At 37.8% G+C, this 144,179-nt stretch overlaps 5 protein-coding genes across 9 annotated transcripts; 2 read left to right on the plus strand and 3 right to left on the minus strand.

The window, feature by feature from the left end:
• Window positions 1-479: 479 nt before the first annotated feature.
• Window positions 480-14,694, minus strand: EFHB (EF-hand domain family member B; the record flags this gene model as incomplete). Its single annotated transcript, XM_082755342.1, has 13 exons — window positions 480-635; window positions 2,771-2,952; window positions 4,496-4,699; window positions 5,093-5,300; window positions 5,659-5,813; window positions 7,173-7,240; window positions 8,726-8,809; window positions 9,243-9,372; window positions 11,400-11,510; window positions 11,996-12,176; window positions 13,242-13,385; window positions 14,288-14,350; window positions 14,629-14,694. The coding sequence occupies 13 exons, from the start codon at window positions 14,692-14,694 to the stop codon at window positions 480-482; spliced, it is 1,752 nt and encodes a 583-aa protein (XP_082611468.1).
• Window positions 14,695-19,144: 4,450 nt separating this feature from the next.
• Window positions 19,145-34,089, plus strand: RAB5A (RAB5A, member RAS oncogene family). Its single transcript, XM_082754743.1, has 6 exons — window positions 19,145-19,378; window positions 24,265-24,514; window positions 27,703-27,854; window positions 28,721-28,843; window positions 31,644-31,737; window positions 33,225-34,089. Exons 2-6 carry the CDS (start codon window positions 24,352-24,354, stop codon window positions 33,338-33,340), a joined length of 648 nt encoding a protein of 215 aa, XP_082610869.1. The 5' UTR covers window positions 19,145-19,378; window positions 24,265-24,351; the 3' UTR covers window positions 33,341-34,089.
• A 151-nt stretch (window positions 34,090-34,240) lies between these two features.
• Window positions 34,241-41,640, minus strand: PP2D1 (protein phosphatase 2C like domain containing 1). The gene is made up of 2 exons (XM_082754744.1): window positions 38,245-41,640; window positions 34,241-36,122 (listed from the first exon to the last, which is right to left on the minus strand). Exons 1-2 carry the CDS (start codon window positions 39,251-39,253, stop codon window positions 34,885-34,887), a joined length of 2,247 nt encoding a protein of 748 aa, XP_082610870.1. The 5' UTR covers window positions 39,254-41,640; the 3' UTR covers window positions 34,241-34,884.
• Window positions 41,641-47,725: 6,085 nt separating this feature from the next.
• Window positions 47,726-92,369, plus strand: KAT2B (lysine acetyltransferase 2B). Of its 5 annotated transcripts, XM_082755183.1 has the most exons (19): window positions 47,726-48,093; window positions 56,184-56,310; window positions 60,995-61,140; window positions 61,698-61,787; window positions 63,502-63,683; window positions 65,951-66,142; window positions 68,844-68,950; window positions 70,727-70,852; window positions 73,446-73,582; window positions 75,000-75,208; window positions 78,208-78,334; window positions 81,448-81,558; window positions 83,294-83,437; window positions 86,337-86,451; window positions 87,225-87,261; window positions 87,531-87,594; window positions 87,688-87,772; window positions 90,327-90,360; window positions 91,809-92,369. In XM_082755183.1, the coding sequence occupies exons 1-19, from the start codon at window positions 47,842-47,844 to the stop codon at window positions 91,810-91,812; spliced, it is 2,289 nt and encodes a 762-aa protein (XP_082611309.1). In that variant the 5' UTR covers window positions 47,726-47,841; the 3' UTR covers window positions 91,813-92,369. The 5 variants fall into 5 exon arrangements, with proteins under 5 accessions (XP_082611309.1, XP_082611308.1, XP_082611311.1 ...); XM_082755182.1 differs by lacking the exon at window positions 90,327-90,360; XM_082755185.1 differs by lacking the exon at window positions 87,688-87,772 and having other exon boundaries at window positions 91,809-91,824.
• A 171-nt stretch (window positions 92,370-92,540) lies between these two features.
• On the minus strand, window positions 92,541-98,228 carry SGO1 (shugoshin 1; the record flags this gene model as incomplete). Its single annotated transcript, XM_082755186.1, has 8 exons — window positions 92,541-94,617; window positions 94,844-95,015; window positions 95,462-96,301; window positions 96,834-96,985; window positions 97,131-97,195; window positions 97,426-97,533; window positions 97,805-98,001; window positions 98,093-98,228. The coding sequence occupies 8 exons, from the start codon at window positions 98,226-98,228 to the stop codon at window positions 94,479-94,481; spliced, it is 1,809 nt and encodes a 602-aa protein (XP_082611312.1). The 3' UTR covers window positions 92,541-94,478.
• Between the last annotated feature and the right edge of the window lie 45,951 nt (window positions 98,229-144,179).

Here is a 144,179-nt window from a genome sequence, read left to right on the forward strand (position 1 = left end):
TCGCATGGATTTTTAAAAGCATCAAATAGCACCCTAGTCAGTTCTCTGTTTGCTACCATTTTACTAACAAGGAGTTATAGAACATTAGAAACAAGGCTAGATATTTTTCTATGATAATTATCTTTAAGAGGTCTTGCAGAGAGAAAAAAAATCCTAAATGCACAAGTGTCCATTTCTAAAGTATTATGTAAAAAAAAATGATAGAATAAAGAACGTAAGATAAAAATTTGAATTCCTTTCACAAACATTGTACATGTATCCTCTTTTCTTCATATGGACATCGGTTCCTAGTAACTGCAACTAGGGCAGAAACATTTATATAAATTTGTGGTAAATACAGTATTCAGAAAGACAATAAACAGTGAACTCTAGTTATATAAAAACATCTTATTTTAAATCTTTATTGTATTCAGCACCAGAATTATGACTGATGTCAATTTAAATATATGCATCACATGCACACAAAACAATTGCTAATTCTAGTCTTCGGGCGTTGCGTTTATCTCATCCAGTATATTCCTGACATTTTGTACACAAACCTCTTCTTCCTGTTGTTTCATACAGGCTTGCTTCCATATCTCTTCAAATCTTTCATCTGAAATGTTCATACCACTGTTGCGGAGAATTTGTGCAACCTACAAAATAATACAACTCAAGTAATTCTGGTTTGCATTTTCTTTAAACTATAGAGTCCAGCTCTTACATATGTTGGCAATCTATTTGCCAAAGAATATTTTTCCTCTTTTAATTAAAACTACAGACCACATCCTGCATCCTTAAAAAAAAGAAGTTCCCCCAATTTAAGTGAAACAATCTTATTGGGATGAAAGCTGTACTATATACAAAACTGACTTCACTTAATAACATTGAAACAACTTCAACGTTGAAAAATCAAATATAGCTGACACCGTAGGGACCATAAAGAACTGCATGTTCTTGTAACTCATCATATTAAAATAGTATTCTGTCTTAGCTCATCAACAGCTGTAAAATAATCACTGACGATTGAGTTCACAGACAGGTTAATCTGGCCCTTACCTATTGTCAACATGATCATGTTGAATATAAATTACACGCTACTACTAAGTTAAATAACTTCTATTCTCTTAAATGATGAATTCCACTGAAGAAAATAGAAGGCCCTACAGACACCCTGACTATAAAGCACTCTTTAAGCACTCTGACTATAGAGCATCTCTTCATAACACAAAAGAGAGTTCTCATTCATTTCTACAGGTCATTTCAAAAACTAATAGTATGACATGACTCCGGGTTTTCAAATACTTTAGTTAGCTATTACACATTTGAAAACATTAGGTTAGCTACTACACTTTTGAAAATATTAATATTCCATATCAAAATACTGCAGTGTCAGTGATAGTCTCTTGATTTAATCTATTTCACAAGTATTGGATGATTTAACACACTCAAAGATGGTTCAGTGCTGCACGCTGTATAGCCTATATAGCCTACAATAGAGTATGACATCTCAGGCCACATTATAACTTCAGAGAAGAGCTCTATCTAATGCTTGACAGGTATAATGGGCTTCTCAATGAAGCATGAATTCTATTTACTGTTAGCTATATTCTGCATGCATGGATTTCCTGCTTCAGAGCTGGGTTATAAAATGGTAAGTGTTCATGTTCACGACATTCTGACAAGCCATTTTACGGATATTTATAGAACATGACAATAGGCTTTTATACTTAGCACTTTTACTTCTCCAGCCACTAATTAGCAACACCTTTTTCTGTAAAACATACACACAAGTTTCAGACCCATTTTTTTTTGACTGAATCTTTATCTAATAAAGTGACTAATAGAGATGGAGAGGTTGTCACAGCTTCTTTTTTCATTTTAGATTGGAATTTATTTATTTATTTTTTTAGCATTGTCTCATAAGTCATATTTCAAATGATGAATCTTATAAATCTAATATCTCTTCAAATAATGATTAGTTTTTTTTCATTAAAAAAGCATAGAAATAAAGAAGCCAAACAGTAAACAATACTGAATAAGGAGAAAAACACCTTTCACTTATGATTGAAGAACTCTGAGCTGTGAGGTAAGAGTGGTAGCAACCCACAGAGATACCAGACATAAAAAATTTTAGTAATTTGCCATTAACAAAATGTGGGAGTTTGAGGGAAGACAGCCTGGGTAAAATTTTCCATTGAACATTCCTGTGTGATAGAAACTAGTTTTATACAGGTGTAAAATTCTTCCTTTGGGGCTTTTTTGTTTTGTTTTTTAAGACTATGTATTCTATCTACTTATAGAACCATACAATAATGTCTGTTGAAAGAGATTTCTGGAGTTAAATCTGTCTAACCATATTATCAAAGCAGGACTAACTTCACCATTAAACTATATTACCTAGGTCATTGCTCAGGAATTTGAATATGTTCAAGGATGGAAATATCACAGCTGCTCTGTTCTTCTCACATTGCAGAAACTAGGAAGACAGGCTGCAAAGCCCTAGATTAATTACCAGCCCTCATTCAATACAGCATGTGAGCATGTGAGTAACAACTCAACATACTTCCTTCTATTACTTAAGGAAGTCAGATCTCAATAAAATGAAGATCAACCATCTTTATGAAGAACTTTGAATGTGAAGACTATATACTTTTCAAGTGTCTGAATGGGTATAAAGAAAGATGGCAATGTTGGAACAACGAATTTTACAACTAACTAAATAATACAGTTTTCCACTCCCACATATTACATTTGTCTTGGAAGAATGTTCCGAAGAAAAGTACCATACCTCTGCCTTTGGTCTTGTTTTAAAGAAGTCATTTTCATACACTCCCTTTTGACTGAAGACAGAAGGGAACAATAATGCATAAGCATTGGCCTCATCACCATAGTTAGTTCTGTCACTGATGCGGCGAATTCGAGGAGCAGGAATATCTGAACGAATAGTTGGAATGCCACACACTGGATAATCTGTGGAAATCAATCAATAGCTAATATGGAAAAGCCTATCTGTAAAAATACTGCCAGGGAGGATATAACATTTTGCATTAGATGAGAGCAAATTTGATTTTTTGTCTACACAGCTTCAAGAGTTTCCTCCCCTTCTCTTTTTTTCTTATTTTTAGAATTCCTATCCCAAACTACATCATGTAGCTTGAGAACAGGAAATACTGCAATAATATCGGAGTACTTCAGTGAGAAACATTTTTAGATGATTCCAAGATGATCTTATCCTAAAATTACCACCTTAATTTCTCAAGAGCACAGAACCATGGAATGGTTTGAGTTGGAAAGGAGTTTAAAGATCATCTAATTCCACACATACACACCATGGGCAGAGGCACAATCTCCTAAATCAGGCTGCTCAAAACTTCATCCAACCTGGCCTTGAACACCTCCAGGGATGGGGCATCCACAATGTCTCCAGGCAGCCTGTTCCAATACTTCACCACCCTCATAGTAGAGAGTTTCTTCCTAATGTCTAATCTAAATCTACCCGCTTTTAGTTTAAAGCCATTACCCATTGTCCTATCACTACTCTCCCCATCTTTCTTATAGGCTAGCTTTGGGTAGTGGAAGGCTGCTATAAGATCTCCCCAGAGCCTTCTCTTCTCTAGGCTGAACACCCCCAGCTCCTTCAGCCTGTCTTCATGATCAGAGGGCTGGAGCACCTCTCCTATCTTTGTGACCGTCCTCTGGACTTGCTCATACAGGTCTTTGTCTTTCTTACATTGGGGGCCCCAGAACCGAACACAATACTCCAGGTGAGGTCTTATAAGAGCAGAGTAGAAGGGAAGAATCACTTCCCATGACCTAATGGCCACACTTCTGATGCGGCCCAATATACAGTTGGCTGCAAGCATACATTACCAGCTCACATTCAGTTTTTCAATCGTCAACACCCTTAAGTCCTTTTCTGCCAGGCTGCTCTCAACTCACTCATTGCCACGCCTGTTCTTGTGCTAGGGATTGCCCTGACCCAGGTGAAGTTCAAGAAGGCCAAGTAAAATGTCCTGCATAAGGTTCATATGGGCCCACTTCTCAAGCCTGTCAAAGCTCTAAATCCCACTGTCCTTGTCACCAACAAAGATGTTAAATAATACTGGTCCCAGTACTGATCCTTTAGGAACACTACGTGTCTCTGGTCTCCACCTGGACAGAGTTGTCGACTGCATCTCTTTGAATGTGACCACCTCAGCAATTTTTTATCCACTGAGCCTTCTATCCACCAAACCCATGTCTCTCCAACACACATGTAGAGACAAAGATGTCATGTGGGACAATGTCAAAGGTTTTGCATATCTAGACTAAATTTCAAATTTTGAATGGATTATCCATGCCAAACATACAGGCCATGGCAACTTCCAAGCCACTATCATAAACAAACCTAGATTAGATAAATTATTTCACTATTGTGCATTAGTAGTATCAGCACCAGTGTATTCTTCAAACCTGTTTCTGATTTTGACTTAAATAATGCTTAGAAGTGAGTGGTACAGTCCACTGTACTTACAGGTTGTTGGGAGACCACCTACTACAGCATTATACTGAGAAGAAGTTGTTTGATAATCTGCAAATACACTGTCTGTTGGTCTTGTAAGTGTTTTTGGTGTCTTTTCTGAGCTTCCTGGTTCTTTTAATACAAGATCTTCCTGCTTCAGCAGTGGTTCATCATCTGTATTTGTGCCAGACAGAGCAGGAACATTCATTTTTTTCCCTGTAAGCAAAAATTATGGAACAACCAGGATTTATTATCACCACATTATAAAGCAAGAGGTAAAAACAAACAAATAATAATAATAATAATAAAAAAACATCATTGTTTGAATCCTTGAGAAACTATAAGGTAGGTGACATAGAATAATTAATCTGCATATTTTATAATGATTCTTCGAAATTTTTACTTTCTCCAAATGGAACAAAACTCCTGGGTTCTGAAATACATTTATATCTAAGGTTCTCCCATCTCCTGCTACCACTGGCTGGCAGGAAAGGACTCTCAACATCCTGTTCTTCTAAAGAAGCACCTACTCTGCTTCAGCAGGGTCCTTTCAATAGCTGTTGTAGGAACAAGATCATCCACACAGTTTTCCGGTATTAACTCACCTACCTTCTGTAATTATTTTTTCTTCAAATTCTTTAACAGCCATTTTGTCTTTCCAGTTAAGAAAGTTTGCAAACTCCAGATAACTGATCAGACCATCTTTATCCAAATCACAATAGTCAAATAAGGAATCCAAGAGCTCATCATCTAGGTTCAGATTAAGCTGAAAACAGGACTTCCGCAGGTCATCTTTGTCTATCATTCCATCACCATTCTATTATAAATAAAACAGTTGTTACAACAGCTATTATAAAAATGTACCAACATGTATATTCAGCTATATTAATTTAGAAGAATAACGTTGTTTTTTTTTATATTGACACACTTTTTTTTAAATCTCAAATCACTATTTGCATTGAAAATTATTAACTATTCTTGTGTTCAGATTTTGAATTTAAATTTACTCATGGTTTCTTTTTGTGCTCAGCAATCTAATCATACATCTTGAGGCAAAACCAAGATTCCTTTTGAAAGTCATGCATCAACCATTCCATTATTACTATGTTTCTTCATGTCTGTATCTCCATGACACAGAAGAGCTAACATCAAACTTTTTTTTTTAAAGCACTAACCTTATCATAATGCCTAAATGCTTCTAGCAACATATCAAAATTTTCATAGTTAGCTTTCTTCAAACTTTGCCGAACTGCAGCTAGCACAGCTCTTTCTCTGTCTTTACCACGGAGGAACTCACTTGGAGCCCTACAGTGAAGAAGATCACCAACTCCTATAAAAAAATAAATACTTCATCAATTAGTTGCACACATACAGAAAATGGACATTTTAAAAAATGGCTTAGAGACCTGAGAAGAACTTCAGTTTCAAGATGCTGATTTTCAGCACTACTGAACGTTTGATATAGCCATCCAAAGATTAAATGGTCCACTTGATGATTTCACTACTCACATGCAGTTAACATTGAACATTTTGAAACATTTTAATATAGCTTCACAAATCTATTCATTGCTTCCAAAAGTTTCTGAGAGAAATAAGAGTTATTCTATGTCCAGGTAGTTGAGAGCAAGAAAATATATATATTATTAATCTATCATTTCAAATCTGTCATGTTACAAGATACTTGCAGGAATCAATGGAATATTCAATGTAAATATTTCAAGTACCTTTATATCAGTGATTTCTAAAAAGACAAAGTACTATTTTTGTGTTATTCTTACCATTTCTTATGTATACTAACACTGTTAGGTAGGTTTCAAACACTTTGATACACTGATCTACAGTTTTCATTCAAGTCCTCACCATTACATTGAAGTCACTTTCTGGAGCACAAGAAGTTAATTCAGAGTCCAGTTATTATACAGTAGTAGTTCATCTAATCCCATGCAAACAGAAGCATGCATGCATAATTCTCTACTTGTTAAGAATGATTTATCTGTCATTCTGCCTTCTTTTAACTTTGTTTGACCAGTTCTTCTGAAGTTTCTTATAGGACAACCATACCTACACATTCAATATATTTAACTTTATTACCTTGCATAGTAAAGCATGTAGAATGCTTTATATCACGGGCTTATGTAGAATTTAAACAAAGTTCTCTGGTCTTGACCAATTAAATAATTTTGAGCCACTTACATAGTTTGCTTCTTAATTATTCACTGCATTTCCAAACCATTAGTAGTTACATTAAAATATCATCAATTCCAACAACTGCTATTTGAGTGGGGTAGCTTTCAAAATTTCACCATAATGAAAAGTTTTTATTGTTTTGTCTACCACCTTCAATAAATTCTTATTTTAATCATCTATTGCTTGTTATTTTTACTCTTTTTCTAGAAATACTAGAAAAATCATTATGAGGAAAGACACAATTTAACTTTGTCACTTAAATGTCAATATGAGCTTCCTGCCTTCTTCTTTGCTTCCTATTTCATTTCCATTCAGATACAGGGGCTTAAAAAGCAAAAATTGCCAAACCAAATTTTCTTTATTCTTTCTCAAATTGCCCCTCAAAAAAGTTAGTATTATCTCTAAGATTATAAGAAAATTATTCACTACACAATTAACAGTAACTACTTTAAATTCATTTCATCAACAAGATAGGATTTTATTCTGCTGCTACAAGACTTACCACATTCATCTGGACGGAGTAACATTCCAAACGTATGGCCTGGGGGAACATTCATAGTTTCTGCTATACTGCCAATATGCACATTTCTTTGTTAATTGTAAAGTAGTTTATTAACAGTAAAAATAAACCTTAAGCTATTAGTAAAGAAATGTGATCATCTGTCATATAATTAGGAATGACACATATAGTTAACCTGAAATTTTTCATCACTACTTGAAGTTGCAACTGCAGAAAAGCATCCCTTTATAAACCTACTTAGAACATTTGCTGCTAAACACAAACAAATGTAAACATTATTCATTAGAAATGTTTAAAAAGGTAAAAAGCAAAAACAAACAAAAAAAATTCTACTGCTAAAATAGTTTCTCTATGAAAATGACAGAAATAAGTGAGCAAAAACCCTTACAGTGCACCTGTCAGATAATAATAATGTTTAATTTTTGGACAAACCAGATCTCCAACTGAAGCAATGCCTCTGAATAAACTACTTTTGGCTACAGTGTGAAGGTTTAATCACATCTCTGCTTTTTCATAAGCAAGGCTGTATCTACAAAGAATAGTAACCAAGCCAATTTCCTCTAGAAAATTTGGCCCCATTTTTTTAAACAGAAAATTAAGATGATGTTGTTAACATTAAAAATTTATTCCTTAATTTGAAAAAGATTCAACATTAATTTTTCTGCATGTTTAATAATTAAAGCTTTGTTACATGAATCAGAAAACACCATCGAATTTGAAAAGAGTTTTTTGTTGGTTTTTTTTCCTAAGCAAGAAAAGAAAAATCCTACTGAGAGATGGAAGCACAGTAATCTAAATACTACTAGGTGCAATTTTCTCTAATCATTTTCCTATAACAAACAGGATTGGGATGATGTAAAATTCACAAAAGAAACTGAGCTTTGTTTCTAACTGGTAATATTAGTGCTGAATTTGAGCTTGCACTGCAACCTAGATTCCCTGACTAATTACACTGCCTCATGTTGCTCACAATCCAGATCTCCTTGACAGTAAGCACACCATGAAGGACACAGGAGAAAGTGACTCTCCCTACAGAAAGGAGAAACATTCACCAAGGGACATAGGTAGCAAGGGCATAGTCTCCAGAGTCACTTAAGCCTGTGATCTTGAGCTTAAAATTAAGTTTGGCTACCAAAGTCAATAATGTTGTTTGTGGGTCTCCAACTATACAGAAATACAACTGCAAAGACAGCCTTTGTATACATTCAGTATATATTCAGCAGTATGGATATAGACAGACAGTATACATTCAGGAACCTCAGACTTACAGCATTGCTGGATCCTGACCACTATTTGCCTTAAGACAACTGCAATGCTCCATAAACATTGTTTTGTGAACTTAAAAAACTGTTACAGATCACCAGTTCATGAAGCATTGTAATGCCTCAACTGAGATTAAGACATGCTGCTAGATAATGTTACAATTTAGTGTCATGTCCTTTTCTATATGAATACAGGTGATCTAAAACAAGACATTGGAGACTTGGCATATGGGAGTGAAATTTTGTTCTTGGAAGGTATCTTTGCTTACTTACGGATCAAGGACTTTTCCAACTTGAGGTTGAAATTTTTCCTTGAAATCATCACTTCTTTTAGATACAATTATTGCTGCTTTTTTCCTATAAAATTTGAATATAATTCTCAAACAGTTGTTTAATAGTATTCAATAACTGCTCAATAACATTCAAAAATACTATATGCTAGAAGAAAACAGACACTCTTTCACATGAAAACCAAATTGAGTAATTGATAAGTTTTGCTATTTCAAAAATCAGAGGCCTTACCTTTAAAAAAAAAAAAAAAAAAAGTTAAAAAATTAATAAAGAGGCCCAACTTAAAAGTAATGTTGAAGAAATGCCAAGCATTGTGCTGCCATACTATGGTAGAACTGATTTGGATACATTATTCTGAAAAATACTTCTTGCATTTTCTATTCAGTTCAATAAGTCTAACAAGCCAAAGGACAGGATTGCAAGATGTAAAATTATATTCAAATATGAAGACTATTCTTTAAAACTCACGCCTTTAATTAGTTAACTCATGGCAACTTACCATTGCAGATCACAGAGCCAATTTAAGGATTTGGATACGTTTCGTCCATCTTTGAAGTGAGGGGTTTCTATTCCATATGCAAAAGACTTGTTGAAGTTTGGTGAGTCATACTTTCTATTTATAGCTTCTCCTGCGGTGAGGGGAGGTGGGAAGGGAAACATTTTGATTTGTTTAAAATACTTCAGCAAGAGAAATATACTAACACACTAAAATAGGTACCTTCATTCATAAAACAGTAAATAAAAGCAAATAACTAATTAACAATTCTTTTCAAAGACATAAAATTTGTGTAACACATGCACTACTTATTAAGTAATTAAGATTAATTTCATTGTCAAAAGAGAGCACAAAAGGCAACAAAAAAGCCTCAAACTATCCAAGTTATAAAATAGCTGGATATCCTTTACCCTTTATTCAGAAGTAAAAGAAGGGGTAAAGACAAGTCCAACAGAATTAATGAAAAAACACCAGATTGCTTAATCATGTAAACAAAAACACCTTATGTCTGTACTCAGGCAAAAACATACATCAAATACCATCAAATTTATTGTTAAAAAAAAATACTAAAAAGTAAAAAATATTTTGATCTGCTGCACTTTTAGATATACTCTTGCTATATTGATTTCAATAGGAATATTTCCACTGACTTCACAGTAAACAAGATGTTGCCCTACTTTTTATTACAGCTATTAATACAGCTTTGCCTGTAAAATGAAGTTTCACATACTAGAACGTCACATGCTTGTAGTTTGCTTACACAAAGTATTTATTTTTCCTGCACTTTCAATCACCTTTGGAAAAGAATTGCAATTAAAACTTTCAAAAAACATTGTTCATGCACGCTTTTTAAGAAAGGCTTCTTCTGTCTGTATTTCAGCATGGAATTTTTGTGTTATTGTTCAAAACTGGAACACATAGTTGAGTTTTTTTATTCCTTCTACATAAACAGTCTTCTAGCTGCTCAGTTGGCTTGACCTCTCCATGATCTTGTGCATAGAAGTTATGAAAGAGACAGAAACAGATAATTCCACTAGAACACCTAATAAAGTTAGGGAGGAGGGGAAATAACATTACAAGTTTCACCAATTTAGAGCAATAGCACCATATTCTGCACAAGCAGAGTTTCTCAGTGAGAGAACAATGTACCATAATTTCACTTCTCCATAAGAGCATCCATATGAAGTTTACATTATTACAACTGAAATATTTGTATCACAGTTTCTTACAGGTTGGGCCTCCACCTTCAAAATTATTGGTAATAGCACAATGGGTAATTTTATTGTAATGCTAATTTTATAGACCAGCAACGTAAGTCTCACAGTGTAAGTGGAAAAAATAGAAGGGGCAGCAAAAGTAACACGTCCTGCATATTTGTCACTCTGTTACCATGTACGAGATAAAGGGTAACCTACAGTGAGCAGACCACTTTAAGTAAGTATAGCCTCCAAAGTCTGAAGCAATTCTTCAGACTTTGTAAAGCCCACTGGAAGGGCAGAGACCAAGACTGCAGGACAGACGTGCAGGCACTGCAAGCTGAGGAACTTGCATTCCTGAGAGACAGGCAGCAGCCTGAAATTCCTTGATGTAAACAGAGCTTGATGTTGAGCTTCCTGTCAAGAAGTCTAGGTGACCTGAAATTTTGTTTAGATCCTAATAAAACACAAAGGTATAAAGTAATAGGGTGAGTTAGGCTTACAGTGTGTGATCTAAACCTGATTGCTCTCAAAGGCATAGACAATGGCAAACTCACTAACCAACTAGAGCACAGAGTTTTTTCCTTTTTGAAAGTAGCCTGCTTTTCAAATTGCACCCAAAAGAAATCAGTCTTTCAATTCCATTAATAATCTCTTACACTACCTACTACACCCATAACGAAGTGACCTACCATTATAGGTGTTATAATAAGTGTTCTTTCAGCTGTATATCTGATTTTTTTCACATCTTTACTTTTTAAAATAATATTAGTAATGAAGTAAATAATAGTAATATAGTAATAGTAAAGATGTAAAAAGAAGTAAAAGTAAAAAGTAATAGCTTATATCTAAAAAAAAAAAAAAAAAAAGTAATTCCCAATAAGTTTTGAAGACACAAAGAGGTTCAATTAACATTATTCACATTAGGTCTTTTTATAGGACTTCTTACTAGCCTTGAACATACCTGCATAATAATCATTGTGCGACACAACGTACAGATCATGTCCTTTTCTGGTTTCTTCATCTACTTCCTCAAATGTTTTTGGTGGATTTATAAGCTCTCCAGCTGGTGCATCTGAAAAGCAAGGAACATATATATGGGTTTGCTTGTTTTTAAATTTTAAACAATATCCTGTTAAAGAAGATGCTAATAATGTGGAAGTACGATGCTTCCACCAAACTAGAAAAGCAGTATGAAGCTCACAGCATGATAATATGGGACTAAGTCAGAGAAACTGAGATGAGCCTAATTGTTGCAAGTAGATTACATTGTCAACACATATGTTACTAGCTCCTATCTGTGGAGGATAGATTCACAGGTCAAGGTAATATCTTTTATTAGACCCTTAAAAAAAAAGCCCTAGTAGCTACAAAACGTTTCAGGAGCCTGTTTTTTCATCATTACTGAAAGATACTAGTATATTTTTATCCATTTCAATACCCATTATAATAAGTTTCCTATTAAACCAGAACTGTTGGAAGCATACAATATATGCTAAATGTTAAGTTACAGGTTATCTCATACTTAGGAGAACCATTTTTAACACTAAGTTTTCCTACCTTGGATGATTTTTGTTCCAAATGTGGTATTAGTTATATCTAAGCCCTGAGGTAACATAGGAGATTGATCATGTGATTTGCCCAAGGGTGCTTCACGGTTACTAAAGTAGATTGCTTCTTTTCTATCTTGTATTTTTTGTTGAAAATTAGTTTTAGGAAGTGGATTTATCAATGAAGCTGCCTAAAAAGGTCACAAACAACACAAAAGGCAGAAAAACAAACAAATTTTAATCATTCACACATCAATACGGCTACCTCCTCAAACACACACAAGAACAGCAGTTTGATGGTAAGAGTTGCAATGAGATCTTAGATGATCAGAGTGACCTAAGTTTATCTACCAAGTTGCAAAACACAACTGCATTGTGAGATAAGGTCACTAATAATAAATGGTATGTTAAATCTCCAGAAATAAAATACATATTATAAAACAGAACTTTTTAAATTTATGCAAGTTTTTTCCACTTGTTGATAAACAAAATTCCAGACTGCAGCCTCTCAGAACAAAACAACAACAAAAAAATGTTTAAAAATGTCAAAACAGGGAACTTTGATCTTCTCAAGTCATTTTATTTTTCAGACTACCCATCAAGGTAATCCAAAAGAGGGCTTTTTATTGACCTGCTGCCAAAATGAATGAGCAAACTGTATTTACTAAACAATTGTTATTTTTAGAGATGAATTATTTGAACAATAGTTATGAACAATAGTCATCAATGAGCTCTTTGGTTGTTTGATTACATCTTAGAAAAATAAGTTGTGAGGACTACACACAAAACAGGCTGCCATATCCAAAATAGCATTTTTTATCTAATAAAATCATTTTCAACCCAAAAGTTAGAGAATACAGAAAAATTATGCTGAGAATATGAGTATATTCTCAGATTATAGTTCTCTTGTTAAGAGCTCAACAAATTTTACTTCTGTTGTTAGGAAAGAGAAGAGCAGAAAAATTTGTGGGTAGAAGACAGTTAAATGTTGAAATGAAATGAATAATTCAGTAGTCATTGCAAAAGTTATTCAACAGAAGTGATTGAACTTCAACTACTTTCCAATTTCAATTATACTAACTAAATCTTATGAATTGACCTCAGACTTCACATAATTCACAGCAGCAGTGAAATGCCACAAAGCTATCACTCAGCTACAAACCTTTATCCCTGATCTCGAAGAAATCAGTTGCTTTTACTAAGTACATTCTTAAGCAGTTCATTCTTAAACAAAAGGAAACAAAACACATCCTTACACCAAGTGAAGAACGTGACTGTATGCCATGTGTCAAGTGAGCTGCAATGTCAGGATCATCTGCTCTGCCATAGAATATTCTTTCAGCACCAGGAGCTGGATTTGTCGTATTTCGAAACTTTCGCACAATAGTTGGAGTAACAGGCTATATATAAGGCAAAGAAAAAACAGTTTTACGGCATTTTTCCATAAAATATTAATGAAAAGAAAACATACCACAGCCAATTCAGTGTGACTCCACAAATGTAAGAGCAAAATAGAAAGACATTTTAAGACAATAAAACATGCCTGCATTCCTGCAGATCTTAACGTTCTGAACGCAAGGCCTACACAGCCCAGCTTAAATTTAATCACACCACCAACAGAAGTCATGAGAGAATGCCTAGATTTCACATTTCTGGTTTAGGCTTTAAGATGAACTACAGCTTCTTTATGTGTGTTATGTTACAAGCTTCAGAAACATTCAGCATAATTCACAACAAGTCCCTCATCAGTGTGTCAGTTTCAGAAATGGCTTTAACCACCGTTTTGTTTATTAAGCACATTTAAAAGGATAGACGACACTGAGGGGATTCTTGCGTTTCAAAGGCCTCTGCCTCTTCAGGAACACCGGGAAGGGCCAGCAGGGATCACAACTCAAACAGGGCAGCCTCAATAAAGTAGAAGGTCCTCCATCAGAAGTCATAATAATCACTATAATTGTATCAACAGCAAAAAAACAGTAAAATAATTCTCTTTAATCCTGCCTAAGGAGGCATGTTGAATTTTGTAAAACACACAGATGGAAAAATAACTATCAGAAACATCTTGGAATCCTAGTAGCTTCTTTAGCTAGTAGCTTCTTTCCTTTAAATAAAAACTATTAATATCTAAAAAATTGAAGTTAGCAGTTTCTAAATAGATGGGAAAAAATTGCCAAGGTTTCACCAATTATTTATAAAAACGGCATGAACAGAAGTAACATATTTTGGGCCTGTCTATCATATAGGCACAATCAGTCATATGAAATTATCACAGAAGCTTAACAAGGAGCATCTGAAAACTCACCCTGGGTACAATCTCAGTGAGGCAACGCGCAGCCGTATCGCCGGTAGAAAGCAACTTCCCAGCCTATGCAACACAACCGAAAAATAAGGTGTAACCAAGTCAAACTGGTCAAACTGGGTTGTGACACCTCACACGAGGTGTTGTCGAACCGTCCACACGATGACACAACGGAGCCCACAGCTTTATTTTGGGGGCAAGGCGGGATCGCAGTGAGTGCAGCCCACCGGCTGCCCCCGCTGCAGCCTTTTCCCCCAGCCCACAGCCAGACCGCGGTGCTGGGAAGGTGCAGAAAGCGGGCGGGCAGCACCTAGGGTCCCCCCCAGCCCAGCGCTGGCACTCACGGCCGAGATGTGTGGGAACCTGTCTGTGAACCGCCCCTCGTACACCGGCCGCAGCGGCCCCGCCATGGCGGCGCGGGGCCCTCACCGCTGGCCTGGTAACGGCCGCGCCCCGGGCGGCACCGCCGGCTCCTGCCGAGCCTCCCTCACGGCCAGCGCCCGCCGGCGGCCTCCTGGCCGCAGCCCCTCGGGAGGAACACTAATGCGGGCGTTAATTTGCCTTGTGGAAACGGGCAGGGATTAGCTCAGAAAAGCAGCTTTGGTAAACCCGACCAACTTTCACTGCTGCTTACAAGCCCAGCTCCTTTCAGTAAGCCTAGCTCGCTCTCAGGTGACGCTTAGTGAACGCTCGCTTTCCTCCCAGCGAGACATCTAAATTTAATTGCATCCTGTTCCATTCTCCATCCATCCATGTTCCATTCTCCATCCTCCTTTGATGGCAAAGCTGATTTTTCGGTAAACATACAGACCTTACCCATAATTAATTAACAAACATTGCCAGCTGTTGCTATTTTAGTCCCAGCTCTAACATTTGTTTGACAAGGATTTTACAGGAAGGTGGCTCAATGACTGCTGGGCTCTCTGGAGCCTGCCCTACAAGCTCAAGATTAGAGACCAGCAATGACTGCTCTCTGGTGAGCCCCCAGCCAGACATCAGGGACAGTTGACAACCTGCTCCGATGGTCAGGGACATCAGCATTACATGCCCGCAGTGTGATCAGCTTGCACATGTGAGAATAGTGTTATCTTCACCAGGTAACATACATTATCTTTGGCTCTTATTTAGCTCTGACCATTGCCGGTGCCCTTTTTCATGAATAGAAACCACTAACATAGAACATACGCAACCATTTGGGGAATAAGCTTTAGAAAATTCTTAAAACATTTCATTCATTTATACTTCCTTCAATCATTTTTGTTGCTACCTTTAAATTTAGAGTGCTTCTGCCAAATAATATAGTAATTATTTGTAATCCATTAAGTGAAAGAACGCGATTGGCTATGTCTTTGCTTGTGACCTGTTATTCTGTCAGGTACAATTCTGTCTTGGAAAGGCTAAATTGTTAGGTGAACAAAACTGCAGGTGATAGAAACCAGGCACAAATTTGATACGATTGAAAGGACTAATTTGGCATAGGCAAAGCTGCCAGTAAACTACTTCAGAGGAAGAGCAGTGTAATATTACAAAAAATATATGGCAAGGGGAGGGAATCAAATAAAGCTGAAGCCAGGACTTAAACTTTTATTGTCTTGTTTGTTGCATTTCTACCTAGCTATTTTCCTGTACTCAAGGTATACCACTTTGTACGTTGTTATTTGTGACTTTATTTTAGTGTTTTTCCCCAGTAGGTGGCCACACTTGCTAATTGAAAGAATCCACTCAGCCCTGCTGGAGTGGGTTGTATCAAAGTCAGAAAAACAGCACCTGGCAATATGAAAGCAGTAACAAGTAGAGCTTTTTCTGTTTTGTTCCCCTGTGTTTTTCAACAGAGATGAGGGTTTCTATGAATCAATTTGAAACCTACTAGCAATACACATGCTTCGCTGAGCTATCTTACCTGATCTTAAAAATGCTCTTGATAGCCAATTTGTGGAAGAGGATGATGCCTCACTGACTGTTTTCCATAGAGATACAACCAGTTGCCAATGAAAGCAGGAGAACGTTTTTATCTGCAGGAGCTGCTTCTATCATAAATTATTATAGAAAAGTCAATACTATAGAAAACTTGCTTCTAAAAAGATAGAGATGAGTACATCCCTTTCACCTCCTACCACTAAAAGAAACTCCAACTATTAAGTTGAAATAAGTGCATAGATATTTTCATTCCCTGTTAGGAAACCTATTCAAGGTTCTTTAAAATGTGAACCTTGAGGTAACCAAAATAGTACTAGATGAATATGGAGACAGTTTGCTTTCATATGAAATTAACTCAAGATTCATCCTGGTAGAAGCCAGGTTGAGCGCATTCTCTGCATAATATGCTGTAAATTATGAGTAGATGCACAATAGGAGAAAGATATTTAAGTGTGTTTTGTTTGTTTTTTAACCTGTATTTTCATTCATTATGCAGATACAAACCGTGAATTCAAAATTTATTCAGATGTATCCAATAAAAGGGGTGCCCCTTCTCCCTATAATTCTGCTTATTTTAGGAATCAGTGTCACATTCATACTTTCATAGATTGAAAGTTAATTGGTGTGTAGGAAGAACACTTGCAGGGTAGGAAAGATCTATAATTTTTAAAGACAAGCTAACAAATTAACAAACAAACAAAAAAAATGCTCCTTTTTAGGGAAAAAAGATTAAATCTTTCTTGAGTCAAATTAGTTTCAGTGTGAAGTTGTCATCTCCTGTGTTAAGGAAAAAAAAAAAAATCTGATCTCCAGGGAACTGTTTTAAAAGAAAGTTGAAAAATATTCCTTTCTACAGAAGTACTATTTATCAAGAAGTGTTTGTCATCTGAACGTTACTGCTATGGATGTTTGGACGTTTGCTGACATCCAATACCCGCAGTACAGTGCCATCTTGCACTGGCTGAAACAAAGGAATGGAAACCACATAAAATGTGTATTTCACTTTCTTTATGAAGCACAAAGAGCCAAAGTTCTGCAACACAGTTCTCATTCTGTGCTCCTGATGGAGATGGCCATCACAGTACTCTAAGTTTGTAAATTCTTTGAAGTCTCTGAAGACCAGAGAATTTGATGTAAAATGCTTTAAGTTTTGTGAAACTCTTGATGGACACTAACTGTGCTGATATCCCTCACTGTTGTTAGTGCATGGTTACTTTCAGTTTATTTGCTTTTATTCAACTCATTTACAGATAGAAAAATATGGCTTTTTGTGTGCTGCACACATTCTATATGCTATGATATGGCCAAACCAATGGATGATATGATTAAAGAAAATGCACACAAATAGCGATAGAGGAAAGACAAAAAGGAGGATATTGGAACAGATGGATGCATGAAGGGAAAAAAAATGGAGAAGCGAAACCAAGAAGAAAATTCAAACAGAATAAAGAGATTATGCACATCTTCTAAAGACAGCCTCATTTATTATTACACATCTATATTTAGATTTAAATACAAAGAGATCGAACAGAACATATTATTAAATTCTATGAGAAATGCTGAAAAATACAGAACTCCATCTGGTGAAATCATGATCTACTTACATATTTTTTAACATCTCCCAAAGTTTCACTTTAGTTTAACAATGACATATGACCCTAGATGTCAAAAAATATGAAAACATGATCACTGGAATGGCTATCCTGGTGATTTCAGGCCTTTTGTTACATGGCTATTAATCCAGACTACAACAGAAGAAACTTCACTGCTAACATTCACGGACTCACTGAGCCTGAAATATGGTAAATGAAACTTACTCATTTAATTACTGCTGCATGCTCTCCTGCCTCTATTTCATACATTCACAGTGAACCTCTGCTGTTTTCTGACCAGCTGGTTGACAGCAATTCCTGCTGTCAGTTTCAACCAGCTGTGAGTGATTTGGAGTTTCATAGAGCAGGAGGGAGACTGTAGCTCTGTGTTACAGTCATAGGGTTATCCAGCAGGCACCTGCAGCCACATAAGTATTTGCTCTCTAAATTCTATTTAAGTTCACGTCATTCTAAAGATTTACTGTGTAATATTTTAATTTGTTTTCATCTAAAGATGTTTTTGTGCAAGCTGGATCCGGCTAGGATGGAAATAACCTTTTCTCATGTTGTAGAACTGAAGTGTATTTTAAGAGGACAACAGTACCAAATTTTGATTCAATATTCAGATAATCCTAGATGGATTATCTAGGCAACTTTCGTTTAATGATACTTAATCATGGGTACAATTTTTGATGTTAAACATCTTATGGATTCTGCTTTGAATTTCCTTCAAGATCTCACCGTTGGCTTTCGTTGAATATAGTTGATTGAGGAATATTTCTTGCTGCTGTTTTGCTTCTAACACGGACCACTTCTCGGTCCCACGCGTGGCACCACACCACCCACACCCTTCTCTTTTACGGGGTCAGCAGGTCTTCGCCTCTTCTGCTGTGAGGCAGGTCTTCCAGTCATTTTTGCCATTCCTACAGGCATCACCTCCTAACCTTTCCACATTCCTCTTGGGCTAGACACTGGACAGGCACGTGGGGCTGCCACGACGCCCCAGTGGCACGGAACGTGGATGACTGTGCCCAGTGCCTTGTAGAGCAGGGCGTGCCTGCTACTAGCAGGGGAGACGTGCTGCGTTGGCACTCGATACTGGGGCGATCTGTGAGGCTTTACTGCGGAGGGCTCAGTTTAGAGGAGCTGAATTCCCCGTTGGGCTGAGGGACGCCCCCGCTGGCAGGGAGGCAGGGCCGGGCCGTGCCCAGCCCCTGAGCGGGGAGGGGGCGAGAAAATGGAGGAAGGGGGGGGGGGGAGAGAGAGGGGAGGGCGGGGCCACGGCACGCGCCGCGAGCCGGAAGCGCACGCGGCGTGCGGGCCGTGACGTGGAGGCGGCGGCGGAAATACGTGTGCGTGGTGTGTGTGCGTGCGGGTGTTTGGGTCGGGGCGCAGGAGGCGGCGGAAGTCGGCGGCGGCCTCTGGGTGAGGCCCGGCTGCGCCCCCGCCTCTCGCCCCCACCGCGGGGCCGCCTCCCCCTGCCCTCCTCGCGCCCTCCTCCTCCTCCTCCTCCTCCTCCTCCTGCAGCCCGGCCGGACAGACAGAGGGACAGAGGGACGGGCGGACAGACGCCGTGTGTGGCCGGGTGAGGTGGGGCAGGCCGGGCTGGGCTGGGCTGGGCTGGGCTGGACTCCGAGGGCGCCCCCCCCCCCATCCCCCCCCGCCGCCGTGAGGAGCCGCGGGGCGGCCGGGCCGCTGAGGTGCGGGCCTGCGGAGGCCGCTGTGTCGGAGGCGCCTCGCCGCCTCAAAATGGCGCCCCCGGTTCTCCCACTTCCCCTTATTCCCGTGCTTGGAAGGGAGCCGCGGGGGAGGGGAGGCGGCGGCAGGGCCCCGAGGGGCGGGGAGGGGGCTCCTCGGCCGCGGGCTGCCTGCCAGGGCAGGGTCGTGTCCCGCCAGGCCCTCGGGCGGTGTGCGGCGGGAGGTGGGGTGGTAGGGCCCTCGCTTTCCCTTTCGCTTGTGCATGGAGAAGGGGGCGATGGGTGAGGTGGGAAGGCGAAGACAGCGCGTCGCCATCCCGGGGACACCGGCGGGCCTGGTGTACGGCGTGTGCGCTGCCTGCGGCTTAGCTGGGGATGAAGGCATCGTGCCTCTGTCCTTATGCGTTTTCCAGGAGAGCTGAATTGTTTAAGGACTATCAAAATGTTGCTCCAAACAATAGGCCCGTAAAAGGCCATTATTCTCTTAACGTTTTCCATGTTTTTTTTTTCCCTACCTTTGTCTCTTTCATGGTCTGTCTTCCATCCCCAGGCTGAACTGCTAGCTAAACTGAAATTACAGAGCTCCTTCCACACACTATTAAGACTGAATAAAAAGCATGGCATCTTCATTTTTTTTTCTAATTTGGTGGTGATTTCTCAGCGTTGCAGGCAGGATAGATGGCCTACCTAGATGGTATTTTTATCCTGTAATAAAAGATGTCAGTAAAAGGTAAATACTAGCTAAAGTAAGGTGACTAGAAACAATGATAGTACAGTCATCATTGCTTATGTTTCCTGTATGATAAACCAGTTTATCACAAAACAATCAGTACTATCCTTCATTCATATGAGCTGATGAGATGGCTATTACATTTAATTGGAAAGCCATGATCTTCTTGCAGCGACTGTTGGTTCAGTTCTGTAACTTTACTGTCTCGCTATGTTTCAATATAAACTGTTTTAAATACAACAAATATTTAGATAGTGACATGCACGGCTATCTTGAATGTTGCAGTAAGATGCCATGTTAATTCTGTCAACCCTGGAAGGGAATAATAGAAAACTTTATTAGTGTGAGTGCTTAATAAATAACTTGATCTAGATATTGTTTTTTTAAAACAGTGAAGGTAGTCATTATAAAGAAATTAGATAATGGCTGCAAACTCCCTGTTACACCAGTCTTCCTCTGTTCATGAATTAGAAATTACTACAATATTACTTATGATAAGAAATGTTATTTGCTTTGAAATGTGAAGTCTTTTCAAGTGGTTGAATGTTCCAGTTTTAAATCTATCATTTTTTTTCTTGTGGTCTTTGTGTTTGATTATGCACTTAATCGCATTCATTGTAGGAATGGTGTTAGCTGTCTTAATCCCTTTAGTAGGTTGGCTTTTGACACAAGTGTTATTTTGATACTTCTCTATTAGTCTCTATCAGCTTTCTTGTTGTTTAAAATAGGCACTGATCTGAACACTTAAATAGCTGTGAATTATTCCATTAAGTTGTGAGTTTGTAGATATTGGTTAGGACTGATGGAATTCTGCTCACAGACTCAAACATAAGAAATTTTATGGGAAGTTCTATGAATATAATTATGATTCTCTTCTCCTTCCAATAAATAAAAATCATTAACAAGGAAGGATTACCTAGCAGAATAGAAATTTCTGAAGGGATGGGAGTACACAGCATCTGGTAAATTGCTTAGTAGGAATACTTGGTAACAGAAGTACGTTCCTAACTGTATGCTGTAAACTTTGTTATTCTGACATTTCATCACGGAGATGCTATCCCACTGGGGATATTCAGGAGAAGAGTGGAAGTTCCTACTCCCCAGAAGGAGCTATATATTTGTAGTACCCATGACTGCAAAATGGTCCTTGCCTGATAGTATATGATGGAGTTCTCGCATTAAACTCCATACAAGTAGGACAATCTGTTCCATTTCTATTCATATGAGGATGTACACACTTAAAAATTTTCATAGTATTTTCCTCAGCAGATTCTTACATAAAAGTAACTTCACATCCATATGTACCAGTTTAAGAAGTTGGTTTAAGTGAAACTGTTGTATACTTCTTTTTGTGTAGATGAATGAAAATGTCTTAAGGTTGTCTTTTTTCAGGTATTCCAAACACATCAGTAGATGACAAAATTTACTCGGTACACAAAGCTAGCAGGGGCAGGGTTGAATGGGGGCAGTTTGGTGGGATCTGTTCTTGGAGACTTTGACTCAAGCTAAGAGTAAGAAATAGGTACAGCTGCCGAGCTCTTGAAGAAAGTGTTCAGAGTTGCCTTGAAAGCAATTTGTCAAAAAAGAATTAAACAAACTTGTGTTTGTAGGGTACTGAAAGTAGTGTTCCTGTCTTCTGCGTGGTGCTTTTTTTTGGTTCTCAAAGCCAGTATTTTACAGACGACTTAAAGAACTGGAAAATAAGTGTGGCCTGAGGCTTGGAGCATATGTGGGGTCTGTAGTATTGAAGTCTACTTTTACATCCTATTTCCTAGTACATTCAGCACACCAGTCTAAAAAGAAAGTTCAACATCATTCTGTAATGGCTATGTCATACGTGGGCCATGTCTCTTCAGATTAAGGAAGTATTCCTCATTTTTCACGTTTGTATGATGATTTTGAATTTACTGAACAATTTCAATATAATTTGAAACTTTAAAAGATGATGACTTCCATGCATTCCTATAGAAGATGATAGTGACTTTTATATATTGAAGGCAGTTGGGTATTCTCTGTCAGATTTTTAGTCTTTTTTTTTTTTTTTTATCCTAAGTTCGTAAGAACTGTGTGGTACAACTGTGGTAGGTAGGTTTTATGGTTAAGTTACTAGACACATGGATGCACCTATTGAATGAAGAATGTTTGCAGTATGTTTTCAGGACTCAATGGCCTTGGAAGTAGTGTGATGTCTGTCAGCTTGACAAGTGGTTATTTTTGCACAATACCTGAGTGTCCAGAATGATTTCTGATAAAGGAGGGAGAGGTGTGTGAACTTTGAAGATTTCTGGTTGAACATTCATAAAAATTCAGTATTTGCCTTGACAACTTCTTTCATCTCTAGGTCCTGAAAGAGTTTTGCAAGGGGTAGTAAAAACTGCTTTGTAAGTGTAAGATAAATAGTTAAATTAGATAAATAGTTAAAAGATAAATAGTTGGTCACTGGATTTAGCCCTTATGTCTTAATGCTCCAGAGTCTATAAAACATAAATTAAGAGTAAAGATTTAAAATTATTTCATAGTTACCTAAACATACTAGAATGCTACAGTGCAAACAGTTGTTGCATTTTTAAAACAGAAAATACTTAATTGTTTTCATCACTTTTCCAAAGGAAAGGATAAACAAATCACTAACAGGATTCTGGGCTACCTATTTGTTGGCCATGCCTTGCTGCTTCCTCTTGTACGTAATTTGGGAGAGATTAACTCCTTGTTACTGATCCACTTTTATCCAATGCTTTGATTTCTTACATAATGCTTGTGAAACTTGAGTATAAGGGAGTATTTAGTGGAGGATGGAGTTCTGCTAGAGCTGTGAAGCAGTCTGTTCAGAAATTGTCCTGAGTTTACAGAAGGAGAGTTAGGAAGGAGAATGAAGGCTTATTGTCTGAGGCAAGTGTATAGCAAACTGGAATCCTCAGCTGCCTGCTATATGATTATTTTAGCTGTCCTTGATGTTTTGAAATGGGAAGATAGCTAAGGCTACTACTTGGTTCAAATTGTAGTAGCTTTACCATAACAAAGAAAGAGCAAGAACTTTTTTTGAAGGTAGTAAATTTGCTTAATTTTGCAGTATTAAAACCATTCTCTTCACTTGGAGAATATGCTCTAAACTAACTTGTTTGTATCCTAGATGCTAGAAAAACTGTATCTTCAACATGTGTATCTAATTCAAATATGTAACCATCTGCAGTAGGACAAAGTTGTAGGCCAAGGGGTTTTTAGGCTTGTAGGCCAAGCTTTTTTTTTTTTTTTTTTTCCTGAGAGTTGAGTAACCATCACTTGGGTATTCTTCCTGCAGACTTGCTTGGAATTTTGTTTTGGGAAGTAAGAAGAAAGGGAATATAGAAAATATTATTCCAGTCTTTCATACGTTAAATCTTTTCACATGTAGACACTAATCTCCACTATTAAGTGTGTAAAACCGTGTGTGTTTGGCTTGGAAGTGAGAATAGCAGAGACTAAAGGCTTCTTTGTCCATATGAATAAACATTGTGATTTTTATTTTTTTTTTTGAAGAAGCTTACAAGAAGAGTAGATATACCAAGGAATACACTGTTAACACATCTTCTTAACAAAGGTCTCTTATATGTATCGATTGGCTAGGATGTAGAAATTAGATCTGGAAATTTCAGTTTATTACCATTTGATAATTCTCTGGCTTGCACAAAGTGATCTGGATTTCTTAGTGGTCAAAAGACTAAATTTTTCTACATGTGCAAAGCTTTGTGGTTTTATTTCTAAAAGTACATTTTTAACTAGGAAAGGCATTAAAAAGTACAGATCTTGATGTACAAAGCATTATATAAGGAAACTGCATTTGTTATAAATTATAAATATGAATTGATAAAGTGTACTTGCAGAGAACTTGATGCGGTGATTGGGATTTCCATAAGCCTCCTCATTTTTTTTTTTTGCATTCTTTATTGTTACTGACTTCTGAGTATTACTTAGCATTAGTAAAATAAATCATATGTAATCCATGGTGCATTGGTGAATTAGATTTTTCTTGCTTGCTAACACCACCCACTGTCTTTTCATAACCAGGCTGTTACCAGCAGAAGCACCCCTGAGTTCTGAATCCTGGACTTGCTTTCAAGAACTTGAAACAAAGGACTTCTTTCTAGTTTGGGCATGGCTAATCGAGGAGCAACAAGACCCAATGGGCCAAATGCTGGAAATAAAATTTGCCAATTCAAATTAGTACTTCTAGGAGAGTCTGCAGTTGGTAAATCAAGTTTGGTGCTTCGTTTTGTAAAAGGACAGTTTCATGAGTTTCAAGAAAGTACAATTGGAGGTGAGAAAATTTACCTTTTTTATTTATTTCACATTGAATTTATGTTCTTGGCATTGATAACCTTGAATGTGATGGCACTTTGAGAATGGGTCATTGACAGCAAGGATCAAATCTGAGCCCTACATCTCTCTATTTTAGAACTGTAACTTAGTAAGATGAAAACTGTAGTTGGCACGGGGCTGTAGGAAACATGTATGTCAAAGTGGAGAAAGTAAACATGCTTGAACTGCATAGTTCTGAGAAGTGGACTTCATGTTGAATTTTGTTTGTAGGTGTGTGTGTGTCTCTTTTAATCATGCTGTATGCATTTTTTTCACAGGGTTGTGGTGGTATTTATGCAGCCTGGCTCTGCTTTTGAATTGGGAGAACTTGCTATGTCTGCATGCACTTCCTTTGTCATTAATCATGAGATTTAATATACTATTTTTACGTTTTGTGACATGAGAAAAATTTTGTGTTGACTGTAAGAAGTCAAAAAAAAAAATTCAGTTTAACTATGACACGTTTTCATTTTTCCCCCCGTTTTCTTCTGCTAGCTTGCGTATTGAAATTGTTTGTGCTTACTGAGCTTCCTTGAATAAACTTAAACACATTCTTAAAACAGTATAATGGCATACGGACTAAAACAAGATATGGATTGATTAGTATTGTCCTGTAGCCCCTTCTGCTGCTTGCATGAATCAGGTTGTTTCACTATATTTATGGCAAGCCCTTCTAGTCATCCATGTCTTTACATATGAACAGTTGACAAAACGTAAAAATCTACTAAGCTTACAAAAGTGAAGATAAGCTAAATCTCACTACATCACCTTTTTACCCTGTTTCTAGGTGTTAGATGTATTTATTTTGTATATCTGTCAGCATAAATGGAGAACCACTTTTTTCTCCTTTAACACCTTACTAATGCTCATTTTTGTCTTTGTACTTATTATAATGGTTTTGGGATAGGTGTTAGTGTCAAAGATTTATGTATTATTACATATGTTATGTGATAATATAGAGAACATTCCCAGTGATACATTGACAAGCTAATTCACTATAGCTGCTTTTTTAAAATGAAAAAATAAACAACACTAAATTCAGTGAAATTCATTGTTAAAGTTCAGTAATGTTTAATTCATTTAACCTCTTTTTTGTTTTCTCCTGTTTCAGAGTCTTGGTAGAATTAGAGAGAACTCAAATTCTATTTAACTGTTTAAAAGCTATACAAAGGTTAAAGAAGACTTAACTCCAAGCTGAAATATGTGCACGTTAATGTAATTTTATATTAATTTATTCCTCTTCTGTGCTAAACAGAAGCAAGGAAATGCTGTATAATACAGCTGAGAAATATAAAGTGCATCAACATTGGGATTCTGAAAGTTTTCTGTAGAGAAAGCTGTGCAACTGTAGCCTGTATTTGCTTTAGGCGTAGTTTTCTTTGTATACAGAAGGGGCTTCTAACAAAGGGAGGATTATGTGCATTGAGAGTCTGAATAAGAACTTCTGAAAGAGTGCAGTTCAAGGCAGACATGTTGGACGGTGGTCATGTTTGATAACTGGACTTCTCTACTTCAGACTAGTGCAGCAGTGCCTGTTAGTTGCTTAAGATAAAAGTATTGATGTTAATTATCTTGAAAGTCTATCATCCTTAACACGGTTGATTATCAATTAAATATGGCCTTGCAATACAGAAGAAAGGTACCTTGTTTGCTGAAATTAATTTTTTTTGTTGTGGTTGAAAGCTTCCTTTCAACAAAAGCGAGAGGGTGGCCCAGAATAAAACCGTTGTTTTAATTCTCTTCCTGAATATATCCCTTCATTTATGGAGTGTAAGTACATTCTTATGTTGAAGAGAATATCTGTAAGAATGTCAAATTTCACTCATTTAGTATTCCTGTCTCTGTCTTGGAGAAATATAACCTTAAGCTGGTTGAGGAGGAAACCCTTAGTATGGTGCAGAGTGTTTTGTGTTTTTTTGGTCTGTCTTCTGGTTCTAGGCTGCTTGGGGAGCTACCAAGCGGAGCCTGTTTTACCAGTGCTTGGATATTTAGCCCTTAGAAACTTAGTGATTTAACATTGGAACATCAAAACCTTTCCCTTCTCCAACCTGCTTGCTCATCTCCAGTGGATGCTAATACCCCTGAAGCAGGAACATCTGACCACTGACAGGTCAGCTTCGCTATGGTAGTTACTGTGTCCTTTGTGGAGCAAGGTTGACTTGCTTTTGTTTTACTGTAATAAGTTAGTCAAAAGTTGCAGCAGTTCAGGAGTGGTTCATAGGCTACAATGTCTTGGAGTAATTAGGACAGGCTAACATCTGTTGGTCTGTGCCACTTCAGGTGTTTGGTTTAAACTGAGTTTGGTCACTGATGAGTCCACTGTTCCTGCCAACTAGGGGCTTCCCTTAGTGTTTTGTTGAGCTTAATTTTGTTAATGTGGTTTCTGTAGCATATGTGTATTCACCCTTGTATTTGTAATATGTAACTGTAATCTGAATGGAAAATACTGCTAGGAGTAACTGCTTGAAGAGTTGCTATCAATTACATAGTGTTTTCTGTAAATAGAAGATCATTATTTAGGGGCAATGATAGATCCAGCTTTTAGGTATGCAGATATATCCATTGCCACTACAGCTGAATATAAGTTTCCCTGAAACTGAAGGCTGTGAAAATTGTGCTTTGAAAGCAGTTCTTGAGGTGGCTTGGTGAAAAATGCACCTGTATGGCTGCTTTACGAACAAGGACTTCTGAGAAGTGATTTGTTTCCACAATCATTAGCAAAGGTGGAGTTGCCAGGAGCTGCAAATCAAGGCTTTAACATGCTATTCAAATAATGTAAATGGAGTGTAGAACTGTAAATATCTGAGCTGTTGGAGTATATCATGAAGGAGTGCTGTCTGTTGTATCAAGATGAAGTATTACTAGTAGATGTGAGAGAAGTCATGGTTACTCAGATTTGCTATTAGAAAAAAAATCTTTCCAATTATTGCTTTCTTATGTCTTTAATGTGTAGAAAGACTGGTTGTTTAAGGAACTGTTCTCTGTTGATCAGTTCCAATCTACCAGCTTCAGACCTGTTATATTTTAATAATAGGCTTGAACTGTCAAGGAAATCATGCCTGATGCATCTCTGTGAGTAATATAATTTCATATGAATATGTAGATAGAAGCAGGTTTCTGGTTTCAGCACCTCTATCTTTTTTGTAGCTGCTTTTCTAACACAGACTGTGTGTCTTGATGATACAACGGTAAAATTTGAAATTTGGGATACAGCTGGGCAAGAGCGGTATCACAGTTTAGCACCCATGTACTACAGAGGAGCACAAGCAGCTATAGTTGTATACGACATTACAAATGAGGTAAGTACAATATAAAGAGGTATGAGAGGGATCTGGAAGTTCAGTGGTCTTGAGTTTGTCTTTGTTTGTTTTTTTAACTGACTTGTCTGTATCAGTTGATCATGTAATGTTGGGCTATGTAATGTTAAATTGTGTCTGGAAATTTTTCTTGCCAAAAGACCATTTCTAGCATTTTTAAATTAAAAAAAAATCACTTGCAGAGGTTTTTAAACCCACTTTTACTTCACTTCATCTGACTCGAACTGTTACACTCACCACAATGCTAGTGACAATTTATTTGTGATGGTGGAAAAAGTTTTAATGTATTATTCTGGCAAGTAATATGTAAGGATTGGAAAGGCAGCACAAACCATTGAGACCATAACCTCACATTATTTGATTTCTTTTTATCTGGACTTAGATCAGATAAGCTTCATTTGCTTTTGGTAAAAAGAGACTTAAAAAAATGAAACCCTCAAAAACCTGGCATCCTTATGTTGTATTAGCCAGTGCTTATTAGTTAGAAAATATTTGAGACTCTTCAAATATATTCATAAACTTGATTCTTTCAGAGGAGGAATTAAAATTCCTATTTTCTGGCTTTCCTTACTTGGGCTACATAAATCTTCCTATCTTTACTTACTTTTTCAGCATTGTCCCATCTAAGCATATTTTAGAACTAAGCTAGGAATGTATCTTTTTTTTAAAAAAAAAAAAAAAAAAAAAAGTGTTAGACTGTTGGCACATTGGAGTTTGCCAATTTGGACAAAGGTGGTAGCCTTGCATCAATTGGCATTTCACTGGAAGTAGAGATAACAGATTAGGATAATGGGTGAGTACAAAAGGATGATAATACTCAAGTTACATCATTTTGCAATCATTTACAGGAGTCCTTTGCCAGAGCGAAAAATTGGGTCAAGGAACTTCAGCGACAAGCAAGTCCTAACATTGTAATAGCTTTAGCAGGAAACAAAGCTGATCTAGCTAACAAAAGAGCTGTGGATTTTCAGGTATGTATGTAACTTCTGTTTATAGAAATAGCATTTTGTTGGAGTGGAAAGTAAATAAGTCTACTGAGAAGCTTATTTGCATAGGCTAGCTAGTTGTTACGGAGGTCATGCTGTTAAATATAAGCATCAGCTGAGACTAATTGAATTCTACATGCTATTGGAAAGTCTTATTTCTGTACGAGTGATATGTACCAATTCTTATTCTTATTTACTTATTCAGAAGAATAAGTAATAAAAATAAAGTTTAATTTTTGAGGAATAACTAATTTATCTACATATCTTTAAGGGGTAGTTGAATTTCTATTCTCCTGCCTTCTATCTAAAATCACTAGTAAATAGAGTGTCAATGGATGAGATTAGGAACAAACTCTATGTGCAAAACAATTCTCTGTGGCTTGTCAGCGGGGGAATTTTGATTATTGTATGATATAAAGGTGATTGACACACTTAACTTGTTTAAGGCATATCATTGAAGCAGTGTTTCAACTTCTAATTGTGCTTTCCATGGTATTCTTTTTTGTTATAGCTGTGCTCTCTTCCATATTTGTTTTCTAAAAAGTTTAACTAAGCCATCAGAAAATGGCTTCCAAAGCAAATAAAAACTCACTAGAGATGTTCTGTTTTATTCATGGCTGGTTGAATTTGAACCAATTTTCTTAAGATCATATTTATTACTCATTAATTCTCTTACTGTTTTAATCCTTATTTGGTGTCATTGTGTGAGATACTGCTGTGTACAGTAATGAATTGTTTCGTAACTTTAGAATTATTATTAATGAAGATTAGCAGCAATTTTAGTTTTGTTTTTTTGGCCAGAGTTTAACATTTAGGTTTTCTAATTTTATGCTTCCATGTCAATTGTACCATAAGACTAAATCATGAAAAAAAATCAGTGAAAAATTGTGGTATGTGTCGTGGTTTAACCCGGCTGGCAGCTAAATACCACGCAGCCGTTCGCTCACCCTCCCCCCTCCCTCTCTGGGACGGGGGAGAGAAATGGAAAGTGAAGCCCGTGAGTTGAGATAAAGACAGTTTAATAAGACAGGAAAATAATAATAACAAAATAATAATAACAATAATAACAATAATGTTACAATGGTGATAATAGGAAAATAATAATAATATGTACAAACAAGTGATGCACAATGCAATTGCTCACCACCCGCTGACCGATGCCCAGCCTAACCCCGAGCAGTCCGGCCCCCTCCCCCCGGCTAACCACCCCTATATATTGTTTAGCATGATGTCAGATGGTATGGAATACCCCTTTGGCTAGTTTGGGTCACCTGTCCTGGGTCTGTCCCCTCCCAGCTCTTACTGCACCCCCAGCCTGCCTGTTGGCAGGACAGAGCAAAAGGCTGAGATGTCCTCGGCTTGGTATAAGCACTGCTCTGCAACAATTAAAGCATCGGGGTGTTATCAGCACTCTTCTCATCCTAAGCCAAAACACAGCATTCCACCAGCTACTAGGAAGAAAATTAATTCTGTTCTAACTGAAACCAGGACAGTATGTAACAAATCATATATGTGTACTGTCAAAAAAAAAAAACTAATCAAATTTAGTTACCAACATAGAACTACCTTTACTGTTTTTTGTTCTTACAGTTGCATTCTTAATGTTTTTTGAATGTTAGGGTTTTTTTGTTAACATGGATAAGTCGTCTTCTCATGGGCTTGATAGCCTTTTCTAACTGCATGACACAATGCAGATTTCTAGGTATTGGTCAATGTGTTACTTCAGATACAGCTACTTGTGTCTTAACAGATTTTACTTAATTGAATATAGAAGCCTGCAGATGTTTTTTTTCTTTTTTCTTCATAGGCATTCTAGTTTGGCTTTTTACAGATATCATGATGAATTCAAAGGCAATTACATAATGAAAAGACGCTAGGGATTCATAGTTGAACTGGCTAACAGGAAGTGGCAAAAATAGGGAACTGAAGTACAGAGTGAGTAGATGAAAATCAGACTAGAGAAAGAGATAACGTGGCAAGACACTTGACATTTCAAACTTGTTTTATTATAGTGAATTTCTGTCAGGTTAATGAAACTGTTCTGATCAATCTGCCTCAGCTGAAAGATTCAAGATGCTTCAGAAACTATGTTTTTTTCTAGGGGTGGTAAGAGACTTCTAAGATGGGCCATCAAATGTGAAGAGCTTATTCATTCTTGCTATCACAGCTAGTTTCTTGAATCAGGGCTGTCTTTAATAAATACTTCTAGTATTATGTTTTGTGGTAGGTTTAGTCTGGGATATTTTTAAGACAAGTAGGGTTTTTTAAGATTGCATTTCTAAATGCTTAACTGCTTGATGGAGTCATAACTTCTTCGTAGCTAATGAATAAATTTGTCGTGTTTCAACAAACCTTCTTTCAAAACGGAATAGAAATTGTCCCTTATTAGAAGTAAAAGTACAGTGTAATAACTGAGTTTAGTTTTTCGTTTTTAAAATTAACTAATGCATTCTTTCTACATCCACTGATAAGGAAGTTGTGGCGAGTTGGGGGTCAGCCTTTTCTCGCAAATAACTAGTGTTAGGACAAGAGGGAATGTATTCAAACTGCACTGGGGGGAGGGGAGGGGTGTGCAGGCTGGAGATTAGGATAAATTTCTTCTCAGAGAGAGGTTGGAACAGGTTTCCCAGGGAGATGGTGGTGTCACCGTCCCTTGGGGTGTTTAAAGAAAGGGACGTGGTTTATGGTTTAGTGGGTAATATTGGTGGCAGGGGGACAGTTGGACCAGGATCTTGGAGGTCTTTTCCAAACTTAATTATTCTATGATTCTTATTTTATCTTTCAGGAAGCACAGGCTTATGCAGATGACAACAGTTTATTGTTCATGGAGACATCTGCTAAAACATCTATGAATGTAAATGAAATATTTATGGCAATTGGTGAGTTTATGAACATACTGAGAATTTAAGGGAATTGTTTTCTTGAGATTTGTATACTCACAAGCTTCTTCAGTTATCCATGTAAATAATTTTTTTGTGTTACTGAAGTTTCCTTAGTCCCCTTCAGCTCCTGCTGATATGTCAGAACAATTTACTTGAAGCATGTTTGCAGAGGTCTTCTGTCAAGCACCTAAACATTTGGATTAACTTGTAATAGCTAAGCAATGTTACAATAACTTTAATTCTGTCAGTAAGATTCATATAACTGTCTTGACTCCGCAGTTGATGGTACTGCTTCAAATTTGAGCAAAATTAAGATGTAGTTGCAACTGCAGACAAAAAAGGAAGCCAAGTATGCCTTTCTCGTGGTATACTTAACCACTGAAAGTTTCAAATACTTCATCTTAATCATAAAATGTACCTAGGATTTGTTTAACAAATTAGTATAGGAATGTAAGAGCGAATATATAAATGTGCCTTGTAATGTTACAGTTTGTGCAGATGCCTTGGGAAGGTGTGGAACTTAGAGTAACATATCTCTTATGAGACAGTGATAATTGAATCTGGAAGCTGGAATCTAATACTGCTGTGTTGTGAAGGCATTTTTCTACTGATGCCATGTCTGCATACTGTCTGTGCAGCTTAATATCACATGAACTTTTGCGTTCTGTCAACTGAGTTTATCTCACTTGATGTGCTATCTTTATTCTTGCTGCCCGTTCTTGTAGTTGTATTTCATTACTTTTAGGAAAAAGTTGTTCTTTAAAAAGCTGGCCACAGCCAAATTATAGAACAGGGATGGTGATTGGGTCCTGATAAATGGGGCTGTTTTGCCCATGTTAAGTCCTCTTAAGTAAAACTTAGCAATTTTCTGACAGAAAGCTAGAAAGACCTGCTGCTCATAAGGGTAGTGCTTGTCAGTGATACTTTCCATGACTAATCGGGAAGGTGCACTTGAGCTACAAGGACAGAAAAGAAGTTGGCACAGTCAACTGACTCCTAAGAACAGAAGATAGGGTACAGCTTGGGGGGGGGGTGTATCAGGAGAAGAGGGAACATAACTTGGTCTAGTGCTGAGGATTACTTCTTACACTGTAAGCAATACTTACTCTGTCTAGTTATCTGGGCAGTAGGTTGACCAATTTCTGTCTGTTTTATCACTTTTCAGTCTTTCTGTATCTTTTAGCCCTAACATCCTGATCTTAAAGCAAGAGTCATTGTTTACTGGCATTGCATAGCTGGGCAAATACTTTTTACTGCTCAAGGTACTAAAGCATTTCACTTCTAAATCTCAGATAAGGTAGTTAATCATTAAGAAGTTAAGTGTCTTAACTTCTTTTATTACCAAAATGCTGAATCAAATCAGATTTTATAGTGATTATATTGATATGCTTATAGAGTAATAAAGTGCTGATTATTTGTGTACTCAAGTGATTTAACATCAGAACAATCTCAGTTTTACCTATTATTTCTTGTTGATTTTATAGCAAAAAAATTGCCAAAGAATGAACCACAGAGTACAGGAGCCAACTCTGCCCGAGGAAGAGGAGTAGACCTTACTGAACCCACACAACAACCCAAGAGTCAATGTTGTAGTAACTAAAACATCAATTGCTTTAAACTGTTCTGAATATTCTTCTGCTTCCTAACTGTTAATAACCATGGAATTGGAGTGCTTAACCTGGCCCAATACAGCTTCCAAACAGCGAAGAGACTTACAATAATAGTCAAGTTTATGATACAGAATTTCCTTTTGACCTAAAATTTTAACATGCATGTATCTGCCACTGTCTGTAATGTTTCAGCAGTAGAGGAGTGATGGAAGCGGAATAAACTTCCTTCAGTTGAAAAGTTTTAAAAATCACTCACCAGTAGGGATATAGAAGAACTACTTTCGATGGACCTAATTGGCCAGTTCCTGTAGCTTCAATACTGATTACTGTTAAAATGAATAGAATTTGATCTTTTCATAATTCTCAATTGTGCTTTAAAACAGTTTTAGAAACAGGGTCTAAAAATTAAACTTATTCACAGTATTGATGCAACCAGTTGTTTCTGCAGGTATCTACTGTTTAGTTATACATTCCATAGTTTAATAATTTAATTACAAATACTTGCATTAACAATTTTAAGAACCCTATGCTTGCAGGAAAGTGGAGTTTTAGTTGGTACACTGTATGTAAATTATATCAACCCAGTTAGTTGTCTAAAGCGAATAGTGATAAATCAAGTTTAACTTCATTTCTAATCTGTTCAGAAGGTACAAACCAGTAAATTCAACTTTGCAACATAGGATTTTTTTTCCTTTGCAAACTGTAAAGAGCTCTTCAAGTAAAACCACAACAAACTTGGTGTCTGTGACTTCTTTCTTGTTTTGATCATTGCTGGCCATTACAGTTTTGTTTTTTCCCCTAAGGAAAAAATAGTGCACTAACAATTATGGACATTCAACTTGATTTTGAATTTGGATATTAATGTACTGTAAATAGGTACTCTGCATTGTAGTCTACATTTGTTTAATACTTTCTGTAATATTTAAGAGTTGCTTAAAGGTATACAGAATGTACAGTTACTTAAAGCTAACTTTTTTCCTCTCTAATCAAAGGGGGTTCTAAGTTCTTCCTTTACGGCTAGAACAGTAATAAATGATGCTCCTGTATCTGTAACATAAGTACTGCTGTCTGTCAGTAATGAACTTTGCAACTTTGTTTTCCAAAGTACATTTTATTTTGATCTGTCCAGTATATTGCACTAATTCTTTTAGTTATTTTCATTATATGAAATCTACCAAGTGTGTCAGAAGAGATGAATTAGTCTATTTAAATGTTGAACTGATAGCAGAAACTTACCTGTGCAGATTTTAAATTTGCAGTAATCTGGGTTTAGCAAGGAAAATGACAGTTCACCAGTGTTTAGTTTTATATTGAGGTGCTCAGGTTTGAATAAAGTGGTTAAAAAAGAAATTGTGATTACTCTCTTTTACCGTGAATTTCAGAAGCTTTTATTGCATTAGTAGAGTTTAAGAGAAGATGTCTGATTAACTTCCCTGGTCAGCAGTTAAAATGATTTTGTGTAACTTCGTGGCTCAGCTAAATGTAAGCTTGTGCTGTATGTACTGTGGAACTCCACTTACCGTATGATAAATTTTCAGATGTTGAGGTAGTTAGGGATCTTATCACATCCACTTAGAAGTACAATCAGAATAGTAATATTATCTCTTGAACCTGCAGCTAATGCAGTCTTTACCAGTTGTTCACTGATGTAGCTTGCTGCTTTCTCATAGAGCCTCTCAGAGGCGACCCAGCCTCTTCCTGCAGCTTGTGATTCACAATCAGACAGATACATTTTTGTGTCCTGTTCAAAATCTGTTGGGGCTTTACAATCCACTGGCAATGTGGTCTTCAACACTTGCTGGCTGGTATAACTTGCAGGTTCATCACAGAGTATCTTGGAGTCCATTTTTTCTGCCAGGTGTGGGCATGAGTCAGATAGGTGTGCTTCTGTATCTTTCTGAGGCTGTTCCATGTCTGTAGATCCTATTGTCAGCGCATTCTTTTGCAGCTGTTCATGGATGTGGCTTGAACTGGTTGCACAAAAAGTGTCAGTGTCTGTTTCTTCTTGAGCTGCGTTCTGTGAACGTGGCTGAAAACTCTTATATTGACAAATTCTTCTGTCCTCTGACTGTGTCAGTTCTTCAGAGTCACCTTGTGTAATATCAGACTGTTTTATCCCTCTGTTCAGTTGACCTTTTTCATCATTACTGAAGAGAGACAGCTCTGGATCAGCTTGGTTTTTGTGGTCATTTGTTTCCTTACGAACTTTGTCTTCACTTTGCAAATAGCTGCTCCTAGAACATTTTGGCTTGCTTTGTGTGAAGTTGCCTTTTGAGCCACTAGGAAAAATATTGGAGTACAGCATCTCTATTCCATCTTGCAGACCATTAGTAGCCTCTGAGTCGTTTAAGTCCTCTTCAGAGAGGGTCATCAAATACTGACATTTATACAGAGAGGCCCCATTTTGGTGAACGTTTTCATACATTCTCAAATAATGAGTGAATGTTGTTAATGTTACTGCACATACTTGACTGTAATCCAAAACCTCCCAAAGCCCATTAGAAGCTAAAACAAGAAATTGGCAAGTATTATCAATAGGGACAGAGATGCTGTGAGGTACAGGTATAACAGATTTTTTCAGTACTGGATCTCCATGGTGTCCAAGACCCCTTGTAGTTTTAAGGTGACCCTCTACTAATCCATCTAGTTCATTAGTGCTGATGTTTCCACCATTCCGAAGTATGCGTTTTCTCTCACGTACATTAGATGTGCTGTGATCTTCTGAGAGGCAATAACTCTTGCCATTTTTACATAAAACTGCATGCACATTCCCTAAAAGTGAAATAAATACTTTGAGTTATAGCACACCGTTTTTTTGATGCTGTTACATCAATGATTAGTATTTTGCTAAGGACTAGGGGAGGGAGGAAAAAAAAAAAGCTGAGATTGTTCTATTTCTACAATCATAGGTAGCAATATGACTATCAATCCAGTTCCATTTTACAGCAAAGTTTTCTGTGGTATCTTTCTCCCAGTATCCATAAGACTATACCAGATCCTTGTATAAAGAGAGCTTGAGTGGGATGGTTGCTTTGCAGATGCTAGGCTGGCTACAGTGTGTTCATTTATATGGTGTAATTAATATTTTCTGACTAGAGTAGGGCACAGATCTACTTCGAAAAGTGTTTGTAAGTAGGCAGTGCTTAAACAGTTGCATTCTTTGGGAAGTATTGGTGTTATCTAGTGTAGGGGACAGCTCCAAGTATAGTTCATGTGAAGGCAGATTCTCTAGAAGGTGACTCACAGCATTGAACTGAAGAATATCTTTTTTATTGATTATATAATGTAAATATCTTAAGTTATCTGCAGCGTGAATGTATTCTTGTTCCCTCCCCCTTACTATGATTTCCATGGAGAGCGAGTTGATTGTCTAAAGCTTCCTTTGATCCCTCAGAATAAGACCCCCAGCTGAAACCCTAACAAAGGGTGTGATAAGTGAAACAGTTTGCAAGGAAGAGTAAAATCTAGTTTGCTTTTGTATGATGCAAGTTCATCTGCAAACCAGAGACAGGGCAGAAAAGTCAACAAGAACCAGCTGACCTATTTATATGGTATGAAATAAAGCAATGCTGCCATCTCCTGCTCTGCATATCTGATCGTTCTCTTCAGTTCCTCATCTGTTTCTGAAGGAACATGTTTATGCTGCTGTAAGAACACATACCTGGGGTGAAAAATGAAGCTTATGCAAATCTTTTTTTCTTCAATGTAATGAATCAGGTGGGAAATTAATGTATTAGTTTAAATGAATATACATTTAGAAGTGGTTCAAAAAGGCTTGAAGCATCTCTGATCAATTTCATGCCTTACCTCATTTACAGGGCTTGAGCTTACAGCATCTTTAAATGAGGCCAGCATAAAATTTCACCTGGGAGGGCAGGATGCAGGCAGGTAATTACAGCTAGAAAACTTAAGTTGGGAAAATTCTCTAATATTTTTTCTTAATGTTTATCCTATGTCTCAAGCTTATTGAAAGAAAAAGGGGGGGGGGGCAGGGAAGTGTCTTCCTTGGTATGAAAACATGCGTTTGTTAAATCTGAAAACATTACAACTTTTATCTGAGTTGCTGCTGTACTTGGTTAAAGGTAGGATTGCATCTCCTGCAAGAATGTGATCTGGCACTAGATTACAGTTTTATTACAAGTAACAGTGAAATGCAGGTGACAGCAAAAAATGCTTGTTGAAGGTAGAAAAAGTATGGATATAGCAACAAGTGGGAGAAATGAGGAGAGGAAAGGGGGGTCAACTGCAGTTACATATTTCAGTGTCAGTGCAGGTTCAAGTTGTTTTATAGCATTCCATAGATTTGTGGAGAATCGCGTATATTTGCTATATTTTTAAAATATGGGATCAGTTTTATCCAAACGTGGATTTTTTTGCCTCCTGAAGAAGAGACGCATCTCAAAACATTGTCACTTTCCTGTTAATCTTTGTGGCAAAATATAGTGGTGCTTAAGTCTGACTGAAAAGAACAGAAAACATTTTAAGCATGTTCCAGTGACATGAGGAATTTATCAGATCTAGAATAAAGTTTATGATTGCCTGCCCTTAAAATGATGACATCTTAGCCTCCTATTGACTTTAAATAAATAAAAGTCACTACTTTTACACAGATTACTTGCATAATATGCAGCATTTCCTAATTGTCTTTCCTGTTAGTAAATTTACCACCTTAACTAAAATATCGTCTTGAGGGTTCTCATCCAATAAGGTTGGTACTTATTGTCTGATGCTGGTATCAATTACAAGGGAATTTATTGTGCCTCCTTCACACTGTCAAGTTAAAGCAATTGCAGCTTTGTATTTCCAAATCTTTACTGACAGTAAGCCTCTGAATTAGCTTGTTTTTCTCTCTTTATTGGGTGGAGAAAAAAAATCCAATGTGAGATGTACATACCTATGTTAGCAACGTGCAGTAACCCAGCAACATCCTCAGCTGTCCTGGTTAATGGACTATGTGCTCTGGTTTCAAAGTGTGTTCTTTCTTCTTCATTACCATCTGTATTTTTGCTGTTGAGTCTTTCTATCAAACAGGTAACAGCTGAGCAGCCGCTCCAGCGAACTTTGGAAACTTCATTCCTTCCTAGTCGTAAAAGTCTGTCCATTCTCCAGAAGGACTTGGCGTATGCTTTGTGAATCCATTCGTAATTATTGGTCTTGTTGGTCTCATCGTTGTCCTGTTTATCAGAAAAAGTCATCTCCTTTTTCTTGTAGTCTGCCTCAATTACTGTGGCAAAAGAATTCAGAATTTGCTGTTCCTCCTCAGTCTTTTTGTAGGAAGAATCTGTTTGAGCAAGCTGATCAAGAAATAAAAGTGGAAGCTCTGCTGCAACCATTTCTGCAGCTGTCACACCATGACAGCCATCGACTAGCCCCAGAAAACACGTATCTGACCTATTTCCATAGTTGTCCACTACAAAAAATCTGTCTTCCATGTCTCCCTGCCACGTGGAATTTTTATCTTGGCAAACTGATAATGCTTTTATTGAAGGATTTTTTATTTTTTTAAGAATACCAGGACTGGTGTTGAGATCACAATATGATGTAGGAGTGTGATCATCGATAAGGAACTCAAATGAATAATCAATCTTCTGCCTATGTCTTTCAGAATATTTAGGAAGCTTGGTCAATTTTGAAATTAGCTTCTGTCTCTGAGCTAAAAGTGTTTCATTGTCCATCTCTGTTTGTGAGCTATTGTAGCCCAGCGAAGTTAGGGCTTTGTGTTTTTTATTATGGTAAAAAAGATGGTTCGGATATACTGCTTGTTGACATGCTGAGCAAAATACTGAAATGCACTCGGCATCCTCATTCTCAGGTGCAATTGTGACCTCCTCCAGATGATCTTCCTCATCTGTGCAAAGTTCAAAATGAGATGGGTTTGATTTGTCTTGTGATTTTTCTTCCATGTCATTCTATAAGAGTTCAATATGCAATGAATTTACACTCTGATATTAGGTCTTCTTTTCACTTTTTTATAAGCTCTAAACTACGTCACTGTATACTGGGACCCCTGTTTATATATGAAATTACATAAAAGGTGTAAGAACTATGTTTAAAAATTAGTAATACAACAAATGCAAGAACTGAAAAGTTTTGAAATATAAAATGAGTAACAATTTAGATTTATACTTGCTCAGGTCTAGGTCAGTTCTTTGTTTCCTCCTTGTGACTTGATGCATAGCCCTGTGCCTTCGCACTGTTAAAAACTGCAAGTATGAAGTAGTACTTCATCAGCTTTTCTGTATCTATTCATCACTTTCCAGACACAGCAGTGTAGTGGCTCTGTATTTAATATATATATATATATGTATATATATATATTTGAGATTAGTATTAAAAAACTTCAAATTTTGCATGGGCCTGTAGCATTGGTATATCTCTTTAATCAATCACACTTATTGGCAGCAGTTTTGGTTGTGATGAATTTAGAAGTCAACTGGAAAAAGAAAGATTTTATAAGACAATAAAATATTGTCCACATATATGTAATTTGTTTTTCTCACAAGAGCAAGGCTTAGCAATGTTAATGTTCTTTTAATGTGGGATGCTCTTTGAAAGTGTCAGTTTCTACATTAAGAAAGCATAAGGAAGAGCAAAAATATCAAGTGGGCCAAGCAGTGTTTGAGATTTTAGATCTCTGGGTAACACACCTGCTCCTGGAGTTTGGTTATTTAGTTCAGTATTTACAGATGAAAAACAATAGGAAAAAATGTACTTGTTATAGGGTTTATCATAATCTCTTTATAGATTTCTGACTTTGTTAGGCTTTGTAAACTCCTGCTAATCCACCACCAGGACGAACAGTGGTAGTTTAGTGGTGGTGATTTCTGACAGCTGCATTGAAATGTGGCAAGTCCATCCTGCTTTGACCTTGTCCATTTTCTGAGACTCTGTCTTTAAACTTGATACAGACACACCTTAAAGCAGTTCCTCTGCAACTGTTGCCTCTTCAAGGACTTCAGCTGGGAAGGATGCTTCTTTCTCACTCCTTCTGTCCATTACCTGTGGGCTTTCAGAATCTTAAAGAATCCAAATACCTGTGAGCAGCTGAGGTAGAACAATATAAAATTATAAAGAGGAAAATCTCTTCTGTAGAGAGTGATACCTGCTGAAGTATTAGTAGAGCTATTTAAAAACAACAAAAAACACAACTTTTGATGCCATCCTATACATTGTCCTTACTGAGGTGGACTTGCAAGCAGCTACAGCTCTCAATCTGATGTAGGGCCAGTTTAGAGGAAAGTCCTTCTCTCAACTAGAGGCGAGCATCAGAAATCCTCCAGATGTGCTGCACCATTCAGTGGCGCAAAATAAGTAGGTGTATGGTTGAACTATCAGCAGAAGACAAGCTTGCACAGCTTGTCTCTCTTCCTTTATTTTGCAGTCTGAATCTGAGCACAAGCCTTTTCACTGCTGTCTTCGTAATGACACATTCATGTCTGAGAAGAGTTAGGGCTAATATATACAGAAAATCTGGCAAGCTGTTTTCAGTCAGCCTTTTAAATATAAACCCATTTTACATGTGGTGTGTATAAAAGCCCTTAGAATTACAGCCAGGAAGTTGAAAGTTTTCAACAAAATGTTAATTTGGCCTCAGGAAACTTAATTCTTAACACTTGCACACTCTGTAGATGTATATATATTTGTAAGTGGGTGTAAGTGTTAATAAATCACTATTTTGGAGGACAAAAATGGTCCTAGTTTATTACAACTTGTAAATAACCAGGATGATGTATATAATAATTCATGTAGAATAACAAGATATGCTACAACTCTTCAGTTGAAGTCGTTTTGCTCATAATTGTTAAAAGGACAGCCTTGATGTTAGATTTGTGTATAGTATGCATTCATTATTTGTGCATACTTCATATATTTTACAAGCTGAAAACATGGTAAAAATGAAATTAAAAAAAAATCCCTTTGTTAATTTTTTATGAATTGAAAGATTAGTTTGTATTTCCTTCTCTCCTTGCATCTCCCTCATCAGGAACAAGTAAAGACTTGCAAGTGTTTTGCTGTAGGGTTTAAGGATAACAGTGAGATATTGCCATCACAATATAAGAAGCCAAAGCCCTCAGAAAGGGAAAGAGAAAATGCAGCTTTCTAGCTCACTGCAATTTCCTTGTGCCTATTTAGGGAGCCTAAACCTGGCACTGTTTAATGTTCTGAGTTAAAAATAGAGGTGCAGTGAGGAGAAAAAAAAAAGTTGGAGAAGAATGGGGAGGGAACCACCATTTGAGATTACGTGTGTTTTCAAGGGTAAAGAATCTTATTTACTCCTTGTATCCCAGCAAAGAGCTGTTTGGTCACCTCTCAACCTTGCTCCTATGGAAGAGAGGCTGCCTGGAAGGGAGGCTGCCCTGCTGTTCTGCTGTGCCCACCCGCTGCCCTACTTGTGAGAGCAGCACAACAGAGGCAGACCACAGGGCTGTGGGCCAGGGGCTGGTGTGGCTGAGAATACCATTATCTCAGTAAATCTTGTATCTCTGGCACTTGGTACTGCTTGCTGTTCATATAGCAAGGAGGGGTTATTTTCTGTTTCTGCAGTTTGTCTTTACAATATGTTTTTGTTTTGTTTTTTAAGTAGTGAAGATGCCACTCATGGAGTTTTAATGATCCAGGATTTGATTTGTGGCGAAACATACGTCCCACATGCCTTCTTCTCCCTCTGACACATGCCATTCCTGTCTCCACCCAGAGCTTGCTTCTTCCTCTCTTACCTTTGTCAGTCAGCAATTAAATTGTACAATCTCAAGTCCAGAATACCTTCCTCCTTGAGCTTTGTATTATCAGTATTTGCTACATGTTAGTGGTCTCAGAAAACTCACTGTTTGAAATGCTGAGAACAGCACCAGGAAAGGTGCCCGCCTGCCTGAGGGTGACAGGAGGAGGCAGAGAAGGGCTGAGTGATGTAAAATGGAGGTCACAGTCTCACTGATCTTCCCATCACAATATTATCAGTTAATAGGCATGAACAGGCTGCACTACTGCAAATTCTTGCTGAACAAGCAAATGCGTCATACCTGTATACAGAAAAGGTGACAGGGACTCAGCGTTGCTGGCATTGCCCTTCCCTTAGTGTGATGTGCCTTGTGCTGCAGGTCCCTGCCAAGCAGCAGGCATGGGTGGCCAGTGCCTTCTACTGTTTTCTAGGAGTGCTGGGCCTCCCAACCCACCTGCAGAGAGGATGTTGCAGAAGGAGCTTGACATCTTCTCCCAGGTGAGTCAGCCTAGGTCAGCATAACACCTGACTTACTGTATTCCCAGCAGCAACAACACAGCTGCAAGGAAGTCCTGTTGCAAAAGGTGTGGGAAGAGATACAGGTGAACCCGGTGAGTCACGAGCTGTGCCGGGGGCAGCGCCTGCCTCCAGGACTTAGGAACACTCCCAGCACTGGCCTGATAATAGGCAAGGAAGGAGGAACTGATTAATAATTAAAATAATTACAGAATAATTTAAGGTAATTAGCCTTCTCATTTATCTTCCTAAGCGTTGTTCAAAACTGGAATCATGAGATTCCTGGCCCATTGGTTTCATGTCATCTTGAAATCGTCTCTGTCATTAGGTCGTCTTAATCAGAACTGTAATTTGTGACACTGTCCACCTGAAAAGAGGCACAGCTCCTTAACCAAGAAGAAGCACTTGAACTGGGATACGGCAGCCAAAAAAAAAAAAAAGGCAAAATAAGTCTTCCTACATCATAACTATTTTGCACCTGGTGCCGGTTGCTGAGTCTGTGTGGTGGGGCAGAGGCACTGGTTTGGAACCCATCGAGGGCCTGTGTGGGGTGGTCATCTTACAGAAATAAAAGTTTTGTTGTTGTTGTTGTTTTTTTTTTTTTTTTTTTTTTTTTTTTTTTTTTTCCTGTGGCTTTATTTTCTAAATCGATGTGGTATCAAGCGTGTGGGTTGCCGATGGCTTGAGCACAGCTAGGAGGTGTGAGGCTGCTGGGCACCCACCTGCTGCCGCTGGGGCTGTGAAAAACCCTCCCTGTATGATTGAAGTATGCCGAGTGGGGTCCCAGAGAACTGTGGGGATGCAGATGTCAGAGGATGGAGTACAGAAACACTGGGGAGGCACAAGGAAGAGGAGGTAAGTGAGAAATAGGTGATATGTGCTATGTCTACATGAAGCAACGGAGAGCTCTCACCACCTCGAAACTACAGTGTAAGGCTGCACGGTGACTGCGGGTGAGTAAACAACATCAGCAAGCAGCTTCTGAACTTATTTCACGTGCTTTGTGTTGTATTGGTGAAGGCAGTAAAACGCCTCTGCTGCCTGAGTCCAGCCACCAGCTTCTCACTGGGTTTTGGTCCCCCAAAACTGTGACTGCAGTCATAATGAGCATGCTCGGGGTAAGAAATGAAAAAAATGGCAAATTGCTTTGGCACTTGCAAGACACTTGTGTTGCTACAACACTCTTGAGTGTTGCAATGACATTTTCTCTTTTTTTTTTTTTTTTTTTTTCCTTTAAAAATGGGGTGACTGGAGTGTGAGATTCTCTGTAACAAAGGCCTCCCGGTAAGGTTTGCCATCTACATTACTAATATTCCATGTAAGCAGCATGGGAAACTAACAAGGTGCTAGAGAGAGCATAAGGAACAAAACTTTTGCGCTCTTAATACTTCCAGTGGTTCATAAAATATTGATAGCAGCTCTGAATGCCTGGTGGCCAAAAGGGAGGCCACTTAACCCACAAGGAATGTGCTAATGAAAGAACACAATGGGATTTTATACTTGGAGAAATTCCCCAGAGGGGGGAAGAGCTCTGCTTTCTCCATTTGCATTGAATGGCATGAATAAAAACAGGTGGGAGAGCAGGAAGAGTCCTGTCTTGAACAAAAGGAGAGGGAGAGAGGCGTGGGGTCGGACACAGAGCCCTGCCTGGGTTGAGAGATGGGGTCGGATGGGCTTGTGGAGCTGGGCACCAGGCAGGGAGGCTGCTCTCGGAGAGGCAGCGTTGTTCAGCATCAGGCTGTTATTAGCTGAGTCACTCATTGTGTGGCCAAGATAGGCCCCAAGAGCTCCAGATGACAACTGGGTAATAAGCAGACACCAGACACACCCTAAATTGCATTTTAATTTTCCTCCTTTGTTGCATCAAGTGCAACTGCCTCCTTTGCTGGAATAATGTGCAGGTTTTTGCATTTAAGCTTGCCTGGTGTTTTGGGGTGAATTCAGGCGATGGCAGCAAACCTGGACGTGGTGGCTTCTGGGAGCACCAGCTGCAAACAGCAGCCTCATCGAGGCCACCAGCAGCCTGAGAGAGACCTGAGAAGCACAGGAGCTGGCACGATGTCTCATGAGCTCCTGGCTGACTGTGAGGCAGATGAGAAGCCTTCCTGGGATCAGGGGCTGCTCACCTGAGCTCAGGAGCCAAGCAGCAGGGCAGGAGGCAGCTGGATTCACCCTCAGTGCTCACTAAGCACCACTTTCAGACTCAGTTCTTGTGCAAACCCAGTGACATGCCCCGAAGGACAGAAACTGAAAGATGTGGTGAGGGCTTTTCAGACAATGCGTTGAGTTTGATTCTAATTTAACATCTTCATAATGCATACTTAATGATGGAAAATGAGCACTGGAGTGATTCTGTTGTGCTCAAATTGAGTTATGCATGCATTACAATGAGAAAATGAATACAAGCTAGCTTGTAAATTCAGCCAAAAGAAAAACTCTGTTTAACTATATGAAGCTGAGAATGTCATCTACAGAGTCATATTTTTCTGCTTTCCTAATGTAGTACAACCTGTAATGGCCAAATTAAATTCACTGAAGCTACCACAAGTCAACACAACCCAAGTTATAGTCGTGAGTTTCTGGCCAGCAAATGAACTATTCCTTGTTTATTCTTGCCAAAAGTGCAAATGTGATATTTTAGCTGTCACTGGAGTGGTTTCAGACAAAGTAAATCCTTGGGATTTGTTTTGTTTTAAATGATAAAATAATACAAGTTGAAACAAGAACAATGATTTTAAACATGCTAAGAACATAAACATAAAAAAAAAATAAAATAAAATAAAATAAAAAAGAGAAAGTCTTACCTATCTTCAGGTTGAGTGATTTCTTTTTAAGTTGTTCCTCCGTGATAGCAGGCAGTACTGCATTTGGAGTGAAATTAGTGTTTATAAATGTTACTATAGTAACTGTATCCGTAGCCACAGGCTGGCAGAGTTACTGTTCTGGCTACCTAGTGAGCAGCAAGGTGAAAAGCAAAGAAGAGAGAGGATTGTAAGACAGCCACGATCTTGAGGCTTCTAGAGGGAAGTGTTGGAGAAGTGTTTTTTGCCTTTACAGTAACCAGCGTGCTGCTTTGTGCAATGGCAGTGGTTTTCACATTAGACCCTCATAAACACACCATGAAATGTTTTATTTTAGTGGAAGTAAAAACTTTTCAGGCTCTTAAGGACCTGGAAGAATAAGGTGCAAGAATAAGGTTGTTTGCCTAGAGCACAATCCTGTGAACTCTACCTGTGCAGTTGCAGACATAAAAGAGCACAGAGTGGCCCTAATAAACATCAGTGGGGTTACTTAGCCGTGTAAAAATAATAACAGTGTTTTCAGCACTGAAACTTGTAATTCGTTTGTATATAGGTGTGCAAGTGATGTGTGGTTAAATAGCATTAGCCTGCCGTTTAGAGGTAATTATTTACCTTTAAATAATTTACCTATTTGGGGCTGGTGATTTTATATATATATATATATATATATATATAGTGTCGATTTTCTTTATATATATATATATAAAGAGAGAGAAAGAAAATCGACACAATAGGAGAACAGAATGGCTACAGGAGCTGCCAGCAAAGCCAGGAGCCTGTGCCCGAGATGGGACACCCTAGGAGCCCATACACTGTTGCAGATGAGCTATTCGCTGGTAACATTCGCTGCCGAAGCGGTGCGGTGGGAAAGCTAAAAGTGAAACCAAGTGATTACAGTTTCGTTTTCAGGTCCGGCAGGAAAGTGGAAGCCTCCCCGGCACAAAGCACTGCAAGCGCAGAGGTGCAGAGCATTATTCTTACACGGTGGTGGTTACCACACGGCGGCTATCTGCTGTTCCAAAGCGTCATCCTGCCACTTCCACGAATAATACCAAAGAGATCGCTAAGCAAATGTAAAGGAAACTCGATTATCCTATCCCCATGCCGTTAATTCTCGCACAGCCGGCGGCTGAGGCAGGGTTGTGCTCCCCGCCGCCTCCCAGGGCAGCGGCTCCTCCACCTTAACAGTCCGTCTTAAGGCACGGGGATGGCAGCAGCCATCTTATGGGTCACTGTCACAGCTGCTCGGGAGCCCTGCACCGGCCACAGCCTCCCTAGAGCCGGGGTCCCCGGGGGAGGCCGGGGATGGGGCGGGGGCAGGTGCTGTGCCCCCCCCCCCCTTCATGTTTTCCTAAAGCAGATGAGGGAACGGGGTGGCCCCCATCAATCTTTTGTTGATTTTAAAAGCTCAGCCACTAATAATGATGATTTAAGAATCCCCCTTTCCCACAATAAATACCCCAGTGTTTCATTCTGAAAGGGAGCTTGGTGTGTCCTCCAGGTTTTGTTGTTTGTTTTATTTTTTTGTCTTCCCGCATTTAACAAAAATGTCACCTCACCATATAACCTAATGCATGAGAATATCACCAGTAGCTGGGGAAATGGGGGAAAGCGAAGAAGGAGAACACAGGGAAAGCGTTTTCTCACTCCTCCTCTCCCTTATGTACCCCCATATATAACTCTCTTAACTTTGCAGAAGTCCGGAGTCATTTTTGGCTGCCCTGTGCAAGGCGCCGAGGCCTTGCTGCTGCAGGAGCTCCTCATGCCCTGGGATTCCCCTCACTCTTCATATTGCTGCCTCGGCTTTACACATCAAAGCGCTGCGGATCCCACACGAACGCCCAACCTCTTAAAGCGTGGTGCCCTCCTATAGAACTGCCATTTGTGGTTTCTCACAGCTCGGCCGCATTTTTACATGTGTGCAGCAGAGCGCAGCTTCCCCCGAGCCGCACATCCACCGGGCTGCTGCGCTGGGACCATTGGCTTCAATTTGTGCCCTGGGCTAGAAGGCGACCCCTGCGAGACACAAACCGACTGCTGCCACCACTCGCTCCGGGACGAGGTGAAGGATCGAGCAGCCTCCCCACGAGTTACCCCGTATTTAAATCTGACATTTTTACACTGCCTCCACCAGAAACCACCTAAAAAACCCCGAGCCGTTCTGGCACCCCCTGTCCCCCTCACAGCCCGGCTGCCTCCCGCGGGCGCTCAGGGCGCCGCCCGCACCGCTTCGCCCCCCTCACCCGGCGCGGGCGGGCGGGCGGGAGGGAGGCGGGTGCCGGCTCCCCCCCTGCCGGCGGGGCCGGAGCCGCCCGCGGAGCGCCGGGGCCCTCCTCCCGCCTCCCCCCCCGGGGAGCAGCCGGCGGCGGCGGCGGCGGCGCGGTGGAGGGGAGGGCCTAGGGCCGGGCGCAGGGCGCCGGCCGGCCGGACGGGCGGCTGCCGCCGCGCCGCGGGCATGGCGGAGCCTGGCGGCGGCGGCGCCGGACCCGGAGCCGGAGCCGGGGCCGGGCCCGGGGCGGCGGGGGGCGGCCCGCAGCAGGGCTCCCCGGCCGCCGGGGGGGTGGCGGCCGCCGCGGGTCCGGCCCGTACCGCCGCCGACAGCCCCGCGGGGCCCGGCTCGGCGCGCACGGCCGGGAAGAAGGCGCAGCTGCGCGCCGCGCCGCGGGCCAAGAAGCTGGAGAAGCTGGGCGTCTACTCCGCCTGCAAGGTACCCGGCCGCGGCGCCCACCCGCCCACGGAGGGTGGGGATTGACGGCGGCGAGGGGAAGGGCCGTGCCGGGGCGAACCGAGCCGAGCCGGGCCGGGAAGGGGAAGGGGAAAGGGAAGGGAGGGCGGCCCGGTGCTCCCCGCGGAAGTGGCGGCTCCTTTCCCCCCTCCCCGGGGCTCTCCAGCCGCGGGTCGCGGGGATAAACCCTGAGCCTGCCGATGGACGGGGCGCCCCCACCCCCGGTGTCGCCCCCTGCGGTGCCCGCGGCACGGCGGCAGCCCCGGCTGGCAGCAGCCGCCCCGGCGGGGCGCGGCCTCCGGGCTCCGGCAAGACCCGGCCTCGCCGGTCACGTAGCTGTGACTGCCTGCCTCGCCCTGCCCCGGGCATCCCTCCCTCTGCACGCTCCTGCCCCGGGCATCCCTCCTTTTCCACGCTCCTGCCCTCCACCTGCAGCTCGCCGCCGGGTGGGATGCTCAGGGCTCGCCCCCGGTGGATTTGGAGGTGGAGGGAGCGCGGTCAGGGCGGCTGCTCCTGCCCTCGGGGGCTGGTGACAGGCGCAGGTGTCGTCCGTGCGTGTCCACGTGCGGGGCAGGGTGCATGTGGTCAGAGTTTGGGACACGCTCCTGCAGCTGCCTGGGTGACTCCTGGATGCACGGGGAGACCGACAGGTTCAGGCTGGCAGCGCTGAGTAAAACCCTCTAGCAACGCTCTCGGCGTTGGAAATAACTGGGCTGTTTGTGAGAAAAGTGGTTTTTATTCCCTCTGTTCTCTTACTTTGGAACCCCCAAAAAGGCACACTTTGGGTCCAAGTTGGAACTAAAAGCTCACACACGTGAGGAGGCATCCTAGTTTGGGTCCGTAGCCCTTTCTGGTGATGTGAGGAGCTTGAACTGTCTGCTGAAGGCATGTCACAATGCCGTCATGTGAGGGCAAGTTAAGGAAGCTGCACGCTTCAGTTTCCTTGCTGTTTACAAATGTGCAGGCATCTCTGTTTCAGCTTTGTTGCACTTGTGGGATGTGCAAGCTTACACAAGTGTCAGGAAGATAAAAGAGCAGCTAGTGCACATGAAGCTGGTGGCTCTTGTTGAAGGCTGGGTGACGAGGTTTGAAGCTTTCCTAGTGCTGATTCCACTTTGCATCCCCAATATTTTATTGCTACTAAGACATGCTGTTAAATGATGCTGGATGTGGGGCGTGTGAAGTCTTCACAGATGTGCCTGTGTGTGTGAATCACTTTTTTCTTCCCTGTTTAGTTCTTTTTCCTTCCCTTGACGTACCTCCAGCTGATCTTCATGAGGGTTGAAGCCTTTTCTTCAGGTGCTTTGCCCCACAGAGGTGGCTGCGCCACGAAGGAGCACGGGCAGCCTTGTCTCTACAGAACCACTCTGCTTTTTTGGGGACTTGGCAGTCCTAGACGTGCACTGGCATGGGTGCTTGGTGGCAGGGAGGTGAGAGCCATGAGGGAGGGGAGGCAGCCTGCCACTAGCCCTTCTGTCCCTCCCGCAGGACTCCGGTGGTGGGGCGCAGCATGGTGACAGCTCGTGCTGCCTGTGCCCTGCTGGGGTGTCCTTGTCGGCCCTCGAGGTCCTGCTCTTCTGCAGGGAGTCCCAGCTGGCTGTGTCCCTTTTGGCACTCCAGTGATGGATGGAGTTAGACATATGGCTGGGGGCACCGCGGGGCTTCATCCTCCTTCCCCGCCGGGAGCAAGACACAGCCACCGCACTCAGTGCTGATCCACGTGCAGATTACAATGCAAAACTAACCTTTTTTACCTGATTTTTCTTAAGTAATTCAGTGGCAGGCAGCATTCTTTCAGGTCTCAAAACATCACCAAGTGGACATCCTTGTAAGCTAATCAAGTGCTGTCTCCTGTGGGGTACGGCGGAAGGATGCAGCTGGGTGGAAGGATGTGCTATACTTCTTCCTGAGCACCTGGCAGGAGCTCCAAAACTACGCTGCTTGGGTCGGAACATTAGCAGTGTGCAAGGAGCTGTAGCAGTGCAGAGAACTTTGAACTTTTTCTTACTCTGGGTTGCAACTTCTGTGCCATTTGTTTTGTGTGTGTGAGTGCGAGAGCTCGAACACTTGCACCGTCTCCGAAGGGGGCTTCTGTTTTCATTCAAGTGGCAGCCATATGTTAATCTTGTGTAGATCCACGTAGAGCTGTACAAGTTGGAGTGCAGAAAATACGTGACGACATCCTGCAGTGCTGATAACTTTTTCCCATATAAAATTCACCGCAAAATCCTACTGCTTCAGCACACAGATCTTATTGGAAACTTAACCTCAGAGATGCTGGAAACTTAACCTCAGAGATGCTGGTTCAGTAGAGGCAGAGAACAGGGGTTTGCTAGGGCTGAAGAGCAGAAGTCAGAGGCTGTGTAGACTGCAGGTCCATCTGGTGACAGCAAAAATATGCTGTGCTGGAGAGGACACTGCTGAGCAGAAAGGGGTGTGAGGCACTGCTCTGCGGTAGGACACTCAGTCCCCAAGAGGGAACACTCTGGTCCTTTTTCAGCCCTCCCTTTGCTTCACCCCTTGGGAAATACAGGCAAAGATGTCTTCAGTGTGCACATATTGTAAGCAGGATGAGAGCTGAGTTTAGGGAGCTCTTGCCCTGGCCTGGGACTAAAGAAATACATGTACTTGTGTTTTTTAATGGTTTGGTTTTGTTTTTCTGGTAGAGAATTGAGGCAGAAGACTTGTCACTCTGGACCTACAACACTTGGCTATTTCTCCTATTAAATAAAAAAGGGGTGGAAGGGCAAGAGCAGGCTCTTCTGCTTAAAACAGCCTTTTAAACTCCTGGGTTTGTGTGTGGGGAATGCACGTTCTGAACAATAAGATATATATTAGGAGCTGGCGCAGTTTTCACGATTTTCAGAAGTACACAGTAATGCTGTATTTGTGTAGTGTTTTGTTTTTGGCACTTACAGTTGTGTGTGTATGAATGGCTGCATACATCGTTTTGGTTTTGTCCAGTGTGAAATTGAGCATTAGGCACATGAGCGTGCCGCACTTCAATATAAAAGCAGCACTGTGTGACTTCATCCTCCATCTTCATTAAATACATTTATGTGTGTAAGTCTTCTAGGCTTTTTTTTTTCTCCCCACTGGTTTACAGTATGTGAAAATACAACTCTCTCTCCAGCTCATTGGGAGTTCTTCTTAAAAATTACGTTGAAATATGTACTATTTTAGTACACTAATTTTTCCATAAAATTGCTTGTTTCTAACTGTATGTGTTACAGTAATGCCTGGATGCCTGTAAATGTAATTTGAGCCCTGTAGCTTAAGGCATTTGCACAAGTAGTGGAGAATAACACCTCCTCGAAGACCCCATGCTTTAAATAACCAAAACAAACATCGTGAGCAGGGCTAGATGAGAAGGTTTGGCTGAGACCCCGCGGCAGGTGAGTGGCAGAGTCTGAAGTAAAATCTGGGTCTCCCAGGCTGCAGAGCAGCTGCTGACCCTTGGTACAGGCATTTTCCCCCACATCTGATCCAGCAGTGAACCCTGTAGTGTTTTCCTGCTCCCACACATTAAAAATAGTTTGTGGTAAGATTATGTACTGTGGTTTTCATAATTACTTTTTTTTTCCCCCCCTGACTTTTATAAGGCAGATTAAGATGAGGCAGACTTGACTGCATTACTTGTCTAAATTCTGTATTGTAGGATTACAGCTCCTTGAAGCTCCACTGAAAATGTATGAATGTTTTCTGGAGAAATTGAGGAGGTATATAGGAGTCATACAGGACATTAAACCTTTCTTATGATCATTTTCATAGTGGGGTGAATCTGTTATGCTATGTATTGCAGGTCTAATTAAGACATCTTTCTTTAAATTTAATAAGAAATCTACCATTAACCTCACAAGGTGGGAATGCGATCCCTGCTTTTAATAACAAATATTATACGGTATCCTACATCTATTCTGTAGTTGAGAGAAACCTGGGGGTGGGGTGGGGTAGGGGAAATACAATACTTGGATTGACTAACAAAGGAAGAACATGTCCTTTGAGCTGAACATTAAATTGATTTCATATTGTTAAAGACAAATGATCCCTTCCTGGTACATATGAGTAGATCTCCAAGCAGCATCTGACTGCCTGGTTGCTGGGTACTGGGTGTTTGAGTAGGAAAAACATGCATTTTAAATTCATCAATGTTTTTGTTATGCTTTGTTTGATGTTCTTTGTTAAAAGCATCATTTTGAGATTATTGCTTGCAGGAGAAAGCTTTACAGTAGGGTATTTTACTTGGCTTTTCTGTTGGGAGGGAAAGTAATTTTTCTGGAGTAATTACACTTGTTGGAAACAAGACCTGTGGTGCTGTGTGTCTATAATCTGTTGAGTCTGCTTGGCATTGCAGTTATGAGACAGGGCAGACTGTATGGCTTTGAGTTGAAAAGAGCCCAGTACAGCAGCTGTTCTGAAACTCAGCTTTAAGTTTGTTTTGGTCTTTTGCTTTGTAATCAAGTTGGGTTGAAACTTACCTGTTCCTATGCCTATTTCACCACCAGAAAGGGGAAGGAATGGTTTAGGCAGTATAACATTGTAACAATATTTACTTAGCCATTATAATTTAGACCTGAAACCCACTTAAGTGGCATAAATATAAATAAAAATGTATGTTAAAATGTGCTGTTATTATACGGTAGTACCCTACATGTAATACATGGAAGGTGCCAAAAATTTGATCAAAAATATATCATGCGGTGCAGATTGTATGTAATTTTTGCATTGTTTTTGAGGGGAGACTAGGCATTGGTGTGTAATTGTTGTTTGATTACATTACACTCATCAGTTTTATTAAAAAAAAACATCCTTTAAGATACAATGTCTGTGATCCTTGGGCCTGGAAAGATGGCATTTGTGGCTTTGCAGGGTTCAATAAAGCAGAAGTCCCCAGCTTTCTGCAGTGGCTTTATCAAACCTCCACAGATGTCCCAGAAAACAAGACCCCAAGGACTGGATGTGCTAGTTTAAATGCTTCTTTTCCTTCCTCCCCTCCAAACTGTTTTGAACTTAAACTAAGTTTTTGTGGAGGTGAAGTCATATTTTATTTTCTAATGAAAAGCAGATGACTGACATTTAAAAAAAAAAAAAAAAAAAAAGGAAAGAAAGAAAGAAAGGAAAAAGCTGAAGATGGCCAAGGAAAGGACTGAATGAACAAAACAAAGACAGTGGAAGACTTGTAACAAGTAGGCAATTTAAGGCACTGAGTAATGCACATTGCACATTCAGCACAAAATACTTGCACTATCAACATCGACAATGAAAGCTTAGTTTTGAAGCCCTTTTCGGGCTGTGTTTCCCCTCGGTTAACAGAACTTTTGTGCTGATTCTGGTGTTTTATAGAAAGAATTAAAAAAAAAAAAAAAAAAAAAAAAAAAGGCCCACCCTTGATAGTTGCTTGAGAAAGGTCTCTAGAATATTACGAACAATACAAATTAACATCTGCTTCAAAAAGATCTGGCAAGCAAGTACTACCGAGGGCTGACAAAAATCTGCCACTGAACACACTGTTTTTATTCTGCTGTGGGTGGGTTGATATTTATTTTTGGCAGTTGAACCGAGCTGTTATCACAATTCATACATCTGTTTGTTTGCATCTTTGCTGTTAATTATTGTGTGACACGAACGTTTGTGTAGTTACTCACTGTTTATAGCTTTTTAGGCTTGATCGTAAACATTGTGTGGTGAGCTTCTGTGAAATGCTGGTTCCACTCAGAGAAAAATATTCTCTAAATGCTTTTGGCCTAGTTTATTTTATTTTATTTATTTATTTTTGTCATTTTCCACTGTGGTATGATTTAAGGCAATTAATAAGAAGCATTATGTTATGTCAGTAATTTACAAAGTTGAACATTTGTCCAGACGACTGAGTGGGAAGAATCAGACCCTGATTCCCTAACCTTATAGTCAGTTATTTTCTTGCTGTTGCTGTTCAAGAACTTCTTTACGATTCTGTCTTGAATTTTCTTTGGCAATAATCTCATTTTCTGACAGTCTCTTCTTGTTTTAACTGCAAAAGCTCTCATGGCAACATTCTCTCTTCTATGAAGCAACTGTGAATAGCTTATTTGGCGTTGTTTTTGTCTAGCTTGAGGTCAAATTGTCTTGCAGATGTCCGCAGTCTTCACAACAGGGCAGTCCTTGGTTCGTAGGTGCCACTAATCACTGGCTTCTCTTTCTAGTCAACAAACCTTAGTAGGTCCTGTAGGTTTGGATAACAAACAAAAATAAAACTGGCTCAATGCCTGTGAAATTGTAAGAGACAGTTTCTACTGCAAAATAACATCGGGCCTGCTTGACTTCTCTGCCAGTCATATTACTCATAGAAAACATGATAGAAAAATGTAGATAGAAAGATGAAATTCACTGTAAGTCCCTCCAGGTTGCATTTTCTGAGACTGTATATATATAAATCTTCCCCAGATTTCCCATGTTTCATATAGAAATCTCCCTGGTGCTACCCTACAAACACATGTTGTGGTATACACCCCCAGCATAGCGGCCTACACCCACACGGTGCGTGGAGACCCGGTGGGCCCAGGGGATGCAACTGGCCCCCTTCCCAAGGGAAGTGCACATGGAAGTGGTTTTGCTGGGAGCTTGCAGGTGGGTTTCTGAGTCATCCTGGTGGTTTTGGCTGCTGAAAACACCACTTGCCCCTTCCAGCATGCCAGACTGCCCCAAATGCCGCCTGACTCCATGGCCGGGAGTCCAGCTGGATAAACACTTCAGCAGAAGAGATGGTAAAAGCATCATGTGGCGCACAGCAAAATGCAGGCAGCAGTTGTCGCAGTGCTCAGGTTGCTGAATATTGAAATTAGAGTGGAAGAACAATTTACCATCAATCTACGAAGCTGTCAATCATAGGCACTGTCAAGCTGTGATCTTTTCTGCCTCTCTTGGGTGCTTCTTCCGTAGGTGAGATGAGATTTGGAAACATAAAAGGAAAATGAAATAGGTTCCTGAAATAGATTGCATTAAATATATTCAGAATCAGTTCGAAAAAATGACACATTAGTGCTGGATATATTAACACCACATTTTTCCTACTAAGGTTGTTTCTGTCGTAAATATTATGCAGCAGTTGGCATACTTTCCTCACAGAGGTCCTGGCACTGCAAATTCATGAGTATCTCATTACCGCCCAGTGCACAGATATCTCTGAATAGCAGAAAAGTACGCTTTTCTTCTAACAGCATTCATATTCTCATTTGAAGATCTAATCAGAACTTTGCCATCAAAATAACAGAACTTATGGATGTGCAGAAAAAAATCTCCCTCCTATAAAGCTGTTCTTTGGATAACTGGAACTGGTACTTTGAACTTCTAAATGATTTGAAATTGGATTACCTGGGTCACCACCTCCCCCTTCATGGTCATCCCTGTTAGCTGTAAACCATTGGTTTGTTTCTCTGTCAGTGACTATAACTACATTTTCCATGCTATGTGACAGGTTTCTGTTGGCAGGGTCGCTGTCTTTGGCATTCACTGCTGTTGGTGATGTGGCCAAGCCTTGCTTTGGACAACTTTCTTGACCAATGCAGTTACTGTTTGCTTATTTCAGTGTTTGGTTAACCCCGCTTGGCTGGACGTGTGCTTATTTTTAGTTGCGTGATTTCTTGTTGCAAGTGTAGCTGATAAGGTAGTGATAAACACATTGCCCATTAGATGGCCTGTTTGTGTTTAAATCATTAAAACTGTCTTGGTGGATCTGTACGTGTTGATAGGACCTGTATGTCTTGATATAAATGTCTGAATGCTTCTTTCATACAGGACCTACAGCTTTCTGTAAAAGAATTAGCCAGACTTTGTGTATTTATTTTTTTCTGAGCACAGCTTGCATACCAGAACCAGGATAATCTTTCTATTTGCAGTATTATTCTATTTCTGATCATATCTAGAAAATAAGCTCTAGCAGTGTGGTAGATTTAAAAATAAACAAATAAAAATCAACCGCTTGTTAATAATACTACTTCTTATTGCCTTTGAAATATGGCAGATTCAGTAAATTGCTGTGGTTTTGTTGGTTGTTGTTCATGCTACTGATTGATATTCCTTTACTTTGGTTTCAGGCTGAGGAATCTTGTAAATGCAATGGCTGGAAGAACCCCAACCCACCTCCCACTCCCCCTCGGGCAGATCTGCAGCAGACAGTTGTCAGCCTTACTGAACCATGCCGCAGCTGCAGCCATACACTAGGTAAGATTTTAGCTTTCTCCTAGAATCCACATGCTTATACCCAGAAGTCTGCACTCTTGCAAGATGAAATACAAGATGCTATGCTAGGAATGGCGTTACAGTTGGACGTAAATGTCAGTTAACTTAGATGAAAATATGTTAGAAGTTCCCCAAAATGAATTTCAAAGGAATTGAATGAGGCACGACTTCTAATAATCTAGACATTTTATTTTGTTAAAATACAAAAGCATTTTTAAACTACTCATAATAATTTTAATACTTTATATAACATATGAATTAATATCACATTGTTTTATCTTTCAGCAGCCTTAGCTACAACATGAATGAGACTTTCTTACAATTAAATAAGCTGTAAAGTATTCTTGAACATTGTTAAAGTGGAAAATCTTTCCTACAAAAATAACCTTGCCTTCTGACACACAAAATAATACTGGAGCTGTACATCTGATATATAGCTCATGTGTATATATATATATATATATATAAAATCCAATGTTAAATATTTTTTTTCTGCAAATAGATAATTATTTTTTACACACACCTCCCGAAAAAAGGCATGAAGCACTAATTTTTATTTTAAAAATTATGCTTATCCAAACTGAAAGCCGGATAATAAAAAATGAGCTATAATAAAGTTCAGAACAAACTAAAAAAAAGCAGTTGTTTTTAAATTTTGGTTGGTGTGATGCATAACAGAGAAAATTGTAATACGAAAAAGGAAATCTAAAACCTTCACAATTAATCATTTATTTATTTTGGGGAATAATATAGTACTTTGTATGGAACACTTTTTTTTTTTTGGGGGGGGGGCAGCGGCGGCATATTTTTTTTCTGCTACCTTTTTATGTCTTCGTTACTCTGATCTATTTCTAGGCTTTCCAACATATTCCTTTCCTGATACCCCCAATCTCTGGTTTTATTTGCAGGAGAAGTTTAGCATGGTATCACAGAACTTTTGGTCTCCTTAGCCAAGTTAGTTTCGACCTTTCATCATCCTGCTTATTTGTGCCAACTTTGGTTATGCAGCCAGGGTAGCTTATGTTACCCATCCCTTTCATTCCACCTGAAGAAAGAGGCTTTTCATTTTTTTAAATTTTTTTTGAATCTTTTGAGATGTTGTGCCTGTCAGTTCCCTATTCTTCACTGGAATTTGTGGAAGCTATGTATTTTGTAGAAAAACTCAGCTCTTGCAAAGGCTGAGCTTGATTTTGGTCTTTTAAAAATCTTAAATTGCTCATTAACTAGGGAGCCAGGGAAAACTGTAAAACCAGTACCAGTGACAGGTACTTTATGAAATGAAGTATATTTTTATTTATTACTGTTTTTAGAAAAGGTAAAGTTTTTTTTTCTTTTTCTTTTTTTTTTTTTTTTTCTGCTAGCTGCAGCTAATGAGGACAATGTTTCATTTGAAATAACTGAAATGAGTTGCTGTCTGCTTCCCCAGACCACTAGTCAAAATCTGTCTTTCAATGGTGTTTTCCAAGATAATTTTCCTATTCATCTCCTCTAAATTAGCGTGTTCTTGCTGAATGCCTTTAAAACCAGACTGACCACAAGATGTGCAGGCTTCAGATTATCATCTGCCTTGCATTTTCTTTTCCTCAGGGAGCTGTTGAAATAGCAATGTATAAATTGCTCTGTTGGTTAAAGACATACCTGATCTAAGATACATTTTTTATTTATTATGTTTTGGTTGTTTTTTTTTTTTTTTTTTTTTTTTCCATTTTCTTTCTTTCAGAAGATTATCCTAGGCATTAGGATAATCTTCTATGTTTCAGGCTTTTTTTTTTTTTTTTTTTTTTTTTGAGGGGTGGGGTGAAGTGTGTGTGTGGGGGGGAGGGTATTCAGTCTTTAAACCAGTGCAGATTTTGGTGCACAATCTGTTTGACAGTAAGTGGTTTAATTTATGGTTATTTCTATCTATTTACCTACAGCATGTATTTTTTTTTGTTTTCACTGAAGCAGCTAAAATGGTTTAGATGTACATCTCTTGTTGCATTGTCCACAAGTACCAGTCCTACTTCTGACTTAGGGCTTCAAATTTGTCATGGCATCAAAATATTTTGGCTGCTGATTTGCCATTGTGCTGTTGTTCTTCACCTTGTCTGACTCACCCTGACCCTCATCTACACTTTTTGCTTTGGTGTGCCATGGTTTGCCACCAGCCACTCTGCTTCTCATTTCCCTTTATTCAGGGTTGGAACTGGCTCAGCCACTCAGCTTGGCTCATGCCTGGATTTTTAATGAATATTTCTTTTGTTTGGGCAATGTGTTGGGTCACTGATGTAGAACTGTGAACTCGTGACTGAATTGTGTGCCAGGAGACTTCACTGTCCACCAGCTTCAAGAGCAGGTGTTATGTAGTCAGATACTCTCTTCTCTTTTAAACTTAATTGGTTTCTCCCATGTAACAGTGTATTTTCCTGTTGGTAAACATTTTGTGTCTTGAGAGTAATGCACTTTTAAAACTGATTAAATAATGTGTTAGTACACTATATACACAATCAGGAACCCTTTTTTCCCAGTCTTGTCTTTATTTCCTTCTATTTACCATAATGTATTTGGATATTTCTTGGTTTGCCTGTCTTATATACATCACTTGTGTTTTTAGATAAACATTGATTTTGAGATAGACTGTAAACATATTCCTTCTTAGTCTGTTTTCTGTCAGCTTCTAATTCATACACTTGTGTATTTTCTTAATGAATTTGCACAACTAATTTAATTAACTTGTTATTTTTCACATCTTCAAATCATTGAAATCATTACATTGGCCTTGTTCTTTCTGTTTGCTTTCTTCTCATGTGCTGTAGCATCATATAGTCATGATGTTTTTTCTTTTTTTTTTGTAAGCATAATAGCAACTGAGGTACCAGTAGGGTAATGCAAATGAATGGGACTATAAAACTCTAGTCAGGAGAAACACAGAATTTGGTGTCAGTGTACTAAAGCTTTGATTTTTAAACTATTTTAAAACTATTTTTACTATTGGCCACAAGAATTTGTGAACAGGCTGTTGAACATCCAGACTGTTGGCTGGATTGATGTACAAACATTGGATGATTCTGTAGTAAATGATATACTACAGTAAATACAATCCGAAGTTCCTTTTTAAGTTTAATGTATGGGTAATAGTTCTGTAATATAATAACATTTTCAAATCCTAAGTAGTCAATAAGACTTTTGGTACTGTCCCTGAAAATAGGTGGAAATGGCTTCTTATGCTGATTTTCTTTATTCTGTTTAGTAGTTGAGCCTGAAGTTTCTTTATTCAGTTATCAATTTCTAATACAGTGCTCATCTAGGAGAGAACTTGTTTCTTTTACAAGATCAGAACAGACATCTGCGAACACCATACTATTGCATCTGGCTCAAGGACAGAAATGAAATCCCTTTATTCTACCTAGGTTGCTGAATGTTTTTCCTTGGAGAAAGCCTGTGGTGGCCACCTCACCTTTAGTTAGACTTTGTTCAGAACTTAAGACACTCTATTATAAATGTTCATTTAAGTGGAAATGAATGCTGGCATCTTTTAAATGTTCTGAGCCAAGGTGTCCTTTTTACTTGAAGCCGCACAAATTTGTTGAATTTAAATGTTTTGACAGCTGTCATAATGAACTACAACTTTGCTTGGTGGCCAATAAATATGATCGGTTTTGAGTCAAGTGTTATTTCTGCCCACTTCCTCTCTCCTTAAGGTATTGGATTTACGTTCAGAATTTCCTACCAGTCTGATAAGTAAATATTGACAAAAGTTACTAAAAGGCTAAAAAATATGCTCAACATTTCAAATGGTTTTCTTTTTCTTTTGAAAGATATCTTCTTGTCCTTTCAGAGTAAAGGATATGCATACCTTTCAGGTACATTGGCCTGGAGTCAGCTAAGATTGTTGCTTTTTGTAATGCAAATACCTTCTTTTTGGGGAATCGACTTTTTGTTTTAAATTGCCTTCTCTCTTCCTGGAGCCAGTTGTTTAAACCTGCTTTACATGATTGTCTCACTTTACACATACAAACCTCCAGCTTTTGAAAATTACAAATGTGGAACTATATTTACCTTTGGAGCTGATAAAGGAATTTTGTCACTTGAAGATTATGATGTTGAAAGGTGTCTTTTTGTACACTTCTGAACAAGTGAGCATGTACAATCTGCAAAAGCTTTGTTAATATAGTGCACACAAAACAGCTTGAATTTACTTGATATAAAGTTATGAGACTTGACCAGTAATATGCAGTTTAAAACAAACAAACAAAAAAAACTATTTATGGAGCCGATACCTTTTTATCTTCACAAAATAAGGTGCTATCTGTATCAACACCCGATTAGCTAATTTAAGGATATTTTCTCATGAAACTTTCTCAAAAGTACAGTTCTTGGACAAAAATGTATGTAATACTTCTATATTGCAACATATTAATACAGACAGACAGGACTTGTGTGGTCTGTTTTAAGTACTAACACAGACTGATTCCACACAGCTGTCTTCCCTTTGCTTGTGGGAATTGCCAGTGGGGGGCTCCGATGTGGCCTATATTTCAGTAAGCTCTGATAAGAGGTTCTGTTTAAATAAGGTTATTGCAGGATCTTTGCCTTCACAAGCAAAGCGTAGTTTGAGACATCTTGGGGAGTACTTTTGCTGTCTCTCGATAGGCTTTTCACAGGTTTGGATTTTTATTTCATTTAGCTGCTCATGTTTCTCACCTGGAGAATGTGTCTGAAGAAGAAATGAATAGGCTACTGGGGATTGTACTGGATGTGGAGTATCTGTTCACCTGTGTCCACAAAGAAGAAGATGCAGACACCAAGCAAGTTTATTTCTACTTGTTCAAAGTAAGCTGAATTTATGTAGGATTTTGTCTTTTTTTTTTTTTTTTTCACTCTCACACAAGCCAGTTTCATTGTTTAAAATGCTACTCACGCATGTATTGACTTTACCTGGTGAGAAGTTTTCTGTTTTTTTTTTTTTTGGCATGATGCATTACAGGCCAACTGTGCTAGAATCTGCAGTGCTTACAGTGTATCATGTCTTATTCCAAAAGTCATCTAGATGATTCAGGAGCTGACCCCAACTCCCATCTATAAACTGCTTCCACCTGCAATTCTAACAGTCTTCACTTACACATTGGGAAAAGGCAGCTGACATAAATGCTAACTACACATAGTTCTCTGCCTACACATAGTCAGAGAAGCTTTTTATGTGTGTTTCAAAGAAGATACGAAGCAATTCACAGTGAAGTTAAGTAGCTATAAATTTAGATGACTGAGTAAGCACATACACAGCCAGGGGATTTTCAACACTGCTTGTGCCGTTTTGTGTTCCAGTGAGTTCCATTGACATTATGTAAATATGCAAATTTATTAATTTTCTTAAATTTATGTTTTAACAGCTTTTGAGGAAGTGCATATTACAGATGGGAAAACCTGTAGTAGAAGGATCTTTGGAAAGTCCCCCATTTGAGAAACCTAGCATTGAACAGGTAAACAATCAACTTTTTATTTTATTTCTTTTGTAAACACAGAGACTTCTTCGAAACTCTGGCATTTCAGGCAGTTTACAAATGCTTCTGTGTATTACTTTAGGAGAAGGGCTGAATCTGTAGGAGACTTCTGCAGCTTCTTCTCCTTTAGCATTGGTATAATAGCTACATTATTTAACTTCTCTCATCATTCATCTTATGCTTTACTGAAACTGACAGGTTTTTTTGTGGGTTTAGAGAATGAAACTTAAAATACTACTTTTATGTGTGGCAGTTCTAATCTTTCTCTGTCTTGAGTGATGAAAAATACTGTCAAAGTTTTGAAATCCAATATTAAAATGACTTTTGTCTTCAGTAAATCAATGAAAATGTTACGATCCAATTCAGTGAGATCATAGTCTTCTCTTTCAAAGGGCACACAACAAAAAACAGCCCAAACCAAAGAATAACTGAGGCTTTTGTAATTCTTAGTGGATAAAGAACATATGACAAATTCAGATTTTGGTTTAGCAAGCTCCTCAGAATGAACTTTTGGCACAAAAGTGGGCCCATTAACTCCAGTGAGACTATGCAGAAGCTTACATACCTCACTCAATCAGGAGCTGAATGTGTTCCCACTGGTGGATGAATGGCTGCTCTATTGTTAAACAGGACATTTTAAATGTGAAGAGCATTATGTGAAGTAAGTACTTCCTTACAACTCTTGCTTTTTACAGTTTAGTAAAGTCAGAGTTCTTTATTGTTGAATTTCTTGGAAGACTTCACCTTAGGTTCTCCTTTAGTTTGAATATAAACAAGAATAAGCATATGTAAGATGCATACACTACTAGACCTTTAAGTAAGCTACTAAAAAGGTTTTGTACAATGTATTTTTTTCGCATTCTTCGTACTATTCAATTTGCTTAAGAAGGTAAAGCACAGTAACTCTTTTTCCAGCTTATTTTGAAAGAACTTTCCCTTAAAATAGACCAATAATTTCACCTTTTTGTTCCTAGCAGTGCAGCTCAATCACACGATTTGTTCCTAGCAGTTCAGCTCAATCACACAATTATTTGCTAAACAACAGTATTATAATTGATTTTTAGTATATATGTATTGCAGCAGTTATAGTCACACATTTTGACTATTCTCAATATATTTTTTAAAAAGTAGACAGGTATACAAAGTGCACTGAAGTGACATACATGTGAAATGCTGACATTTCTTGAAGAAATAATATGCCATGTAGACAAAAACTTGAATAGGAGTCCTCAAGCCCAATTTTACTATTTTAGGTGATGAAGAAATACATACTTTTTTATAGAGGAAATACATAAATCATGCAATATGGTTATCAGCAAAATTGTGCATGTATTAAGAAATAGAAGAAAGCTCTCTTGATCTTTCTCTGTTCCCTGACTTTTTTTTTTTTTTTTTTAACTTTGAAAAACAAAGAAAAAATAAATTTCCTTGTCTCCTTCTAAGTCAACAAGTCAGCTGCTGTAGAGCAATAGAATAAAAACACTTGGATGTACCTGATTCTTTGCACAGGAGAATCAGTTTGTGACATGTGACTTGCAAGGAGTTCACGGTCTCTGGTATTTGTTTTCTTTCCTGTATCTTTTCTCTTGTCCATGGTTAACAAACTTGAAGTGATAAGTGTTCCAGGACAATTCTACAAAAAACAAACAAACAAAAAAGGGTAAATAATTAAACATTCTTCTCCTGTTTCAAGGGTGTGAATAATTTTGTGCAGTACAAATTTAGCCACTTACCTTCAAAGGAAAGGCAGACAATAGTGGAACTGGCTAAAATGTTTCTGAACCGCATTAACTACTGGCACCTGGAGACGCCTTCTCAGCGGAGACTACGATCACCCAATGATGATATTGCAGGATATAAAGTGAATTACACCAGGTAATTGTGCTTTTGTTTGTTTAATGACTTGCTTACAAAAACATCATGTACACACAGCATATGTACATCGTAGGTGCACCATTCCTGCAGTCTAAGCTTATTGAAAACATGATGACTTTAGAGAAATCATATCAGAGTTGCATACACATCATTGTGTTTAGAAAGGAGTGCTTTATCAGCCAAGAACAGGGATTAGTGACCTCTGAGCAGATATATCTAACAACCCTTTTACAACTCTTGTATTTGCAAATTTGCTCTCAGTCTGATTAAGATAAGAGCCTTCTATAAGTTCCTTATTTTGTGTACTAAAAATTCAGGCAAATTGTTATTCAGCTTTTTTTTTTTTTTTTTTTTCCCTGAAAAACCTCAGCTCCATAAAAGAGAAGAGTAAAAACCCATGTAAGTTCAGACTGTGGCTGGTAATGCTGCTCCGTGTCTTACTGTGATGCTTTCACATGACAAGTCCTGAGATCGTGTGAGGCAGGGCACTGATCCATATGCTGTCCCTCTGCCAGTTCACACCTCTTCCACAAAAATGGAAGGGTTTTAATTGTTTACTAGCAGGTGTTATGTCACAACTGGTAGACCCTAACCTGACATAAAGCCTGTCCATAAAGAGTTATCTCGTCAAGATTTGTCCATGCACTGCAACATGAAGTTGCCTTCCATTTAGTAGCACAGCATCCTGGTTGGTTTGACTGAGACATTATTTTGCCCAGATCGCACCTGTGCCACTGGGAGACTTGGCAATTTACAGACTTGTCTCCTTGAATGACTACCTAAAGTCATAAAGCAGAGAAGCTGATGATCCATGGGGCTCTTCATTTGGCACATCTTCACCCTCAGTTTGTGTCTGATAAAGATGTAGTAACCATGGTTGGCTGGAGTCAACATTTTCAGGAATCAATATCTAGCATTGGCTCTGGTTGGTGACTTGTGTTGTTAATCATTTTGTTAACTGCAGTTTCTCAACCCTTCCTGTCCACAGTCCCTAAGGCTTTCTCAGACCAAAAGTGATGCCTCTTTCCATCTAGTTCCAACTTCTCAGATTAAGCTTCTTCCTTCCTCTCGGCTCACTCCCTGCCCTGTCACTAGAGACAGTGCTATGGGTGCTGAGCAAGTAGAACCTGTACACCAAAGGCACACAGTGTGAATTCCTGCACTGAATTGAAACCTGGATGATTTTAGTGTACCTTTATAAGTTTTACACGTCCTTGTGCTTTGAGAAGAGTGCTTTATCAGCCATGGGCATAGAGCAGAGGCATGTGGACAACTCTATCTAACAACGCTTTTGCATCTCTTATGTTTGCAAACTTATTCTCAGTCTGACTAAGATATGAGATCTTGGCAGAGGGTTTTGCAAGAAGCTGTACTTTAGAGAATGAGACAAGCAGTGTAGAAGCCAGCGCCATGTATTTATGTCCATATATCCAGTTCTTGACTTTTCTGTTTTTGTTGTTGGAGTTTTCATAATGGTTGTGGTCTGATTCTCTTAAAGGTACAGATACAACTGGCTCTGCTCACTTACACGCGGATACTGAAACCTTAATCATAAAATTAAAATTATAAAAGCATGACCTACATAGTGGATGTGCTCCTGAATTACCTTTTCAGTACCATAATCCCTTTTTCCAAGAACAGTAACATGACAAGCTATATTTTAGTACGTACTTCTTAATACAAAACTCTTTATGGAGAGAGTTACTGGTAAATGAGAGCATTGAGTCAGGGGTAGTGCAAAGAAGCCAGCTGGTGGGAGACCAGGATGCAAGTGCAGTTGTTTTGGGGTGGAACTGGTTAGAAATGTCACTTCTTTTGTGTATATGTAGGGAAATGTAGAAGTTTAAAGAAGGGAAAATGGGACAGGGTAGCGGTGAAATCTTTGGACTCACAGGCAAGAGATGCAAGAGGTTTCATTAATGACTCATGGAGAGAATCCCTGACATCAACACAAATTTTATGTGATATATGGGTATTGTCTGGCACAAGCACTTTGTGGAAACTGGGGCACAGACAAAAAGAATATATGGAGACTTAAAAGGACTTGCTTGCCATTTTTCTTAAATAAAAAAGGAAAAAAAGAAAAAAGAGAAAGAAAAGGCAATATAAATGCCACTTAACTCTGTCCAGACTTGATTTGGAACTGATTGATACTTTCATATAGCTCTCAGATGCATTATAAATGATGTAGGTAGTGCTTTTATTGCATTAAGTTATTAATTCATATGTTAGATGGTGGTAATTATCTGTCTTTTTCCCCCTCACAGGTGGCTTTGTTATTGCAATGTCCCTCAGTTCTGTGACAGTCTACCTCGGTATGAAACCACACAGGTTTTCGGTAGGACGTTGCTTCGCTCTGTTTTTACTGTAATGAGACGGCAGCTGCTGGAGCAGGCCAGGCAAGAAAAAGACAAGCTTCCTCAAGAAAAACGAACACTAATCCTCACCCATTTCCCAAAGTAAGGGGTCATAATTTAACTGTGTTCAAGGCTAACTGCTAGCATGCAACTTTGACAAGGAAATGGAAAAGTGTGAATAGGTTTCTTATCTGCAGCTTAAAATCATTCATTCTTTTATTCAGTAGCAAATAGATACTGCAGCTTTTTTTCTGCCATAGCTCAAACTAGTGTATTTTATTTACACAACAATTTGCTTTAGTTTGTTCTAGGGCTTTTCTTTTTAAGTAGGATTATTCATCTAGCCAGGGGACTGAAATGTATTAGAATTTAGTATTGGTCACTTACCTTATTTTCTGTAGACCTTGGAAACAACATAGGTCAAGCTCTCCAAAAACACATGCTTGCCTCTGCTTTTGTGATGGAGCAGAAAAAAAATGGGGTGTGGCACTGGAGTTTATTTACAGTTAAGCATTTCGGTTTAATGCAAGATAGTAGCAGGGAAGAAAGTAGTCACCCCACCTTCAGAAGAGATGAAAAGATAAATGATGAAATATTAAAAAAAAAAAAAAAAAAAGCAGATGTTAGTCAATGTGAAGCTGCATCAGTGAATCTTAAACTCATAAATTTAATATTGATCACTTGATCACTTGTTCCTGTACTGGAGTATTGATGATAATCTCTTATAATTAAACAACAATTGGATTTAGGTGTATGTGGGAGAATGAGTTTTCCTGAAGCACGCTCAACTTTGCTAGTCCTTTTTTGGTCCGTTTCAAATGAGCTTTTTAGTCCATTTGAGAAGTTTTACTGGTGGTTAAGGGTGGTGGTTTCTGGATCATTCATTGTATGCTTCCTGATAAAATAATGTATCACTTTAAAATCATCCTTATTCTACCAAGGTTGGCTTGGATCTGCATCCCATATTTGAAAATCCTGTCCTTCCTTTTACAAGAAAGAAGCTGAATATACCAGCAGGCTGGTGACACTGATGGTGTGCAGGCTACTGTCTGGGGCTTAAGAAGTTTAGTGCTCAGGGGAATGAAAAACAACATGAGCTTTCCAAACCTGGGTAGATCCATTTTTTTTTTTGGCACCTACTATTTTTAGTAGTGCCTTTTACTGCTCTGAAGAGTGTAAATTGTCTCTGGGTTAGACTGTTACAGGAGTGCTTGGGTACATTTGAGAATAAGCTCATGATCTGGCCCTGAAATAGGTGTAAAAAGGATTTAACACCACATTGGTACAAGGAGAAGATATATGGAGAAGAATGCTGTGCTTACAGCCCTACATTTCCACTGCCTTCTGCAGCCTAGGAAAGTAATTTGGACAGCATTATTATTCACTTTATTTCCTCTTAATATTCAGCTCTGAAAAAGAAGGAAGAAAAACACTGTTTACTGATGGCCTGTGTGAAACACAAATAGTGTTTTAAATTTTTTACAGGCTGTACTTATCTCAAGCATTTGTCTCTCCGATGGCTGATGTTATGCAGCATGAAGCACCTCCAAAGTGTCTTCCTTGCTTGCCGGAAAGTTGAGCAGCTGGGGTTCAAAATAAATATTTTTAGGAACTTGTGTTATGACACAGCTGTAAGTGTGCAGGTGACCAGCAGCCAATAAATAAGAATGAGAAATGTTAACTGAGGAGGCTTTCCAGGACTGCAGTTTTCTGAGTCCCTTTGGCACAATGCTGATGTGAGCACACGCAGGCTGTGTCTGTATGAGCCTAGGAAACAGTCAACACAGGGGCTGAGTGCAGAGTTGCTATGCTCCTTGTAAATGCAACCTTTGCTGAAGTGTAATTTGTGCTTCTGCTCTGTCACGGATGGTCAAGTAGCTTTTTAGCCGTTATCAGCTGTATAGATAGCAGCTAGCACCATATATTGCTGTGCTTAGATATAAATGTGCTACATATAAGACACATCAGCAGGATTTGAAACTGAAAATCCTCACTCTGTTCAAGAAAGTCTTACTCAGCAGTCCTGTTGCTTTCAGCTGGACAGTTTCTTTATATGCAGAGAGTAAAAAAGTGTCAGGTAAACTTCTGGTCTGAAAACCATTTTGTGCAAGATAGGATAAGTGGCTATCTTGCTTCAGAAAGGGAATTGATGTATCAGCTACGTGAAGGCAGGATTGCTGGGTACTCTGCTCTGTGGAATTTTTTCTCTTGCAGTAGTACTGAGAGAGGTTTGAAGTTGCATCATTTCTATAAGCATACTGAAGTAAGATCAAAAATACTGTTATGAAAGCACAAACGTGCAATTAAATGTTTCAGTAACACACTTAGAGAAATGGAAATGTCTTCCTAAAAGCATTGTTAGTAATTAACACTGGGATTTTTATAAATCTGTATGAGGCAGGAGGTAAGTGCTTCTGCGAAACACCAGTTTATCAAGCTAGGCATAGTTTGTCATCACTGTATAACATCAGTATCTTAGAATCTATCTACTTATTTTTTTATTAGTGCTTAATTTTGTTCTGGAAAAATAGTTTCCTCCTGTTTCATTCTGCATTTTCAAATTATATGCATATTATTTATAATTAAACATAAATTTTCATAGGTAAAATCTCTCTAATGGATTAAGATACTTAATGTCTGTTATGGTTTGTGACTGTGTGTGTGGTTTAAAGGAGTTGGCCAATATTTTCTTACAGAATCATTAAATACTTTTAATTTTAAAAAGTTGCAAATGCTTATTCTGAAAAGTAACGTGTTTTGAATGCTCCTATTAACTTAATATTTTGTCTGTTTTTGTGCCTAGGTTTCTGTCAATGCTGGAAGAAGAAGTATATAGCCCAAATTCGCCTATTTGGGATCAGGATTTCATTGTGTCTACTTCCAGAACTGGCCAACTGGGAATCCAGACAGGTAAGATGCATTTAGTGATGGGATTAGGCAGCACCTGGTATAAAGTACAATATACTCGTGCAAGCGATGAATTCTAAAGAGTCATAATTAGATATGCAGTTTTATCAATAGCAGGCTATACCAAAATCAGTCTGCCTTGAGTAAGCACAGGTGTTTGACACTCTCGTGCTTCTTCATATAAATATCCCATCCTGATGATGGAATCTGGCTAGTCCAAGGTGCCTGTGGAGCAGACTGGCTGCTGAGGCATTATCTCCTGGGTATGCAAGTGGCAGAAGTGCTCTCATGATGAGTGAGTATGAATGGTCTGTGGGTAAATGGCTGCAGGACAGCTGTCCGCTTGCATGAGGACCCTGCACCAGTCCTCTGGCTCCTTAGCAATATCTTACCTACTGCATCAGATGTCCCATTGCCTTTGCACATATACCCATGATTTTCAGGGTTTTGTATAGCTTTTCCTTGCTTTGTTTCCTTTTAATGTGGCCAATCAGCTGTTCTGCAGCTTTATGCACTTATTTTCTGTTAGGGTGCCTCAGAGGTCCCTTAAAATTGCAGGAAGACATTGACAGTTTTCTTTCCCTTTCCATTTCTCCCACTCCTTTCTGCTCAACACTATTTAAAATCTGTTTATGCAGTTTAGGGGTTGATTTGAATTTTCAGTTTTTTAGGAAGTGAAGACTGGAGTTATTTAATTCAGTATTTTGTAACCATTGCTGATTATCAGTTGATGAGACCATCGTGTTACCAGAATCTGATAATGAATTTCTGAGAGTAATAGGGAAAATTCTACTGTGACAGAGGCAGATTTTTTATTTTTATTTTTTTTCTGGTCAGAAATTCCTAGTTTGCTTCATGAACTGGAGAATTATGCCTTAGGCACAAGTTCATTACAAACCTAAAATCGTCTTGCTCTCAGAGTTCATTCTGTCATGTACATTTCTGCAGTGCTTCGTTTTAATTTGCACCTCTTAAGCACTGGATTCTTGGCATGAATATGGCACAAAAGAGCTGTTGCTGGTGATGACACCAGGATAAAGGCATGCAGAGAGAGAGACTGCAGGTGTCCAGACTATGAGCTGGCACCTCATTCCCCCTTCCCCCTCCCTTGTTGGCTTTTCTGCCAAAAATCCTGACACAGATGAACGTTGAGTGATTTGACACGGATGCTTTTTTTTTGTTGTTGTTGGCTGTGGTATTTTTTATTTTTATATTTCATTTAGAGAGAGGTTAGTCTGTGGCTTTCTGAAAGAGTGGTTTCATTCTCTAAACTGGTGCAACAAGTTCTCCCTTCACTGAGTTTGATTTGTCCAACCAGCCTTTGAATGCTGTTAGAGTGGACAGCTGAAGTTGAATGATGAGTTTTTACTTTTCAATAGACCCCTACAAAATGCCTTTTCATGAGGCTGAATGCCAGCAGCCTTGGCAGGTATGTGAAGGAAGCTTGTTTTCTTAACTCGTGCTCAGCACTGCGGAATAATAAAGCCTGATATTTGCAGTGAAGTAAAACTAATGCTGTCATCCAGCATTGATACAGTTCCTCATTAAGGAGAAGTTTAGAAAAATATGTTGAGGTAAAGTTCTAACGCCTCTGCTTGCCCACCAGTGTCATTGGTCTTTTGCATGTTGCTAGTGTTATTTTGCAGGTAGGTCACTGTGAAGCTGGGTCTGGCATCATGACAGTCATTTGGTCAGCACCATAATGAATTTATGTCCTGATGTCCTGATTTATTTTTTTATTTGTGTGTGCATATGTTTGTGTCTTTTATACCATTGCAGTTATTAATCCTCCTCCTGTTGCAAGATCTGTTTCGTACAGTGCAAGTCCTTCATCTCTGGAGCAACCCAACAGTGGAAACATGAGTCCTGCTTGCAAAGTTTCTTCTGTCCTTGACCCAAACCTAGGTAATGAAGAGGGAGACTCGCTTTTTTTCTTTCACTGATGTTATCAATAGTTGTAGTAGATGATGACCATCCTGCAATAGTGAACTTGAGGTGTTATTACTAAAAGACACATACATGCAGACACACAAAGTTTTTCTCCACTATGGTAATGTTTAACTAGCAGAAATTGCAATTGTATTTGGAAAACAAACAACAACAACAATCTGTATGTTTAAATTCTATTCAAAATTAGAAGAGTTCTATAGGTGACGGAGGTTGTTGAAAATACTTGGCTTTACTTGGAGTACGTGTATTACAACCCATTAAGAAAGGTTTTATTTAAACAGAAAAAGCAGAGTAGAAGGGGCCACTGCTTTTTCATTATTTATTTATTTATTTATTTATTTATTTTCTTTGATCTTTCAAGGTACTGAAATAGCAAATGAGTGCTAAAATAAAGAACACACACACACAAGGTTAAACACAAGACCTGAATGAGGTCAGATTAGAAAAATTTTTTTGAGGGGGGAAAAAAAATAAAAGATGATGAATGCATAAATTCTCCTTTTTCAAACACCTCAGGATTAATGAGCCTGTCAAGAGTTTGTAGGTCAGAGGGATGATCGTGAGCTCATGTAAAGTAAGTCCTTAAGGAAGCTGAAGAAGCTAAATGAATTGTTAGCCTCAGTGTTTGCTACAGAGGAACTTAAAGAGGCTCCTGAACTGCAGCTTCCTTTCTGAAGGACAAGTTGGGAAATGGCCTTAAAAGTGGGAATGAGAAGATTTTTCTATTACAGATCAGTAAAATGAGTAGTAAGTAGTCACCTGAAAAAGAATAATATATTTATATATATATATTATTTTCATTTTGTGAAATGAAATATGCAATTAGCAAACAAATTAAATTGTGCAGCTGAACTGTCATTTGATTTGCCCTCAGTACTACAGAATTGAAACACCACAGATGCAAAATTGTTTTTTTAAAGACCTTCCAAGAGAATGCAGGAAACTGTAAATTGTAAAACTCCTATTTCAAACAGTTAGAAGAGATGATCATATGTGAGTAATATGATGTGGAAATTCAGTATGCATTTTGCAGAACTCACGAATTGTACGTATCTGTGAAGGAATTGGTGAGCATTTGGAAAGTGTTTTGAATGACCCTGTGAACCTGGATTTCCAGAAAGCTTTTGATGAATTACTTAAAATAAATAAATCTGATAATCTGATTTGAGACAATAAATTAATCTGTTAGGAAAATTAAGAGAAGTTCATTCGAATGAATAATTGTTTGAAAAGTAGGAAATTATAGGAATTAAAGTTTCCACAATGAAAGGCGGTTAACGATAAAATTATATCACTAAGAAAATACTGCTTGAAAGTGAAAAGGGGAGTGAAAAACCTGATCCTCATGGACTTAAAGCACTATACCTGTTGCAAAACAGTCTGTACAATATCTGAAAAATAGTGGGCCCTAAATTATCTGGCTGTTTCAGAAAGGAGATCTCAACATTATTTTGGATTTTGCTTAGGAGAAAACTACAAAATAGCTCATGAAGTGCTGTTCACAAACTCAAAATTATGTGTTCTGGCTCTGACAAGGACCAGTAGCAGATCTTTAGGGGAAAAAAATGAGGAAAAAGGTAACCTTGTAAAGTGATACTCCTGTTTGCTTGCTTTTCTAATACTTGATGGTCTGCTGCTTGGGTAAATCTTGAGCTAGTAGATGTCTTTTTCAGTATTATTGTATCAATTGTTCCTTGGTGGATGTTTTTTCACAAATTTGTTTAGTTAGTTGCTTTTGCTATATTACATGTTGGTTTGCAGTTTGTAGTGCAGTTAATAATTAACACAGTATATTTTGATTTGGAAACTTCATATGGATTTTCTAAGTCAAACATGTATGACATGTCAGACTGTATATGCTGCTTGTTTTACAAAAATGATGAAAAAAACCCCTATAATGGATACTTAATTCCAGTGAATCACAAAATGGGATTTTGTATTATCTGAAAGTACGTGCTGTAATATGTATTGATCCATGATCTTCCAATGCTAATTTTGCCTGATAGACTATGTTATGCATGTGTGGAGTTCGAAGTGTTATCAGTAGCTAGTTATATATTATAACGCTCAAGGTAACAGTAGAAGGATGACACTTTATTAATATAGGGCAGTTTGATGGAAAGGCAAAGGCTTTCTGTATTGTGTGTGCAGCAGTAACATTGATCTTGTGCCAGCATTCATCACAACAAAGAAATGGAATCTGAAATAACTTATGTATTGCTTAGCCCAGTACTTCTTCACCCATGATGCTTGCCTTGTTTAAGACTTTGAACACCCAATGCTGTTCAGGTGTTCTGCAGATACATACTAGCATATTAGTATTTAAGATGCAAATTTCTCTCCTACCCATAAAAAAGAACTGTAAATCCTAGCTCCTTATCAGAAAACAATTAATTAGGAAAGCAATTAACCTTCTACTTATATCTGAGAACATCTAAACTGGTCCACAGTTGTGCTCTGCTTCCTCATTGCTGGTTTCACGAACACAATGATTAAGCTGTCTGTGACAGTTTGGTCATTTCTAATTTGTCCTGGTTTTGTTTTATAGGGGAAAAAAGAAAAAATAATGAACCTTATTCTCTGGAGGATTCAAAAAGACCAAGAATTGTAGGAGATATTCCTATTGAGTTAATCAATGAAGTCATGTCAACAATTACAGATCCAGCAGCAATGCTTGGGCCAGAGGTGAGGAATGCAGAGATCTGGTCTGTCTGTAAATGGTCTTTCTTTAATAAACGTTCAATGTGAATAAAACATGAAAAGCTAAAAGTCCACAAAACTTACCATGGTGTCAGTAAGAAAAATACAGACTTTGAGAGGATATGTTTAGGTAAGAAAGAAGTATTGATGAAATGTATCATTAACATGAAGAATAATTCTACATTTTTGTAATGCTTTGTCACTGTTTTTAAAGAGACTTGGAAACTAGTGATAACGAGCAAGCTGATCCCAGTTTATTCTGTAAGGTACTTTTGTTGCAGGACAATTCTAGAATATGCTTTTTGTTGTTAATCATAGATGTAGCTCATCAGACAAGGTAAGTTAGGTTCAAATCTTGCAGAAGAATGAAAGACACCAATTTAAATCTGCTGTTTAGTGTGGGAGAGCCAAGTGAAACAGTTCTTTGCTCTTTCTTCCACAGTTGCTCTTTTTTTCTGCTGGAAGAGAAAAACAGAATTGCGCCATGTACAGAATTGCTTGCTTTTTTTTTTTTTTTTTTTTTTGGCTGGCTTTTCCTCCTTCTGTTCCCTTTGCCAGACTGTTTTGCCAGCAGCTCTTATTTGCCAAGGTTTAGCTAGAGTGTGATGAAGATTTGGATCCACCTACATTTCTTGCTCAAACTATATACCGTGACTTATGGCTCTGCATATTTACAAGTGCTATGCCAGTCTGGATGTTGAGACTGGCAGTGACTAGAAACCCAGCAGACAAACTTTGCTCTAAAAAGTAAACAGTATGTGCATGCAGAGATGTTTTGGCATTCTAAAAGGATCTTGAAAAAAATGTTAAATAAATTGTCTGTATGAATCTAATCTCCATGCAAATATACATATGTAATTGCCAAATATGTTACAACAAGATCAGTAGGAATGAAAATGTTCCTTTTTGTTGTTGTTGTTCTTATGACAGTGGTGTAGGTAGTGGAAAGCTCTGCTAAAATGAAAAGGTAATACTGTGCCTGCACTGCTGTTAAAATCCGTGATTTGCAATATGTGTAGGCAAGTCCATTACTACTTCTGTCCAAGCTAACTAGGCTAAAGAAAATGTGAAGACATAGTAGCATAGGCTTCAACTAGATGAGTTCTCTCACCCATCAAGTTTTGGAACTTGTTGAGATATAACCATCACTTTTGCTACATAATCTTGAAAAGAAGCTTAAATAAGCCTTTGTATACTGTAGTGAAGACTTTATATCACACTTATTTGGTGGTGTTACTTCTGCTGCTAAAAAAAAAGGAAAAGAAAAAGTACTCGTTGGCAGCTCTATTTTTGTAAAAAGATGGCTTGGGAAAAGAGGGGCTTTGTTTGTTCCTTAAGGCTAGTCCACGAGAGGATGTGAAATCTACAAAATGTGATTGTGTTCCTCTTTCATGTCGTATAGACCAACTTCCTCTCAGCACATTCGGCCCGGGATGAGGCAGCGAGACTGGAGGAGCGCAGGGGAGTGATAGAGTTCCACGTGGTTGGGAACTCCCTGAACCAGAAGCCAAACAAGAAGATCATGATGTGGCTGGTTGGTTTGCAGAATGTATTTTCCCATCAGCTGCCTCGAATGCCGAAGGAGTACATCACGCGCTTGGTCTTTGATCCGTGAGTAGCACTGGAGAGGAGTTTTGTGGTTGAGATGGAGAGAGCACAGTGTTTGTTGCAGGCAGCAATGTAGGAACAGGCCAGTCTAGGTGATGTGGATCTCTTGCCCTATTACATTTTTCCAACCTCTTCAAGCCACCATAAATGGCCAGTCTAGTTGATCCCTAAATACCATTTTGGTGGCTGTATTAATGACAAGCGGTGTGTCATGGAAAGTGGACTCCTACATATGTTGTGCTTATGAACGTTAGAACTGAAAGTCAGAAAATAATTATGGTGTTCATTAGTGGTTTCTGAGTCCATACTAATTTGCCAGACTCTCCATCCTCTGTCTTTCGAGATTGTGAACCAAATGACAGAGAGATTGAAGGCTTTTCAATGAGAAGAATTTAAGGGATTTATGAAAAACATCATTTATGTCAACATGGGAGAAAGATTAGAATCACTTCTCACAAAGGTGGTTTGCTTTTCTGTTTATTAGTGCAAGCTTCCCGTCTTGCTTTGGGTACAGCTCTACACCACAGGCACTTGAAAAGAGATGCATTGGCTGTAGCAGTATCCACAGGTTGCATGTGGTCCTTCACCCACCCCAGTGTCCTGATGAATTGTGCTCAAGCAGGAATGGGAAGATTTGCCTCGTGTTTTTTTTTTTTTTTTTTTTTTTTTTCTTTCTTCTGTTTACAGCATCCTTTTGCTATTGATTTTAACCGTTTGTAGTCTCAGGACTGTCAGGTATCAATCCTCTTCTTTTTGCTCAACACACTGAGGATCTTTCTTGCCCTGCTGTTTACTTCATCTTCTCTTCACAAGTATCCACTTTTTCACTATTGTGTTTCTTGGAGAGCCTACGACTACTTACTCCCAGCCAGTTTGTTTTCTCAAGATTTCTTAGTGTGAGTTATCCATGTCCAACAATAGCTAAGGTGCCTGCTGTGCTGACTGCAGCACTTTGCACCGGAGCATGCCTGTAGGCTCATTGTTGTATGTTGGCAGACACCTCAAGAGGAGCTCTGCCTGAGCTGATCTCAGCCAGCTGCCCAGCCTGGTTGGTGGTAGAGCCAGCCACCAGTGATGTCAGCTGCTCTCTCTGTGCCCAATATTGTAGCTGCAGCAGTTATGAAAACATTTCTGGAACCATTTTCTCTACTTTTAGGCTTGATAGCATTTCCCTCTGCATTACTCTCTCAATGCCAGCAAACTGCTGCTGCAGGCTCCATGCAGTCCTTGAAGCCTAGTGCTGGGGACTGTTGGCCAGGACTTAAGTCTCCAAGCACAGAAGGGCCTTCTGGGCTCTTCAGACAGAAACAGCATAGTCCTTGTGAGGGCCAGCACCAATCTTTTCCCCTCTCCTATGTTGGGGTAAGTGTTGCTCAGCTGTGAGGCAGAGACAGCACTGGGATCTTAGTTTAGGAATCTTATTAGCACCGGGATCTTGAGCAGAGGCAACTGGTCGAAGACGACAGGTTTCCCAATAACTAAATATCAAGACAAATTGTGAAGTAGTGTTGTTGAGCCATGACCTTCCCCCATGTTTCTCTATCTCTTTTATTGGGAAAGACTCGTCCCGTAGGCTGAGGTGAACTACTGGCAATTAAAGTGCTCTTCAGTACAGATATGTCTGGAGAGCAGTCTGTGCTTGAGAAAGAGGGCATTTTCTTGCTTTAGCAATATCCATATGTGCCTTTGCTGAACAGTTGACCCAAAGGAAGCAAAGCACATAGCCTGGACACCTTGGAAACCCATTATCTTCCAAGATGTTCAGGGACACATGTTGAAGACCTACACTAAGTAGTGGGTACACACAAACCTGCATCAGGTAGGAGGTAGTGGAGTCCAGCAGTTCTCTTCCCAATTTAATGTGCTTATTATTTATTACCTATTATTTATTAGTTACTTCTAATTACTTAATTACTGCATTTATTACTGTATCTTCTTATTTATTACTTATTATATATTTTGTTACATACTATTATTCTATTATATATTATAATAATTATATTTTATTATCAGTTGTTAGTGTACTTACTATTGCCTTTGTTCTTATTTCTAAAGTGGCCATCCTTACTGAATCTTACTACATAAAAATTAAAACAGGAAGAAACTAAATTAAAAGCACAAGCCACTATATTGCTGCTTTCATTCCACAGATAAAAAGCACTAAATAAGTACAAAAAGAATGTCTACAGTGTATAAAATCTACTTCAACAGTGGCATAATGTTGAAAATATAACTACTTTTTAGACTACTGTTTTTTGCTGCCAACATCCCCCCCCCCAAGATGTCTTCTCTAAATTTGCTGTATTGATTATATAATTTATATGATACCGTGTACTGTGTCTTGAATAAGCTAGATAACAGGTGCCATGTAAATCTTTCCAGACCTTAAAGATGACACTAAAATTCTTGACCCTTGACATAAGAGTTCAGATTGCACGTTGTATCTTTCCTGGTAGTAAGTGTAAGTGCAACAGAAATGGATATTTATTCTGGTCTTGATTCCACTAGGAATGGGTGATTAGAAAAATGAAATATAATTTCTTGCTTGATTAGCTGTGTTAGAAACTGATAGCTTGGCTATACAGACTTCATGCAAGGAAACAAGAATCCCTTAGAAAGGACTTACTGTCCTGTAACTCCATTAATTTCTAATTTAGTCAGGCTAAAAATCATCCTGAGAACAGCTCAATGGCACAACTGTCAGGAATAGAGTCAATGAAAGCAATGCAACTCATATTTATTGGCATTATCCTAGTACCTAGCAGTACTTGGCAAGGCTAGGGGACCTTGCTACATGAATGATTAATTTTATGGTAAATTCAAAGTGTGATATTAAAATAGAAATTCTTTTTTAGATACAAACAGCTAACCTAAAGGTGGCATATACAATTACAGTATCATCATGGAAAGAAGTGAATCAAGTGTCTGAAAAAAAAGGAGTGTAATGGCACATGATGTACTATGTACATGAATTAAAGAGACTGTTATTTTTGTCTACTCAGGAAACACAAGACCCTTGCATTAATAAAAGATGGTCGTGTTATTGGTGGTATCTGCTTCCGAATGTTCCCCTCCCAAGGATTTACAGAGATCGTTTTCTGTGCTGTGACTTCCAATGAACAAGTTAAGGTAATAATAACTCTCCACTACAGTTTATTAAATACATTTGAGTTCCATTCACCACTGCATATTCTCTGAATTTTGCTAGTCACATTGGATATACTGAGCTACCAAACAGAAGTAGGATTTGAAAGATATAGTGATTTTGAATATACTATGGAAAACCTAAACCAACATGCAGATTTAGAATCATTACAATAATAGTAGGATTATTTGCTAAGAAATAATACAAATAAAATCTTCCTCAAAACAGAAATAGTGTTAGTCCAAGAATGGGAGAAAAATTATTCACTCCTTTGTCTTCAGCAATTGTCTCTCAGTGTAGAATAACACTTATGGTTGGCTGAAATAAGTACGGTTTGTATGTGGTTGTAATTTATGTTCAGTCACTTTGTTGTGTTACACAACTTCAATGAAAATGTGATATATCAAAGAAATTAGGTATAGTTATGCATCTCAAAATAAAACCACACTATTCTGTAGGCCCTTTTTTGAGTCAATTTTACAAAATATTCTCAGAGCTGAGCATTTGCTGTTACGTTGAAAGAATGTAGAACACTATAAATATATAAGAGATTAAACTCCCTTTCCCTAGGGCTACAGGTAGATCTACTGTAAGTATCTAATTGAGGATTTTGCCTTTAGATGGTGCTGTAGCTACATGTTTTTCAGTTGAAACTGTTACAGCTGAGATGTGGATTAATTTAGAGTTTGTAGCACTTGAAAAGGTGGAAACTGTGCAAGCCTGTGACAACTTTTAGTTCTTGGGTTATATATGATTTTATACAACCCTAGTGTTAGAAAGGAACATTCCCATGTACATAGCAGTCACCTGTCATAAAAATATTTGAAGTGTTTTAGCAAATATGAACAATAACAGATCTTGCTTTAGGTGTGTTTATTCAATGCTTAAATAATTTGTAAAAGGTATTTTCATTAAATTTAAACAACTAAACATGCTACACAAGTTAAGCTGCCAAAGCTATATTTTGATTCTCAAGGGCTAACTTATCAGATTTTTTGTTCCATTATATTCTGAATCCTCAGAGCGCCTGACTAGGTTGCAGATGCACACATAATGCACAATTTCTTCTGTTACCTTTTGGGTGCCTCATCGTTTGTGAAGTTCAGTTGATTACTTCTGAATTGGCCTTCCTACATTCCTTCCTGAGCAAGACAACCCCCGCCAGCAGAAAACAGGAAAGAACAACAAAACAAATAAAAGTGTTCATCCATGGGTGTCACTGCAAACTCTTGGGAAAAATAAACTCAATTTATTTTGAGTCTGGAGCAAGAAATACAGATAAAGTTTTGCTTTATATGTGATCATTAAAAGTCAAATTGGTTTTGAGAAAGTCTGATATTATGTTATAAAATTGTTTTAAATTTTACTGTACCTGACTTAGTTTCCCTTTAGAATTCTTAGATTTTTGGCAAGCATTTGTGAGAATGAATAAATCCTGGGAAGGCTGTGGAAATAATAGATCAGCTGAAAATATTTGAGTTAATTGTCATTGTAATTGCTGGAATTTCTTAGAGGTAAAAATATGACGTTTGCTGTTAGAGCTTAGCTGTCTTAGAATTATTGAAATAAATTGCAATGGCTCAGGTGTAAATAAAATGTCAGTCTCATACACTGTTCCTTTCATACTGTTGATGAGAAGGGAAGTGAAATGCTTGGATGGTTCAGGTACTTGCATTTAAGGAAAACATTTTTCATTAATTTTTTTCATTCAGACTTCGTCCTCTTTGAGTTCTCAAATTTGCAATTAGAAAGCCTCTTCATTGTTTTGAGCACTTCTGAGTTCTAAGAAATGCTATGCCATTTAACATGTCGTCAGTCATCAAAACACCTCTTTGTATTTGATGCATGATGTCTGCCACTTTAACAAATGAGCATATGACTGTAAGAACTTCCTCAGATTCAGAAGAACTTATTTTTACACACACAAGGCTTCATTTTGAATATGAGGTCTGAATACCACACCTTCCAGACACTACCTGGATTAACGCACTAATTTTGTACCAAGAGTTAAGCTTTTCAAGAACATGTCATTATGAAATTTTTGTACTGATCTTCAGCATTTAACTAACTTGCTTTTATCTGGCGGTTTCCATGTTTGAGGCTATTAAATTATTATTTGGAAGCATGTATTTTCTAATTTATTTTTCCTGTTTTACATACAGAAATAAAAATTTCTTCAAGAACGGAGTACACCAAAACATTCCATGTATATTTGTATAAATATCCAGTCATTCTCCATGATGTTAAAATTTGAATATATGCAAGAACAACACATTTTTATGCATTTTCCTGTCTGTTTTACATTTCTTAACACACAACAGAAGGGCAAGACTATAGCTTACTTGGAACTGTGAATAAAAGGAACCTTTTGTTTACTTTGGGTTGAATGAAAACAGAAGTTATTCTTGTGTACAGTCAGAAGGCATAGCTATTTATTTGTTTGGGGACTCAGTAATTTTCTGCTGCTTATTATGGTAATAACTTTTTCACAATTTCATTTTATACCCTATGATCCAATCAGATGATGAAATCTTTGAGGCAGAAGCTTTTTCTGCAGGTGCACAGAACTCAGAAAAATAGAGGCCTCATGTCAGAATGGGTTCCCCTAAAAGGAGCCATTCTGACAGTCCCACTGCTTTGCAAATTTGAAGTGATGTGGCAAAGAAAGAATGCCTTGTTATTACAACATACACAGTCTTGTTATTGGTGAAATACGTCTATTAGTAGATGATAACTAACTAAGGAAAAAATTATGCACCTTGAGTTGTACCTCCCAGGACAACGTATTGCTTTAGATGCACACTTTACCCCTAGAGAGCGTCTAGGTTTTGGTCTCTCTTATATTAAAAGTGAATCAGGCAGTAGAAGCTGTGATATTTTGTTCCTTGTTGGGTCACAAAGATACGTTTACAAGGCTGAAAACAGTTTGATCTTGAGTATAGCTTACCATGTTACTTATGATGAAATCTTTAAAACAGGATCTAGAGGAAGTACTGCATTTTGAAAACCAGTCTGTAATAACTCTTGGTCCACGCTTTCTAATATGTGCAGTCTTCAAAGGCTTCATAATGGCTTTTTGCTCATATGTTTCACATAGGGTTATGGAACTCACTTAATGAACCATCTGAAGGAGTACCACATCAAACATAACATCCTCAACTTCCTCACATATGCAGATGAATATGCTATTGGCTACTTCAAAAAACAAGTAAGTAGGTCTAAGAAATTACTTGGCACAAGAAGTCAACATCTATCAGTGATTGAACTGAACAAATAGATATAGTAAAGTAGTTGATTAAAAATGCATAGTGTGGTTTTAAATGTATATTTTAAATCTGTAAAATGTACTTTGTGTTCATTTTTTATAATGATATTGGTATTTAATGCACTTTATTTTGAAGGAATCATCTGAATATAAGAGTATTATATCACTACATGATGTAGCCTACCATTTGTCAAGTCTTAAAAACAGTCAGATACAGATTAGCTGCTTCTGGACTTCATTCACTTTCTTCACTGATTCTAGAAGTATAAAGAAGGACCATACATACTCTCAACAAACTAGGATTTACCTGAACTCATGCTCATAGCTGCTTCTGCTGAAATGAAGCATGATGTTCAAGATGTTTATGATGTGCAAGAAAGATTGTGATGTCTAATCTGTCAAATAGTTTTGATAGATAACTAAGCATCAACTATCTAGTCAGAGGATAAAGCAAAGTTGGAGTAAGATTTTTCTCAGAGAGAAAATCTTACAGCAATAGGACTAGAGGCAACAGACACAAGATGGATCGTGGGAAATTCCAACTAGAAATAAGGATTTTTATCCTTACCTTTTATACCATGAGGATGGTGAAATGGAAAATGCTGCCTAGAGAGGTTGTGGAACTTCCATTCTTGGGAAGTTTTCAAAACTGAACACAGACCTGAGCAAGCAAATCTGATGAGACCTGCTCTGACCAGGAGCGGGGCTAGATGACCTCCACAAGTCCCTTCCAGTCTGAGCAATTCTATGATTTTATTCACAAAACTGGTACAATTCATTCTTTACACATTCAACATAAATTAAAGGTTGAGTTTGTAATTCTATTATCATACCTGTGCAGACAGACTCCTTTTCACTTCTGAAATGTACCTTCAGAAATTTGAAGTTACATAGTCTCTGAGTAAGTCTGAAGCCTCTGATTATAAATGATGAGGCAGAAATCCTGTTTGTGTTCCTGTTTATTATTATGATTGTTATATTATTATCATTATTGTTATATTATCATTATTGTTATTATTATTACGAATGAAGGTTTCATAGGTATCACTGCAACAGAAGAATAAAAGTGAGAGTCTTACCCTGTATTTTAGTGTCTTGATTAATACTTGTCAGTTTCTTATCCTTTCAACTTAGAATTGTATGAAGACTATAATGTAACTTTGGAATTTTTAATAGGATATGTTGTTTTTTTCCATTTGAAATAGTGGAAGTGAAATGTATATATATATACATTATATACTTTTTTATATTTTTGTCTGACACTCTGAAGTTACTGTAATCTTTGGACAAAGGTTTCATTGACTTCAACACTGACTTTTCTTGCTTAATGACTTACAGGACTGTCATACTTTAATATTAAAATGCCAAACTTTTGAAAATGTGTCTGCAGTAAAAAACTTTTCCTCCGTCTCCCATACCTCCCTCTTCTTCTTATATATATGTGTATATATATAAGCAATTAACTGTTCTTGTATAAAGTAACTTCCATAAGAAGGTGTTTGCAGCACTGTGAGCCTTGATCTGTAACTCTTTCCATTGTATTATCTGTATTTTATTTTAACGTTATGATGAATTTAGTTCTAAATCATCATAGCTTTCTAATTAAAAAAAAAAAAAAGAAAGAAAGAAAAAAAAAAGAAAATGGCATAATAATAACTTAAGTTTATTTCTTCTTTAGGGTTTCTCCAAAGATATTAAAGTACCAAAAGCAAAATATGTTGGCTACATCAAGGATTATGAAGGTGCCACATTAATGGGATGTGAACTAAATCCAAGGATCCCCTACACAGAATTTTCTGTTATTATTAAAAAGCAAAAGGAGGTAAAGGCTGAAATGAAACACTGAACATAATAATCTGTTTAGATGTTTAGAACTATTGTTTAGAAACAGTTTAGCTAGCATCAAGTTTTCTCTGTTCTTCTCTTAGGTGCTTTAAATATTGGAGTGCATATTTTAAATTTGAGAAATACTTTTAATCAAGTCTCAGTGCCATAATTTTGTAGTTTAGGAATTAAATTCTACCTTACTAGCTTGGGGTAAGAAATGTTGAAAAGTAATGATATTTTGAGTAGTATTTAATAGCTAATTTTATTAGTTTCAGATAACAGATTTTTTCTGAGACTTAATTTGTTTTGCAGCTTTCTGATATTGTTGACTTCTTCCTGTCCACTGACCCTCTGAATCACAGCTAATGTGGGCTGTCTTTTAGTTATTCTATCATAATTTTTCATATAGTAACACAGTTTTTTCTAGCAAAATAATTAATACATTTCCAGTTGTGTTTAGATACCTTCCTATTTAGATACCTTCTTGGATATTTAAAGAAATTTGAAATTACAAGTTTAACTTTATTCTTTCAAAGGTTATTAAAATTCATATTTTTTTTTTCTTTCCTGTTAAAATGCTAATTTTAGTCATGGTCCAGTAGAACTACTCAACCCATGCTAGCACAAAAAAAGTATCTGAGGGCTAGGACCCAATGGAATGGCATGAAGCTGTATCTGTGGAAGTTCACACTGGATATTAGGACAAGATCCTTCATTGAGAAGGTGGTCAGGCATTGGAACAGGCTTTCTAGGGAAGTGATCATGGCACTGAGCTTGCCAGAGTTCAAACAGTGTTTGGACAGTGCTCTTAGAAATATGGTTTAATGTTAAGGTTGTCCTGTGTTGAGCCAGGAGTTGGACTTGATGATCTTGATGTGTCCCTTTCAACTCAGGATGTTCAATGATTTTAGTTTACAAGTGTTTTTTTTTAAACTCCACTTATTAGGAAGGCTTTAAAACTAAAGCCCATATAGCACAGATCATGATTTTAGCCAATTTTTACCTCTCATTTCTGCTTGGTTGGGTTACTCTTCAGATCCCAGTCATCTTACAGATCTATCACCTTCCCTTCAGGGATAGGATGCTGTTGGGGTGGGCATGTAGTGGACTATTAGTCTTCTAAAGTGGCTTGTCTGAGGCACACCTAGTGGCAGTGGAAGCATGTAGCTTCCAAAAGTTAGTTTTGAAGTTACAACACATTCTTCACTCTCTTATTTGGTGTGCATTCCATGTTGTCCCAATCAGTTGGAGACATTCTCCTTGGAGATGAAGTGCCTTGAACCTCTGGACATCCCATGTCTACCATTATCAGAAAGCAAGCTGTTATTATACAGTGGTCTATTACTGCCATTGTATCTTCTTTGAGAATAAATATACAGTCCTGTGAATTGTATTTTAGAATTGCTTGTTTGATACTCAAAATACGGATGAGGCTTTATTATTCTTTCTGTTCCAAGGAAACTTAGAAATAGCCCTCATAGTCTGCAGTTTTCTCAATGTTCGCCTTTCTGGTCATATCAAAAGCAATGAAGATGGTTTGTGGACATACGTAAAGTTTTTAATGTTCCCAATCTGGATTATAGATTGATTTGTTTGGTTGCTGGTATTGGCCAGTACTGGACATTGGACTTTATTAGTCACGTCTATTTTAAAAATCAAACTTTTAATGGGTTCTAAGCTTTTATTTAAAGAATTAGAGTATATGCCTATGGCTGCTATGGCTGCCATTGGTAAGTTTGCCCTATCTGATTTGTAGCTAATTTACATTCATTCTGAAAAATATGAAAAATCCCTTTACACAAAGCTTTGTGACCTGCTGACTTTTAAATAATTAATGTTACTGACTGAACAGCTCATTTTAATCAGGAAGAGCCAGGAGTTCTTAAATTATAAGATGAGTTTAAGGTGCATTTCAGAACTAGTTTGAAGGTATTTTTGTGTTATGCTAGAATGTGGCCATGGTGCTGCTGTATACTGTAGGCCCTTAATCTGGTACTTCTATTGAAAGTCTGATTTTTTCTTTTCATCTTCTTTGAGAGAATATACTATGTGTATACAGGTAAAGGTGCTTAACAATAAAAAATACATCCATCTTTACTATTTTCAAAGAAAGAATTCTCTTAGACTCTATGGTGGTCTAGACAATTTTGCATTTGTTTACCCAGTTTTAAAGTAAGCAATATTGAAAATGACATATTCAGGATACACAAAACTTAGGTAGATGTCTAAGTGTATATCAAAAGCACCACCTCAAATTGCTTAAAATTGAGGTAAAGAGATTGCAGAGCCGAACAGAGTTTACCTCAGGACTGGGGAAGCCTTTTCTGTCATTTACAACTAGAGTAGAATATTGGTTACAAAGAGTGGCATCAGTTTTGACTTTCTAAAGATAAAATCTTCAGTAAGAGCATCTCTCACCGATATCTAAACAGCTCCTACAATTATATGGAGGCTTTGAAACCAACAGGTATTTCTAAAACTTCACAATATGAGCATATATTTATTGAAATATGTGCATTTAGTATGTACCTTGAAACTTCTGACCAGGAGGTGCAGAAGCAGTCCAAAAGTATCAGCTGTTGCAATTAAAGCCAGTTCCCCAAATTGCTTTCAGGAAATTTCCTTCCCTACATCTGCTGGCACCTGCAGCTTGTGATCAGTACAGCAAGCCATGACTCCTTTTCTTCCTGATCTGTGCCTACCTAGGGAGACTTGCTAACCTCACCTACAGAATCGGTGTTTGGCCAGGTGGTTTGCCCCTGTTACCAGCTTGGTATTTATAAGGGACCATAAGTTTGGGATGCGAATGTTTTCCATTACAGTTTTGTTTTAATCTTCTGAGTTGCTTCTGAACAAATCAACTCCTTTGTGTTTTCTCTGCTGCTTTATTACAGATCATTAAAAAGCTCATAGAAAGGAAACAAGCTCAGATTCGAAAAGTTTATCCTGGCCTTTCTTGCTTCAAAGATGGAGTACGACAGATTCCTATAGAAAGCATTCCTGGAATAAGTATGTATCAACCTCTTTTAATGTAGAACAGAAGCAGAACAATCCAAGAAAGGTTAAAAATAGAAATACTAATATAGTCATTCATTTATTTTTGATTAATATGTAGTTGTTTTTTAGTCTGTTAATTTGATACTTATGAAGATTGTTGCATTTCCATCACAAGTACTGTCTTCAGTACTCCTCTAGGCATCCCAGGGTGATGATTCTTTATGTACATGTGTTGAATTTTATTTACATCAGATCCCTCTTTGATTTGTATCACAATATAGTCATCAATTTCCCTCTGTCACCACTGATGTGCAGCACTCCTGTACAAGGATGTGCTAAACATGGACGTAGAACAGGACAAAACAGAATTAGAACATCTAAGTATCTTTTTTTTTCTTTTTTTTTTTTTTTTTCCCCTCAGCTGTGTTTTTCTGCAGTTTATTCTGTGTCCCTAGGGAATCAAATAGAATAACAGAATAACTTTGCCATCTTTATTCTTTATAGAGGTTGTGGTACAATACATGTTGAATTACTTTTAAAAATGTGTGTTTCATATAATAATATTTTAGAAACTTTTCTGCAGTCTGGAGGGAGGGTCATGCAGGAAATTGAATGGGGCTGTAAGCTAGATTGTAGTGTTTTTTATTAGGAATAGCTTTTATGAAAACAAACCCATTTTACTTTGTCAATGCTGAAATGGCTTGTATTTTTAGAGCTGCTATAACTCAGTTAGTGTTTTGACCTACTGTAGTTCTCATGTAATCTCTCATGCTGTTGGTATACAGGAGAGACTGGCTGGAAACCAAGTGGAAAAGAAAGAGGGTAAGTGCTGAACAGTGAAAAATGGTGAAGCGGACTTGAGATTCTTTTGAGAAAAGTTGTTAAACAAAGTCATATGAAATTTCCTTCCATCTGTTGGAAAATAGATATACAGTCTGCCATGGATGTGTTCTTAAGTGTTTTGTTTATTTCATTTTTTTTTTTTCCATGAAATGCTTGAGTTATGGAATTGCTTTTAGTTAAGATGTATTTCACAGGAATGAAGATGAGGGGTTCAAGCTAATCTTTTTGTATTAATATTTTCTTTCAAGTAAAGAGCCCAAGGATCCTGACCAACTTTACAGCACATTAAAAACTATCCTGCAACAAGTGAAGGTGAGTGTTCTGGTTTATCTTCTGTAAAGATTTTAAAATGATTTCTAATATAGAGTTTCCATATTAGATACCTTACTTTTTTCTTTACCAAAGAGCCATCAAAGCGCTTGGCCCTTCATGGAACCCGTGAAGAGAACAGAAGCTCCTGGATATTATGAAGTTATAAGGTTTCCCATGGGTAATTGCATTAACGTTTTTTAAGTATAGAGTTTAAAAATCTTTATAACTAGAGACATAGCAGTCAAATTGTAGTCTCATTGTTTTATGTTAAAAGATATATTACTTGCAGCTGGGTAGCTTGCAGCTCTGAAGTGCCAAGAGTACAATGCTGTCATTTGAAAATTTATGACTAGTGACCTTTGTGAAGCGTTCTTGGTGTATACATGTGAAATCTCAGTATACCCTAGGAAGTCCCTAGTGAGCTCTTAAATGATGTGGTCAGCTCAAACCCTCTGGTATTTAGCTGGTTTATGAGTTTTATGAATATGTGTGGTAACTGGTGATTGCATTAACTACTGGTATGTTAAAAAGTCTCTTGGCAAACTTTCAGGAACATCTGAGTGTTTGAATTGCTTTGAAAAATAGATTAAAACTTTCTAAATCACATAAAGAAGACCTTTTCAAAAGTACCAGGATTTTCTATTTAACCCTTAACAAAGGTCTTGCTTCAATTTAACTTTAGGAAGAATATTTTATTCAACAGATTATATGAATCATTTCTTGTAACTTTTATCTTTGTATTTTAGATATGCCAAAGTTGTCTGTATTCTTTTTTTTTCTTCTTTTTTTTTTTTTTCATACAGCTATTTTTTTATGCAAGGTTACTTGCTAAGGGAGGTACACAAATGCTGATAGCGTTTTTCTTTGCTTTTGATGTCTGTCATGTAATTTCTATAACAATTCAGTGCTGTTCTGAACAGATATTTGTTTTAATTGGTATTGCAGCAGATTTAAAACTGAATCCTGGTGCACCTGCATTGTTTATAAAATACCTCCATCTTTCTGATTGCTTTAAATGTTATTAAAGAAGGAAACACAAGTTCATTGCTGACTTCTGTCAACCTATTTTGTGAAGGAGTGTTCACGTTGCTTTGTATAGACTCCTACCTTGCATATGCCAATTTATGTACTTCATAAAATAGCAGTTGGCTTCCTGTATCCCTGACACAAACGTATTTTCTAGCAATGAAGAAAAAGAATGTTGATTACCATCCCTTGGCAGAGTTTTCTTTCTCTGCTTTCCTGAGCAGAGACTCGATCTAGATGGCAATTTAATCTGAATGTATCTTTCAGTAACCACTGGAAAAAATACAAAAAAATTGCTGCCTGGGTTGATAAATTTGAAGTAGGAATGCTATCTATCCTATTCTGGCTCAAATTTATTACATTGCCTGTGAGGAAGCAGGTCTCATTTTAGAATTAAGTTGAGGTCTTTGGGTTTAGTTTTCCTTTGTTTCTTTTCCAGCAAAGGAACCCAGCACAACCTGCATTTTGATTGATGATCAACTTCTGCTTTCTTTTTGCTCTCACTGCCAGCATACAGATATTATGTAAAAATCACAGACATAATTTCAAATACAAAAACAAACAAACAAAAAACACACTGTATTTAAGTGTTCTTTTGACTGCTTATTTTCAATAAGTACTGTTTTTTTTTTTTTTTTTTTTTTTTGTTTTTACTTGTCCATCTGCACATCTGCAATACCAAAGTTGTATGATTGATTTAAGAGGAGGAGCCATACTTTTACTGTAGAGGAGAGTGGTGTAACTGATCAGCCAGGCAATGTCTGCTTTAGGGTGGACTGACCAGCCTTTTTGGTTCAAGACTATGGGCATACAGTTTAGATGTAGGCACCTACATTTCAGACTTAATGGCAGCTGATTAAACCCTTGCTTTTGCAAAAAAAAAAAAAACCTTGCTTTTGCATCACTAGTAAGTGGCAAGTTACATATCATTTAAAGAGCTATCTGAAAGCATTCAGCAAACTTTTTTATAAAAACTCTTTTGTCAGAGGTATTGGAGAGCATCCAGCAAGCTCTTTTGTCAGTATGACAGGGTTTTCTCTATTTTACCAAAGTGAAATCTCTTTTTAAAAAAAACAAAACCACACCTCACGGGAAATAAACAGGATGTCACAATAACTCAATAGACCGCTTTTGTAACTGTAGTAAGTTGTAAGGTCCTTTGCACTGGAGGTCTTTAGTCTCTGCTTCTTAGCAGTACTCGTTGGCAGAAATTCTCTGTTTCAGCTGTTTCTGTACTGCTTGTAGTACAGACAGATGTCTGTTCTCTCCTATGTTCACACAGAAATAAGAGTTTTAAGTTAACACGTTTTGTGATGTCTAAATTCTTAGCTCATATATTCTTCAGGCCTCCTCCAGCAGAGTTCACAGCAGCTTTGCCTCACAAAGCAGTTAGAGGAGAGTTAGGGACACCTGATACCCACAGGAAACTCAAGACAAATATGAGAACAGAAGAGAATGAGTCTTTTCATCTTTTAAAGAAGGAAAAATGAGCTCTACACAAAATCATTTTTACAGTAAAATATTACTTAGTTCCAGGGGCCCAACTGGTGTTTTTGAAGCTAAACCAGTGACTAAAGCATTAAAGCAATTAGAAATTCTAAACCATGGCTTTGCCATTTTATGTCAAATGACAAATCAATATAAAGGGATATTGCATACAAGAATATTTGAATCAAACATTGTTAATCTATTTTTTTCCTGTACAGATCTCAAAACAATGAGTGAGCGACTCAAGAATAGGTACTACGTGTCTAAGAAATTATTCATGGCAGACTTGCAGCGAGTCTTTACAAATTGCAGAGAGTACAACCCCCCCGAGAGTGAATACTACAAATGTGCCAATATACTGGAGAAATTCTTCTATACAAAAATTAAAGAAGCTGGATTAATTGACAAGTGACACTGTTTTTTTTTTTACAACTAATCAGTGTGCCTACATCATGGGCAGAGGAAACCATTATATGTCAGTTGTGGGACTATAACGTTTCAAAAAACTTCTGTTCAATAATTAGCACTTTTAAAAACCCTTTCAGTTTTGCAAACATGTACTATACTGAAGTTACAAAAATTATTTTATTAAAATGCTTTTTAATGTATTTAATTTTTGATTTTTTTTGTGTTCCCATTATCATATGTTCATATGTTTACCAGCCACAGCCTCAGAAAAAAAACCCAAAGTATGGGAAATTGCACGTTTGGAAATATGAAGAAAATTCCAGGCAATTAATGTTATAGCCTACCTAATGCAGTACCTATTTGAAAAGTTTTATTTTTTTTTTCCAGTAAAAAGAAAACAGTCAGAAAGAACAACAGTGGGGGGAGGGGAGGGAGCATCTGAAACACTCTTTTCATTATAGAGTCTTTTTATAATATATTATTTTTTAAAATAAAATACTCAGCTGGTTGAGAAGCTGTGAGATAAAAGCAGCCAGTTCTGAAAAAAATAACCTTTGATAGATGCAAGTTTTTCTATTTCTTTTTTTTTCTTTTTTGATAAATATATAACCTGCAAATTGTAATCTCATAACCACTATTTAAAAAAGTAAAAATATCTGGCTAGATATGTAATGTCATAATGACTTGGCTTATGCAGGACATAAGTACGCAAAATAACTTCAGAGACTCCAATTTAATTATACTAGATTTGATTTTAATTGGTTTAATAAGATTTAGATTTTGATGCACTTCATGATCCACCCCATTTACTACTCTTCACTGAGAAATTCTGTAGGTTATTCAACAGAGATAAGACTATTGTACACAAAAGTCAACATATGACAGCTTCTATCCTATATACTTGCTTCTGTGGTAAACTGGATTTTCTACCAAGCTTTATTGTAAATACTTATTAACTGTGATTATTTAGACCCAGGAGCATATTAACATTTTACAATTCATGTTAGCATATCTTCAAATTGGGCACATTATATATATATATATATATATATATATATATATATATATATATATATATATATATATATATATATATATATATATATGTAATATATATATTTTGCTGCTTACACTACATTTTAAGAGGTACACCTAACTTCCTAATGAAGATCATCAGTATAGGCCAAAAAGTTGTCACTTGACGTTTTCTAATTAGAGTTTGTAACTATAACCTATAACTGTTTTTGTGAAAAACAAATTCAATTCTCATTCTTGGTGTTTTATATTTACAGATGATACACTGGTAAAACTCAATAGTTATAAGGCTGAAAAACAGAACATCCTATGCTGCATCAAGGAATTTATTCCTGCAAAAGGCCTGTGCAATGTTAAGTCATAAATCAATACAGTGAGTAGATGTCGGAAACTACCTGGAAGTAGTAAATGTGGTATATAAGGTATTCAAAAATATTAACACTAGAACTTCAAGTGTTTCACATGAGATTAGTCTGACCTACATTTGGATCTATAACTAAGGTACAGTGAGTTTATTCCTTTTTTAATAGCCAGTACCAGATGCTATGATCCTTTTTTTGTAGATTGGGCCTACAGATGCACCTGTTAAGCTTGGTATCCTGTGAAATTTTGTTATTTTCAGAGTAGATTTTCTTATTGTCTTTCAATCAGATTGTCTCTTCTATATTGAAACATGTTTTCTAATTTAAGAATTAATATTTTCATAGATACTGTGCAATAAAGTTACAGTAGGATATGTGGTTTTGCAAATGCTTTAACAGCTGATGAATTTTACATTTGTAAAATTAATATATTGTATTGGTACAGAATAGTTTTAAATTATATATGTACAAAACCCTACCTTATTTTGGTCTCTTTTTTTTTTCCCATTAGTTCTTCCATTATACACTCAAATAATTTCATAATGGAGCACAACCAAGCTGTAAGACTGCAATCAATGCATTTTCCACGCACCGTTGAAATTATTCCATAAGTTCATTGGGAGCATTTAACTGACTATGGTGTACCACACTGAGCTGGCAAAGTAGGGAAAGCTGTGAAGATTCCAAACATTGCAAGCAGTCCCATCTTCATGTTAATTGAGCTACAGTGCTGTTTTTCCAGTCTCCTTAACAACTCAAGCAATTCAGGGATTTATCTGTTCAAAAACTTTTTTCCCCCAAAGTCTGAATGCCCTTTGCTTAGTTTTTATCCACTAGAGCCTTTTATTACCAACATACAGTACACACAAAAGCAAACAGTCTGTTTTGAACTTGTACTTACCTACTGAGATCATTAGTTTAATCAGAGGGTATAATTTTGCATATTGTAATTAAAACCTGCACCTGTCTACAATTTGACAAACAATTAGAAAATGATTTTTTTTCTATCCAGTAAGATTTAGTCCTGTGCCATGTCAAAAAGTGTACGGTCCAGAGGGCAGAAAGTAGCATTCAAAAAAGGCATAATCTTTTTCTTAGGGACTTCCAGGAGTATTAGTTAACAGATTGGAGCTAGACTCAGAATCCTTCCTACAGTTGTGATTCCTCAAACTTACCCAAAAATAAATGTGTTTGCTTTGGGCTGTTCAGCCTATCACTTTTTTAATGCCTGATAAACAGCTGTTGCAGACATTTGCTAAAAAATAAAACAAAAAACCAAACACCACCTGACATTATTATTCTGCTTAAGTTTCGATAATGGCAATTTCAGAATGTCAATGGTAATGCCAAGAACTAGAATTTTAGAGTATCAGTAGGAGGTTAAATTTTAATTCTAGCCTCCAAAGGCTGTTTATTACTGGATGTTCTCAAAGTGGAAGTAGATGCAGCTTTTTTTTTTTTTAGAACTACTGTACCAGTCACCTAAAGTTACCAGTAAACCATTACGTTTTTATTATAGAAAAGAGCTCTTACACTTATTGAAGTAGGACAGGTGAGACAGGCAGTCTTGCAAAACAAATGAGCAACCTCTGTTTCTGTACTTCCCCATTTATTGTGAATGCAGTTTTCCTCTTTCTATGCATCCATTAACACTTCTGTTTCTGAAGTGTCAGTTTAAGTGCTATGCAACCTTGAAATCTTATTGGAGGGTTTCTAATAGTGTTTTTTCTAGCTCACTGCCAACTGTTTTGTACTAAGTGGTATCAGATGTGGCAGGTATTCCTCTTGTAAAGGCACTTGCGCATTAAGTCCAGAATTATGAAGCCCCTAACAGCAAAGAGGTCAAGAACTGTTTGCAGTTTACTTCCTCAGTCCCCACAACTGAGCAATCTTTACACCATTCACAGATAAGTTAACTAGATAGGAGCAAAGCAAGTTAAGTTTATGCTCATAGCTATGCCAGCCAACCCTAATTGATACTTTTGAGAGTCCTAGCTACATAATCAGATTACAACTGACAATCTTGCTTCTAATCACGCTTATACTGTGTAAGATGAGTAGTACCTTGGCTCACAGCATGCCCAAGCTGACTCTACTACCAACTATGGAAACCCTTCAAGAACAGCCAATTCTGACTTTCCAATAGAAATGCATTTATTATGAGCTTCAATATGAAACTACAACCATTACATAAATAATATCTGTACAAACGCGCTTATTAAAAAAAAAAGTTAGATCTTCAGTGCCTGAAGTTCACCTGTGCCAGCCAGTCAGATGAAGCCTATAAGTCATAAAATTTCACTCACCCATCTTTTCCGTCATGTTTCTGATAAAATCATAAATTTAGGATGTAGTTTCCTCCCCAAAGAGTTTACCTGGGGTAACTGAGGTGATTCCATTTAATGTCATGTCTCGTATGTCATTAAAAACAAAGTTATTGGATTAAAACCAAAAAACACTTTGTTCTATACTCTCACTAGATAACTAGGCATAATTGCATAGTATAATAGTTTCTTGGATGAAAGACTTCCTTTGTTCATAATTCTGTGAGCATGACAAGAAATCTCAACAACCAACAAATTTCTCATTGTATTTTGATAGAGATCTCTTCCTAATAGAGCATCTTCTAGAATCTTTTTTCTGCTTGAAAATTGGAGAATTCAGGAAATACACATCTGTAAATGGATCTCCTCTTCTAAGTTTCCTGTAAAAAAAAAAAAAAAAACACATAACTTCCCTCCTTTATTAAAAACATTATCTTCTAAGTAGTAAATTCAATGTTTCAATGTCACACAAACTATTTCACTATTACTAATCAGGACTTCTCTTTTAACGTTTTAATAAGAACTTACTTCCAATATTTAAGTAATTCTTTCAAACCCCTCATTTGATCATAAACTTGATATCATACTAGAAAGTAAGACACCTACCCTGAAATACTTGGTTCTTTATAGCTCCTAATAAGAGTACAGCTACGCTTGTGTTTTGGAGATGGTGGTCTTTCACCTTCAGGGATAATAGGTGCACTCCCAGTGCTAGGGAGCGATGAAGCAGTATTGGTAACATCACAGAGATGAGCACGAGACAGCTCAGAAGATTGCTCTGGAAAAAAAAAAAAAAAAAAAAAAGTGAGGCATACTATATCAATAGTTGCTCAAGACAACTCAGACAAACATGTCCTAAAAGGGAACGTCAATGGATGTACTAGATATGAAGCAACTCTCAGCTATAATTATTATCTCCATCCTTTTCATTTCTTTCAAATTATACTTTTGATCTTGCTTCCTCCCCCAGCTTCAATACATCTTGAAACACATCTGAAATACAGTATTGGCTAATTGTTGAGCAGTTTCTTAAAATAAATCTTTAATTCCTGCTTCAGTTGTGAGGAAAAAAAGGTAGAATGAACCAAACAAATTTTTTAATACATAGAAACAGCATAATGTTGCAAAAAGAAAAATGAAGAAAGCCTACCCCCCTACCAAAAAAAAAAGACACCACAATGATTTATATAAATGAAATAATTACAGAACACTTTCCATACTTACTAACAGACTTGTCACTTGATTTATTGCTTTCAGTCTCTTTTTCATTGTAGAGTTTCTGATCACGCTGTACCAAACATCTTTTAGACCTTGGCCTTACAGGGACTGGTGACATATCTGTCTTGTCCATTGAGCTTTTCCTTTTTTTGGATTTTTTATAAGGTACATAAAGGCTATCATTTAAATCTTCTTCACTGTCACTTGACTTGATGGTATTAGTTTCAGATGAATTTTCTTTGTTATCCACAACATCATCTGTGTCATTGACCTTATTTTGTCGAAAAGGTGTAACATGGACACTCTCTTCAAAATTGAAGTCATAAGCATCATTGGAGCCACCCAAGAAATCCAGTTTTACTTTGGAATTCTCTTTACCCTGTCTTTTCTTTTGTCTTGGTCTGGAAGTATTTTTAGTCCCTTCCACTTTTACCTTCTGATGCTTCTCTCTTACTAGTTGAGAGGCTTCTCTGCTTTTATATTTATGTTGCTTAAGATCAGCACCGTTGTCTGAATTGACTTTTGCAGTTTCAGAATCCAACTGCCTTAACACCAGCTCAGAATCTACCTCATTTACGTGAGAAATATCTGAATTTATGTTTTCTACAGTACATGTATACAGACTTTCAAGTCCAATTTCATCCTGTTTAGAAGGCATTCTTGTTGAATCAAGTGCTTCCAAGCAGCCCAAGACACCCATGCGAAGTTCATCTTGATTTCTCATCTTTGAACAGCGACGCCTGGTGGACACATTTTTTGTTAACATGGTACTAAATCCATCTCCATTTGAAGAATCACTTTCCAGCTCTGACACTATGTTGTCCACATCAAAATCAGATGTTTGCCCTTGTAATTGAAAGGGAAACCATATTAATAACGACTAATAATAATTTGTAGAATTTTTCCAAGTTCTAAATGTGCCAAAAATTAAGACCATCTTAGAATTTTCTCCAGAGATTTGATAAGTGATGTTTACTACAGCCTCCAGACAGAAAGCAGTTATACTACACTACACCAGGATTTTCCTTTAAACTGTTTTGTTTGGAGAGGTTATCCCCAGGTCATTTATTTTAAATGTTTTAATCTGTTAACAGTTGTTAATTTCTTAAATAACGCATGACTCAAGATTAATTTACCCCGATTAACAATTTGGTAGATAAATGAAATTAGATTGCATTACATTTTCAAATTGCTCCCCTATTGTTATGAGTCTTCATTCAAAAGATTTGCCAATTGCCAATATTAATACCTAAGCTTTACAACAAACGAAAATGATTTCACAATTACTTCAAAAGCAGTAATTCTGCTTTAAACTTACGTTTACACAATTTTCCCCTTTTTCTGAATAAAATAACGTCAGATGCTTTCATCTAATTACCTTTGTCTAGAGTTATTTTGACTGAAGAAATGGCATTGTCAGGTAACTGACGAGTATCTGTCACAGAATGAGCCGGCTCGTTTGTTTCACTATCAGCCATCATTCTACTTGGAAGTACTTGATCATCTCCGTCAGCACACTGTGGAAGCTCTCTAAAGAAAATACCAAAGGTGGTATTTACTGAATAGCAATATACTTTATAACAATATGAACTACTTCTATTATACTGTATTTCTGTAATAAGTTTACTGTAACAGGATTTTCAAATATAAATACATATCTGCAAAAGATACTTACACAGAACTTATTTTTCTTATGACACTGGAATTATTTTCAAGCACTGAAGAAAGCACTCTCTGGTTCTGTCAAGAAAATAAGTCTTACTGTAACTAAACAGCTGAAACAAGCTTGACCCATACCCACATCTTAGACAATAGACCAGTTACACACAGAAGGGCCAGAGAGACCCTTTGCTACTTTTATTTGTTTAGTGGCTGGCTAACACAAAACGCGGTGAAATCTCACATGCTCAGCTCCATCAAAACAGTAATAACTACCCCAATCATACAAATAGAGAGCAAGAGGTACTTACTACACCACCTATGGCACAGAAGTCCTTTGCTGGGCCAAGGAGATCAACTGACTCCAGTAAGTTCTTAGAAACTTTTGAGATTATCTCACTCAAGGCTGACAGCTTAGTCTAATGAACAACAACAACAAAAAAAGCTCACAACATCGTTGCTGTTAAATTTAGGTATTAACTACCAACGTAATATACTCTCAACAATATTATGAATAACTATAGATAACTGTATCAGAAGACACTTCTACTAGGTATCTTCAGCTTTGATTAAAAAAAAAAAAAAAGTTAATTTTTATGAAACACTTAAGTTCATAAAGATATCATTGGAATATCTGGTGCAAATTCTAGTGGTCAGCTTCACAGAATTATAAAATACTATTAAAAATACCTCAACAAGTTCTTGTGCTTGCTTGAAGTAAAGATTTCTTTGCAAGGCAAACATTCGAAACTTCAGATCTTGATACTCTTTCCTTAAATGAAGAATGGTAGTTTGGGCATCCCTCAGTTTGAGCTTTTCCTCTTGCAAAGCCTGAGCCAGAGCTTTGTTGTTTGCTTGGATGCTCTTCATTTGCACAGAGCTGTTGGCTACAAGGGAACAGTGCGTATTTCAACTTGGTTAAAAAAAATAAATAAATAAAAGAGAAAAACTATGAATTAGGATATTCAAGCATCTTACTTGGTCTTTTGCACTTTATAGTCGCGATCTGGCTAGTTTTACCCAACCTTATCCATTTCTGATTTCTCTTCTCTTTCATTCGTTCTTTTATGTCGCTCAGGCTGTCTTTGAAGGGCTTTTTCAAGCGTTCAGCCATCTTCTACCTTTAAAAACATAAAGGGCAACGAGCTCGCTCATTAAGCTAGTGCTCCGCAGCGCTCCCCAACGCCAACAGAAAAGGAACAGAGAAATACGAGTAAAACTTGAGGCGTTTTTAATCAGCACGGACACATAAGAGCCCCACAGTTGCGAAGGGCACCCAGAAGTGCCCCTTTGCCACCCGCTTTGGGCTGCGTGCCCACCGCCACGACGCCCCTCCGGCCTAGGAGCCGCACGATGCCCGCTCTGAGGCCGGCTGCGGGGAGCCTCAGCGCCTCAGAACCGGCCCCAGGGGGACGGGACGGGGGCCGAGGGGCCGCCTCCCCCCACAGAGGTGCCGGGCAGGGACCCCACACGCTCCCCCCATTCCCCCCAGCGGAGGCCGCGCCCCACTTGCCTGAGCCCGGCGCCAGCCGCCGCCGCCAACCGCCCGCTGGGTGACGAGAACAGCCCCGCGCGCGACCCGACCGTTAACGCCGCGTCCTCGGCGTTCAAACTGCAGCGCCGCGCTCTCCCATTGGCCGACGAGGCCGCTCGAAGCTCCGCCCCCTCCCTCCCGCGGCTCCCGCGGCTCGCGCAGCCGTTGCGGCCGTTGGCGCTGTGGGGGCTCGCGCCCGCTGTGGCCGCTGGGGGGCGCTCGGCGCTGAGGCGGCGGGCGGCGGGCGGTGGCGCTGCCCCGTGGGGTTGGGCTTCAACGGGGGCGGAACGCGAGGTGTTTAATAAACAGCCAAGCCAGGGGGGAAAGCTAGCGTTAGAGCTGTGCGTTTTACTTAAAGAAACTGTCTCTTGCACGTATTTTGCGCTCGCTGTTGAGGTGAGCCCTTCCCAGGCTTTCTGGGTCATGGTCCCCATCCCGGACACCACAGCTCGAAATGAAAGTACCGTAAGGGCTGCTGAGGAAAACCTCTTCTCAAAGACTTGTTTTATGAAAGGAACTGTTCAAAAAGAGCATCGATAAGATGGAAACCACCATAACATGAGATTTATGTGGGGAGAGGCCATTAAACGTAGCACAAAGTCTGCCCTAGGCTAGCAGCCTGACACGGATAGCAGCCTTCGCTAGGGAGCATCAGGCTTGAAGCCAGGTACGGGGATATATCACTTCTCCTGATCCACCTGATCAGGGGAGCATTTTCCTCAGCTGTGTCATTTTGCATAGACTGCACTGGCTGATTATACGCTTAAGCTCATTGAACATGGACTGCTGAACTTTGATTAAACTCACTCTATTATAGGAGAAAAATAAATCAGCTAAGCTGCAGCTTATTAACAGTGAAATAATTGGTGTTCTTGTATCTGAGAAATGAGCATTTCATAGCTCCTGCACTTTTTAAAAACAACCATTCTTGCCTACTTGATTTTATTCATTACTGTTTAGATGTAGTGTGGCAAACTGATTTCAAACTGGAAAAATTCTCATAGATTATGTCAAACCATAGTCCATGATGCACACACATAGCCTTTCCTACATCTTGGAAGATTTTATATTTTTTGTTTCTCCCACCTCATCTATGTAGTTTTTATATTAATGTAAATAAACTTTGCTCACCTTCCTCTCTTATTTCATCAATAGATACCAATAGAGTTGTGTTTGCATTTCCTGTCAGGAAAGAAGTTCCCCCTTTTGAGACAAAAGACTCATAATTTCTTTAGGAGTTAGCGTGAGAAGTTATTAGCAGGCTAAATGCCTTAGGCCCTCTTTTTGAGTTCATGGGGTCACACAAGGTCAGAACAATACAATTTTAGCTTCTCTTTACAATGTTTTTCTCCTTTCTTTCTGCTTGCTTAGTCTACCAAATACTTATCAACCTGTCCTTCCAGCCCCCAAGCAAACCTCCCAAAATTAAACAAAAGCTGTCATAGGCTTGGGGGAGAAATGTATCAAATATTGAAAATCACATAATAGAAATACTGGTTTTCTGATATTGTGCAATTAATCCCTCATCTATTTCCTACAGGCCTCTCACAGTTTTATGGGCAATAATTAGGCATACCTGCTCAACAGTGGCTAACAGCCTTATCAGGACCCTTGCAAGCAGCTCTCTCCAAGTGTTGGATGGAATTATCTCATTGAACTCAGCTTCCATTTTTTTTTTGTTGTTATTTGTTTGTTTTTCATATCAGCACCAACTAGTCTAACCAAAAGTAATTCCTTTTCCTACAAGCTTTGCTTCATGTATAGCTAAAACCTGTTTTGCATTTGCCCAACCAGCAATGCAAAGTGGTTTCCAACAATACTGGTAAGGTCTTTTAACAATTAGTCATTCATCTGCTTGGCACAAATACACTGACTGTGATTAAATGAACCATGCTTTGATTGAAAAAGAATGCTTTACTCATTGCTATCTACATTTGTTACTCTTGATTACTTATTCTTTTTTTTTTTTTTTCCTTGAGTATGCCTGTATCAAAATTAAAGAACCTCTCATCACTTTTTTTTTTCCCTATTGTATTTAATGTTACTTAAGCTTTTTACATTTATTTCAGAAACACTTAGAGATGTTTCTCCAGGTTCTCTCTTTTTATTTTTATTTATTTATTTATTTTAATGCCCAAATTACATATCCTGATAATCTGCTTTTAACTACTGCCAACGTATACTTATTTCTATATTATTCTCCAGTAATGTCTATTTTTATGAGATTATTGGCAGGTTGCACCCTCCATGTTTATTTCATAGTATTAATAGCATCAGTAGTGAATTTATGACACTCTAGTAGAGATTATTTTCTTGCTCAACTGATTCTTCTTGCTCTAAACAATTTCCTCTATGAAGACTGATGCTATGATTGATGTCAGCGATGCACTAGATTAGTTTAATTCTAGCGGATGTACTTATGTGGCAAAACAGCTGCTACTGTTACTAAAGTTGGTGCAAAATTAAAAGATGTTCTTTCATCTTAGCTTTACTGACTTACACTAAAAGGAAAGACTTATCTCATATATTTACAGCAAATTAAAGGAATCAGAGCTGTGATTCTGGCAGTGTTCTTGATGCATGTTGTCAGAGCTCAACTCTGAGTGTAGTGTTATATCCTGTCATACAAGACTTTTGTTAGTGATCTATGTAAAGGGCTCATACATAGTTGTCTTTACCATCTGAACAAGCAATTGGACATGAAATATCTTATACAATGTTAATTAGTTGCTTTTATTGCTACCTACATCGAAGTCTTCAAATAAAAGGAATCTTAACATTGTTAGTGGGTGCTTATGAGAGGTATAGATTATCCAGCCCTTGCTGGAAAACATCTTCAAAACTCCTATTGATTTCAGTAACAAGATAAAATGTATGTCTCTATAAGGACAGATGATTAGACTCCTCTTTTTGAGTCATTTTTAACTCAAAAATGACTCAACATCATTCTAATTGGTCATGTTGGGAATGACTGGAACTGAACAGCAGCCATGTTCTGTTGAGTGACAGCGAGATTTTGGAATGGAAACTACAATGTATGCAACACAGTACTGACTGGGAAGACAAAATATATATACAGTATGTTTTTATGTGTAACATAAAATTGATTAACACTGCAGTGTTCTCTGTTAAGACAACCTTTGAAGTGGCTCTCACATAGTGCTAGTACTTCCCTCCTTCAGATGGAGGGTGAACCCGATTAGAGGCACACAGCACTGTCATGCTTTCCATTACCTGTGGAGTTGTGGAGGATCATTTTAGCACCACTGGCTTCCTGACTCAGCTGTGTCCTCAAGTCTTGTGACTGGCACACTCCACCCATTCTTCTTCACAGCGCTTTTTTCCTTGATTGTCAGATGACTTCTTTGTGAAACGCCTTCACACTGTTCAGGTCTAATCAGTTTTGAGTAGGACATGTGTAGATATCATCAGCTCGAAAGTGTCGTGTAAGGAGTCTATTTAGTACGTGAGAGCGACACGCACCCACTGCTTCTCAAATCAGAATAAGCAGCAAACATTTTTTGAAGAAGCTGGCACAGACATATCTGAGCAAAAATTGAAAATTGTTATACTAAGAAGTTAGTTGTACTAACTTGACCAAGTTTGGGTGGAAATCCCATAGAAATAATGAGCCAAAATGATCTTGATGGCCAGCCATTTGATATTTATCCTTCAACAAGAATGAAAAGAATTACATGTCATCCAGGTGTCATCTTTTTTTTTTTTTTTTTTTTTTTTTAATATGTGTCCTAGTCTTCTATTATTTTCACATTTTAGAAGGATTTATCAAATTAGGCCCATACGGTGCTAAAATTCAAACCAATTCTATTTTGGAATATGTTGTTAGTAGTATATTGCTGATTCTGTCCAAAATATCCCTAACCATTTCCTAGTAAGAATTCTTGTATCTTTTTCTTTCTCTAAAATACTTTGCCCTACTTACATTTAAAACAGCATACAGTATGAGGAAAACAAGCATGAGTTAACTGAAGAGTGAGACAACATGTGTTTCATTAAGCTAAAATTAAGAAGCTATAAATCATCGTAGCTGTATTAATTATGTCAATGTCTTTTTGATGTACATATATATTCTAAAATGTTTTCAATTACTCATCAGTTTAATATAAATGAGGATGTGAAAGCTTAATAAGGATCTCAATCCATTTATGAGAGAGATTCCAGAGATGAAAATATATGCAATGATTATTATACGGGTCAGATACAACTGTCCCTTTTACTACAGACATAATTTGTATAAAAAAACTGTAATATATACTGGCCTGATTTGCCACAAAATCTTTACTTTCAGTGCCAGGGAAAATCCAGACTCCCAGATGGATGTCTTAATCCTGTTACAACAATGTAAGTAACAGCCTGAAATCTTGAAACACATTATATAATGAGCAAAGGAGGAATTACGAGGCGATAAGGTGTTCATCAACATTTAACATTTTCTCAATATTTCCTTTGAATATATGTCTTAATTTCATTTTGCCCCCTGTCAGTTGACTAGAACCCTGACTTTCTCTAGCATGCAGCAGTTGCAGAGCATGCAGTCAGAAACAACCACTCCCACCACAATTTCTCTACCCCCAAAACTTGTACCAATATCTGCCTGACATGAATGAAGCAAGACTTAGCACTGGTTCTGAGTTTCCAGGTATTTTTCAGGAAGTAAGCTTTTAAAAAATGTTTTCAAAGTTTTTTTTTTTTTTTTTTTTTTTTGTATATATTGAATGGAATATTGACTGACAAAACTGGTTTTCTTTATAGTGTTTGTATAAATATGTTGCTTTCCACTAATTATGACCCTTTTTTCCTTACCTGATGAATGATTAAATAGCTTAGATACACTAGTAGAGTGGTGACACAAAAAGACAAAGGCAAAAATTTGCTCTTATATGCAATTTGCATCTTGATTATGATGATGCTGTCTAACATAATGGAAAGAAACTCATTCCTGGATACAATAGAGTACCTTGGTGTAGCTTTTTTAATGCTAACACACTTGTCATAATCAGAGGTGAGTAATGTGTGCAGAACCCCTGGGTGCTGGTGAAGCAGAGTGCCACCAGCAGCCTGCTGCTGTATGCCTCTATCCCCTCCCTGGACTGTGATGTCAGTGGAAAGGATCTGGATTTATATGGGCAAACCTCGGATTAAAATTGATCTCTTTTAGCTTTCTCTTTAAACATGACTACTCTAGTAGACATCAAATGCAAGTATTTTTTTGAGGTCTGTAGCAATAGGTACTGTACAATCCTAAAGCCACTGAAAAACAAAATGAAGGACAAAAATAATTAAAAACATCACTGCATGTGCATTGACTACAGCACACTGTCATCAGGCGGGGAAAAATGTGTGGACAATCAGCTCTGTTTCTAGATCAGAATACTCAGTTAAGGAAGATTTTTATGAAGTGTGGAAAAGCAATTTTCCTTCCTGCTGGGGTTGTGTTGCTGCAGTCAGCTCTCAGAGGTTTGGTCATGGGTGAACGGTTTTCAAAGAGCAAATCATTGTTCGTAGGTAGAAGACATAGATATAGATTGACACTTTGTTCTCTCACAACAGGTCCCACACAAGCACTTTTTAATGACTTCCCTCCACCACAGAGAATAATGGGGAAAAGATTAGGCATAGTTTATAACTAAGGACATACAAGGAAGCAAATGTTGTTACCCAGTCAATTCAGGCCTGCTCTAGGTACTCTGCCCATATTAACATAAGAAGGTTTGTTTGTTTATTTATTATTTATTTATTTGTTTAAATTACTTAAGCAAATTTCTAGGAAATGCTGTGGGTAATATAAAACCAAAAGTAGAGGTGAAAAATTAATGGTCAGTGCTATAAACAAGCAATATACCCTAACCTTCATTTGGAGCTTCTGTTGATAATGTATCTCAGCCCATGCTAAGACTTTTTTTTTTTTTTTTTTTTTTTTTTTTGTAAAAATAAGGGACTTGAAAGACTAGCACTTGTGAGGTTGTGAGGATAAACATGAGTAATAACTATATGGCCAAAAGGACTTTACAAAGTTTTGCATTAAAATAGCTTATAAGTGTTGGGGCTGTTTTGGTTCTGCAGCTTAGCCTGCCAGTAACACTCTGATCTTTATTTAAAAGTTAAAGCAAATCTGTCACCAGAGAAAGCTGTAAGTGGCATGGCAGTGGTAAAGAGATGTGGAAAGGCAGCTGAACTGCAGCTGATGTGGACTTCAAACATGACATGATTTTTGACTGACAGAAAAGCTGAACAGTGGCAGAATTCTCCAAGCTCTCTTATCTTTGCACTTCTTTCTACTTCTGCCAATTTTAACCTCTCTACTTCTCTATCATTCTCTTACTTTGCAACTGTATTGTAGAGACCTGTATAACTGTATTATAGAGACCTGTAGAACTGTATTATTACAGTTTTTAATTCCCTTCAATGTCTTTTGTTGCTGTTGCTGTTATTTTTTCAGTATATTCTCTCCACTCAACTAAAAGAGAGGAGATGTTAGGAGAAAATTATTCACTCGGTGGTGAGGCACTGGCACAGGTTGCCCAGAGAAGCTGTGGATGCCCCATCCCTGGAGGTGTTCAGGGCCAGGTTGGGTGAGGCCCTGGGTAACCTGACCTAGTGGGTGTCATCCCTGCCCATGGCAGAGGGTTTGGAACTGGCTGATCTTTAAGGTCCCTTACCACTTTAGCCATTCTATGCATCTATGATTCTATGAATATCAATATTGTTATTTTATATTTATATGCAGATATGCTAGTAGGAACTAGAGATTACATTAAGAAAGAGGAAGCATAGAAGCAGCATACTGAAAAAGAGCGTGTGCTTTAAAGTTTGTTTCATGGTTCTTTTGGTTCATTTTGTGTGACTTGAGAAGTATTTTAAAATTTAGGAACATTTGAAAAATTAGATATTTTGACCAAATTTGATTTGATCTTAATATTCAACTGGAATGGAGCATAGCATTTGACATTACAAAATCATTGTGAAATATTTAAATATTAATACAAAGAATAATTAAATAATTAAAATAATTAATTAAAAAATAATTAAAAAGAATACAAATAATTAAATATTAATACAAAATTTAATTAACCTATTTTGCCACAAATTTGGATGTAATGAATGTTCACAGTTTTTTACTGCAGGTGAGCCAACAATTTCTGGTATAAACAGGCTGGAAGATCTATTAGAAAACTTTCAAAATGCTGCAATACAGAGCAATGTTATAGAAATATTGTGAAATTAATTAGAATTGAGTAATTGTTTGCTGAGAAACAAACACAAAACTATTTAAACTGAGTTTCTAAGACGACAGTTTTCTGTGTCTGTGGTGCAGAGAAAATGAAAATGCAGAGACTGGGTCCACTCAGTGTTCTGTCACCTCCCTACATTTCTCTACTGTCATTTTTGTTTTCGAAACAGTAGGTGCAACCTGCCACAGGAGAGTCTGTCTAGTTTCTTATTATATTCATTTAGGTAAAACTACTTATTTCCGGCTTTCCTGGTTTCATTCCTATGGATACTGTCTCTCTTGCATCAGATATGCTGGCTGCTGCTCCTCCAATCAGAAATGGAAAGAAAGATGCACACACTTTTTGTCAACTTACACTAGCTGAGAAATGATGGCTAAAGTGGGCCATTTTGGGCAAAACAGGTGAAATACAGAAGTCCCAGATGTAGGAGAATGGTACTTTTACAAAAAATATAGAAGCTTAATGTGCACATCATGTTTTATATGCTTGCCTGTAGGTTGAACTACTATATTTTACCCATCTGCCAACCCATTTTTAATGTTATTTTTATTTAATGTATCAAATTATTCATTTTTTGATAGTAAAAAGGCTCAGGTCTTACTCAGTTGTCTTCTGTAGATAAGCAGGAAGTATTTATTATCGAGCAAGTAGAGATAGAGACTGCATTTGCCTCAGTCCTTTGCTAAGGATGTTTTCTCTGCTGTGGTATTGGTTATTCCCCAAACATTTCAACTCACTATTTCTTTCTTTCAGTGTGACTTTCAGGACAGGTTTTACTGGTGTACTTTACACTTTCTTTTTATTTGTACCGTGTTCTACCTGCCTATTCTCTTCCTTTCTGCTGCCTGATTAAGCTGCTCTTTGCTCAATAGTCATCGTATAGTTTGGGATAAACAGGATTTTAACCCTGGAATTGGTGTTCTCTTATGTGCCATTGATACACATATATAAATGGTAATTAAGTATGTAACTCCAAAGGAATAAAATCTGAGAAAGCCAAGGACATAATTTTGGAGAAAAAAAGTAAATAAATTATATATATATATATATATATATATATATATATATATATCCTGATCTTCAACAAGGAGAGTAAGATTCATTCTTTCTTTTTACTTTTTATTTATATTCAATGACAGATTAACACAAGATGACAAAGAATATATACAAAAGTACTTCAATCTGTTCTTCAAAAGGAATCAGTTCATACCCAAAGGTGATTTTCCCTGTTATTTTATTCACAGCCTGCTGTCCTTCTTCAGAATAATACTAGGATTGAGGACACTAACAGCTTCTATTGGTCTGCAAGTTTGTCTGTTCCCTCCTGTGACAAGATACAGAGTCTAGTACAGCTTTGATGTGGAAATGCCTCAGACTTTAATCTTATAATGAGCTCTCCCAAAAGACCAAAAAAAAAATCTAAACCAAAAAGAAGCCATGCTTAATTTAAATAAAAAGTTGCATTTTTACTTAAGATAATTTAAGGCAATTTGAGATGACAGGGCAGAAATAAGATCTGTGTACTGTTCCCTTCTCACCCACCATGACTTTGTAGGCTGTTCCTGGATTTCTGCTGCTGTGTAGCCACAGTCTCAGTGTAGTCCTATCTAGGAATTTCTTTCCATTCTTTCTGGACACAGGCTGTTTGTTCTTTGTTGCGAATCTCCTGTCTATTCCTTCCTGTGATTTCTCTAATGTTCTCGCCTGTGACAGTGCTTCTGGGTTCTTCCTCCTCCTCTGGTCTTCTCAAACGAACACAAGTAAAACAAATACTATCTGTGTTACCCCATATCCTGTATACTCCGCTATAGAGAGAAACAGTGGCAGAGAGAACTATAATGCCAAAGATACTAATTTTATTTCAAATAGTTTATGTTCTCTGGGTATGTGCCTATCTGTGTGCATGGGTTCATGATAGTTTCCAATAGCTGCTGACTCACTTTATTGGTGTTTCTGGCAATAATTGATTGAAGTAGAACTTTTAACTAGGCAAAAGAAAACTTGTTCAGTCTTTCAATAGTCTCTCTCAGCAAAACAAAACAAAACAAAATCACACACACACACAAACCTGCGAGTAGTAATAATAATAAAGGAAATCTGAAATATAGCAAATACCATAGGTAGTTTCAGGTTTAAGCAGTTCTACTTTTTCATGTTCCTGTGAGCTTGCAAAAGCTAAGTCCAGGATCTCTGTGTGGGCACGCAGAACTGATGCAGACAGCATCCGAAGCAATCTCAGTTTCATTGTCTGTGTGTGGCTTGTTCCTGGCCTTCAGCCTCCTCATTCTGGAGTGCTTTAAAAATGTTTCCTTTCAGAATATCCTGTCATTTCAAAATAGTATACACAAATAGCCTTCCTTAAAACTGTGATTTTCAGCACTTTGTTTTGAGCCTTCCAAAGCATCTCCTTTCAGACCTTTATATTAAAGTCTGTATAGTAAACTCATTTACACACATTCCTCATATTCCAGGAGCCTTTCTCTTTTATCTACCTGTCCAGCATCCAGAAGACTGTGGAATGAATGAATTTCAACGAGATAATTTGCTCTCCTGCCTTGTTTCTACCCTACTACGACTATTCTCATAAGTGTTAGTGTTGCAGTTACTAATAGTGTGGACACTTGTAAAACCAGATTTCAACATAATCCAGTATAAATGGGGCAAATAAATTCTTTCCATTGTTTCAGTGTTTTCAATTATCATCTACAGTGCATCAACCTAATCTGCTTAAAATGCAGACTTTACTAGTGTTGAAAGCTCTCCAACAAAATCCTGACGTTACCAGATTAATATTTAGCACCCACTTGTGTAATTTTAGGTCCAGTTGTAGACTAGCAATAACAGCAGTTGTCACTTGGTGGAGCCAGATCACTCTACAAATTGAACATGCTTTACAAATAGCTTGCATAAAAGGTCTCAAAGGCAGGATTTATAAATAGTGCATTGGAGAAAGATAATCAAAAATTGCAGGATTTCAATAAATCCTTGGAGGAATCAGAAGTTTTACAGCTTTGCTGTTAATTACTCTAGCACAGGAGAAATAAAGGACTTGCTGGCTGAAGCAAAGATTACATGTATCTCCTTTTGTTGGAATAAAATGGAAACGCACAGTAGATACATTTGGTAATGTATGTGCAAATGTGTGAGGATCAGGTGATAGCTGTCATTCTTTTATTGGTACAATTTAAATAAATTCAGATTGTTAATGCTAATCTTGTTAACAGTTTACGATTTTTTTTCTTTATTTTTGTTTTTTGCTACCAATATTTTTAATTCATGCCATTTTAGTATCTAACTTTTAAATATTCTATGTAAAATCCAGAAGGACACACATTTAATTTCTAGTGTAGTGTATAGAACATCCTAAGAGGAAAAAAAAAGGGGGAGGACACAAAATTATAAACAACTTCTCTATATTCTGCTGAGAATATTCTTCACAATTTGTTTCTTTTCTTTTCTATCCAGACATAAGAGACACTATTTAGAGAAATGTCAGTGGCAGAAGCTCCCACTGATTCTGCATTGTATTTGTTGAGCACACTGCAACAAAGGAATCAAAGAATTTAGGGCTCTTTCTGCCATCTTGATATTCAGTGATCAAATAATAGAATATATATATATATATATATTTTTTTTTTTTTTCCTGTGGCTTAGTATTTCTTTTCATTGAATTGCTTCAAGACAGAGCGGTAAGGATAGATATTTTTGAAGAGGTGAAAGGATTAGCACATGAATGAAGTCTTATACTTTGCATATATTCTTAATACTAAATGAGAATTTATTGGTAAAGGATTCAGTCAGATGGGCTCCACCCTTATATTTTTATTCTTAATATATTTTTATATATAATGTATATACACGGTGGAGAAAGCTCTTTGCTGGTTGGTGACCCCCTGCGCCAGAAGAAGCTGGTTGGCCCAATCAGACAGCTGTTGACAGATTATTAATAAGGGTTGTAGAATAGGGAGGAGACAGAAAATCAAGGGAGTGTAGCTTAGGATTTGCCAGGTAGAGAGGTTTGTTCTTGAAAAAACAGCTTAGAAGACAAAATGCCCAGTGGCATAATAGCATCCTAGTTCCAAATGCCTTGATTCACAACTCTCTCATGTCCATTGAGAAGTGCATCTTTCATGCCCTCGAGGTACTGGCAAACCTGACACAGAGTCTACTTGAAACTGTTCCTCTTCTGTTATATGGAAAAAGTGAGGAAGAACAGGAAATTCTGGTGCATCCGGGATTCTGCATATAAAAGCATATTAAGGACATTGCTCAAAACTACTAAGATATCGTAAACAATTACATTTCCCCAATTATTTCTCTGTAGGACCCATTCTTTCCAACTGAATAAAAACATAAATCATGAAAGCAAATTATATTTGTAGAACATCTTGATTTATTACTTTGTACAGCAATAAGATTTGTATATTAGTTAGAATTTAAAAGTACAGTATTATTCCCTTGCAAGAGAGGGAAAAAAAAAAAGGAATATATTAAACCTGCATGTAAAGAACAGATCACAGTTTATAGAAAGACATGAAAGGAATTACTGGTAAATAAGAACAAAAAGAGATCTTGATGAGACCACATGAAATAAATAAATGATTTTCACACATGAAGAAAGACACTATGGACTCTCTTAATATTGTTGGAAAATACAGTAGGGGCAGGATGAAAATAAAGCATAGGTTCTGTATACCCTGAATAGCTGGGAAGAGGCCCTGCGTTGGCCTATTTCTGGATGATTGTCCTGAACTACTGTTGTTCAGCCGAAATGATTATAAGGGTTAAGTGTGGGATTATTTTATTATACTATTATTTATATTCTAGACAGTGAAGGCTGCTTGAGTGCTTTTTTTATTTTTTATTTTTATTGTAGATATGTAGATGGCTTTATTGTTTTATTTTATTTTATTTTATTTTATTTTATTTTATTTTATTTTATTTTATTTTATTTTATTTTATTTTATTTTATTTTATTTTATTTTATTTTATACTTTCATTGGCACTCTGGAAATTTGCATTGGGTTACATCCCTTTTTCTCATGATAAGCAGTACTTTAGTTACCTCAGGTCATATAGGACATTTGACCTGCATGAACAGGGGACACCAATATTTACTCTCTTCCTTTTTATGATTCTGATTTCCTTAGCTTTTTTTCTGTGATGCCATTTGAACAACTGTATCCAACTCTGACAACAATGGAGAGGTGTTCTTAGCTGAAGGGTTTAAAAAGTTTATTAATTTAATTAATTCTGCCTCTGCAAAGGAGACTTGCGTCATAATTAAAACAGCAGTTCTTGCTTGTTTGTTGTTGTTTTGTTGTTGTTGTTGTTGTTTGTTTGTTTGTTTTCAAGTTGGAGATTTACAGATAAAATCCCCAATTTAATGTACTTTCTAACTGGTATGCCTAGTTTCTCTCTTTCTGTATAAGCTACCTGATTTTATGTGCCCTTATTTCTGCTCAATGCATTGTTCTTCTCTTTTTTACTATTATCCCTGTGGTTTTGTATCATCAGGAAATTTCACTTCTTACTGAATGCATCTTCTTCCATGTTAAAAGGGAGAGACAGTCAATCAGTCAGTAAATCCCTACTCTCTGACAACATAGTCAGCACCAGCTGTAGCTCAATTAAATTCAACACTTGAATAGTTCACAAGAGAACCCGCACTTGTATACACACATTAATCAAATAAATCCATTTTCATCTTTAGATGTATTCCAAATTTTCATTTAATAGCTTGGACGATAAAGTGTGGGTTAGAGATATGTAATGGAAAAAGCAGATAATTAAATCTTCTCAGCATAGCGCTTAAACTTATGGTGTCCTTACTGACATGCACACTGAACAACGTAGGCTGAAGGAACCTAAAATCCGTGTTCTTTACATATTTCAGTGTTGACAAGCATTTCTGCTGAGTAATATAAGCAATTCAGCTGTTCAGAATTGTTTGATATGTTCCTATTTTGAAAATATATATAAAAACAAAAACAAAAATAAAATAAAAAAAAAAAAAAACAAGTTTTAGCTTTTGTTTTTTTCCTCCAGGATGGGAAGTGGACCAGCATGCAAAAATAGTGTAACTTCTATACATGTTCCCAAATCAGCTTTAAAACATTGAAGATAAATTGATATATACATTATTGGGACTAAAGCCCCATGGAACATCTGTTTGCATTTCTGAATTCTACTCATATTAAAAGTAACTCCCAAGGAACACTGAGGTCTTTATCCATACTTAGAACAACTGGTACGTAACAATATGTGCTTAAGTACCACTCATTTCTTGTTAAAGACACAATTAAGGGCTGCTTTGATCATGGGGCTATGGGCATTAGACCCCTACTAAAAAGCATTTCAGATTAAAAAAATTGTCTGTGGAGAATACAGGCCATGTAAGTCTGTGGGACTTGAATATTCCTCTATTTGAATAAAGCAGGGTGTGTGTGTGATTCCAGAATGACTTCGGATTATGCACAGCTAATTGAAATTATGTAAGAAGTTTATTCTAGTAAACTCAATGGGAGTCGTAAATAGTTTGGGGGAAGAGGTATTTCATCCACTGACCCTGTCACAGAATAGTTGAAATTCTTACTACATAAATCTGTGTTTTTGTTTGTTTGTTTGTTTGTTTGTTTGTTTTTCTTAATGAGTAATTTTAAATGAAGTAATTCTGGAAGCAGGTAGGGAAAGCAAAAAAAAAAAAAAAAGAACTTTTATTGCAAATTTTACCCATTTATTTTTTTTTTCAAATGTTTCAAAAGTTGGTCAGAAGAGGGAAAACATTTGGTAGTTTTCTGGCTTTCTAATATTGTGTTAATTAAAACTCTTCCTAGCAGATTCCAAACAAGGTCAGCTTGACATGCTGAATTCTGTGTAGAAACTGTTCCAAAAGAAGCATTTTTGCCACTGATTGGGAATTACTAAAACTACTTTAGTCATAAAACAACTAGTTTTCAAACTGAAGTACATTGAGCTTAGTTTGGGACAGTTATGTTGGCCCCACACAGAAGAACCATAAAGATGGACAAATAGTTCTAGTCCCAAACCAGAACAATTATAATTCATAAACTCTACTGGTATCAAGTCCTACCTGGAGTGAAATGTTTGAGTGTTTGTAGCTAGCATACATGTGTAACAGCTTTAATGTTGGAGAATAAAATCCACCCTAACATGGATACACTAGAAAAAGGCCTAGTCTTACATCCCTTGTTTAGACCAGGTTGTAGAACGTGCTGAACCTGATCAGGGAATGCCAGGGAAAGCATGCTTTCTCTTTGTGAAAACTTTCAGGGTACTCCACACCACCAAGGAGTGAAAAATGTTTGAAAACTAGAATTACACTGGATGCAAAAATACTTTTTCATTGCTGTAGTTGAAATAGATTGTTCTCTGCAGTGATAGGGAACATTTTGATGGTAGACTAGTACAGACACAGTTGAGAAAATGTTCTGCTTGTCACAGGCCATCAGCAATGATCCTTCCTCTGGCTGACAGCAATGATATGCACAGACCACTTCCCTCACCCTTTGTAGTAATTGAATTAGATTGCTTGAAATGAAATCATGTGCTGTTTCGCCAGCTGTTTCACCTAGCACCCAAACTTTCTCAGTTCCAAGAAGGAAAGGTTCAAACCTGGGAAGCTATCATTACCCTTTGGTAATGATGCCACCGTTTCTTCTTCTGTCTCATAATCTGAGTGTACTGGCTTTAAGAGACACAGAAATTTGCTCCACATATTACTTCTATCAGTGGGATTTTTTATATTGTCTTTAATGTCTATAGACCAAGTCCTTGTAGAACTCTGGAAAGAAAACCTTATTGCTTTATAAAACATTATTCATTTGGTGATGAAAAGATTGGGCATATAATTGGGAAATTACAGGAAAAATTCCAATACTATCTTAAAATCTTTACCTTACTGATACTTTGCTAGGTGCTCCTCCTAGCTCCAAAATAATGCCTATATTGCCTTGTAGCATCTCATATATTTGCTTTAGGTTTTGAAATCACCAGTGTATTCTTTTGGGCACTCCTGTATATCTGCTTGCATTTGAAAGAGAGAGTTCTTAACACTGATTAAGGCATGATTTATGATCTGAAAAGCTTGAGCATCCTTTGGTGTACAGGAAAACTTTATAAAATCTGCCTTCCAAAGCCGTAGCTCCAGTCCTGAAAATTTAATAGTTATATTACTCATGTTTATTCAATTTAACCCTAAATAGGAGCATTGAAAACAATGCCATAGGCTACAGGGTGGCATTGCTTTGGGGTGGCAGTGAAATAACTTGTGGATATTTAGAAGTGCTCAACAGAGCATAAATTACAACAAGGATTGGAAGACAGGAAAAACTCAGATGCCTACAAATAACTGAATGTTTCCCTAGGGCATAAACATTAATGACTTTAATTAGATTATAATTGCTCATGGAAGCATAGCTTGCACAAGATAAAAATACCTGACATTGAATTTGCTACTAGGCAACTACATCAGAAGCACAAGTAGGTTTAATGTTAAATACAAGTTATTTATTAAATATAAGGTATCTGATATAAACAGCGCATAGTCTGTTCTCAGGATATACAAATGTATTTGTAAGATGGCAGCAGTGCTTTATAATTTCTAGATCTGATACTGAGTTGCAGTGTTGGAGGTGAAGGGTTGAATTAACAGAAAGGATGACAGAATGAATGTTTACATTTAAGTAAATATATGCAATTAATTGAAAGATCCCCGTGTGTTCTTCTGTTTTCATCTTTAGAGTTCTGAAAAGACACCACAGCAAGGATATTTTGAATCCTTGTGTTGAGTGAGACTCTCAAGTCCCCAGTACAGAGGATCTAGATATTCAAACAATATTTATAGCTCCACAAATTAAAAGCCAGATTTAGATTCACTAATTGCATTTCAGCTAAACCAGTCACGTCACATTCCAGGAAATTTGATACATAGGGTTATCAGGCATGGGTGCTACTTGGACATATGATGAATATGTCTTTAAGAAAGTACTGTTGGTAGCCATATGCTGCTGGGTGATGGACCACGGCAGCAGAGTGCAACCTGTTCTAGAAGCTGTTTGGTTGCCACCCTGTAAAGGTCATACTGGGAAAATATGAGGTGAGTTAAAAAAAGTGAATCTATTCTCAGTAGGAGAACTGGCAATCCAGCTAATTAAATAGACAAAGTAATCCCTAAGTGAGAAACTTTAACCCTTAGCAAGAGTTTTGCTGAAACATTGCCACAAGGAATCTTTGTTCTCTGCTGCACAGTGGTGCAACCACACCAAGAGTGCAGAATATCTCCTTTCCCCTTGAGTAACCTGTAGGCAAGTGACTACATTTCCTGGCAATGCGAGTCTTAATCCCCTAAGGTAAAAGAAAACTGCATCCCACTCTCCTCCTCCCTGAAAGAAAAATAGGGCCATAATAAAACCACTTAAACTGAAAAGAGGCAGCTGCTATGTGTTGATGCAACATCCTGTGCAGTAAGACCTCTCAGTGAATCCCTGCTAAAGCAAGTCACACAGGGAAGATATATGCCAAGTTTCCTACCCCAAGTTTCTCATGTGACAGACTGATCTGCTCAGCAATGTTTGCTCTGCTAAAGATAGAAGCATTCACTACTGTTAGTATCTGTTCACACTACTAACAAGATGATTTTGTGTGTGTGTATGTGTTGACTTTCACAGGAAGTAGTTACTTGTCAGGATGACATTAAATTAGGCAAAAATATAAAAACTGTTAAAAATATATCATTTATTTTTATTGGCTATAAGAACATTCAGGGAAAAAAAGTAAGAATGTATATAATGTCATAAAAAAACTAATATTGTACCTGATTTTAAATTGTCTGAAACATAGTCTGAGGCAGCACATATATATACACATTGAGAAACGTTTCATGATTGACTAACAATTAGCTCTATATCATACAGACTGAGATCATGACCAAGTTCAACTATAACATGAATGGTTACAAAAGCATTTGGATGCTGTTATGCGGAAACAACCTATGCTGTGGTCAGGTTCAATAGATCTGTGAGCAGACCTATATGGAAAGCTCAGCTAACACTGCTTGTAATGTAAATATAGAGCTGTTGAACACTTGAATATTTAATGCAGCTGAGCACATGCAACTCAAATAAACAAAGGAAACATAAAAGAATAAATGTAGGTGATAATGCACCATTGGACATACAGATCCCATGATGTTCATTCTACAGAGACTTTTCTGTGTTACTACTTAAGCTAAAAAATTATTGTAGAGGTTGTGAGTCTTATTTTCACATTTTAATCTTCAACTTTAAAAGCAACAAGATCATTTCTCTATCAAGATCATTAACTTTCATATCTTTGCTTTCTGGATTAGGTTAGTGGCATTGACCACCTGGTCTCAAGAGTAGCTGCAGGTGTTTTCAAGTAGGACAAACACTGCTACAATTAATTTACTTCTGCAAGTCTTTGACCTTGCTGGTATGGCAAATAAAGTGTTTCAAGCAATTCTAAGAACGTTAATTAGACTTAATGAGAACAGTATTGACTACTACTACCCAGATGCTTTACCTTTCTAACCTAAAGCTGTAGCTTGCTAGTGATAATGTGAAAAATAGGTCAGATGAAAATGCTAGAGGCCAAATCCAGAGATATATGCTTCATTTTTATAAAATTCTTGCTCCATTTGCTCCTTGATCCTAGATGGATCAAGCTTTCATCAGAGAGATTGGTTAGGAAACTGGGAGAGAAAAATGACCTTTAGCTCTATACTCTCCACTGATTTGTATTTTATGTAGTGGTATTTCCTTGAAAGAGTGTTGATTTTCTAACCTCCTATTATATACTCCACCATACGTATTTTCATGTGCTTCATCTAATTATTTTTTAACATACTTTTATTTTTATACTTTGGCTGCTTTAACACAATACCAGCCATAACTCTTGACTTTACCTCCAGCCTTTAAACAAAGTACATCCAGGAGGACAGGATGGGCACTGTCACACACTGAACAATCCACTTATGCAATAAGTCCTTTTCCCTTGCTTGCAGTTATCTTCAAAGATAAAAGGTCTCAAAGCAAGACTTTTCTTCCATTTGTTTCTATGGAGTCCTAGGGAAACTTTGGCTCCTGCATTGTATAAGCAAATGTCAACTTACTGTGAAAGGGAGGGGGGTCGAAAGCTGCTTTCTCCTCCTTCCTCCCTAATCAGTGACTCCTGAGCTTGGTGTACCCTGACTGGTAGGTAAGTCGGTCCTTTTGTGTGAATGTTTAGACCTTCTTCCTCTCTCCCTGTGAAGATGGGGCCTATAACCATCCCTGATATGTCGTAAGTAAAGTCATTTTTCTGTTTTGGCCACTGTATTATTTCTGTATATTGTATGCAAGCTGACAATTTAAACAACAGGAAAAAAAAGTAGTACTTTGAGATTCACACAGTGCAGGAAAATGAGTGTAAGTACTGTATGTTTTGAATAACAGAGCTCATACTGGAAGAAGAACCATATTTTGGGGGAAACCTTGCTTCATTAACGTTTTGTCAGTGTTATTTATTGTATTTTTTTTAAAGAAAAATATTTAAAAAATATGATGCAACCACACTTTAATTGTATGCTGAAACAGACTTCACCAAGGAAGCATTACTGGTAATTGATTAGTTCTAAACTCAAACACTTTTAACTCTCTCCTTATTTCAGGAAAAATTTAGACAAATGTGTGACTTTAAATGCTCATAAGTTTACAATTACTGAACCATTTTTCATTAGCCATGAATAATTTTTCCTTCCTCTAAGAGGATTTATAAAACAACCTGGACCGATGTGTGGAGAATTAGCCATTTTTAAGATTTCCATGCTTGAAAATTTCAATCAGGACATATGGTGAAAGTGCAGTTTATTTTTCATGCTAGTTTAACTCAAGTGACTGCATTGGTATTACTCATGCTTTCCAAAATAATTCAGCACTGGGCTGAAAACAATCACAGACATTTTTGGCTTGATAGATTTTTCTGAGAAAGTTAGGAGGCACCGAAGAAGGGGAGGGTTGACCAAAGGTTGGAATTTCTCTTTACTGTCAGTGGTCACTACCAGCTGGATCCCAACGAAGCTCACACTCCACACTCAAGTGAGCAATAATGGAGAATTCCAGTAGAAAATTAATAGACTAACAAATGCTTGTTTTTTTTTTTTTGTTTTTTGTTTTTTGTTTTTTTTTTTTTTAATGCCTGATAAACTGTAATTGCATAGGAAGGCCAAATGCTAATGGTAGAACTTAGCCTAACAAAAAGGATTTATGACATGACCAGGGGATTATTATTTGACTATCTTCTCAAAGCAACAATTATTATTTGAAAAAAAAAGCCTCTGACAATCCCTACCAAATAAAGGTAACAATGATGAAAAAGTAACCACTGCCCATGCCCTCTTCTGCTTTTTGTTCCAGTGTAGTAAGCTACAAATAGAAAATTGCAACCAATAAAAGTCAAGCAAGTAAAACATTAGGAGATTCATTTCTGGACAGAATTCAGTCATGCAATTCTACCCTGAAACAGTACACAACCCAATACATCAATAACTCATATTTAAAGAAAGGAATATTCTTGGCCTATCTATGTTTAATGTCTGCTCTTGTTCTGTCCTTTATATAGTTTGACAGAGGTGTGATGGTTTTCCTGTTGGATAAGTTAGCCAAGTCAGATTTTGGCATGTTCTGTGGAAAGTTTGTTATACAAAAAGAAACTAGGGATATGTCAGCAGATCCCAGAAATAGCAGAATGCAACAGTCCATCACAGTGGTGTGCAGACAGAACAGTACTGATCTTAAAGGCAGTGTTAGTGCTAGCTCAAGGGTTCTCATCATTGTGGGCTAAATTTAATTCTGTCATCTGAAGGCTAAGATGAAATGGCTAAGTTGCTGTCACTACAGAAAGGCTGGCCAGAGGAGGGGAAAATAGAGGAAGAGCCAGACTCATCTAACTTACTAGCCCAACCAATAGTCCACATGTTCCAATATTTCCCTCAGAAAAAGTTATTAGCTTGGTTTTCCAGATGCCTGACATAAAAAAGTAAGCATAGTATTACACCTGTTCTGTAACTCTCAATATCTGCCTACTTTGCCAAGGATCAGAGTTTGTCTTGAGGCAGCACGGGTATGTTAGCTGAATTCCTGGGCTAATGAGCAGTGTTTCTCAGCAGGGCTAATTGCCTCAGCAGCAATACAATCTTGATGCAGTTATATTGTTTGTGGTCAGCTGTTGCCAAGATAGTGATTTCTGCATCTCAGTAAACCTTGTATTGTAGTTCACTAGAATAAAAAATGACTGGAGATAAAACTTGTGAGTTTAGATACATCATAGAAAAATAAAATAAAAAATAAAGGAAAAAGAGTGATAAGTGCTAACATTAATATAAAGGCACATGAATAAAATCTGCCCAGAAAGAAAAGGAGGGATGAAGCTTATAAATGCCTATGACAGTGAGGCAAGCACAACTCTGTAGGGGCCTTGAAGTGGAACTCTCAAGGTTAAAAAAGAAACTGTATGATACTATCTATGAGCCTAAGCATCTAGACTTTAAGGATCCCTTCCAGAAAACCTCCCTAACTTTGTACCTCCATTTGTAATATTTCTCTAAATATAGGTAAGGCAAGCAGTTGCAACTCAGACTTTTTTGCTGTTGTTGCTTGCCAACTCTTAATGCTTCTTTCTTTCTCTAGCTGATAAGTGTTCAGAGTTTTACTTAATTCTTTCTTATCTTCTTTAAGAGCAGTTAATTCAGTTTCATAACTTCTGCTTGTTTGTTTAGGAAATAAAGCAACCCTCTTGTTATTTTGTGCTAAAGAAAAATCTCGCTGAATTTCAGTTAATGAACTGATTCATTGAAAACTGTTCACCATTCACTGAAACAAAGTTATCACTGGAAAAGATATGGCCAGTTCTAAGAAATCACCTTGGACACTGAATGGAGTGGAAACTCTCTTTTCTGAAGAATTCTGGATTCAGCCCTTAGATACATCATTGTTATGGGATAGAAAAACTAGAGGAAACTGAAAAATGAGCAATATAGATAAAGTACATTGTTCTTCTGGGGTTATGAATTGTTCTTCTATATCCTGTCTTTTTCTTTGCTAATCCACCATAAATGTGCAAAGCTGTATGAAACACCCTTTTTTCCTTTTCTGAGAACAGCGAAGCCTGCTTGAATTAATAAATGAATCAAAGGTAAATGAACTCTGAAGATGAATAATGAGTAAAATCTCTGTATAGCAAACCTTTTTATATGCCTATCAAGAGGACCAGCAAACTTTAAATGAATTATCTTTAAATTAATACAATGTATCAAAGAAATCTTAAAATCTACTTTATTCCTTAAAACATTTTAGTGTCTCATTAATGCACATCAGATTAGCTAGGTTGTTAAGTGTCCATCACTAAATAATGACAGAGTGCAAGAAAGTGCCTTCTCTTTCAGTAAGTGTCACCTGAATGTAGTTAGAAACCTACATGTTAAGATTATATTGGTAAGATAGAAATCGTGCTTTTATTAAATGCTATTAATTTTTATTCTTCTGAGCCCTATAAATTGCTTATCTGGTTAATATTACTCAGATTAGATGTCCACAACATTGTTTATGTATTTCCCTCTCTGGTCCGAAAGAAAATCTGGCATTTTCAGAAACATTCTTAAAACATGATTTGTTCATGTTTTGCACACAGTAATCAGACATGCAAGTTTTGGTTGGCTTCCAAACACCACAGCAAGCTGAGTGTTTTGATCTTGTCTATACAAACAGGATCAAAACAAGTTATGCTGCCACATGGACTGCTATGTTAACAACACTTTCTTCTGAGCCGATGAAATAGCCTGTTGGGTTAGGCTCACAAACTCTGCCTGAACTACCAACAAGTGGTTTGTTCCAACTCACAGTAAGAGTGCAATTGAATCAGTGCATAGCATGTTTTATTTTCAAGGTTGCTGGCCAGGAGTTTTTGGCAACATATTTGAAACTGGAGCTTAAGTTTGAAATTCCATCTGAATCACATGCTTGAAGAACTAGGCAGATTTTAGTGTTTGTAGAATTCATCACCTCACAGAAAGGAAGAGTTTTATGATGACTTGTAACTTAAAATAATTTCTGCACTGTGTAAATTGTGTTTTAATTGGTGTAAACAAGATATTTCGATACAGAATTAAATGCTGATAATTTTTGTGAGGTTGAGATGTACTCAGGTGATTCCTAAACATCATTCTGTTCTGTCTGGTCACTTCTTTCTTAAATACCCTGTATATTTTTTATTTATTTATTTATTTATTTATTTATTTTATTAGGGAATGGCTCTTTCAGCTCCACTGACAACAGCTGGGCATTTCAGAATCTGCATGTAGTTTTTTTTCCATGAGATTTGTTAGTAATTCTGCACTTCTCTATGCTTCTACTTATAGTCCTTCAATTTCAAGAGTCTTATGTTCTTTTAGTTATGGTAAATACTTGTTTTAGATAGCTGATTGTCTAGCTAGGTAGTTTATTTTTTAATGCAAGCTTTTCTTCAATTAGTTTTTACCAGTATTAGTAGTCTGTAACTTCACAAAGTGATTCTTGGATCACACTACTTGCTATTGTAAGAAACAGGACTTAAATTAGAAGTAGTGTGTTAATGCTTGTGGGGTTTGTGGGCAGAATGTTGTCCAAGAAGGTGACAAATAGGTGATTTCATATTGGTATGGGTGGGTTTGTACTAATCTTGAATGTGAGTAGAAACATACCTAAAGAGAACGGGGGGGTGGGGGGGGGGAGCAAAGGGTTGGCTAGTCTCTGATGCTTGGTTACTCTGCTTACAAAATCAGATTCTGAAAATTATTTTACAATTCTCTTCTGTTAAATGAACTTTCCTCTTCTTATGCCTGATGATTTGCAACAATGTCCATTTTAATTGACTTGATGAAATATTTAGTATTAATTATACTGATCTGTGAGGCTTTTGATCTTTGCTGTGTTCCCACTCTGTTTCACTGTTATGAGGACCATGGCTCTGATGGGTGGGTGGACAACCAGACAAACAAAAAACCTGCAGTAGCACTTTATAGTAAAAGTATCCAGATTTAAATCTTTGGTGAAGAGGATTGAAGTGTTAATTTGCATCTTCTGCTCCCTGGCCATAGTATGGAGTACAAAAGCAACATTTAGAGGCTGCTTGGTTCTCCTAGCTGCTTCCATCCTCTGCAGACAAATTGCTGTCAGACACCATCCTGAGATGAAGGTGTTCCTTGATGTGACAGCAGAAACTTTTTTCTTTTTTGATGCTTTTTTCCCCCCCAATTATGCCAGGACTATATTCATGTTTATAGACAATTACACAGATTGAATTAGAAAATAGAAAAATGATGAAAATGGAACTAGAACTAAGACATTTAAATTAACCATACAGTGGCATTCTGAAGCCTGCAGACTTACCAGGAACAGTTTAATTCATCTAATTATGCTTTATGAAAAGACTGCTGAAATTGAACTTCTCAGACAGATATTGTACAAGTATCATCAGCATAGTGGTTACTGATGATCATGCATGAAGATGAGTATGTGGTCTGTTTTACTAATAGTGTCAGAATCGATCTTTCTTGGATCCTCTCACTTTTTTTCAAATTCTAGGATAAGGATCTAGGGACTACTAATTGGCCTATTACACAGAAATCTCTTAGGAGGCCTCTGATGGCACTTGATGTGCTCAGGACTTATATAATTATATCTTAATTAGAGAGTGGCATACTTGCTCTCACAAAAAGAGAGCAGCTTCCATTCCTCAGTGTTTACCTACTTCTAAAGTAAAGTTTGTACTTCTAGAGGATATATGGAGGTTATATTCCTAAGGGCTAGCTGCCTTAGCACAACAAGATCCTTGTAATTTGTATGTCTAAATATTGAGGCAGTTTGAGGAGTAATTAAAGCAAGAGCCAGAGCAGAAGGATAAATGGCACTTTCCCAGACGCCCAGTCCAAGCAGGGAGAATGGAATCCATTAGGCACAGTTTGGTAGCAATACAAGCCACCATCTCCTCAGTCAGGTACTGTCAGTGTTGAGCTTGCTGCATACTTTGAACAGATCGAGTTTGAGCTCTCTCTAACTAGATGCTGTTTAAATGCATGAGGTAGAAACATGTCAAATCCTTTCTCAAAAGAAGAGCTTCATCACTGCCTTCATCATCCTTCTCCACCTGGACCAATTGGTATACCCTTGTGAGGGTATCCACACAGACCCATCTCTAACCAGGAAACTTGAAATAAATGGAGGAATCAGCTTGGAAAGATGTATAAAAGAAGCATGAAAAATAAAGTATGAGAGGGGTGAGAAGAGTGTACTGAGAGCAGAGCAGCAGACAAAACCTAGTTTGATACTGCCACAAGTCATTGACTGGCATCATGACCATTGTCCAGGCCTAACAGAGCATCCTCCCTGTCAGAGGCCATGAACAGCCTGTGGTCTGTGCATCAGACTCACGGGACAGGGTACAAAAGTAAAGACGTGAATGTGAACTCATGGGATTGTTTCTCAACCACAAGCGCATTTGTAGATGGCAGCATGGGTTCACAAAAAGCTGGAGCACCTGCATTTCCAGCAAGATGTGTGTGCAAGGAGGAGAATCTGTACTCCCAGAGGAGAGTGGTGAGGGCTTGTAACCCTCAAACCCTGTAAGAGGATGGTGTATGCAGCTGTGAGTGTGTGTGTGTGAGGGTGTTGGGGGGTGGAAATCTGAGATTACTAATAGATACACGGTTAGAAACTTGTTGGTATTAATATTCTGGAAGTGTCTAATATTGTGGTTTATGTGCTGTATTGCTGATCTTGAATGTTTAGTTGTTATTTAGATGTTAGTTAGATGTTAAGCCATTAATAAATCAATGGACTGCTTTCTTCCTGGTTTGATTAAAACCATGAAAATTGATCAGTTTCTCCAAAATTGATCAGTTTCACCTTAAGAAGACATCTACTGTGCAGCTGGGAGAAAGGTGTTCCTTACTCACTGCCTTCAGCAGGCTGTTGCCGTGGGGTATCTCAATTTGTTCAGGTTCTGAAGAAAAAGACAAGTCCTTTTGTTGTCTACTTGTTATCAGTCTTCAATTTACATGTGAACAGAATACAAGATATTCCACACAAATTGTTGTTTGGGCTCTTTGTACAATTGTCTTGTTTGGGATTTTAGTCTTCCAGATCATCTTCTCCTTCAAGGAGACTGGAAGAGCAAATAAAGTAGCTTTTAAAAGCAATAATCTTAGCTAAGTAGACTTAAAACAAAACAAAAGCTCCCTATGTAATATGGCTTCCTCTAAAACTTGCAGAACAGAAAGTTCAAATTTATCTTCTATGACACAAAATATTATGTTATTTCTATCTTTGTTGCTTTTAGACTTATTTGAAGGCAATTAAAATTGGTGTTTGTTTGTTTGTTTTTGTTTGTTTTGTAAACCTCTTGCAAAATCTCTTTCCACAGTAAACAAGTGCAGGAAGTTTGTAGGGGGTGTGTACTTATAGGTTTGAGTAGGCATGAAATGGGAAACAAAGAAGAATGTAAGCCATTGTCCCTGCTTGGTTTTGTGGTTTTCCACTTGGTATACTCTCTAAACTGATGTCTGGGTTTCAGTATAGTCTCTGGCAGAACAATCAAATATATGGATCATAACTGTAATAGCAGGTGGAGGACATCTAATTAAAATAAGCCAGGCAGGCCATGTGATAGTCTCTATTTTCAGGCCTACTATTAACACTAGATGAATAGTCTAATTACATGCTCCCTACTGTCCTCCAAAAATACTGTGCCATCCTACACAACAGCGTAGTTGCAGATAACTCCTTTTTAAAAGAGGTAAATACAAATAATCTTTGGAAAAAAAATGATCTCTGGAGGAATCATTGCCTTGCCACTTAGCATGCTGCAAAGCTTGATTAGGAAGACTCAATACCCTCAGAAAGCTTGTTTGCCAGCTGCTGATTTTATCCAAATCCATGTGCCTTAATGTGGATAAGAGGTCTCACAGGCAGGGAGGAAATATATGAATGAAACTGATTTCTTATGGTACCAGTGCCACATGTGATGAGTGGGGAAAATATTTACAAGGGAAAACCTGAATCACGGAGCATATTTTTGTTCTGTCAACTTTCAGCAAGCCTAGTAATTAATCAACACATACTTAATGTTTACACTCCATTAAGTGTAGCAGTAGTCAGTGCTTTTGTTTCGTGTAGACCCTGACATATCATTTGGTAGAAGTCTAATGTAACTCACTTCATGGCTCTTTTCTTTTCCTTTTTAAATTTCCAATGGAATTTCTAGTGAATAAATTAGTAAATTTATCATTTTCTCTATAATAGTGTCACATGGACAGTTTGATGAAATAGCTCATTACAGTCAATGAAGTGAAATATGAGTTCCATCAGCACATTTTCATCAAACAGAGTTATAGAAATTAGTTTGCTGTTATCAAGGACTGTGGAATACAAAAATAAAATTAACCAAGCTATTAAAGGATAGATTTAGGGGGGTCCCAATTGAGTTGGAACACAACTGCCACAGTGGAAAACAGAGGACTGCTGTATGCTTAAATGAATTGTGAAGCATCAGTATTAATTGTTAATTATGTACATTAGGGACAAAATTAAATTTGGATCCACCTGAGTGTACACGAATACTGCACACCACTCAACCAGGAAAGAATAAAACCAAGAACTTGCATTTCTCCAATCAGTATCAAAGTCTGAAACTGCACTAAACTGTCTCCAGCATTATTACTTCTATGACCCCATAACAGAATACAAATTGAAGTAAATCCTCTACCATTAAAGTTATTCTTTTCTCGCAGTACTTTCCAAAGTCAGAACTGAGAAAATCAACCTCTGTCGTGCTCAGCCCAGGAGAAGCAAGTACTCAAATCACGCCCTCTCATAGTGGGGCATAGCTATCTCCTGCCAAACTGAGAAGCTGTTGACAGAGACCACTTTAATTCCTTCAGGATTATTTTTTATTTCAGCAACAGTCAATAATCCTGTGATTAAGCACAATGTACTTTAGCCTTGGATCTTCAACTGACATTTAACATTTTGTTTTAATAAATTATTATTAGACTTTATTTGCTGTGTGCAAAGGGAATTACTTCAGCTGTTTCTACTTATTCATGATATTTTTGCATGTGGTCTCTTTCTAAATTTACTCCTTAACTAGATTGGGAATTAATTCTTCGCATCTTGGTACTGACATCACACAAACTAAACATGCCAGGCAGCCAAATACCAATTTCACGTTACATTTCTGCAGGTATCACGTGTGGTAAAGTTCTTATATATGAAAGTAGAAGAGGCAGCCTAAATCCTGCCAGGCAGAAACTTTAAGGAATTACCACAGTTATTAAACCTTGGAGGCTGCCTGACTTTGTGCTGAGATGAGAACTGGCTCACTGTCATACTTATTTTTACTTGAAGGTTATTGTCCTAAGTAAATTCAGTTTCACAACCATGACTCAGACTCTAATGAATTCTAATAGACTAAACTGCCCGCCCCATTTAGAAGTTTGCATGTGTAACATTCTCTCCTCTACTGAGTCATAGGACTTGCCTAATTTTGGAGACTAAAATTAAGTTTAATTTGGGGATGGCATTTCCCAAAAGGGAGATGAAGCTATAAATAATGAAAAACTGTAACCAGTAAAAACTGTTTGCGTTTTGATTGCTCTGTCATTTCTATTATATAATAGTTTCAAAGTGCTGGAACTCAGGCTTTATTCTGATTGGGGAATATTGTATAGTCTATCAATAGACAGAATTTATCCATAACTGTGAAGTCACTTGCTTCACAAACGTAGGATGGTATTCTGCAGTTTTTGCAGTTTTTCCACAGAATGCATAGGCACAGCCATTTCTCAAATGTCATTCTATACTAATAATGGACAGGAAAAGCAAGAGAGGATGCAAGAGATGTGATATCAGTGGTGTTCTTCCCCTGCCACCCTCCTCCCACATCAAAGGAAATGGCACTATCCATTTCAAAGAAGTCTCTTTCTATACTGGAAGGAAAGTATGAAAGGAGTCAAGATAGAGAGGGATTAAGATAAGCAGTCCTTCGGTTCAGGCATAATTCAACATGAGATCCAAATATTTCTACATGTAGAAACTCCTTTTCCATCCAATTTCATGCCAAATTTTTAGAAACAGCTTAAATGTTGTCAAGTTCCAACTCTTCAAGATGTTAAAAGTCTGTTGCAAGCATACAAGTGTAGTAAACAGATACTCATTTTTTCTTGACACAAACATCATTAGTACAGAAAACTATAGGACTGGGCATGAGGTGCAGGTAGCCTCAAGAAGAGAAGAAATTTGTCCTGCAGTAGCAAAGTGTGACTTGTAGGTATAGGTCAGCATCTGAATTATTTTTTCTGTTGTCACAGTCACCTCTTCAGAACCTGGAGATGGGCACAGAAAAGTCTTCCACCCCAGCCTGCTAATATATAGATATGTATGTATGTATGTGTATGTATATATATATATATATATATATAAAAATATATACATTTGTCAGTCTCCAGCATGACAAAAAGATAATAACTTTCTGTGTAAAGAGATATAAAGAGCATATACTTAGTGTCTGTAAGCAAAATGCAATTTAGTGTTGAAAAAATCTGAGAATATCTGTCAAATTCATATTCTTGTCCCTATTAAAGCTGCCAGTGTCAAGGATCTGCATTATAATTCCCTGAAGGTTACTGTAATGAACAAATCTAGATTCAATTATTCAAAAGTGCTGGAATTCTGCCTGTACAATTTTCATTTTACTAATGGGCTGGACAGATCCTGATTTTTCTCGAACAGTTCAAATGAAGCTTAACATCATGTTGTTAACTGCTTTTATTACATTTCCCATACATGAAGCAAAACATAAATTTTCAGTGCAGGAAAATGAGAAAACAGAACAAATGCAAGCCTGAGGTTTTGCTCAAAATATTCTAGTGTCATCTCTGACATTTTTTTTTAATCTCAGTTTAAGTCATTTTAAAAAGTTTGCATTTATGTCTAGCTATATGACTGGCAGGCTAGAAGAATGCAGCTAGGAATTGATCTGATTTACTTTCATTTCTTTCAGTTACCTGAGCTCTGGTTAATGAATCATACGTGATCGTGGAGACAGACAAAAAAGCAGAAGCTGTGATTCTTGACTAAATTGTATCTCACATTGCTACCTATGTCAAAACATAGCGTGCATGAAGAGACTACATCATATCAGTATAATTTTACACTCTTATCTCATGGGTATTAATGGCTTTAGAGACTTGAATACAGAATAGGGCCCAAGTGTCAGGCTCTGTGCCACAGCCATGTACACAGTACTCAGTCTCTCTTTTTTTTCCAGCTCTAACTCCCCACCAGGTCAGGGGAACTTTAAATATCTAAAGAGGGATATCTGAACTTGTATTCCGTTTACATAGCCTCAATTTACAGTCTCATTCTTGTGTCTTTCAGACCAACTGTTCAACTTTCCTCCTCTATGACAGACGATATTCGAAAACCTGTCACTGCACTGAAATTGTAATGGACCTTAAACTTTGATCCTGCAAATGCTGCAGTATGTGATTTGAGTTCACTAAGACCTCTTTTGGATAAATTAACTTAGCTGCTGTAGTAATGTATCAGGACCTGGGGCAAGTTGTCGAGGCAAGTGCTTCCTAATGTGTCAAGTGCGTAAGGCCCTAGTAAAACTAAAGAGTAACCTTTTAAAGAGCTGCAGTAAATTGTTTGTCTTGCTGGCTTAATTCCTCAAGTATTAGGCAAACAGTTACGAATTAGAACTCGAGGAGGAATCTGAACATACTGAAGGTTAGAGAAAATGTTCATAAAGTTAGAATATTTCAATTAGGATGATAAAACAAATCCAAACAATTAAGTAGGGTGATTAAGCAGTAAGAACTCATTTTCTCTTCTGCTATTCCAATAAAGCATCTAAAGCTATGTTCACTTTAATGACATTCTTATATCTTTATGGGTTGTAGAGAGTTCTTTACGTCTTTCTGTTGATGATAAGAAGTTAAGGGTATGCAGCAGAATTTTAAATGACAGTACGATAAATGGAAGCATGTCTAGATCTGTTGGACTGGTGATACATGAGGGGCCTGGGGCGTGAAGCTGTGTTTCTAGAGCCCACTGCTGGAGGATGACAGGCAGGTCAGGAACATCGCTGCTCTTCTCCTGCAGTCTCTGGTTCTGAGAAATAGGGTTACTGCAGGATTGCACCAAATGGTAATTCAAATTGTGAGATCGTCATTTACAGGATCTTGTCCTTCCCTTGGCCTGTAGAGTGAATATGGTATCCATCAATCAAGTATGGTGCCTAGGACTGAGTGATAGAAATGCCTTTTTTGAGGGAGATATGACTGTAATTCCAGTGGGGGCTGTAAAGTTTTGGAGAGCCCAGTCACTATTCTCATTTACCACACTTGAGGAAAACTTAAAGGTCATTATACTTGCCAGTCATGTGCAGTAATCTCTGGGGGAAGACCTGTTAGGGTGTTTGTATTGCACATGGTTAAAGGAAGCCACAGTGTTTTTGTGATGAGGAATTCATGATGCAGTCATGTGAGACTGGTTTACAACTTTCATGGATTTCCTGATCTATCATTACAAAACAATCCTTAAGAAAAGTCTATAAAATATTGTTAATGACAGGACTGAATATCATCTGGTACAGTTTAGGAACTCTGTTTTAAAATAGAGGTTTCAGTCTGGTTTGCAGGCTCAGGATTATCTTTGGGTTTCTGTTTCAGTACAGTCAATCTCCCTGAACAGAAGACTTCTTTTCCATCATTCTATAAAATGTTGCCTTGGTCTTATTCTAATTTGGACATGTAATTTGGTCCTGAGCATTCTTTCTTATCCAATTTTTTTGTGTCTCTAAATATAGCTGTACACACTTTACCCATGCATTCCAATGCCAGAAGCGCTAATAAGATCTTCAGACTACTGAAGACATTTACTGTGCCTTTCCTAAATCTTATCTGTTCTTTAAAATAAGTATGTTATGCGGCTGTTCATCTTATTGAAAAGGGTAATATGACTCTGATACTTAAATTGCTCAAATTTTCCTCCTATAATTTCAAGACCTAGTTGCAATTTTATTTCCTTTAAATCCTCCTTGAACACTTAAACTGTTCTATTTATACATATTTATAACAATAAGTTTAATAACTTAAACATGTTAATTCAACAGCATGGTTTTTCAACCTGTTAATTTGGTAGTGCAGTTATCCAAAGAAAGTGTTATAGCCAGAGAAATAGCCAAGGACTAATCCAGTATCATGGATGGGATTCTCAGTTTTTTCTTGACAATTGTGGCTGACACTCCACCCCCAATTACGGTTGGCAATATTTGCTTACAGAAATCTTGCTATTTTTTCAGGCTTTCTGAGAATTGTCCTCAGAATATTAACATCACTGAGAAATATTTGACAAAGCACCACAAAAAAGAGGGGAAATGATTGAGTAATGAGGATCTATTGAGCAGAGATTGGTATGAGTTGGGGAGGAGGGCATAAAAGGATGTTAAGGGAATGAAATATACATACCTCCTACCTATAAAAAGCTATAAGGTGAATGAAGGACTTACTATCTTTTTTTTCCTTAAAGTTAGGAAAACTACTGTTTGGGAAGACAGTTGTGGTGGAATGTCCCTGAGGATCTATGGAAAACCTGCTAGATTTCATTAGCAGGTCTGGATCTTACATTCATAGCATCTTCAGTATTTTTGAAGTGAGACATCTCGAAAATCTCTTGAGAGAAACTTGATGAAACAGAAGTTGGCTGATTAATGCCTTATACTGATACTTATAACTATTATACATATACTATATACTACTCTAAATACTCATAACTACTGATTCCTCCAAGAAAACTCTTCCTTTATACCTGAGATAATACTGGCTTTTTTGTTAGTCTGGGGCAGGCACATGCCATTCTGGCAAGGAATCCCCTTGGCTTTGCTGAACTTTGCTTGCTGTTTTAGCAAACCCAGAGTTTCGTTTTCCTAACGTAGCCAGAAACCAAGTAAACATTGTTTTCTGATTTGGTATTTCCTTAAGAAAGGTCCTCAAATTTCTAAACAGCCAGGTGGGACTTTGGCCTAGAGCAGATATAATTAGGCATTTATGCATGTTTGGCTGGTGGACTTCCTTACAAGTTAGGAGATAGCAAATATCAGTTTCCACCAGAAACAGAGTTAAAATCACAGCAGATCATTTGAAAAAAAATCTGATCAATACAAAAAGTATGCAGACTTTGAATTGCCTAGTTTATGGTTAATGCTCTCTCATGACCACTCTTATGAATTTTTACTCTGTTTTTTTTTGTATTTGGATGGTCTTACTTTAGAAATATGCATACAAAAATAAATCAAAATCTCACAAAACAGAGAGAGAACTGTTTATATATGACACTGGAAATTGTTAACATTCTTTGGGACTAGGTATGAAGACAGGTTTTCAGGAGCTTTGGCTTCAGCTCTCCCCTTTTCCTAATTTCATGTTTAAGTATTTGAACCAAGTATGATAATTGTTCACCTGAATTTGATTTCTCCATGTCCATGTAATGCTGTTCTGCTCTGCATGAATTATTGAGCACTCACTGTGTCAGAAACAGTGAGGGTGATGGGTAGCACATTCCTTCAGTGGAGATACAAATATTGCTCTTCTATTTACATTTGATATTAGCTAATGTTAAGTGTAACACCTTCAACAGAACAGAATGGACACTCTGGGTCAGACTGTTCTCATGGTTTGGTAATTAGGCCACTCCAATTGTACGTATGGGTGCTTTGAATCAGATACTTGCTGTAAATTGGGCAGAGGAGAAATGAGACTTAAATATAATCTCTGAGCAAAAAACTATTCTAATAACTAAGTTATAGGATCTTGGGGGGAGGGCAGGGGCAAGAGGAAGGGGTAGAAAATGCATAAATATATTCACCATGTAAATATATAACTTATCTGAAAGCCTTTGCTAGCACCTATGCAAATCTATGAATAATGTCAGGTCAACTGAATAAGCACTTTTGGAAAAAACATTACTAAAAAAATAAAGTTGCTCCAGTGCACAAAACAGACTTCAAGTTAGATGACAGCACTGTCACCAGACTGGTCTTGTTCTATATATATAGCTGCCTTTTCAGAAAATCTTAAGCAAGTTTATACCCACACTCTCAACTGATCTCCCTGTTTTATATCTTATGTGTGTGGTTATCACTATTATAGAGAAGTATTTTTAAGCACCTCGTGACAAGGCTCCACAACTAAACACCAAATATTATGGGTTTTAGTTAAGTGTCAGTAAGCATATCAGAAAGAATTAGGAAAGGTCATAATTCTTAACAAAAGCCTCATAACCAGAGGCTTTGATCTCTTGCTGTTTGCTATATTTTTACAAAGAGTCTTTTGGGATAGTGTGCAAGACATTTGTGCAAAAAGAGAGTGAAATGATGGATGATTTATGAAACATTTGTTTACTGTGCCTATAGCTATGCAGATTTGAACAGCATTATGTGAGGTTCTGTACAGATCTTTAGTGAGCAATAATCTTTGTCTTAAATCCTAATGAAAGTGTGACATTTACATTTTTAGGTTCCAGCTTTATATTTAATTATGCCTGAAATATGCCCGTGTACATTGCTATGCTGTATGTGAAAAATAAATTAGAAATAATGGTAACATACAGTAACCTTTTTACATATATATATTTTCACAATTAAGAATCTTGGAATGATGGAAAAATCTAGGTTGGAAGGGTCTTCTGGAGATCACCTGTACAAATTCCTGTTAAAAGCAGGGCATTGGACTTGGTTATCCAGGGCCCTGTCAAGGCAAATCTTGAATGTCTTCATCAAGGGAGATTCCACCTTTTCACTGAGAAACCTATTCCAATGATTAACTGTTCTCATAGTAAAGAAATTTTATGGAATTTCCCAGGTTGTGTCTGTTGCTTCTTGCTCTATCACTGTGCTTCCTTCTAGAGAGAGTACCTCTATCTCCTCTATAAGTACCTTTTAGGTAGAGGAAGGCTAGTTCATACTGGTACTGCGCAAGTCCCATTTCAGCTGTTGACTTTTTAATATTTTGTTTAAACATCTAGCATATTTTAATTTAACCTAAATACGACAAATTCCATTGTTCACTAAAAACAGAACTATTAAATAGAGGGGAGAGTTAGTGACCCCTCATTATATATGGGAATAATTAATTTCCTGTGGTAGGGAGTAAAACTTCAAGCAAGCATAAAGATATGCTGCACTGCAGCATCTGCTTTCCAGAGAGAAAAGGAAAAGTTCACTGTAAGTAACATGTCCTTCCATCTCTGAATTTAAGAGAAAATCTAGTTCATAGAGATTATTCTTGCAGACACAACAGCATGACAAGTGACTCTGGGTTAGTGCTGCCCATGTCACTTTGCATTAGGAAATACAGCGTGACTGACATGAATAATATAAAATGTCAAATAAGACACTTGTCAAAAATGGTACTTTTTCTGTTTAAATGTAGTAAAAGAAACGGTGGCTTAAAAACAAACCAGGTGGCTTGGGCTTTAAGTGTCATCTGCCCTACTCCCTCTCTCCCCCCCCACCTTTTTTTTTTTTTTTTTTAAAGGTAGGCTGTGAATATTTACTTCTAAATGGTAAGGTTTTCCAAAAAGGTATTTTCTGAAAACGTACACTGACAAGTTTTTCTAGTGGTCATGAGAAGCAGTCTTCCCAGAATGGCAATTAGAAAGGCGACCTTCACTTTTGCTCTGTGTATCCCTGAAATCCCATTCCTTTGCCCTGAAGGCATGCTAGTGAGGTACGCTTTACCCCTGTAGAAGGACTGTGTCCTAGACTTCTCATATATAACTTATGTCTAACAAATAAATGACAAAACTAAGTTAAAATTATAGTTACCAAACACTAATAGCAGAATAGATTTAAAGTGATTAACAAATAAGTTTTAATATCTTGAAAATACTTATTAGCTAAACAACATCCCTTTTGTTGTTGACTTTGGGGAAGATAGAACATGGCACAACGTACATCTATAGAGAACTTTGTTTAGATACGCTGGAAAAGAGCTCTCCATTATTGCTCCTGCTCTGCATTGAAGATGCATTCTTCAGTGCATCCTGTGGTTCCGTCCTAGTTTGCTCTTAGAGATTGAACCCAGACACACTTCTTCTTCCATAAACCTGCATTTTGGTGGATGTATGGACACACTGGTTGAGTTCCAAAGCAGCAGCAGAAATGGTTACCACATATTAGGTCACATGCACTCCTCTTCACACAAAAGTGCATCTTACCATTTTAATTTGTGAATAATTTTTATACTGTATAAAACAGAAAATAGATCTTGAATATCTTTGTTAGATGAGTTAAAAAAAAAAATAAAAATCTACAAAGCTTTTCCCCCAGTGCTTATGAACACAAATACAACCAGATTTGTTGAATTGGGTTGAATTGCAATTATTTTTTTTTTTTTAGACAAACAATGAGAAATTTTATAGCTAATTCATAGAAAAGAAATATTTCTTTAAAATTAAAGTTAGTTTCTGGAATGCTTTCCAGATAATAAGGTCTTTATGCGCTGTGATATGGCTATATAGAATCATATAAGAAATTTATGAGGAAGAAAGGTGATCTGTTATAGTAGGGCTTTTATGTGGCACTTGAATGGTTCTGGTGTACAGCTGATAACCAGTCAACCACAGAGAAGACTTACAGATCTCGACTCTCCCTTTAATGTTTCCCTGATCAAGACACTTCTCAGGAAATAATGGGAAGCCAGATTTTCTCAAAATCAGTAAATAAGGGCATGTATTAATCAGACTGTCAGCTAATAGCTTATTACTAGCACAATGTAGGCAGGCTTACTATACTCAAAAGCAAAATGGACAAAATGGAAGAGGATCAGGGCAACTATGGTTTAAATTAGGCAGAACTGTTTCAGCAGTGAAATTTAAGTTGTTCATTACAAAAGGACTGTTTATTTCTGGCTCATAATGAAAACAAATCTTGGGGGAGGGAGGAGGTTTTGGCAATGAAAACACTACTACCTTCTCCATTTGGGCTGGCAGATGTTGACTGACATGGACATCCTTAAATATTTCACACTACTATACTTCAAAGCTTGGCTCTTTTATTTGCAGCTTCTTTTTTGTGCCTCTTACCTCCTGGATATCATTTTCAGTAAGCTTTCACTTGTCTTTTTTGCTCTTCCCCACTTCCTCTGAGCAGGGATTTTTTTTATAGGTCAAACAACATAATGTATTGTGGTGCTTCAGCAAACCCATCTGTGGCTCCATGTGTTACATAGTCTAAATAAAACATGTAAGGCAAGTGCTTAGGTCATCTAGTTGAATATCTGCAATCAATCTTTACCAAGCTGGGGAGTATCAGTCATATATAATATTACAGACCATGGTAATAGCCAGCATGTTTCAGCAAGGATTACATGGCAAGAGTAATAAAATGAAGAAATACATAATTTTTACTTCTTGCCACAAACACATAAATCTTTTAAGGGAAACAGCATAACATTCACACAACTTGATGTATGGAGTAACTTGTAAGATACGGTATTTAGGGAGGAAAAATAAATTATTTTTCTGTTAACATGTGAATGGATGCTGTTGCTAATAACTTTATAGAGAGATTACAAATCTGTTCAGTGCTGGAGCAAAAAAGACCCAGCATTCTGGGCTGCAAGATCTTCATTCTACATGAATGCCTTTTGCAAGAAGAGATTGTGGGATGGTGAAAGGGGTGGCAGTGAAAAGATTATTTAGGGAAAGGGGAGGAAAAAGTGAATAATTTACATTCTGTTGTAGAATAAGCTTGTCTCTAAATCCTACATTACAAACAGCTGTTTGTCAGCTAGAGCAGTTCAAGAAATTAAAAAGTGCTCATGCAATCAGATTCATCACCTAACTATAACTGTTCACTAACCATGAGCAAAGAAGAGAAAGATAGCTGATGAAAAACATCAATTCCTCAGTCATTACAGATGTTGAATAATCATATGTTTTTGCAACATATGTTCCTGTGACCTTTGCAGAATAGATTGAAGAATATTTTCAGAGGATGTAAGAGTGCTCTCATAAAAGAAGAAGTAGCATATTTCCAACCTGCCCCACCTTCTGAGTTAGGAAGTAGTATATCATTGTATAGGTAACAACACAAGGTACACCCTATCCATAACAGAAATACAAATCCTATTTGTCGTGAGCCTCTTTCTCACAGAAAATAGATCTTCCTTAAATATTTGGAATAGGGTTCTGTAGAGCTAGTTTTATCCTTGATTCTGCACCTGACTTAGTCTTTGTCTTTCAGCAACTCATTCTATTTCTCTTCAGAAGTCTACAGCCATGCTGTTCGGTCATCCCTCAATATCCCACTAACCTGTGGCCATCTGCTGTATGCTGAGGACCTAGCACAGTGTGTTCCTGATTTTGTTTGGGTCATACACATGCTACTGCAACAGTTAACATTATTATTTCTGTATATGTCTTTGCTTAAAAGGACAGGCATTGGTTGTAGGCATAAATATTAAGCTTATGTGAAAAAAGGTAGGGCTTCTTTCATAGATCTCAAAATAATTATTCAATTATATGTGAAAGATGAGGAAGATACAGGAGAATGAACAAAGGAGGAAGGAGTTTGAAGGCTCAGACTGATGAGCTATACTTCAGTTCATCCAGTACTGCTGCACCAGCTGAGTTTCGGTTGTTGGCCACAGTCATGCACTTGGCTTTTAGACACTGGAGTGATGAATCCATCTTTTGGGTTATAGGATTCTAAAAATACCATGCAGTTTCATGTGATCAATAACTTTGAAGAAGTAGAAATATTTTACTCAGAACCTGAAACAGCAAAGAAGAATAAAAATACCTTCATTCATTTAGGTTAAAATTAAGGACTCTACTAGAAATTGTGTTTTAAATTTAAATAACCTATTCATTAGGAAAGCTTATCATGCCAGTAAAGAAAATAAGGAATGTGTATACATTGGAAGAATAAAGCAAGCAATTTTGACCTAGACTGGACAAATACAATTTTTGCTTTTACATAATGCTTTTATGGAAACAGGAGGTATTTAGTAGTTTGCTTCTGACAGTAACTTCAGCAACTTCAACCTGAGCAAATATAAATTATGCTTGTGCCTTTGGTCAGGCCAACAGTAATTGATGATCAATACACTTATGTCACATGCAGGAAGACACGAGTCTACTTCTTTGCTTTGAAAAGTAAGGGCTGACCATCTGAAAGGAAACTCTCCTCACAATTCTATTTTGCTCATGTTTTCCTCTGACTTTTCTGTGTTATTTATTTATTTATTTATTTATTTATTTAACGGTACAATGTTTTCTTTAATTTTGTAATAATAGAAATAAAAAGAAAAAAAAAAAAAGGAAAAAAATGTATAAGGAAAATGTTTAGCTTTGTAAATTCCTAGAAGAAATTATTTCTATCTCAGTTGTATGCACTTTGTGACTAAATGAGCAATGTTCTCTACAGAACCACGTGTAACATCTAAAAAGGTGTAAAGCAACTTGCTGTTTGCTAGTGAGATATGCTGCTGTGTACTTTTTCATATAGTAACAATGTGGTGATTTTACCCAGCTGGGCAACTGAGCTCCACAACAACCATTCTCTCACTTCCCCTCCTCAAAGGAAGAAGGCGAGAAAATACGATGAAAGGGGCTCAAGGGTTGAGATAAGGACAGAGAGATCACTCAATGATTATCATCATGGGCAAAGCAAACTCAGCTCCCCACAGACCCCATGCTCCTGCATGGGCTACTCTCCACAGGCTGCAGCTCCAGCCCAGGGCCTGCTCCTGCGGGCGCTCTCCATGGGCCGCAGCCTCCTCCAGGCCACATCCATCTGCTCCACAGGGGGCTCCTCCACCCTTGGGGGGGCTGCAGCGTGGAGATCTGCTCCATGTGGGACCCACGGGCTGCAGGGGGACAGGCAGCTCCACCAGGGGCCTCTCCACAGATGAACTTCTGCTGCATGCTTGGAGCACCTCCTGTTCTCCTGCTGCACTGACCTGGAGAGCTGCAAGGCTGCTTCTCACTACCCTCTCCCAGCTGCTGTTGCACAGCAGTTCTTCCCTTTCTTAAATCTGCTCTCCCAGAGGCCCAAACAGAGTTGCTCCCGGCTCAGCTCTTGCCAGGGGCAGGTCCCAGTGGAGTTGGATGGAGCTGGCTCTGATCTGACATGGGGCAGCTTCTGGATTCCTCTCACAGAGGCAACCTCTGCAGCCCCCCTGCTACCAAAACCTTGCCACGTAAACCCAATGCAAACATATTTGTAAGAGACTTAACCGAGTTATTTCCATATTATCACTGATTTTGTTAATTTGGATTATTTTGGTATCAAATGTAATTGAAGTGCACACAATGGACAATGTTTGGTTAAAAAAAAAATCAAGATAGTAAATTGTGACTGTTTCTTCAGCTGCTTTCAGCAGAGTAGCTGAAATGCTCTCCAGTAAATGTAGATACATTTTCAGAGAAAATTCTGATTTTTATTTTATTTTATTTTATTTTATTTTATTTTATTTTATTTTATTTTATTTTATTTTATTTTATTTTATTTTATTTTATTTTATTTTCCATCATAATGGACAAGACAAGAAACTGATTTGGTGATGAGGCTGTTTTTCCTTCTTAGTGTTATGACAGCTTATTCTAGACTTTTGCCCATATCTGTGGGTAAACTACGTAAGCTTCAAATGGGTGGGAAAATTTCTCAATCACCTGAAAGTTAGTCAAAAGCTAAACAAGCTTCAAATTCATTTTGGAGATATAAGTATGCAGTGTTTCACTCAGCAAATATATAGCAATATATATTGCTATATGTTTTTTTTCAACACTGTTTCCAAATTATCAAATGAGTAATCTTAAATGTTGCTGGACTTGCTTTGAAATTAGATAAAAGCTTGTAAAAACAGTGTGAAATTGCATTGTTGGTCACTTTTGTAAATGAGAATGTTCGAACAATTGTCAAGCTGAATACCAAAGCTAATTTCAATGTTTTAATCCTGGTTTTATTCTTATGCTGGACTCTAATAGTACTATCTTCTGTAGTTGCTTTCTTTCTAAGTCAGGTGGATTTGTTTTTCCAGTTAACATCTAGGGAACAGGTGTTCCTTTTCTTTTCTTCTTTTTAATTCTTTTATGGCAGTATGATCTCACTGGAAGACTGGCTGAGGGTTGGAGTCCAGCGGTACCTTTGCTGTGTTACCTTCCAAGGAAATGTGATTTCTGATTAAAATGGTGCATACTGTTTTACTGGAAACTCAGAGGCATCAAGAAAAAATCACTTTAGCAGACAATTTCTCAAGCTGCGAGTAGGCTTGTAGATGTATTTTACAGTTAGTCAGAGAGAAACTATCACTGTATATGAGAGCTTCTAGGACTGTCCGAAGAAGTAAGAGACTTTGTTTTTCTGGAATAAATAAAGTTAAATCTCTGACTAGTTTGAAGCTGGGTGGAACATAAGGTCACAATATATTTGGCTTTCTCAGTGTCTGACTTGCAATTTTCATGCAAGCCTGGGACACTGAGAGACACTTTGTGCCAATACCAAAAAACAGATCTGTGAATGAGAGGAATTTATGCCCAGTAAGGAGTGACTAGTTTCTGCAGTCGTTCCAAGATTAATTTCACACTTCATAATTTCTTGTGGAAGAGTTGTCCAGAAAAGGTTGACTCAATTCAGTGGGAATAGGCTGTTAGCTTGAATAGGAACTCTGTTCTTACTCTGGACCCAAACAAACCAGCATTCACTTTGCTGTAGTCTTGCTGAATTCTGCAATGGTCTGTGTAACTTCCCATGAAATTAAATTGGGCCGAAGCTGACCCTGTGGGGTTTTTGTTTAGAGGGTTTGCACCTTCTCATTTTTAAAAAAAATAGGCATGAGTCTACCAGCTGAACCCTTGGCATTGACTGGTTGTTACCTTACTTCAAAATAAAATGTCTACTAGAAAAAAAGGTAGTACCTTGTGCACTAACACAGGAGTAAAGTATTTTCAATATTAAAACCGCATGAAAGACATCTGCGTTCCTTTTATTACCAGCCTGACAATCTGATCCACAATTCATGCCCTCCAACCCTTCTCCCCCACTATCATTTTGCCATGGTTTTTGTAGCTAGCACACCTGGCTAAAGCTGTGATTTCTCTTAGAAGATTAATCATGGGGAGAGACCAGGAAATAGTTGGCAAACAGGTCTGGCACAATTAGTCTGGTGCTTCTTGATGCCCATATTCAACTTCTGACAACAGCAGTCACATCAAAAGGCTACTCTCTATTTGTCTGGATAGTAGAGTAGGAGGGCAATAGATAAAACAGGTTTTGAAAGTGTGCCCGAATCAGCCATTAAGGAGAGTGCTGGAGTAAGGAGCAGAGAGTGGTGCCATGGAGCCCAAAGATTTTTCTGTTTTCAAAGTCTGGTCCAAGGAATCCATGCAGCAGGATGAGCGTGACTGTATTTTTCCATGAGTGGGTTCCTAGAAAAGACAATCAGCCCACATCCAGTGGAGAGAACATGCTAATGGCAGGAAAGTTTAAGGAACAACTGTGCAGAATACTCTTCCACGCTTATAAGTGAAGGTGGATATTAATTTTTTTCCTCAGTCTTGTTCTATATCATTTTTTTTTTTCCTAGTGAGTACTGAGGATAACTGATCAAAGGCCAATGCAGTCATGCTGTGATTCCCAAGCTGGTTCTGCACAATCTAGCTTACACCTGAGGCAATACAGATATATTAATGCAGTACTCTGCCCGAGCTAATTAACTCTGAGTTAGCTCACGTTTCTCAAAGTAGCACCGTAAATCTCTATATATACTTGGGAGGAAGAAGCTGGGAGACTGAAGGGCCATAGTCCCACTTTTCTCCTCCCACTGACACCATCCTGTTTGCATACCTTTTCCTGAGCACCTGACGCAGCTGCTTAGCCCACTTTGTTCACTTGGGAGCTGTGAGGATGAGATTTCAGTAAGTGCTGTACAAACAGTAAGCTAGAGACAATCTGCAATGTAGACAGACACATAGCATATGGATAGACAAAACAGATGGTGTGTGAGGGAGGAGGAGAGTAGGAACAGAAGCACAGAACAGTGAGCAGATTTCCTCCCAGTTGTCCAAGTCTAGTACAACTCGGCTAGGGTCAAAATGAGAGTCCAAATTCCATGGCCTGGAGGCCAGTGACTTATCAGTATTGCCTTAAGTCAGGGAGTAATTTTTTTATTCCCTTAACTCATGCTCACTTTGAGTATAGCTATTACCTTCCAGAGAACTTGAACTGGAGTTTGTCTTTATGTCCAAACAGTTTAGAGATTTTCTAATCACAGTGGTTCTCATCAGGAAAGGTCAGGAGGAATGACATTTTTCATAGTCAGTCTAGTTTAACAGCTGGCAATGGTTCATGCATAACAACAGCAACAATTTGCATTTATATAGCACCTTCCATCCCTTAGGATCTTGGAGTGCGTTATAAACCATGTGTGGGAATAACTTCACTGAAATGACTGTTAAAAATCCCCCTTGAAACTCCTCAGACTGTGGGGTACTGTGAAGCTCTTATCTAGCAGCAAGCAGTTGAGCATTGCTGCGCAGGCCACAGAGAAAGGCACCGAGGAGTTACTGTTTCTTATCAGATGAAACTGGTAGATGAAGGGAAAACAGTCAAACTGCATATCAGAAAATTTGGCTTGAATTGACTTTGAGCTGACACTATCCCTACAGACACAGAGTAGTAAGAAATTTCAAGATCACTGGTGATCAGAGCTCTGGTTTTGTGCCTTTCTGCAGGACACATCTGACAGTACAACTCATTGCACTGACTCAGAGCTAACAGATCTGTATACTTATTGCTCACACTCTGCAGAGTCATTATATACTGGCTTAGATGTTTGTTAGTAAACTAAATCTGGTGGTATTTCTGTCCAAGTATCATGTGAGTCTGTCCCTGCTTCAATCTGACAATATTAGTATGCAGTTCTGTGGCTACAAAGGGCCTTCTAGACCTCCGAAAATCCCACAACCAAGCTTGTATACGTTCTACTTGTTTAGAGAACAGAGATAACTACTTTATTTGTACAGAATGAGATGAAATGTTATCTAACTGAAGATCGTGAATTAATGGAGGAAATTCAGAAGGCTTGACTTAATCAGATAAAAGTGTGTATGATGGTCTCATGACTAAATTAATCACTTCCATTAGTGAAAAGTAAGTTCTATACATCACCACGTCATCCTCTGGAAGTGCCTAGCAGTGACATAACAAAGAATACAATGACAGAGAGTCTTTGTACTATCTGAACTTGTCTCAGCATTTTCTAAGGTGAGCCTGAGGTTATTTTCTTTTTTTCACTGAGTCACAGGAAAAATTTAATTTAGAGATGAATATAGCCTACTAAATATGCAATTAAATTTGTTTTTCCTAAGTACTGGACTTACAACTCATATTAGGGAACAGGCAGACTCTTAATACATGGCTTGAGTCAGAAAAAGGGCTGTACCATATACCACTCAGTGAAAACAGCAGTTGTACAGCATCTTTTGAACATCCGGATCAGCTCTAAGTGTTGCTTTTCCCACAGTCCTCAAGCAGATCTGTGACATTGTGTGACGGGGCTCACCTTTGTGTGTATAGTGCTGTCCAGGCCACCCCAGCAGTGATTATTCATCACTGCAGTCTCTGCTGTGGCACTCGTAAAGGTGAGGACCAACATTTCTGTGGGGAACTGTACAGTGAAGAACTGTGTAAATGGCAGAGCTGACTTTATAGGCTGATCCTAAAGAAAATGGAACTATTAATGCCCATAATGATGACATAAAAATAATATTCCCCTGAGGACATAATTTGTCATATGTGAGAGGAGGGCTGACAAATGTCCCCGATAAAGCCTAGTATTTTTACTGTTAAAGTGCAAAATGTTGTAATAACAGGCTGAGAATGAACTGACTGTTTAAATAACAGGTTACCTCAAAGCTTCTGCCAGTCATCAAGTTCCTTCTTTTTTTCTAATATTTCATATTTTACCTCTAGGACCAAGGGAACTCTTTGTAATAAGGTGTTTGGTTCTTGTGACTAATTTGCTCAAAGAAAAAAGTGCCTGTAATCTACATTTACTCAGCAATGCTCTACTTAAAACTTAAACACCTGGAAAGATTTTTTTTTCCCCAAACCCTGTCTTCATCTCAGTATTTGTTAGCATAGGCATGGGCTTAGTTCCTGAGGTGTATGGGATTGTTTCACTTGGTTGGATAGCGGAAAATAGGGAAGTGCATGAGGCGACTTCAACGTGGAAAAGTGATGGCTGAGAAAGGATAAGATACACGTCTATAAAATTCTAAGTGATACAGTGGAAAACAGGTTAGAGCAGTGGAACTCCTTGCCACAGGGTGTTGCATAAACTAAAAGTTCATGTGGGTCCCTAAAGTAGATAAACAAGCTCAGGGGGGTAAGAAATCAAATGCTGTCTGTGGTTCATGAGCTCCCTGAGCTCATGACCAGGGGGTAAGGGAGCACTATGAAGGGTTATCGCTACACATTTACACTGCCCTTGGCCTCTTCCCTTGGTGTGGCCAAGTGCACTGTTCCTCAGTCACTGGATTTCAACTTGCCCAGACAAACCATTCCAGCCTGTCAATTTTGCAGGTTCATATTGTATGCAAAAGTCCAGGACTTCCCGAAAATGTTAAAAGGAAAAAAAAAAAAAACAACAGAGATTTGTTTGTGTTTCACAGAAGGAAAACAAAAGTTGGGGTATTCTTCATAGTTTGATCTAACTGCGTTGTGGACACCCAGGGTTCCTTCAGAAGAGGTGAGATGAATCTAATGGCACTTGCAGATAGCGCAAGTGTCCTCCCATGCTGAACAGTCTTTGAGCAAAAGTCATGGACAACGTGAGTGGAGTGGGTGTCCCAAGGCTGGCTCCTGACCTGGAAAGCACCTCTGTTGTTATTTCTGGCTGTGGAATAGAGGCAGAGCCCCCTGACAAACCAGCATTTTGGAATATGCCTAGGAAGAAAATTCCCTTCAGCTTCCTTGCTGCCTACCCAAGGGATCTAAATGCTCTGCCTAGCTCAAAGGATACCCTAGGGCAAAACATTGGTTCTGATTCTCGGGCTTGGTGACACAGACCTCTGGATTTCTCTGGGTCTGGAGGTGTTGAGCATTTCTGTATGTAATGAAATTCTCCATATCAGCCTCCTCCTTCCTCCCTTTCTGC

This window comes from Aythya marila, assembly GCF_965140915.1.
Source record: "Aythya marila genome assembly, chromosome: 2".
Taxonomy (NCBI): domain Eukaryota; kingdom Metazoa; phylum Chordata; class Aves; order Anseriformes; family Anatidae; genus Aythya; species Aythya marila.

Coding starts and splice junctions, on each gene's coding strand:
- RAB5A (XM_082754743.1), top strand. CDS start 24,352: ATGGCTAATCGAGGAGCAACAAGACCCAATGGGCCAAATGCTGGAAAT. Junction 24,515..27,702: donor TCAAGAAAGTACAATTGGAG/GTGAGAAAATTT, acceptor TCTTTTTTGTAG/CTGCTTTTCTAACACAGACT. Junction 31,738..33,224: donor TGAAATATTTATGGCAATTG/GTGAGTTTATGA, acceptor TTGATTTTATAG/CAAAAAAATTGCCAAAGAAT.
- KAT2B (XM_082755181.1), top strand. CDS start 47,842: ATGGCGGAGCCTGGCGGCGGCGGCGCCGGACCCGGAGCCGGAGCCGGG. Junction 66,143..68,843: donor ATCCTCACCCATTTCCCAAA/GTAAGGGGTCAT, acceptor TTTTGTGCCTAG/GTTTCTGTCAATGCTGGAAG. Junction 87,773..90,326: donor AGTTATAAGGTTTCCCATGG/GTAATTGCATTA, acceptor TTTCCTGTACAG/ATCTCAAAACAATGAGTGAG.
- PP2D1 (XM_082754744.1), bottom strand. CDS start 39,253: ATGGAAGAAAAATCACAAGACAAATCAAACCCATCTCATTTTGAACTT. Junction 36,123..38,244: donor ACTGCACGTTGCTAACATAG/GTATGTACATCT, acceptor TTTCACTTTTAG/GGAATGTGCATGCAGTTTTA.